The sequence below is a fragment of the Dysidea avara genome, chromosome 9 (assembly GCF_963678975.1).
Source record: "Dysidea avara chromosome 9, odDysAvar1.4, whole genome shotgun sequence".
NCBI classification, from domain to species: domain Eukaryota; kingdom Metazoa; phylum Porifera; class Demospongiae; order Dictyoceratida; family Dysideidae; genus Dysidea; species Dysidea avara.
Window position 1 is genome coordinate 17,004,153 of NC_089280.1, and position 104,691 is coordinate 17,108,843.

General features: G+C 37.9%; 4 protein-coding genes and 2 long non-coding RNA genes across 9 annotated transcripts; 4 read left to right on the forward strand and 2 right to left on the reverse strand.

Annotated features, from left to right (window-relative positions):
* Nucleotides 1-2,992: 2,992 nt before the first annotated feature.
* Nucleotides 2,993-11,030, reverse strand: LOC136266964 (uncharacterized). The gene is made up of 3 exons (XR_010706408.1): nt 10,873-11,030; nt 5,058-5,252; nt 2,993-4,977 (listed from the first exon to the last, which is right to left on the reverse strand). It is a non-coding gene; the product is annotated as an uncharacterized lncRNA (long non-coding RNA).
* A 146-nt stretch (nt 11,031-11,176) lies between these two features.
* On the forward strand, nt 11,177-19,246 carry LOC136266961 (uncharacterized). Its single transcript, XM_066062013.1, has 3 exons — nt 11,177-11,401; nt 18,684-18,942; nt 18,995-19,246. The coding sequence occupies exons 1-3, from the start codon at nt 11,320-11,322 to the stop codon at nt 19,146-19,148; spliced, it is 495 nt and encodes a 164-aa protein (XP_065918085.1). The 5' UTR covers nt 11,177-11,319; the 3' UTR covers nt 19,149-19,246.
* An 80-nt stretch (nt 19,247-19,326) lies between these two features.
* LOC136266963 (uncharacterized) lies at nt 19,327-22,881 on the reverse strand. Its single transcript, XR_010706407.1, has 2 exons — nt 22,729-22,881; nt 19,327-19,527 (listed from the first exon to the last, which is right to left on the reverse strand). It is a non-coding gene; the product is annotated as an uncharacterized lncRNA (long non-coding RNA).
* Nucleotides 22,882-22,893: 12 nt separating this feature from the next.
* Nucleotides 22,894-35,234, forward strand: LOC136266956 (uncharacterized). Its single transcript, XM_066062007.1, has 7 exons — nt 22,894-23,006; nt 23,064-23,180; nt 30,622-30,895; nt 30,950-31,061; nt 34,192-34,289; nt 34,460-34,647; nt 34,731-35,234. The coding sequence occupies exons 2-7, from the start codon at nt 23,081-23,083 to the stop codon at nt 35,096-35,098; spliced, it is 1,140 nt and encodes a 379-aa protein (XP_065918079.1). The 5' UTR covers nt 22,894-23,006; nt 23,064-23,080; the 3' UTR covers nt 35,099-35,234.
* A 2,643-nt stretch (nt 35,235-37,877) lies between these two features.
* Nucleotides 37,878-58,689, forward strand: LOC136266955 (uncharacterized). Of its 4 annotated transcripts, none has more exons than XM_066062003.1 (7): nt 37,878-37,992; nt 38,041-38,176; nt 42,798-43,056; nt 43,108-43,219; nt 52,012-52,109; nt 55,211-55,398; nt 58,124-58,689. In XM_066062003.1, exons 2-7 carry the CDS (start codon nt 38,077-38,079, stop codon nt 58,543-58,545), a joined length of 1,179 nt encoding a protein of 392 aa, XP_065918075.1. In that variant the 5' UTR covers nt 37,878-37,992; nt 38,041-38,076; the 3' UTR covers nt 58,546-58,689. The 4 variants fall into 4 exon arrangements, with proteins under 4 accessions (XP_065918075.1, XP_065918076.1, XP_065918078.1 ...); XM_066062004.1 differs by having other exon boundaries at nt 37,896-37,992; nt 38,052-38,176; XM_066062006.1 differs by lacking the exon at nt 37,878-37,992 and adding an exon at nt 38,621-38,761 and having other exon boundaries at nt 38,043-38,176.
* A 9,512-nt stretch (nt 58,690-68,201) lies between these two features.
* On the forward strand, nt 68,202-93,691 carry LOC136266959 (uncharacterized). Its single transcript, XM_066062011.1, has 7 exons — nt 68,202-68,464; nt 68,519-68,630; nt 79,195-79,292; nt 86,041-86,270; nt 93,071-93,237; nt 93,296-93,390; nt 93,471-93,691. Exons 1-5 carry the CDS (start codon nt 68,436-68,438, stop codon nt 93,118-93,120), a joined length of 519 nt encoding a protein of 172 aa, XP_065918083.1. The 5' UTR covers nt 68,202-68,435; the 3' UTR covers nt 93,121-93,237; nt 93,296-93,390; nt 93,471-93,691.
* Nucleotides 93,692-104,691: the final 11,000 nt, after the last annotated feature.

Here is a 104,691-nt window from a genome sequence, read left to right on the forward strand (position 1 = left end):
TCAACTACTCTAATAGAACAGTCACTTCTCTACATTTCTTTCAAAAACTGTAAGTGGCTGTTTAATAAGTAATAACATAGTGAAATCATCTAAAATTAGTTTCTAAATGTGCATCCCAACCATCAATTACTTAGGTGGCCATGGCCATTACACTTCGTTCCATATGTTCAGCCTATTACACAGTGTTATTAATGAAGAACAGTATAAGAAGCGCCTCTACAATTAATCCAGTCACTACAGAAAATATGGATGATTCCCATTATAAACATGATAGTTAGCCACAGGGAAGCCATTTTGCACTACCATGGATCAGCACCTTGTGCTGCCAGTGAAAAGAAATAGGACACAAAGGAGGACAAAAGCAAGTCCATGATGCATGTATTGTACACACTGCAGTATGCCAAAAGGCACCTGTCAGGCTGAAGCAACATTTAACAGTGAAAAAAACCCCTGTAGCCTTTTGAGTTACACTTGTCTGAAGGCATCGGTCAGTCGGTCAGTCAGCAGAAATTCCACTGAATAAGTGAAGACACTTTTGGGCCTGATTTCTAACCAATACTGCCAAGGCCCCATGAAGTATTGTTTCTGGTCAATATATTTTGTGAGAAAGCGTAAACCTCCATGATCCCTAATATACAGTACTATTGTACTGTATGATTAAACAAACAACATGTGATATACACATGTGTTGTTGACTTCCTTACATGGTAGAGCACATTGTAATTAAATTTCACACATATTACCAGATTTTCTGGATCACTAGTCACTTTTGTCTGGGTCAAGAAAGTTTATCCATATCAGAAAAATCTCTCTTTTTCTGACCCATGTCAACTCTGGGCCACATCCATTGAGTCAATAGGTCATCCAGATTAACAACCATACCCAGTTTGAATCCTGTTACAAAGATATTTTATTTTATAACAGCTTTTTTTGCACTAGTACAAAGAGTTCAGAGAGATAACACTAATACAGTATGAACTGCGTGTCAAAGTGAGCTAACTTTAATACAACTAAGGCAACGTACAGGTATAGTATATTCAAGCTTGTGTTGCCATTAGGAGCAAGCCCAGAAACATCAGTCTGTAGGAAGCAATGCCATGTGAACATCTGCAGTTACCATTGCTTGGTGTCGTGCTAGTTACTGTCTCACAAGTTGAACTTGCTGTTATGTTGTACTGAGCTTAAACTTCCTTCTGCTACTCTTCTTGAAGTGAAGGAATTCTAGTAGAATAATTGCATAAAGCCTAGGGATTGTTTCCACTTTTAATGCATTGATCATAATAACTTAGCTTAATGTGAATATGTAAGACAGCTATTTCCATTTCCAGGTCATGTGACACTATAACTAGGTCAAAGTGAACCATGCTTTTAATGTTTGCTCAACAACAATAAATGTTCTTGATCTCAAGTTTGTCATCAGAATTACACTTGGACAATCTTGTTTCTTTCAGTTGATAAAATGATGTGACGTTAAAAAATATTTCAGTAGCAGTTCTTCCCAACAACCAGTTGTGAAATTAATTTTTGACATTCTGTTATGCCAATCATGTACTGCACTGTGTATAGAACTGATGAATGAGTACTAGCATGTATGGTAGGAACAAGTGTCCATGTATGAAGAGCAGCTAAGATGAGTACAAACTCTGTGTGTATTTTATATTGTTAATGAAAATAACCTATTACCATGCTTTAAAGAAGGTTGCTAGCTGTCTTTAACCACAGTGTGGTACAAATAGATAATACCACTATACTTGAACTATAATAATGAGTAAGCTGTAATATTATAACTAAAGTTTGTGCACCTATATCATCATATGTGTCTGTGTTTATTTGTAGATGGTGTTTATCTGCAAAGTAACGATCAATTCTTGTGAATATCCATAATGTTGCCTGTATTGAAAGGCAATAAACACCTAGTAGTCCACAACAGAGTTGAAACCAGATCAGTACTGATGACCCAGCTGACACACTGACTCAAATTGGGACTCAGATCTGACCCAGATGCTCATTAAAACAGATGCATGCATCAAGAGCTACACTGTAAATTTTGTCATCATACAGTACAGTAGTACTGTATATTAGGTTAAGTCAGTTAGAGACCACCCACTCAGATCTTCGTGGCTTTAAAAAACCTCAGCTTCACTTCAGGTTTTTTAAATCACAAAGATCCTCATACGTATCTAACCATTACTTTAAATTTTTTCCTTATAGTTTAGATAAGCAAATAGTTTTAGTGCGACATTGCAAACCCAACCTCTGCTAGTGAGAGACACCTGCACTTATAGCATTGATTATAGAGGTTACTTCACTGTAATAAGGATCATCTACAAGAGAAAATAGTGAATGAATAGCTACCAAGCATCAATAAGTGGGTGTGGCTAAACAGAATATAGGCCTACAGACAGCAACCCAATGAATAGGTGTGGCTCCACAGCGACACACATTCCTCCTGATAATTGGCATGTATACAGACAGCAGCACACAATTCCAATATGTGGGTGTGTGGTTCTATGCATAAATGTAGACTGCAACACACCATCCTGATAAGTGGGCATGGCTCCCAAGTTTCTCAAGTATATACAATTGCATTTCCATTAGTACAATTAAGCTTGTTAATTGTGACCCGCTGAGCAAAAACCTGACTAGTTCGCATTTTTCTCAAGCTTCTTTTAATGACTTCTTTGTTATCTGGAGGGAAAAACCAATGGGCCGTTCAAGTTTCAGCCTTATCTGGTGATTACTCTTGGAATTATAATAATAGACAACAAGAGCAAAAAAATTGATTTGCACAGTGACTATACTGACAATAAATTACAGGTGCTCACCACAAGTGCAACAGGCTATGGAGTTGGGTCTTGTCTCATTGTGGTCACCATGAACTGGGGAATTCATCAAGGTACAGTGTTTGGTCTATATCCACCCATTCTTTCAAGCAAGAAGGCTATCCAAGCTTACAAATGGTGACAATAAAGTTGCATTTTGCTGCAAACAAACACACATAACTCACGTTACAGAAATGAAACAAGATCAAAGGCAGATTTGATGATGTATAAGTTCAATCAATTCAAGTCTTTTTTTCAATGTTTACTGAAGTGATTAAAATGTGCATAGTACATAGCATGCATTTTTTACCCTTCAATGCAATTTAATATTTTAAAAATTCACACTATAGTCAGTACACATTCACCTGAGCCCCCGCCAAATATAGTAATATCAAAGAGGTGAACATGTATTCACTCCCAATGGTTTGTACTAGAACAAGCATGTTTTCATGTTACAAGTATGTTTGCATGCCTGAATTGTCCATACTAAATGTATGGGATATTTTTAAAGCCTCATAAGTCATAACTCACTTGTTCTTGCCCGTACCAAAGCACTTTTTTACTACTAGTTCTGCTGTTAAGGGCTTCACAGCACTACTAAATGTTTGGGCAGCTGGCCCATGTAACAAGAGTTAGTAACAAGAAACCAGGGCTCAGGTGAACGCAAACAGACTATAGTTGGGTTATTGCTCAGCAGGTCACAAATTATTATCACATGTAATATGATCCAGGTCAGACCCAGATATTCTATAAAGCAGATGAGACTCACTTGATCGACCAGGGCAAAATGTGACCCAAATAATCTGGACAATCCTATTTGGTTTTAACCATGGTCCACAAAGTACAACCACTCTTTAAAACCCCTCAGCTATAGGTCTTATATCAAGCCCCATTGGGTCTCTACCCTATGCTGAAATATGCAACTCAGTGTCAAAACTAGGTCACATGTAGTTACTCGAGTAAAACCTGATGCAAGTGACCCACACTGATGACATCATGTGAAGTATATGTAGTGTAAAAGCTAATAAAATCTCCATCACTTTTTATTGTACATATTGCCTCGAATATGGCTCAGTCATTTACACCCCGGCCACTGAGCAAAACTGGCAACTACATGAGGCCAGCGTTTATATAAAAGACCTTATATTCCCTCATGCCTCAGTGTTGTACTCTCCTTGATGTTTTTAATTAGGATCACAATTGTTATAGCTGTCAATGACATTTATTTTAAACCACAAAAAGGTTTGAACTACCCTGTAGCCGTGAGCAAAGTTTGATCCTTTTTTAACACAAATAGCTAAACGTTCATAATTCCATGGATATTTAACAGATTCCTAGCAAATTTAGAACATTAATTCACCTTTATACACTCTTCATTTGCACTGAAGTTCACAGAAATTGAGATACTCATTTTTTATAACAATTTTTGCAAAGTGTGTGGAAAGAAATTGAAGCTCCTGTAGACCCCCTACAGCTTAAAAAGAAAAATTCAAAAATTTAAATGTCTATATCTCACAAATGGCTGGGCAAATTTAATCAAACTTCTGTGCTGCCTACCCTACCTGGCGGACAGCTATAATGCAAAAATGGTGTGATTTGGAGAACGGGCGATGGAGCTATGCATGCGTGAAAATACGATATTCTTTCTTCCTGTAAATATACCCACAGTGTGGCATGCTGGCTTTCTTGGCAGCACAACACACTACCGTGTGTCTTGATAAATCTGTGCACTGCACTTTTAAAACTACAAAAACTTTACACATGAAAAATTGCCTTTTAATTAGGTAATGGGTTCTCTTGTCAACATTTCCTGTAGTTTTCACAACACTACATTCAACAGCTGAACAGTAACTTTCTGACCCAACCTCTTTCCTTACATGTCCAATGACTCCATTCAATACCTGTAAGTGTTGTTTTTCATATAAACTATTAGTTCCATTCACTTGATTTCCAGTAACAGTGGAATATAAACTGTTTAGTTTGTGCCACACAAATGGTGGCAGCCATATAGGGTTTGTAAATGTTTGTAGCTGAGCCAGTTGAATGTACTGAGCCTGTAAAGCAGCCAATTGTGATACAGTAGTGTAGTAGAGTGGAGAAGTGAATAATGGATTTGCAAAAAGTGACGACTGACTACCATCAGAGGTAACATATTCTAAACAAGGAGACATATTATCATAACAGAATGGAAAAAACCTCACATTACAAAACCTGTCGTACTATGTAAACATTTACCTGTGTTACTTGTGCTGGTCATATTATTCTTATCCTCATATTCTTCTGACTGATCTTGTTCAGCATATTGCTCACTGGAGTCATCTTCTGTAACATCTATCACAGAGTCACACTCCACTGATTGTTGTAGAGAAGTTTCATCATTTTCGTAACTAACATCACTGCTGTCTTTCTTTATCTCCTGGAAACTGCTCTCTGTAGTACAATATACAGAAAAGTTGTGTTACAAAGTGATGGACATGTAAGGCAAGTAATTATTTATATTCCACCCATCCACCACATTAAATTCTATGTTAAGATGTTATAAAAGGAGTCCTAACCTATCTCCTCAGCATATTTCAAGCTTAAAATGAAGTCTGTAGGACATTTTTCACTTCATCATTTATGATACCACATGGAATTGTTAGAAATTATGACTGCACTAGGCATTCATTTGAGACCAGGTGTTTTTGTTCGAAAACTGGAATTTTTCTATACCCCAAACTAGACCAGGCAGAACCAACCATAATTTGAGGTATTTCCTTGTGTGTGCTATGTTGCATATAATTCCTTAGAAACTGAAAAGTATTGCTGAAGAAAACAAAATCTGTTTAGCTGCATTAAGAGAAAAGAAACACTTGCTTACAAAAAGACTAGAGCTGTTAGAATCATTGTAAGTACATTAACTGAATTCGATAATGATTAATTTATAGCTTCCCTTTGAAACTTTTATATTCATTCTCTCATGTAATTTTCTGATACTCGATATGCTAGAGTTACAGGAGAAAAACCAAACAACTGTAAATTGCGGGGTCGAAATACTCTAATAGAATTGTCACCGTGGGGTAAAAAAGGTGCAAGAAAATGTCGAAAAAACTTAGCAGTGTTTGAACCAGGGACTTCCATACTGAACACCTAAATCCTTAACCACTGAGCCACTGCTATCACTTCACTTAATTTCTACTTTATAACTGAAAATTCTAGCTAAAATCTACTCAAAATAGTAAAAGTTCATAATTTCATAGATCTACCAATGGAAAATCTATATTGTTCGATCTAAAACATTTTGTGTGTTCTATTAGAAATCCTCAAAAAAAATGTGCACTCTATTTGAGCATTAGAAAAGTAATCAAACAAAAGTACTATTACGACTTCTCTAGTATTCCATCGAACCAAAGCTGATACTATAGCCATTTTGGTACAGATTGGCAGGTAGTACACTTACTACACTACTATTAAGATCTACTTGTGCCATCATCATAATAAGTGCTATACTAATAAAACTTGTGACAACAGGCTGTAAACTGTATTCTAGCATAAAAGATACAGGATTTGCTTTGTAAAAATTGAGCAACTGCAACTTAGCACGTTTTGCATGAAAAATCGAGATAGTCTAATAGAACAGTCACTGCAAAATCTTAATGGACAAATAGTATGCCTAACTTGGAAGGAATTTACTTTGCTATAAAACACTATTGCAAACACTGTAAATACAGGGACTACATACTGTAAATACAGGGACTACATACTGTAAATACAGGGACTACATATACGTATATTACAACTTTTTGCAGTTCCACAGTCCTGAACACCAGTACCTTTCATAAAACCAAATTGAGAAGCTGGAATATATGAGGAAATATGATAATACATCTGCAAAAAGAAGTGAAATCCATGCAAAAACAGCAAAGCTATATAAAAAGAGTGCGGCGTTCAAAAAGCCTGGGTCAAAAAAGTGAAATCAAAGGTGGCAGCCATGAAATGGCTGCAATAATGTTGATCATAATAAATGTTATCATGTCATTGCACAAAGCCATTTTAAAATTTATTATCCACATCATTGCAGCCATTTCATGGCCACCACCTTTGATTTCACAACTTTTTCACCCTGAAGGCCACACTCTTTTTTAATATATAGCTTGGCTGTTTTTGCGTGGATTGTATTATCATTACAGATTGGGCTTACTAGATGGTAGCTTGATGGCAGATGATATTGCACATAAACAGTCAACATAAATTTACTATGTGCTAGCTAGAAAGATAGAGGCTACAGTGCAAGTGCAGTTGTACCTAAAGCATACACAGGCAATAAAATTATGGAGAGCAAGAAGAGAACAGCTAATCTCTTCTAGAAATCAACAATAGGGGATCAAAGGGGTAAAACTGCTTAAAAGCTGCTGAACATTGAAATACTCTAATAGAACTCTAATAGAACATTCATCATTAAACTATTAAGAACAAATTAAAGACCAACTCGTAGACCCCTTGAACTTCAACAAACCACACTGCAGCATTTATGCTGTGTCTATGTGAAAGTTAGTTACCACTGTTAGAAAATAATTATTTCACTTTATAGCTAAAGTGGCTCACAACACTTATAAGGTTCAGTCAATATTATCACCAAATTTGATCTCAGAAAGCTAAATTTGCAAACTTTTCCAGTGAGGGCATGCTCTCAGATGTCCTACATAAAGCATACTCCTAAGTGCGCTTACTACTACAGTGTAGTTGTATCAACCAGTTGCCACATTTTTTTAGCTGGCACTATAGATGCCTCTGGCTTAGTCCCCCCTTGGAAAATCCTCCCAAAAGGCTATACCCACCACTCATGATAAGAAATGTGACATTGAAGAATGACTTGAGGGACCCCACAACAACAAAGATAAATCAAAATTATTAAAGTAAGAATTGTCACTGAGTTCTGTAATGAAGTAATTTGAAGTGCTTATCATTAATAATTTAGCTTAGGTAATAGCTAGGTAAGAAAACTTTGACAAAGTATAGCTATTTACTTTAAAAGGATGAAAGATGTAGCCTGTCACTATAGATATCTCCCTCAATGGTTTGAGAGGTTGTTCTGAAAATCTAGATCATGGGTTGTGCAAATAGTGCACTGGGTTGAGAGTACCTCACTGTATCAGACTTATAGAATTGTGAATCAATTGGATAATCAGTTATTGTTGAGGATGATTAATTATCAGGCTATGTGGACAATAACCAATTAATCGGTTGGATCACAAGATTATTGGTTCATTAGGCATCATCGAGGGTATTTTACACTGTAAAATTACTTCTTTTTATTGCAAACACTTACAGTATTTCTGGGGATTATCAATATACAAACTTGTATGGCAAAAAGCAAAGTCATGTAAAGTCAATAAATCGGTTAATCAATCAGTTATAGAGTCAAGTCAAGAATCAGTTATGGACTCTTTGTCCAAGTCACAGCTCTATATCAGAGTATGATAAGTGATAAAAATTCATTCTAAGCTGAAGATTCTTGGAACTAGTTTGTTATTGTCCATTATATAGCTTCTTGGTATTGAGTTGCTTTGCTCATTTTTACTGGTCTGGTCTTTTCCTCAATAAAGCAATTTGTGGTAGATGAATAACATAATGACATTTTAACTATAATAACAAAATGCCAATAGCAGGTAAGACAACTGCCTAGCTACTTCACAATATTTATCATTGCTTGGTAGCGAGGCCTAGTTGTAGCACTGTCAGATTATCATATAGGTTAATTTTAATTCTACTATCTAGCATATACTCTAAAATATTTTATAATTGTAGATCTTCCTTGGCAGACACTTTGCTGTGGGAGTAGAATGTTGATGTCTATATATTATTACAAGAAGCAGGTCATTTCCCCAACAGAGTCACTACAACATTTCACCAGAGTTGTGTGAGCAATTGTGGTCAGTTATAGACTAGATGTCCACATCACCAAATATGTACATGTTATGTGACCATTTCCTCAAAGGTTATCAAAAACAATGATTGGTGGATTTAATGAAACCAAAGCACTTTGCAATTACATCATAACAAAGAGAAAAATCCCATGTACCCATGTAGTCGGCAGCAGTAGACTTGACTCACACAAGGGGCATGTTCTGGTCAGTAGTGTTAGTAGTCACACATATACATTTTTCAGCTAGTGTAATTGTTTTGATCCTATAATGTAATCATTACATAGTAGGCAACTGATCAATTGCGCTAAAGCTATTACTACACATTTCATAGTTAACAAAATAAATATCAGAACAACTTGTCACCCACTACTCCATCATTACTGGGACATTACCAACCCAAGTAGTTAATTCCAGAGTGGTATACACATATCTGTGGTGGTTCACATTATATTACTGAGATTCCGAGAAAGACAGGCTTTTAAGATATATTACCAGGTATTAAGCATTATAGACATTTAGACAGCAATACCCACCCTTGACAAATATGAAAAGAACCATAACAATTAGTGGAGCAAGTAGGAGGTTTACAAAATAATTTGGGTCAGACGATTAAATTTCATTTTTGACCACAACAAGACCAAGACACAGGAGTATTTTAGTAAACACATTTAGTTGAAGTTATGATGGTATATATGGAACTGTAATTCATTGTATCTATTTAAATAAGTATTTCCTTGTGTGTATGCGTCACTACCCCTCACATTATATACCTACATAAATGAAAATTCAAGTATATAGCTTTACTGTGCTATATATACAAGAATTTCACATGGATAGCTCTAAAATTATTTTGTAATGGTTACTCAGTGACTTTCAACCTTGCTAGCTACAAAATACAGTTGACTCCAGCACTCACCACATATACATGCATCAAGTGCAGGCAACAATTGAACTTCTGTAGGTTATAACCATGTTCATACATGGCAGTTTCCATACACTACGTGCACCCAGTGTTAATTGACTTGCTATCTGGGCATAACAGTTGCTTGCCCAGTTGTGAATCAAGTGTGCACCACCCATAACCTCCCATTGACGCACCTAACAGTCACACGGCAAGAATGAAGGTCATTTAAGGTCTTTATTGTGATAAACTTTTATTACCAAATCACTCATACAGAATTTTTTTTTATTTTACAGTGGATCAAATAAATAACAAACTGGATATGCAAGGGAGTGTCACATAGGTACGTGTCATAGGTATAGACCTGCGACTGCAGTCAAAGTCTTGACTCGCTGAAATTTCGCTTTGCCGTTGACCTGTGACTAAGAGCCTTTTTCAATCTTTGTTAGCAACTATATTTCAGTACTTTTCGATGGTGGGTAGAATTTTTACCCTTGACTGTTGACTTGGCACGAATTTGGTAGCCTTGACCTTTGACTGTGGTTGCAGATCTACCTACAGTGAGTGCCTGTGTGTCACGGCACCCCCTTGATATGTTTTGGGCGAAATTGCATATGGACATAACGAGAGGCTAGTTAGCTAATTAATTACTGTAACTGATTTTTCTTGTCCATTAAAATAAACCCCTCTATTCTGGACACCTTGGGACAATGTCCTTTACGTGAAGTGTCATTTTTCAGGGGTCAAAATGTATGTACACCCCGGAACTGCACTGATGACAATGTCCTGGTTTTTGGGGTATCCGGGTTCCGCCACCAGCTAGCTAGAGGCGGCTACAGTCGATTGCAGAATTGTTGAAATTTCTCTTCCCGTGCCGTAAACATTCCGTGGGCTGGAAAACTATCTGTAGTGACGCCGGATCAGCCGGACTGAGGAAAAAGATTCAGTAGTGTGGTTCAATTGCTGTTGAATCCGTGGCAAGGACAATAAAATTTACTCACAAGGAGCATTACGGAAACACTCACGGTACGGCATACTTTTTTCAAGAATCCTGCAACCGACTGTAAGATGTCATAGCGGATCAAATCTACCCCTCTGAATTACTGATGGCTAGTCTCGCGTAGCCACTCAGCAGGCCTCCTTTTTTCTTTTGTGTGGGGGCCGCGGGAAGCTACGCGAGACTATATACTTGACTACATGTATGACCATAGATTATCGAGAGATAATCTATGGTATGACTTACTATAACAACGGACGCTGCCGTGCCGAAACGGAATTGAGTTGATGCAGTGTTGATGGTTGGGTTGATTGAAGACAAAGGCTATAGCTCGCTTCGTGGCTAAGACGAGTTTGTGAAATGAACTCAGTTGGATAACTTATATTCGGTTCGGTCTCGGGTATATACGGTGGCTTGGAATCCCTTTTCAGAGAAAAACCGCAGTTTTGTTGCATGGTGTTGCCCACGTATTTGAGCAAATTACGTCATCGCGTCGACGGCCACATGCCAATGCTAATAATAGCCATGCGTTCATACAAATTTACGATACGACTAGCTATGCGTACTGAGTTAGTCTTGTGGCGAGTCTGCATTGTCAATAATCTATGGCATTGTGAACGTCGACATTAGATTATATATATCAAGAGCTTTTACCCGTTACCTGCAGCATCAGTATCCGCAGTTAGTATAGCTATGAGCAACAGTCGAGGAGAAGGAAATTTGTTGCTCATTGTCAAAGCTGCAGAAGGAAAGAGAACAAGACCCAATGAACCTGGTAAGAACGAATTAGATAATGCTGACACATGTGAGGTAGAAATACATGAACTAGCTAGTTGATAGCAATTAAAACTGTCATAGACTCAGTAAACATACAGTATAAGTAGTTTAGTTTAGTGGATTTGTTATTCAGAACTACAGACTTTCTTGTAAATAGTGAGTATAGTCTTGCCATGGGAGTGCTGAGCAAGTTTTAGCTGACTAGTTGGTGTTGTTTACTTGAGGCACAGCCACTGAAGTTCTGAGTTCCAAGAAATTAGTGTCATGGATTGTTTGCATGCCAGAATGTGGCTATACAGACCCCGTTAACTGGTGTGGTGAAATTCTTAGGAGGTTCTGCTTTGCTGCTCTATTACAGGACTTGTTATAAGGTAGTAATAATTGTTGCATGGTATGACGGATCAACTTTGTATGTGCTGATATAATGGTGCATAATCACCATTCATAAACTTAGTGTGGTTGTAGGAGGCAATGTTTAGGTTAAACTGGTTATATACAGTGCATTGATATAAACAGCACTCTGACTAGACTACAATGGCTGTGTATGGGTGCACGTATTAGTAATAGTAATAATAGTAATTATTTGGATAAGCACATCTGTTAGATATGCATAACGTGTGTACAACTGTCCAAAATTGGAAAGTGTTATATCTGAGTGTGTATATTATAATCATAGCTATATACTATAAAGTTGTGTAGTATTTGAAGCATACACATGCATGAATAACCGGAATGGTTGCATTCAGTAAGTATATACGCAGCAATGGATGATTGAAATGTATAAATAATTATAATAATACGATACACTAGTATTTAATGTAAGGACATGGCCGACATTGTCTACAAAGTGGTAACATAAGCAACTGATTGTCTCCTTAAACTCCTAATCGGTGAAGGAAGATCCCAGTTTTCAGCCATCTGCCTTGGCTGTCTTTCAGCTATAAAGGGATCATGGTCCCATTGTTATGGACCCATTCGTTTTAGCACTCGGCAGTATACTACTGAGAAGACTCTGCAAAGTACCACCGGACCACACGTATATTTTCCATATATAAATTATTGACCAGTTGCTAATATCACTGCATCTGAAAACTCTACCCTGTCCTGCCATAGATGATGCAATTCAGTGTGTAATAATGTACACGCCCACTAAGTTTCAGATCAATTGTGTGAATGGAACGTGAGGTATAACCATAACCAGTTTAATAATACATAAATATTAATACAACAACAAGTAAAACTACAAATCTTTTAACTGGTCTTTGTTTTTTAACATTCTTGAAGACTAACTGGCTGCTTTAGCCACTTCATTACAAGGGTGAACAAGGGCATATTCAGAGAATTGCGTAGTACATGGTCTAGTTCATCAGTCAGATGTGTTTCAGGCTTCATGACAGTTATAAGGATCTATAAACCTTGAGGCTGTATGTTTTAGTTGTTTACAGCACTGTAGTACCTGGTATACTGTTGGTCTTGGCCTTTTTGGGTGATTTGTGATCTCCTCCATTGAAATGTTGCAACTTGCCTTCGTGTTATAACACAAACTTGCAAGAGGAAGCAGTTAGTCTAAAATCCTTCTCTGATGGTTAAAACCTATAAAAGGACAGAAACCATTAGAATAGTCCAACAAAACAAGTATATATAGCTAATTAGCAATGTATCAGCATGGCTAAAGTGTATATATATATAGGTATCATTAATATAGGTATCAATTTTTTTTTTTAAGTTGTCTGTTCTGTGATCAATACAAATATACTATATTACAAGCAAACAAAGACAAAAATGACTATAAAATGTCCACACTAAGGATGGAGATGCCCCTCGTGCATAGGCAGATTAGGTATCCAGGGGAGGAGCAGCAACCACACAGCAGCCGAGCCATTAAGGAAAATCCTATATGGCATTGAAGCCAGCAAAGCATGTGACTGTGGCGGGTGGCAATGTATGAAGCCAACTTCTTAACATCAGCAGTTGGTCCACAGCCACCAGCACCTGAAAAGACAAGTGGTGAGAAACATCCCATCTCCACATCACAAACCCACTGGTCATAAGCCCTCCTCTTCTGTTGCTCATTGTGGTGATAACAAGTCGACACTGGTACTGATAAGATGGGGTATAGGGATTGAACACACGTACATCAAAGAAAGCACATTGATGTGAAACATCCCAAAAACCAGTACCCAAGTGAGCACCATCATCTACAATGGCACTACGGTAAGACAGGCTTCCCCAGTCAATGGCTGAAGACCATGCAGGCTCAACAGAAACATCATGACAAATCTCCTTTAGCAAATGAGCGATAGAATCACGAATTTCATTATGGTGGACAAATAAGAATCCTCCCCGAGGACAACTTAAGGCATGCTCAACAGTAAAGAGACACCACACACACGCGCGCACGCGTGCACGAAGCTGGCAGTAGGCATCCAACCATATCACAGGCAGAGGGCATCATGAAAATCACTTTTACGTAGTTGAAACTCACCTGTGTGTAGATGATAGGTATTTAATTTTCCCTCCAGGTGATTCTCTCTTGTTTAAGTACTTTCTTAGACACAAAACAAATTTTTTAAAATTTTAAGCAGCTTATTGGAAGCATATTTGGGTCACACTGAAAGCACTTTTGGGCCTAACCAATACTGCCAAGGCAACATGAAGGTATTGTGAGGCTGGTTTCTGGTCAATATTAATAATTACCATGTCAGAAGCCATATCATGCTTTATGTATTCACTCTTACAAGCCCCTATACTACCTTAACTGTGGTTATTATATTTTGTAGCAGACAAAATGGGTGGGGTAGTATGAGGTTTTGTAGTTGTAGTTGAAACTACAGGCAATCTTAATATGTCATGTACATATTATACTGTTATTAGTACGTGTGTCATTGATGGGAATCTTGTAAAGGCACACTAAATTTTAATTTTAGTGTTATGAGGTTGCAGCTCTTATGACATCATGACTTAATTTGGGCGAGCCCCACACTAGCAGGACTTAGATTCATGCACAAAAAAACTACGATAAAAATCAGTGATGATCCATATAAGGGTATGTATGTACATTGTTGATAACACAAACAATAATCAGTGTCATTTACTGATGATCCTTATAAGGGCTTGTTGGCAATCTCCACTCTGATTGTGACAATCATGAATAAAGAGCAGCTTATAGATGACCGTGATAGATCTAGAAGATCAACAGAAACAGCAGAACAAAGGGAAGTAAGAGAAAAGGACATAACTAAACGGGCTGCAGAGATGCCATGCTTCAAGCAGGCTGAGAGGGTGGTCCAATAAAGAGTTTGTCAGAGAATTCCCAATTAAGTTAGAGTCACCTTATAGGGTCTACCACCCCAGTAAAATTACACTCTGGTCAATCAACACAGTCGATCACCCTGCCACCCAATAACATTGAGCAATACCATCATTCTGCCACTCTGACTGGTGATGTCAATCAACACCATCACCCTACCAACCCAAGAGCATTGATGAACTGACATCACGGATACGATTTTGGCTCTTGTTAGCGATCTTTCTATTCTGATCATCAGATTATTACTGTAGCTATGTTGTTAGATTGGATGGATTGACATCATCATCCTGCCAGCCCAAGAGCATTGATGAATTGACATCATCCTTGGATACGATTTTCATCATTTCATTGGCAATGTCTGTAGCTATAATTATACTCTTATAGCTATTCACATCATTATTTATTTTGTGTTCCTGAATTATAACAACATAATTAATCAGCTATTGACATTTAAATCATTAAATGTAATTGTGTGATTAATTACATAGTATAGGCATGCAATCAACAAGACAAACTTGTGCATGTATTAGCACATCAATCACTGGCAGAAACTTGCAATACAGTTCAAATTGTATCATCTTCAATCGTGTAAATTAATGTCGACAATGAAAACAGCTGTTCTACGATTGAACCAACAGCTGATGTTTCAGTTTGTACAACCTCATCACCTCTTCTCTTGCCTTTCCACTCAGAAATATACACATTTTTGCCCTTAACTAGCAAGTTATCCTTTTCAGTTGCACAACTTTGCTCAGATCTGCTCATTTTTCTCCACCTACAAAATACCAAAACACAACATCACATAGTTAGCTACAGTTAATCATGAATCACACACAAAATTATAAGCAACTCAACCCACTTAGGCTCACCCCACGATGTTAGTCTAGTTATATTGTGGCTACACCTCTGAGAGGTCACTAAACCAGATGGCCCTAGTGTTAATAGAAATTATCACATTCTTTGAAATAACTGGTGTCAGATGTGGTGGAAGAGAGTGGTTGTGTGATAGTTTCCAATATTTAATAAATTATTTATAAGCCTAATAAATAATTTCAGGTCAGGGACTATTATCCAATGAGATATAGGTGAATAGAGACCAGAAGGATTACAGTGAATTTCAGCTAGGAACTAAGCCACCCAAGCACCACACTATTATGACAACCCACAGAGGACCTGTTAGCAATGACAGCAAATGCAACCTCTGAAGAATCCATCCACAAGTATTAAATTGTTGCGAAGTTTCAGTTATACTGCTCAGCCAATTGCTTTTCATGGTGAAGGAGGTTTTGTCATTTAAATGAAAAGTAATAGTATATGGTATATTATCGTTAACGTGCTGTGCAATGACCTCCTTGCAATTGCTTACAAAACATTTAACAAAATGTTATAGCACGTGTATCTACACATACCACCCTTCCATCAAACTTTCCTCTATAACATTATGACATGCACTGATAACAAAACATCCACAGACTATAGACATTTACAGACCATATATAATGAACTAACACAAAACAAACAATTTGGGGAGAAATTAGGCAGCTGGTTGAGGCATTGGTACTGCATAACTGAGACATTCTGCTTTATTACATGTTGTAGTGCTCATGTCTCTGTATTGCTCTGTAAAGCACATTGTAGTGCTCAGGTTATAACTTGGAACACATTTGCGTCAAACAGTACATTACACATATCATGTATAACACGAATTGCATCAAACACATTGCATCATAATAGCACATTATGTTGCAACACATAATACATCAAACATGTTAAATCGTAACAGCACATTACACAGGTCACATTGTAGCACGTATCACGTCATGACAACATATTACACACATCATAACAAATATTATGTCAAGCGTATCACATGGTGACAGCGCTATGCCACATCAGAGGAAGACATATGAGGCTATAATTGTACAACAAAATGTTCCTTCATTCTAATTACTAATAAACAATGTAGCTGTTTTCAACTATACATGTTCAGCTTGTTACACATCCCTGCACATGGAGAAGGATACATAGCTAGCCTACAACTAACCTGCTTACTTCAACTGTTGGAGGTGTGGTATAAAAATTATGAACGATTTCTATTAACAAGCAAAGCCGTGATGTGCAAATTACACCTTGCACTGTTAGTGAAAAGAATGGGACACAAAGACAAAAGTAAGTACATGATATATGCTTTACATGTACTGTGACATGCCTAAGGCATCTACCAGGCTAAAATAACATCTGAAAGTGAAAAATCAAGTCCATAGCCTTAGCGATAATTGAACTGTGCTTGTCTGAAGGCATTAGTTAGTCAGTCAGCAGAAAATCCACTAACTTAAAAAAAAAAATTGTGGCAGCTTTTTAAAAGCATTTTGGGTCACCCTGTAAGCTTGATTGTACCTGCCAAGGCCCTGTGAAGGTTTGTGAGGCTGGTTTCTGGTCAATATGTTTCATGGGAATATGCAATCTCAGGCACTGATCCAGAGGGGGGGATGGGGTGGCTAGCCACCCACCATGCATGGCATTTAGACCTGCAATATTTACTAAAATGATTCTATAATCATAATGCTAATCATGAATAAATCTCTTTCGTTACTATGTTAACAAACTATTTGCATATTTTGTCACCATGAGTCAATATGAATAAATCCCTGCATTGCATGCCAATCAGATTCCAATGCTACCCACTCTATCACCTTATACAGAGGTTTTGAGGTTGCTTGATAAATTTTGGCACAATCGTATTACGCATGTGCAACAAATATAGCCAATGAAATTTATTCTTTGTAAAATTTAAATATGCTGCTTAAATTTCATTGGCTAGTTACCTCACATGCGCGACATAGTTGTATCAAGCAACCTCAAAACCTCTGTAGTAGCTGGTAGCATTATGCATGAATGAACTTAATTAAAATAATCAGCAGTATTAGCTACCACCAGGCAGAGGAGTTCTATATGGGTCTGCTTTAGAGCTGCGTCAAATTTACTATCATTCTTTTATAATTGTCAGTAAATCATCCTTGGCATAATGTGACTGTATCAAAATTAGTAAAATTTTAAAGTTGGCTATTTAATATAATAACAAGTAGTGAAAAACATACAGGGATAGCTATACCTTTAAGGTATAATGTTTCTTCTTTTGAAGCACGTGATTAGTAGGAGATAATAGTTCACATTTACTATACTATTCAATGGAGTATACCTAAGCCATCATCTCCTACATATCACATACAGCAGAGAGATATGAATATGCAGTATGTGCACAGGTTTTGTTTGTTTTAACCACTGGTGTTAACTGATGATTAGCCTAGCTGTACTGGGACTACAAAATACACGATATGTGCACAAGAGCTATCATGCTACCGTGTGCTTCACTGTACTATCAAATTTCACAATCAAAATCAGTGAGGCTTGAGTGGTCTGCTTTTCCCAAGCCCAATGGCAAACTGTATGAGCAGTCTGGAGGCTTAATGGAGCTCTGGCCAACCTGGGGGATGGCTATACAGCTCTGTGGTGTTGAATAAAGTCCTGCGCTGCAAATTTCCTTTTATTTTAGCCAGTTTTGATACTTGAATGCCCTTCATAATTTAGTCTAATTCATCCCTATGTGTTCCTCTTCATTTTGTAAACAACTTCTTGCCCTACCTCCTCCCACAACCCCTATTGGAGCTCATCTGATACAGCCAACCTTGAGTTAAACACTATCTAAATTGGAAGGAAACTTAGCTGTTGGCTACTTTGCTCTAGAATGTAAGGCAGAATTGGTATAAAACAAGTAAAAATTTGGTGCACATAGCTTCAACCATTGCTATAACACATTAAATATTTAAAACCGGTGGCATTTCTCTATAGGCAATAAGATTAGTTTTCCCAGACTATAGGTCACATATTAGCTTCAATGTGATCATAAGAAAACATACTACATAGGGAAGTACTGATACCTATAGTATTACATGTGGTTTGTTCTTTATAGGTTATGACTCGTTGAATGGTTGTAGTGGCTTGGATCTGTTAAAAGGCAATAAGAAAAGAAAATTACACAAAGCCCAAGCTCCCACTACTGTAGGGTCATTGGAAGTGGATGCTTATGCTGTGGATATTAAGAGAGTAGAAAACCCATTTGTTAAAGATGATGAATATTCATATGATGCTTCTGGTTACCTTCCTAGACTAAAGTTTCACAGATCTGTTTCCCATGCTAAGATGTTACGCAATGCCAAAGAAAAGAAAAGGTAAGTAATTTATGATTGCATGCTAACTATGGTTAGGCTGTTATATTATTAGACGAAGGAATTTAAAACAAGCACAGCTGGCACTTCACCAGGAGCTGCAACCCTACACACATCAAAAGCCAATTCTAAGAACTATCCTGTGTACTGGAAATGTTGACAAGAGAAACCAATCCTCCATACCACTTAACTCAAAGGCATGTGGATAATATTGTAGAGACCTTATAGTTATAAATGTGCTTAGATTTAAATGTTAGATGTAGCTATATATTTAGTTTTATTTTCATTATGAATTGGGTTTACTAGATGTTTATTTAATTATATTACGCATAAACAGCTGCCATAAAAGGTAGAGGCTATACCTACCACATGCTATGATATGTGACATTGAGGAATGATGTGAGGGGACCCCACAACAATAAAAGTAAATCAAAAACATAATCAATTACAATGAGAATTGCCACTAAGTTATGTAATGAGATAATTTGAAGTATGTGTGTATTACATTGTATTATGTCTTCTATCATCACCCCTAATAATTCCTTCAATGTTCCGATTTGGCTGCTCTGATCATGACATGAGGTGGTTCTGTATAGAGCAGGGGAATACACCATTATGTCAGAGTAAGGTATACACAAGTAATAAGAAAAACAATAAAGTGATTTGGTGTTATTTCATAGTTTGTTAGTATCCATTTCATAACTTCTTGGTATTCAGTACATACTGTAATGGAATTCTATTATTACAGTTAAAGTGTCACTAGGTTATTCATTTACCACAAATTGCTTTACTAAGAAACAGACCAGACCAGTCAAAATGTAGAGGATTGTCTTCACAATACTTGGGCAACATTATTATGCCTAGTTACACTGTCAGGTTGTCAAGCAGTGAAACCTCATTAATAGGGCCACCTATGGGATCAAAAATACTCAATAAATGAGGTGGCCTCATTATTAAGGCATGAAGTACACCTTAGCTGTGTTTGGGGACCTAGTGGAGGTGGCCGCTATAATGAGGTTTCACTACTTTTAATTTCATACAATCTAGATTATCTTCCCATGTACCTACTATGCTGTGTAATAATATTATTAAAAGTATTGTAATAGAGCTTCTATTGGCCTAGGTCAATACTTTGCTGTGGGTTAGTGTTATTACAAGAAGTGGTGATCATGGTCAGTTATAGACTAGATGTACTCACCACCAAATACGTACATGATGTGTGACCATTTCCTCAAAAACAATATTGTGGATTTAATGTAACCATAGCATTTTGTAATTAAGTTTAGAACAAAGAGACGTCCCATATAGCCACACGTTCACTATAAACTTGACTACACAAGAAGATGCAAGTGTTAGTTGTCACACCTGTCTATTATCAAGCCCGACTATTATACATATTTCTGATTCTATTGCTGTTCTAATACTTTTCTTATATAACACTAGCAATATAGTGATAGCTGTAAAGTATGCACGTATGTAGTTATAGCATTTACACACAACTCTCTACTAGGGTTGGGCAATATTTCAATATTATCGCCTGAATGCAATATTATGATGTGCAATACTGAGTACCGCAGCTTTTTTGAAAATACCACAATACAGTTTGTGCAATATTATCGCATTTTCTGCATAATTGCTAAGAGAGAAATTGTGTTATTAGTGCTTTGCAGTGACCACAGGATTGACACAAACATTAGAAAGCTGTACCCAGAAGCACTGAAGGTCTGACAGCAACTTGTGCTGCCATTGCATATCAGAGTTGAATACTATAGACCCACAATAATGTCTTATTTATGACACATAGTATCTTATAGTGGACATGGCAATATTTGCAATTATCGCATGATCACCTCAGTGCAATAATCGCAAGTAGAAAATACCAGTACCGCCCAACCCTACTCTCTACTGACTAATGTTATTTGAGGACAACCACACAATTGATCAGTCGCCCACTATGTGATTGTATTACTGATTACTGTCACCCACTAGTCCATTATTAATGGGATGCGACCAACGAATTCTATAATGGAATATACACACCTGTGGTGGCTCAGTATAGACATTTAGACAGCAACCTACTGTTGACAGAATATGAAACTAACTATATTATCAAAACAGTTAATATACGTAGCTAGTAAGTAGGAGGACCAGACAATAGATTTATTTTTGACCACGATAAGCTTGAGACATAGAAGATTCAAAAAGTTTATGAAACACAGTTCATTTGTTAGCAGTAATAATCCAGCTGTTTTGAAGATTGTGTGTAGTACACAGAGCCACAAGTGGCACAGGTACACTTAATAATTAAAGTGATGTGTGGCAGAATTAAAATTGGATGTGTGCATGCTAGGATTAAATTTGGATGCAAGTCATTTGGGTATTGTTTCAGATCATTTCAAAAGTAGGTATGTCTTTCTTCAGATTGGTATTATAAACAAACTTAAAACACATTACAACATATGTCCTGGTTATTATACATTTTGTCCCTGGGTTAGACCACTAGCTAGCACTGCAGGGCTGGAAAGCTTGAATGTACCAGCTCACTTGAAGACACCAGAATCAAGGTCATAAGTAGGTATACTCACAAGGCAGAAACTTCAACAAATTAAATTGATGCAATACTAGACAAGTCCTGTACCATCTAATGCCTTCCCTATAGAGTGATGCCATCATCCAGTACTTAACTGGAAAAGTCGAAAACATGAGTATAGTTATTGTGCTATGTAAAAGGAGGACGTAACTACATGGACGTATATGAAGAAGTTTGCTACATGGAACGGACATCATTGTGCTTAATAACGGAATACTGTTATTTTCACAAACTAACCTGCAGAACTAATTCACAATGCTTTTGTTTCATTGCAACACTAATGTAGTGAAAGTTAATGGGTGTTAAGACATCAAAATAGCTTCAGAGTGTATATCCGCCATTCAATGTGCCATAGAAAAAGTGATTTTCAACCTTAAAAAATGACGTACTTAAATTTCCTGATTTACCTTTGCTATAGCTCATTTTAATTGCTATTCACTGCTCTTTCCAAATCTGGTCCGGAATCTGAGGTATCTATCACGTGTTGTGGGTTATTACACCTTTTATTACATACCCGTGAAACGCTCAATACAAAATGTATGGGGAAATTTGCTACACCAGGTCAATTTAGGCCATTTTGATGTGCCATAAATTGGACTCCTTCTGCATAGAGAGTTGCTCTACACGTATACACGTATCACACCCAGAAAGTTACTAAACAGACTTGAGATAGGCTGTACACAAAAATTAATTTAATTTAAATGGTTTTTCAATCGAAATGTATTGGATATGCCTGTTCCAGCTGGCATTTTTGCTATGAACAAAAGTCCGCAAACTTCTTGACTCAAACATTTTGTAACATGAACATGATCTATGACTACTCATGCAGTGAGCTACTTTCATAAAATCTTAAGATTGTCATCCCGGCAGAGTTCTTATACCTAACTATGCAAGCTCTCTTTCTGTACACCATGTACATACAACCAGTGTTGAAATAGTAATCTGCTCACCCACTCTGTATTACATGCAGACCACCCATAATCTAGAAACACATAACAGTCATGTGGCAAGAGGGGTCACATTAACCACACCAAATGACAGCTACTTAGCCTCAACATCATAGTGAAATTCGTTTGCACTTAGTTTGCTAAAGCGCAGGATATCATATCAAATGTAGCTTCTCTTATGAATTGAATGATAGACACTTTATAGTGTATACATACTAAAGTGTAAGTTTCAACAAGTACTGTATGACTTACTAATGGCTGGTGCTGAAAGTGCGACGTAGATACTAGGCTCAGTAGAATACCGGCGAATTTGATAAATGAATTAAACTCTATTCGGTGGTACGTAGCTAATTACGTAGCTAATGGATCCCACTTCAGAGAAAACCACAGTTTTGTTTGCCCACGTATTTGGGGTCGTCAAGTGCACGTGCCATGGCAGTGCTATTTTATAGCATGCATTTTCAAGCCATACAAAATACTGACGTGTGTAGAGCCTGCATTGTGAACGCCGAGAGTTTCTGTCATCACAGGTTGTAAATGTAGCTTATAGTAAGACGTTTATCACACTTTATCGTTACTTGCATTAGCTGCAACTGGTCACGATATGAGCAATAGCCGAAGCAGTAGAGATGAAGGAAATTTGTTGCTCATTGTTGAAGCTGCAAACATTTTGGAAGGGAAGAGAACAAGACCCAATGAACCTGGTAAGAATAAGACTGTTACTGAAACATGTAATGAACCAACTGTCACAATAAACAATACAAATGAAGTAGACAAAGTGACCGGCTCATGAGCAGTTTTTATCACCCAGAACTGACAATAGAGTGTATTCTTGCCACTGGAGTGCTGATCAAGTTTAGTAGACCAAGAAGTTACTTGATGGCATGACTAAGTCAGTTCCAAAAAATCAGAGCCATGGGATTGTGGATTGTTTGTTGCCAGAATACCGGCTATGTAAACTCCCCATAATTAACTGCAATATTCTCATGAAGTTGATGCCATTTGGCCCTGCCACTCCGTATTGCAAGACTTTTTAAACCTGGTTTACTGAAATTGTTTTCGTAAAAGTGTGTGTGTCTATCTATCTATCTACCTATCTATGTTTGTCCGTACGCACCCACGTGAGCAAAATCATTAAATGGTAAAGTAGCTTTTACGTGTAAGAAGTAAAAGCGAAATGAAGTCTTTATTAACTTATGCACTGGTGAACTTTGCTCTGAGGTTGTTTCTTTTCGGCGGTCTGAAATACGGGTGTGGCAACTCTCCTCAGACTTTGTGAATTACCTTCCCTTCAGGTTTTACAGACATTTAACAATTGAGAAACAACAGTGCAGGCCTTGTAGATTACCAGGAATAGCCTATCCCTTTGGTTGGTTGGAAAGGGGGCATATCCCCAATGTACGCGAACGAAAATGAAGAGCAGCTTTGAAGCTTTGTTGAGAGAACTTTTAGGAAAAAACACTGTAGTCAAACTATAAAACAGTTTAGAAGATACTTCTGTACGTAATATGTTGTTAAAAGCGGTTTGTTTAACATGCGCTTCCTTAGCAGTGCATAGCAACATAATTGAAGAATTACAAAAATTTCATTAATTACAAAATCCAAGAATTACAATAAATTAATTCACAACATGATAAATACATAGTAATACGTAGTTGGCTAATTCTGAGTTAGCTAGCTGCATGGCACCTGGTTTTAGAAGTAGCACAACATCAACTTGTTCTACAGTGGTGCATAGGGTCCGATTGCTTCATAAGACCAAACCACTATATTACAAATGTGATGGTACATGTATCTTAGACATTGTGCCTATAGGCTGGAAGCCATATTTAATGGTTATGCTGGTTGTATACAATATACTGATACATAGAAAGTACTCTGACTAGACTACAATGACAGCATGGGGGGTTCTATTCTTTAAATAGTCCTGCATGCATGTGCACACAGCAAGACATGTAAATGTGTATGACTGTCCATAATTGGTTTAGCATAATATTATATGTCTCTGTACATGTTTTGACTCAAATTTGTACAGCATAAGTCGCCAATTATTGACAGGTTATCGTCACGTACCAATATCACACTTGTAAGTATACAGACTACGGATTGAGTATAAGCTATCCAGTAACACTATGGGCTATTATACCCTCTAAACTTTCTTATAATCATTTTCATTCAGTAATTATTCACTATGCGGTTGGCTAACCATGAAGTTGCATAAAGATAATTTTGTATTGGAAGTCAGTATAGTTTTTTTTGTGTCCAACCTGAATATCTCTCGAACGGCAGGTGTCATCTTCATAAATGGTTAAGTAGAGGTTGAATGCAGAGAAGATCTCAGATCCCAGGTATTGTGGCTCCTCTGGTGCGTGCCTAGACTGCATGTTGCTGGGGATCAAGTCACCACTGGGTCTGCATGGGTTTTTTTTCTGCATTCTTCAACGTTTTAGTTACATGTTTCTGACTCCCTGTATTCACAGGCTTTAGCCTTCTCACAGGTCCCTAGTGGGATAGCATTTATAAAACTTCTATGAAACAGGGTTATTCAAGGACTGCATATCCCACACAAACTACTAACAAGGCACCGGTGAGGTATTACTCACAACTTCGCACAGTCTGTCAATAATTGGTTATTTGCTGAATTACAGGGTGCCAATAATAGGTATCTCATGCCAATAATTAGTGCAAGCATAGGCTTTGTGACTTCACTTATAGCACAATGTTCACTCATGTGAGGTAATTAAACTTTGGTGTGCTAAGAGACTAAGGACTGCTCTATTGAATAGGAAGTTCATATGTCATATGAATCATTTGACAAAATGATGTTGATAATTGGTGACTTGCGCTACAATCAGAACTACAGATCTGTATGTATTAGTCATGCACATGTATACAGTACCACTTTAATGTAACGTCGTCTCACAAGAGTGCAAGCGATTAAAAAACTAACTAATTAAAGGGCGTGACACCCATTTTGCTTGCGAGTATTCATCCTGTTTTATTTGGGATGAATATTCACGAGCAAAATGAGTGCCATGTCCTTTAATTAGCAAATTTTTTAATTGCTTGCACTCTTGCAAGATGATGTTACATTTGAGTGGTACCGTATGGATAGCAGTGTTATGCTATATTCTACGTGTACGTAATTTTGTGTAATAGCTATTTGAACAATAGGTAAGTAGGGATGAAACAAATATTACAAATATTTGCCACTTGTTAAGGAGTTTGGTACTGTGGATAATACTACTTGAGTACATGTTAAGGTCACGTGATCCGGTGTTTATTAGCTTACATGATGCATTTGTTGTTGATCATCAAAATGTGACACTATTAGGGCTTGATTTGTGGAATTAATGCACTTTGATAGTCAGGAATCTTTACATGGGTACTTTAGTACAGAGTATGTATCATGTTGTTACTTGAAAAATTCATTAACTGTTCAATATAATAGAGTATAAAACAAGTTACATAGGTATGGCTAATATTCAAGAGTGCTCATCCGTTAGTGCTAGAGAGTACTTGAATGCTTAAAAATCCATGATCTTTTTAGCCTTATTAGTAAGGACATTTAAAAATGACATCTCTCAAAAGCACCCTCATTTGTATATGATACTACTATCTGAATTTAAAGGGGAGTAGTGTGCTTTTTTTCCCATAGTGTGCCAAGGTGTGCTTTATTTTCCACTATTTCCTTTGTATGGCAATAAGCACACTCTGTGACACAATAGAGCACACTTTGTGTATGAACATGATTGTGTGTGAACACAACACAACCATAAAAACAACCCACAGAGACACTGGAATACCACAATTACCCCTACTAACAAAACTGTCAACAATGTTACCATAGAAATAAATTAACAAATAATAAATGGTCACCCATACAAATGCTTGTAATTCCAGTACAATAATAATACTGACTCAGTCTTAAATATTTAGCTAAACTGTCTATCATTGCAGGCCCAGCGAATTCTGGCCAACCTTCAGGCTATACCCACGAACAACAATTAGATAGCTGTGCAAACTGTGCATTATCAAATAAGCTAGTCATTTTCCTGTAACAGTGAATTCCAGAACGCAAATTGTGTGATAATCAGCAGTGACCACTACAAATTAATTTTCTACCCTTCTGCTGGTTGTAAGTCGCCACCTATTAGTTTTCTTACTATCACTGTGGCATTCCAGGATGTGATAAACTATTTTCGCTGACTTCTTGATTATAACCTCAGATTCTTAAATTAAACTATTAAAAACATCACATATGCTCTTGCACTACAAAAAAATATAGCACTTGGGTGCAGTCTCAAGCTAAATGCAATGCCACGTGCTATACATTTGTCTCTCAACCACACTCTCATGCTATATTTTTCATATTGCATTCACACTGCAGCGCTTTAACTAGTATTGTTTGTATACACAGCTAAAAGGTGTAGATAGCAGACAAGATGGGTGGGGCAGTACGAGGTTTTATAGATAGTTGTGGTTGAAACTGAAACTACTACACGCAATCTAGCGTGTCATATCAGTAAACATTAACTAATACCACTGAAGTTAGTGATTATGAGCAATATCTGAAATGACGAATTCTGTCGTAACGTGATATCACAATTGGAAAATGGTTGTATTAGTGTGGACAATTATTGCTCACAGTTGGAACCAAGACATAATAAAGGTAACAGGTAGTAAACAAATTTAAGCATATTTTGGCAATACAAATGGGCTCATTGCATGGGCAAAAGCAAACCAATTTTTTTAATGCTTGCATAAATATGCACATCTGTATTTATATGTCTCACCTTTACGCTTGTTTGATTATAAGTGTTATCATAGCAGAACACTATCTTGTCTAATATCTTCCCATACAAAGTTCCCACACTATAGCAGCCATTGTGTTTTGTGACATCAAGAAACGTAACTGATATGTCAATAAACGTCATTGCAGACATCACTCATGATGGGCATCTTGTACAGGGACATGTGAGAAAATTTTAATTATTGAGTTGCAGCTTTTATGACATCACAACTTAATTTAATTATATTATACATATACCTCTGAGAAAAGATAGAGGTCACATCAGGGCAGTTAGAAAGAGCTGATATGGTTGGATATGGACATGGATGTTTTCACAAAATGTTTTTACATTTGTATAACAGTTAATTTCTATACCCATGTTGTCTTGACTTCCAGACCAAGATATCATCATTGCATAGCACTGGTATATTTATACATAAGTGCATGTGCAGAGAGTAGGCAATATAGAAGACTACAAATCCTTAGGGCTTTTAGTATAAGCACCCCTTGCCCAGGGTTGGGTTTCAACCTGGCTTGTGTAAGAATCTGGCTAAACACTAAACACCATCAACTGAACCCCTAGAATTCATATAATCCTGCATTAGATTTCTAGAGTACGTGTACAACAGTATAGTCTTATGTAGCATATACATGCCACCTTCCACACTTGTTTACAAATAGACAAGAACTATGATGATGTCTGGGTCTGTAAGTTGAGACTACAGTAGTACAAAAAAATGTAGGTATGTTGTACGATATGCAAATTTAAAAAAAAAATTACCTGTGTCTGCGTCCATGTCTAAGACCATGTCTGCCTTTTCTAACTACCCGTCTCATCATGAAGGATACTGTTTAGACCCTATGGTTCTAGTGTCAAAGAAATTGCCATGACCACATTCTGTAAAATAACTGACTTTACAAAATCAGTATGTCAGAAGTGATGCAAGAGTGTGACCAATAGATACTCTGTGGTGTGAGATATTTGTCTATTAATATGTCCCAACCCACAGAAGGCCTGTCAGTAATGATACTGACGTAGTACAGCCATATGATTTCTCTATAGCTACTGAAGATTCCATCCACCAACAGTTCAATTATGCTGCAGCATAGCTGTATATTGTCAACAAATTTAAAGCCTTTACGTGGAATTTAACATTTCTTTAGTGCAATTTCATACAAATGGTGTATTGTATTTGTATGTACCTTTGTGTTTTATGGTGGTGGTTTACTCAGTCCTCGAATGGTGGTGGCTGTCTTAGAATCAAAGAATCTCATTTACCATAAAAACAATATATACAGCCACGTAAATGATTTCTTTAAATAACTTCCCCATCTATCAAGACCTATCAAGATGAAGATGTAATCTTTAATATATTTTACATACCATGATACCATTACAGTGATTGTTTTCTATGTACTGAGATGCCAAAAGTGCTTGAATGTTTTTGGATGGTTAAAAAATGGTAGATCATAAATTTGTGATGGTGACAGAAATTTCAGTATTGATAGCTGCAACACCATTTTGGTGACAATAATATGGCAGCTTCATGATGAATCAAAAGTAAGTTGACAGAGGACAAGAAAGGGAGGGTAAGCAAAGCCATTTGTGACTTGCTGAATCTCTCATTGTTTACTTCCTACCTGTGGTATGTATCAGTTTCCAATGGTGTTTATTACATTGTCTGTTGTGTAATAGTTAGACACTTGTAATAGGTGTCTTTTAAGAATTTAAAAGCCTGAGGTGACATCAATAATTACAAAGGCACAGCCGAGGTAATTATTGACGTCACCGATGATTTTATAATCCTCAAAGACAAATATTACAAGTGTCGAAAGTATTTTAGACAAGGGCATACAAGCTGTTAGTTAGTAGTAGAGAGTTTGTGTCGTAAACACCTCAGCACGCCACTGTGCCAAAGATTTGAGAAGTCACAGCAAGCTGTGGAGCATGATAACAGTTTGTAAACTCTGTATTTGAGGCTTGACAATATATGTATGAGAATGGCAGCGAATGTAAAGAGCCAATGCCAGCATGGCTGTTTAGGTCTATAGAGTGATGTACATTATGGCAGATGCTATAAAGGAATTTACCGTCTTCTTTAAGTATTAGCCAGTTATGGTGATGGTTTAATCACATTTGAATAGCTACAGAAAACAGACACAAAAGATTACTTGCTTGCAATTGTTTTTTGTGACAAACACATCACTTTGCTTGGTGTTTATTGATGTGTTATTGTCTACAAGGGGCTAATTGCATTATTGCAGGTCTCAATATGGTTGTAAACAAATGTTTTACTGGACCAGATGTCTCACCAATAAGACACCTGCTATCAGGTTTCTTCATAAATAAGAGGCCTCCATACCTCTACTTAAGATATAGTTAAACACCAAATACCAGCATCTAAATGCTGAGTAGGAGGTGATAGAATGACACAACATAGAGCCAAGGTTTCTATTGCATCATTCTAGCACGTCCTACAAAGCATATTATACCTTGAAGTTGCTGGTATTGGTGTCCAATTGTCTTAGAAAATAGTCAACCAGCACAGTGAAAAGGACATTGTAGCTATGCTTTGTGCCACTGAAGAGTTTATGAAAGGCTGCATGGTAAACTTCGCTTGAAATAACCTGCCTTTTGAAGAGCCAGTGTGGTAGACTGGTGATACACGCTGCTTACTGTGGTATCAACAAGTGTTGCATCAGTTTGAGCCAGAGAAATACATCAAAAGTACACCTAAAGTAAATTTTGTTGGTGTAGCTACCAGTCGAGTATCCTCACAACTACCCAGTTGAAATTTTTTAACTACCACAAGCAAGACTCAATGGATTGCTTCACTGGCCCTGCTCGTGTAGAAATGAAAGTGGAGTCGCATAGTTATAGCTAGTAACATTATATTGCCACTTATCACGTCACTGCAATGCAACCCATTTTCTAGGATAGTAAGACACCAATACCTGCCTTGGCACTGCAGTTAATTCACCGGTATAGGGTGATCAGTGAAGACCACTAGTTAGCTACTAGGTTGGTTGTGCTATTGTTGACAATATTTCAGCAATTAATAATAAATTCTTGTGGGCACAGTGATGACTAATTAACTGGTGTGGTTAACCACGAGTCTCTTAGTACTCTGTTGAAGTCTCTTCGTAAATAATTTATTAAACTTCAAAGCATTGCTCACATACCATTTTCTTAAACGTTTCTCATTTTATTCACTGGAAAACTTTAGAACTAAACTAATTGGCCTGCCAAATAGTAATTAGTTCTGATATACTGACTTGAAGTATGATTATTGTTATTAGAACACATGCTAATGAGGAAGTACTGAGCATTACATGTGGTTTGTTCTTTGTAGGTAATAACTTATTGAATGGTTGTAGTGGCTTGAATCTGTTAAAAGGCAATAAGAAAAGAAAATTACATAAAGCCCAAGCTCCCACTACTGTTAACTCATTGGAAGTGGATGCTTATGCTGTGGATATTAAGAGAGTAGAAAACCCATTTGTTAAAGATGATGGAGATTCAGATGATGATAATGATGTGTCTGGTCACCTTCCTGAACTTAAGTTTCACAGTACTGAATCTGTTTCCTATTCTAAAATGGTACATAATGCCAAAGAAAACAAAAGGTAGATGTAATTTGTGGTTATACGCTAAATGTGATTAAGTTGTTATACTATTAGACGAAGGAATTTAAAACAAGCACAGCTGGCACTTCACCAGGAGCTCCAACCCTACACACACAAAAAGCCAATTCTAAGAACTATCCTGTGTACTGCAATAGAGGAGATAAAGGTTAGACCACAACACAGAATAGGCATTTGCGAATTACAGTGATCTGGTGTTTTTATAGCCACACAGTAGTTAACTGTTGTGATCTTACAAGTACAAGGAATGGAATCATAGAAATAGAAAAATAGTGAAGCAAGGGAGGTCACCTACACCTGAAGATATACATAGTCTATATATAGCCATGGCTAAATTAGTTGTTGAAATATCTCCACTAGTATATTTGCAGGTGTAGGTGACCTCCCTTGTATCACTACCCTTTATTTCTATAGTCCCTAATCAGACTTAAAATTCCTAATTTTTCCTTGTACTTGTTTGTTTACTTTTTTGTAATATAATTATCACTGGTGAACCCAATGAAAATAGAAAGAATGATGCCAGACATAATCATAAAATTAGTTTCTGAACGCACTCCCCAACCATGAAAAGTTAGGTAGCCATTATGCTTTGTTCCATATATTATAAACAAAGAACAGTAAAAGCACCTCTGCAACCCAATCACAATCGAAAGTAGGATAATTACCATTATAAACATGATAGTCATCCACAGGGAAGCCATTTTATGCTACTGCAAATCGATACCTGGCACTGCCAGTGAAAAGAAATATGACACAAAGGAGGACAAGGCAAGTCCATAATACATGCATTGTACGTACTGTGTTATGCCAAAAGGCACCTGTCGGGTTGAGGCGATGTCTTAACAGTGAAAATTCAAGCCGGTAGCTGTAGTCATCATTTAGTTATGTTTGTCCAAAGGCATATCAGTTAGCCAATCAGTCAGTCAGTCAGTCAGTCAGTCAGTCAGTCAGTCAGTCAGTCAGTCAGCAGAAAATTCCACTAAATAAACACGTTGATGCTGTGCTACCTCTAAAAACCTGGCACTCAGTTAAAATAACACACAGCATGATTTTGTAATAATACAATGCAAATTACTTGGTATATTAGAACTGCACGTATTTTCATAACCCACGTATTATTTCATAATTCATCAATTGTGTTGCTATGCATTGCTAAGGAACCATAACTTGAACAAACCACTTTAACCACTGAAGTATCTTCTCAACCGTTTTATAGTTTTTCTGTCATGCTTTCATATGCATATTCTATAGACAAAGGTTCATGGCTGCTTTCAATTTTTGTTGTGTATAATGGGGGCATGCCCCTTTCAACTCGAAAGAAAGGATACGCCATCCCTGGTACCTGCTACATTGTTTTTCTGTCATTGCACTCCTGTTAGAGCAACATAGGCAAGCCCCACTATGCATTTTCACATGGTTTCAGTAACCAGCCACACACTCTCCAAGTAAATATGATAAAAGCAGAAATTAACCTTCAATACAGCTTTCATTTGTGAAATGAAGGTTTATTTTCTGTAACTCAAAATTTGTTTGCTTACATGGGTGTGAACAGACACACAAACATGCAGACACACGGTTTTCCCAAGTCAATTTCAGGAAACCAGGCGTGTTCACACACCTGACCTTTGGTCGGCTGTGGGTGCACACCTAATTTAAGAAAATGTTGGATTGCACTGAAGACGCTTTTGGGCTTTATTCAAGGTGTTATGAAGGTATTGTGAGACTGGCTTCTAGTCAGTATTTTTTTGTGAAAAAGTACAAACCTCTGTGAACCCTAATGTAACAAGATATGACATACACATTTGTTATTGTAATTGACTTCCTTACATGGTAGAGTACACTGTAATTAAATCTCACATATGATCAAGATTTTCTGGATCACTATCACTTTTGTCTAGGTAATAATAATGACAGGGTACACAAATGGCTAAGTGCCTGTACAAGGTGGTCCCCAGCAATACAAAACTAAAAACACACACAAGGTGCAGGTCAAGTAAGTTTATCCATATCAGAAAAATCTGTCACTTTCTGACTTCCATGTCATCAACTCTGGATCACATCCATTGAGTCAGTAGGTCATCCAGATTAGCAATCATACCTGGTTTGAATGCACTAGTGCAAAACACAGTTCAGAGAGGTAACTTTGAGAAGCAATAAGCCCAGAAACAACATTCTGTAGGAAGCAATGCCAGGTGAACACCTGTTACCATTGTTTGTTGTCATACTAGTTGCTGTCTCACAATTTGAACTTGCTGTCATGTATCTATGGTGAAAATTGTTAGCCATAGGCAGCAATTAATTTTGTCATTTGATGTTCCATTATGCCATTCATGTACTGCAATGTTTATAGAACTGATGAATGAGTACTAGCATGTATGATATCCATTATACTTCATTGTCAGCTATGTTCAACCCATTACACAGCATTACGAATCAACAACTGTTCGAAAAGCACCTCTGCAATCAAAATAGCCACTATGAAAAATACGGACAATTTCTGTTTCGTAGGGAAGCCATCACGTGCTACCACCAAATCAACACTTTGCTGTCAGCAAAGATGAATGGGACACAAAGGAGGACACTGGTAAGTCCATGAAGAATGCATTGTACATACTGTGGTATGCCAAAAGGCACCTCTCGGGCTGAAGCGACATCGAACAGTGAAAAAATCAAGCCCATAGCCTTAGCCATTATCAAGTTACGCTTGTCTGAAGGCATCAGTCAGTCAGGCAATCAGTCAGTAGAAAATTCCGTTAAATAATATTTTTTTAAATTCCGTAGCAACTTGTTGAAGACGTTTCGGGTCAATCTGAAAGCTTGTTTGGGCTTAGTTTTACCTAACCAATACTGCCTCATCGTCGTCTGGGAAAATTGAGGCTGGTTTTTGGGTGATGTTATTTCGTGGGCAACACCTACTCCTTTGTGGTCCCTACTATACAGAACTATTGTACTGTATGATTCTGCCCATCCTCCACACTAAATTCTATGCTAAGATGTTCTGTTTTATAAACCTATCTCCTCAGCATATTTCATAGATTCAAGCTTAAAATGAAGTCTGTAAAACATTTTCACTTCATCGTTCATGGAATTGTGACCTCACTAGGTATTTATTTGAGACCTGGTGTTTATTCGAAACCTGAAATTTATTTTCTGTTGTAATGCTATAATATATATATACAGGGCTGTATACCCTGGAAACTAGGTGTTGTACAGAACCAACCATAATTTGAGGCAATGTGGTATTTCTTTGTGTGTGCTATGTTGCATATAATCCTTAGAAGCTGAAAAGTGTTGCTAAAGAAAATAAAAGCTGTTTAGCTGCATTAAGAGAAGAGAAACACTTGCTTACACGAAGACTAGAGTTCTTAAAATCATTGTGAGTACGTTAACTGAATTTGATAAAGATTATAGTAATACTTATTCTCTCACGTAATTTTCCAAGCACACTGACATTTGATATATTCTAATAATATATTTTTAACTTGAACGTAAGAGAGTCTTACTCATTTTCACTTTGTAACATAATTTTGTCATCTTGTACTACAGAGAGCAGTTTCCAGGAGACAAAGAAAGAGAGAGCAGTGATATTAGTTATGAAAGTGATGAAACTTCTCTACAACAATCAATGGAGTGTGACTCTGTGGTAGATGTTACAGAAGATGATTCTAGTGAGCAATATGTTGAAGAAGAAGAATATGAGGATAAGAATAATATGACCAGCACAAGTAACACAGGTAAATATTTATGTACTAGTGTTCTCAACGTTACTCATAGCGTTCTGTACCTTAATGTTATGTTAATGTATCTTCTTGTTTAGAATATGTTACCACTGATGGTAGTCAGTCGTCACTTTTTGCAAATCCATTATTCACTTCTCCACTCTACCGTACAACTACAGCACAATTGGCTGCATTACAGGCTCAGTCCATTCAACTGGCTCAGCTACAAACATTTACAAACCCCATATGGCTGCCACCATTTGTCTGGCCCAATCTAAACAGTTTATATTCCACTGTTACTGGAAATCAAGTGAATGGAACTAATAGTTTATATGAAAAACAACACTTACAGGTATTGAATGGAGTCAATGGACATGTAAGGAAAGAAGTTGGGTCAGAAAGTTACTGTTCAGCTGTTAAATGTAGTGTTGTGAAAACTACAGGAAATGTTGACACTGGAAACTAATCCTCAATATCACTTAACTCAAAGGCAACTTTTTGTGTGGGTATCTTGTAGAGACTTTATAGTATTAAATGTGCATATATATATATACTAGAGGTAGTTATTTGTATAGAGCACTTCATTATTTTCTTATTGCGAACTGGGCTTATCAGATAGTAGCTTGATGGTAGATGATTTTACACATGAACAGTCAACATAACAGGTAAAAGCTATACCTACTACTCGTGATAAGAAATGTGACATTGAAAAATGACTTGAGAGATCCCACATTTACAGCAAAGATAAAATTGTGAATTGTCACTGAGTTCTGTAATGAGGTAATGTAAAAACTTAGCTGGTAGCTAGGTAAGCAAAAATTGGTAAAGTATAGTCAACTACTTTAGGAAGGATGAAAGACGTAGCACTGCATGGTTATGTATTAGTTATTCCTGCCACCAGATGTTTCCTTCAGTGCTTTGGTTTGATATTATAGGGTTGTTCTGAATATCTTGACCAAGGATTGTGCAAATAGTGCATCAGATTGAGTGTATCAGACTTGTACAGCTGTGAATTGATTATGATTAATCTCTGGATGATCAACCATTTATTGCTGAGGATGATAAATAATTGGCTGTGCGGGCAATAGCCAATTAATCGGTTGGATCACAAGACCACAAGATTGCTTACATTTTTTATCATAATGGATACAGTAAAGTGTAAGAGGAAGTTGATTATTGTTGGTTTTAGTGCTAGGCATTATATACATTATAAAGTCTTTTTTTTTATTGCAAACAGTATGTCCGGTCATGAAAACACTGTCAGTATACAAACTTCTAGGGCAATCAGCTTGAAGTCAAAATCAATTTATCGGTTAATCAATCGGTTATAGAGTCAAGTCAAGAATCAGTTATGGACTCTTTGTCCAAGTCACAGCTCTATATCAGAGTATGGTAAGTGATAAAAATTCATTCTAAGCTGAAGATTCTTGGAACTAGTTTGTTATTGTCCATTATATAGCTTCTTGGTATTGAGTTGCTTTGCTCATTTTTACTGGCCTGGTCTTTTCCTCAATAAAGCAATTTGTGGTAGATGAATAACATAATGACAGTTTAACTATAATAACAGAATTGCCATTAGCAGGTGTAGAGGATTGCTTACTTCACAATATTTCTGTATGGTGGTCAGGCCTATAGCTAGTTGTTGCACTGCCAGATTATCAAACATTGATTTTAATTCTCCTATCTTACTATGTACCTACTACTCTACATTGTTCTAAATATTTTATGATTGTAATACAGCTTCTTTGGCAGACACTTTGCTGTGGGAGTAGAATGCTGTTGTGTATATATTATTACAAGAAGCAGGTCATTTCCCCAACAGAGTCACTACAAGGAGTTGTGCGACTGACACAAGCAACTGTGGTCAATTATTGACTTGATATCCTCACCACCAAATATGTACATGTTATATAATCATTTCCTCAAAAAACAATGATTCATGCAATGAAACCATGGCATTTCATATAACACAGAGAGACATCCCGTACACCCATATGGTCAGCAGCACTATAGACTTGACTCGCACAAGGTGCATGTTCTGATAGTGTTATCACACATATACATTTTCTGTGTAATTGTTTTGACTTTGTAGCAATTACAAAGTAGGTGACTGGTCAGTTGTGTAGTTGACATTTCAACCATTCCTTATTATCAACTATACAGAGTTGTGCAACTCATTGTGCTAAAACTATTACTACACATTTCATGCACAATTAACATCAAAATGTAGAAAAAACCTGTCACCCACTAGTCCATTATTATGGGACATTATATAACTCAAGTAGTAAATTCCATATTGGCATACACACATCTGTGGTGATTCACATTTCATTACTGACATTGTGTTATCTGTTTAGGTCATGTCAACTTGATAGTTGTTTCAGGGTGGCACCTTTTTTCAATTAAAATACTCTTGAGATTTTCACCACTGAAGCCTTATATGATCTCCACACATTCTCCAGACAACCCACCCTTGACAAATATGAACCATAACAATTAGTGGAGTTTTTTTTGACCACAACAAGACCAAGGATTTTAGTGGAGTAAACACATTTATTATTAGCACTTTACAGTGACCAGCACTGAAGGTCTGACAGCAACTTGTGCTGCAGCCTTAGGATTATACCAAGAGTTCATCTTTATATTATGAACTCTTGATTATACCTATTAAACCTAATACTGAAGTTTGGACAAATGACAGATTAGCTAGTTATAATAAGGTGAAAATGGGCCAAAGAAAGCAGAAGTATTAACTCTTTCTTCATGCAGACAACACTTATCCTGCATGGTTAATTTCCCTGCAGGGCTGTCAAGTGCTGGACAGCTAGAATGTGTCAGCAACCGAACTGCAACAGTTAGCTACTTGTATCAAGAGTCAGTATGGGTTATAGCTACTCCTCTGAATTAGTGATGGCTACTACTACACCAAGCTTGACATATGGCTAGCCTACAAGTATGACTTACTATAACGCCGGACGCTGTCGTCCTGAAGCGGAAGTTAATGGTTGGGTTGATCAAAGACATGGCTATATAGACTATAGCTATAGGTGTACCATGTAGCTACGTGACTAGAACAATAGAAAACGAGTTTGAGAAATGAATTCAGTTGCATTTGGTGGCATGATATTAACTAGATAATGGATTTTCAACGAATTGGCTCAACCCCACTTCAGGTTCTGCTTCGCCCACGTACGGGTCGCCCACGTATTTGGGCAAATTACGCCGTCACGTCCACATGCCAATGCTAATTAATTAATAGCCATGCGTCATATATTTAGCGGTACGAACTAGCTACCTGTGTAGTCTATAGTGAGTCTGCACTGTGAATGTCTATTCTACATCAAACCTTCTATCACAATTGTAAGTGCAACTTAGTAGCTATATAAGACGTTTGTATTTCACTCATAGCCTACCCACAGCAGCTGAGCCGAAATTGGTCACGATATGAGCAATAGTCGAGGCAATAGAGAAGAAGGAAATTTGTTGCTCATTGTTGAAGCTGCAAACATCTTGGAAGGAAAGAGAACAAGACCCAATGACGCTGGTAAGACCGGCTATGATATTGTTAGACACATGCATGTGAGACAGAAACACCGTGATGAACTGCCAGCAACTACAACTGAGGCTGTCGTAAACTCAGTAGCTAAGTCATTCAGTGAAGTTGACTTTGTTATCCAGAACTACGGACATACTTGTCAATAGAGGGTATGTAGTCTTGCCATGGGAGTGCAAGTGTTGTTTACTTGAGGCACAGCTGGCAAGTTCTGAGTTCCAAGAAATTAGTGTCATGGATTGTTTGCATGCCAGAATGTGGCTATACAGACCCCATTAACTGGTGTGGTGAAATTCTTAGGAGGTTCTGCTTTGCCACTTTATTACAGGACTTGTTATGAGGTAGTAATTGCATGACATGACTGATTATGCAACCATGTACGAGCGTGCTGATGTAATGGTACATAATCGTCATTCATAAACTTACCCATTGTAGGACTTAGTGGTTGTAGGAGACAATACATGGAGATTAAACTGATTGTATACTGTGCATTGATACATAGACGGCACTCTGGCTAGGCTACAATGGTTGTGTATGGATATATTCTTTGGATGCTCACATCATGCAACCAGACATGTAATACATGCGTGTATATATGACTGTCCGTGTTGTTATATCCGTGTAGATTTAGAGTTCTACACAATAATAATACATGAGTTTGTTTATAACACAAGTATACGCTATAAAGTTGTGTATTGTTTGACATACATGAATAACTGAAATGGCTGCATTCAGAAAGTATGTAGGAATGGGTAATGTTTCATGTGTGACATTTGAAAAATGTTATACAATACACTAGTGTTTAATGTAAGGACATGAAACTGTTTGCAAAACACATGAAAAGCGGTAGCATAAGCAACCGATTAATTTGTCCTTTAACTTAGTGAACAAAGATCCTACAACCTCCCAGTTTTCACCATCTGCTTTAATTGGCTGTCTTTCAGCTATAAAGTTGTTGTGGTCCCATTTTTTGTAGACCCATTCATTTTAATACTCTGTGCGGTAGACTGAGATCATGTAATGTAAGAATTATTGACCACTGGTTCTTGTTATAACCATGCAAACATATATTTTCCACATATAAATTATGGTACTGCTGAAATGCAACGTCGTCTCACAGTGATTAAAAGATGAGCTAATTAAAGGGCGTGGCACCCATTTCACTCACAAGTATTCATCCCGGGATGAATACTTGTGAGCAAAACGGGTGCCACGCCCTTTAATTGGCTTGTTTTGAAGTGCACGTTTAATCACTATATCCAGCTTGGCTCCAGGTAATTCTCTCTAGCTTGTTTAAGTACTTTCTATTGTGATGATCTCTGCTAGCTTGTAAAATTCCTACACTTGTTTGTTAACTTTTTGTAACATACCATAGAGTCTGGTTACATGTCGGGCTGAAGCAACGTCTGCCCATGGCTTTAGCCATTACACTAGAGCTGAGCAATAGTACAACTATCATAATCACGATTTGATAGTAACTTTTATATCACGATAACGATAGTATCACGATAGTTACTAGCAGTTATTAAAGACACTCAATCTCACTTATATAAACACTTGAATACTCCAATTATGTACACACCACACATCTGCTTTTCTAACACTCCACTAAAAATTGTTATGTGTCAGTATTACAGTTGTTATCTTTGTTGTCCATGCTCAAGCTACTGGTTTTCTGAACTTCAACATTATCATCTTTGCTTTTGTTATCCATATTTTTGACCAAGCACAGATATGGATAAGTAATCACGATAGCACGATAGTATACTATCAAGATCACAATTGTTAATAGCTATCACGATAACCGATTAATCGCTACTATCGCTCAGCTCTACATTACACTGGTCTGAAGGCAATCAGTTAGTTTGTCAGTCAGTCACTAAACAAAATTTTAAATTTTGAAGCAGCTTATTGGTGAGCATTTTGGGTCACATCGAAGGTACTTTTGGGCTTGGTTATACCTAACCAATACTGCCAAGGCACCATGAAGGTATTGTGATGCTGGTTTCTGGTCAATATTTTAACCCTGACGATCCTTACTATTATGTCTGTGTATACCCAGCAGTGTTAGACGTTTATTGCATCTTGTGACACAAAAAACAATTATTATAAAACATAATGTGGCTTCCTTAGCTGAACACTGAATGTTGTTGTTGGTATAGTACATAATACAAGTGTGAACAGTAGACAACTGTGACTTCCAGAAGTGAATATTTTGTCAGTGAATAATTACAGTACGTACCACTCAAATGCAACGTTATCTCACATAAGTGCGAGCAATTTAAAAAACCTCTAATTAAAGGGTGTGGCACCTGTTTTGCTCGCGAGCATTCATCCCAAACAAAATTGGATGAATACTCGTGAGTGAAACATGTGCCACTCCCTTTAATTAGTCGGTTTTTCAATTGCTCACACTCATGCAAGACGACATTGCATTTGAGTGGTATCAGAAGCTTTATGTATTCATTCTCTCTAATGTTACAAGCCCCTGTACTACTTTAGCTTTAGTTAAACTGTTTTAGATGGAAAATGTAGCAGACAAAATGGGTGGGGTAGTATGAGGTTTTGTAGTTGTAGTTGAAACTGAAACAGCCCCAGGCAATCTTAATGTGTCATGTAAATATTATACTGGTATTAGTAGTTGTGTCATTGATGGGAATCTTGTAAAGGCACATGAAATTTTAATTATCAAGTGTTATGAGGTTGCAGCTGTTATGACATCACAACTTAATTATATTATGCCTACACCTCTGAGAGGTCACTAAACCAGATGGCTCTAGTGTTAATAGAAATTATCACATTCTTTGAAATAACTGGTGTGTAAGATGTGGTGGCCAAAAGATATTCTGTGGTGTGTGATAGTTTCCAATAAATCTAACATTTAATAAAATGTTTATAAGCCTAATAAATAATTTCAGGTCAGGGACTATTATCCGATAAGATATAGGTGAATAGAGACCAGAAGGATTACAGTGAATCCCCAACTAAGAATTAAGCCACCCAAGCACCACACTATTATGACAACCCACAGAGGACCTGTTAGCAATGACAGCAAATGCAACCTCTGAAGAATCCACCCACAAGTATTAAATTGTTATGAAGTTTCAACTATACTGCTCAGCCCATTGCTTTTCATAGTGAAGGAGACTCTATCATTTAAATAATAGTAATGGTATATTACTGTTTTCTCCCCCATCTGTTGAGACGACTTTCCTTATTATAATACAACACAACGTCATTACTGTTATGACTACTTTACCATGTACTAAGATGTCATCAGTGCTAGAACATTCTTTTGATTGTTATTTAATGTAATTAATTAATTTAACCCATTGATGGCCGTATAGTGGCATGGCATTATAACTTATGCATGGAATAATTTTTTTTGTCTCTCTTTAAATTGTTTTGTGTTTCATAGCAAGATGCGCTAGTATTCAAATGGACATGCCAACTCATTTCGACTAGTGTGTGTTTATTATGTAATCATGTATTAAGTGTAGCTGGAAAGTTGTATTATTGTTCTTCAAGTTAAAACTTGTCTGATAATCAAGACATTACTGTACAATGATGGAGACAGCTGGAGATCAGCGTGGATGTGAGATGGTGGACACCAGTACATATACAGTGGCGGATCTAGAAATTTTCAAAGGGGGTTTCAGGTTGAGGAAGTTTTCAATGATTGTCAGGGGCAGATCTCCACTCTAGAATTGCAATTTTAGCCTAGCTTTAAGTCAAAGACAAAAAAAAAAAGAAAAGTTGAACAACGTACTGCTGATTTCAAAGGCAAAAGTATGAAGTTTGGCCAGTAGAAAAAGTCCTAATATAATACACTATGTATAACTCTTGGTGATGTTATCACCCACATGATTGCGAATTGTCACCCACATGAATCATCAATAAATTAGGGGTGTGTGCTATTTTCAGAGGGGGTTTCAGCTGAAACCATTGCAACCTCCTTGTATTTGCCGCTGATATACATATAATGTGAAACACTGATATTCCACATCAGGCTGGTGTTGTCTAATAAATTCATTGTGGTTATTAGTATGTAAACAAAAACAACATAGTTTAATTCCTTAGTTTATATATGTGTTTAGATATACACATGCAGAGGAATATACGTATTCACACTTATACACATGCGCAACACTGAGTTAGTTAGGATTAAACATAAACAACACCTTTTGTGTTTAGATATATGGTTACTAAGTAGTTCTGTGTATTGTAAGGTTGATATGGCACGATTCAGCAATTCAGCCAGTGATTGCCAGGAATTCAGCCATCAATAGGATTCACTAACTGAAAGACAATCTGCAAAAATACAAGAAGTGTACCCAGAATGTACACATTATATTGAGTCTGCAAACGGAGCTTCCAATCCCATGTTGTTAGTATAGTTACAGAGCACTTACAGTGTGATGCTATGGAGGTTAACAGTCGATTACATTGTATGGCAGTTACGATTAACTACTACAAGTTTAAAGTCAGAACTAAATAATATGTCCTGTCAAATTCTGGTATATATTAGCTTAAATTTGATTATAAGAAAATACACCAGATGGGGAAGTATATACCAATAACTATAGCATTACATGTGGTTCTTTCTTTGTAGGTAATAACTCATTGAATAGTTGTAGTGGCTTAAAAGGCAATAAGAAAAGAAAATTACACAAAGCCCAAGCTCCCATTACTGTAGAGTCATTGGAAGTGGATGCTTATGCTGTGGATATTAAGAGAGTAGAAAACCCATTTGTTAAAGATGATGAAGATTCAGATGATGATGTTTCTGGTCACCTTCCTGAACTTGAGTTTCTCAGTACCAAATCTATTTCCCATGCTAAGATGGTACATAATGCCAAAGAAAAGAAAAGGTAAGTAATTTATGATTGCATGCAACTGTGGTTAGGCTGTTCTATTATTAGACGAAGGAGTTTAAAACAAGCACAGCTAGCACTTCACCAGGAGCTCCAACCCTACACACACAAAAAGCCAATTCTAAGAACTGTCCTGTGTACTGCAATAGAGGAGATAAAGGTTAGACCACAACACAGAATAGAAGTGGGTGAAGTTATTTTTAATTTATACATATCTGCAGTACATCTACAGATACATAGGATATGATGGATACACAAACTTTAGTTATAAAGTTTAATGGACTCATACGAAATGGTAGTATTGTACAGTACGATAGTACCATATAGTAGGGATCATGGAGGTTTGGGTTGTTTTGTCCAAGAATATCACCCAAATTCAGCCTCACTCTTCCTTCATAACAGCTTGGTATAGGATTGGTTACAAGCACATAAATGAATCCAGAGTGACCCCCAAACCATTCCAACAAGTTTCTATAAAATTTTAAATAAAAAAAAATATTTTTAATAAATTTTGTGCTAACTGATGCCTCTAGCCAAGCATAACTCAACTATGGATAAGGGTACAGGTTTGATTTCTTCACTGTTTGACATTGCTTCAGCCTGAGACATACCTTTTCGTCAACCACAGCAACTACAATACACGCATCATTTGTCCTCCTTTGTGTCCCATTTCTTTCTCCACCACCACCTGGAGTAGGTGTTGATGGGCGGTAACTCATGACATGGCTTCAGTACTTTAATTTCTGTAGTGTGACTGGATTGATTGCAGAGGCATTTCTTGTATCAGTGGAACATAGCTGGAACTGAAGCAAAATGGCCACTTCGCTATAGTTGGGGCATGCGTTCAACCATAATTTCTGTAGTGGCTGGATTGATTGCAGAAGCAATTGTTATACTGTTCTTTGTTTATAACACTATATTGGGTGGAACACAGCTGAAAAATAAGCAGAATGGCAACTTTACATTTCAGTCATTGATAATTGGGGCACGTGTTCAGTCACATAATTGAACAATTCCCTGAGGACAAGGTCCGTAAAGGGAGTTGTAATTGTATGAGGAGGTGGAGGATACAAGGTACAGCACTGATTAACATATGGTATTGCCCCTTATAACACTTGCACTACAGCACTTAAAAGCACAAACTCCATAAATAGCATGACATCACTTCCGGTACCAGCCCTTTAGACTTGTGAACATGCAGGGCAGTACGTGGTGACACTGTCATGTATTATTAACTGCAGGATAGCTATCCTGAATCATATTTGAGACCAGTTACTCATACAGCACAATTAATTTACGTACATAGAACAGTGATCATCGTGTAATACTACTACACAAATGTACATGACAATATGGATGCCATCAGTAATAACAAATCAATATAAATCACTTATACATCATACGTCACTGGCAATGAAGTCTTGTCAAAAAATTGCTGGTCTTCACTGCATAAAGAAAGGAGAAATCATAATAGGGAGGGGAAAGTGCTGTACCTTGTATCCTCCACCTGCTCATACAATTACAACTCCCTTTACGGACCTTGTCCTCAGGGAATTGTTCAATTGTATTTTGGAGGCTCCGGATACAAGGTACAGCACTGATTAACATATGGTACGTTTAAAGCACCTAAATGTATCATTAATACAAGAATGTATAGTACCTTGTTTCTTCAGTTGATTGAAGGATGGCCCTCTGGAATGAATCTGAGCCATTAGGTCGGTAATAAAACCTCTCAAAGGTTGACTGTGATGACCAATTAGCTGCCTTCAATATGTCACAAACAGGGACTCCCCTTGTTGCAGCATGAGAGGTACTGGCACTCCTTGTTGAATGTGCTGAGAAGGTCTTGGTATCAACTCCAGCCCTACCTAGGGTAGCTTTGATCCAATGACTAATAGTTCCTGGCTTTGCCCTGTGTATGGGCTTCCTAGAAGTGACGAACACTGGCCTAGGTGACCTCATTGAAGAAGCTTGCTCTGCTGTTCTATCAAGGTATAATTGCAGAACTGTGACCGGGCAGACTTCTGTATTCTCTAAAAAGTAATGGTAGAGCACTTTTCTAGGAGTGCTCAACTTTCGGATCTGGTTTTAGTGAGCTGCACGACTGTGAATTCAACTCCTGTAGGAGTCTGTTTTAAATGATCACGATCAAGTGCAGCAAGGTCAGAACACCTGTCGGCATTAGTTATTGCTAGCAAAGTAGCTGCTTTCTTGGCAAGCTGTAAAACAGTCAATGATGCTGATTTGTAGTGATTAGTAAAGAAGTCAATCACTGTTCCAATGTTCCATGATCTGTCATACCTAGGAATTGGAGGTCTGCAGTTAAACATTCCCCTCATCAACCGTGAAACCAATGGGTGGCTTCCTACTGCTGTCCCTTCAATGCCCGGATGGGTTGTGGAAATTGATGATCGCATAGTGTTAATAGTGCGGTATTGGAGCCCTAAGTCAAACTGATCTGTTAAAAACTCCATGATGCTAGCTACAGTTGCTGAAATGGGATTGATACCCCGTCTACAACACCAGCTATTCCACTTGCGCCAGGCTGAGTTGTAAGCAGCATTGGTGTTTCCTCTCCAGGACTCGATGACCAGCTCAGCAACTCTCTGCGAAAAGCCCTGTGCTTCGTAGATTTGCCTGAGATAGGCCAAGCAGTCAGGTACAACCTCCCTTCCACTTGCAGAGGGTTGGGTTGGTAGTTCGTACTGAGTAATAGGTCGTGGTCCTCCGGAAGCAAAATTGGTAAGTCTGTCAGCATTGACAGTACCTGTGGGTACCAATGTTGTGCTGGCCATGCCGGTGCTATCAGGCAAGCAAATTCGACCGAGTCCCGGTGTATCTTCAACAGAGCTCTGCCTACCAGGCAGAATGGGGGGGAAGAGATATGGAGTCATTTCGTCCCATGATACTGAGAATGCGTCTATTGTGCATGCACCTGGGTTGGGCCTCCAACTGCAGTATGAAGGTAACTGGTGGTTCATTCTGGAGGCAAATAAATCTATCGAAAATGGGCCCAGCATGTGGCTGAGGGTGTCGAAAACTGACGAACATAACTGCCAGTCGCTGCTGTCCTGGTGGTGTCTCGATTCCCAGTCTGCGGTTGTGTTCTCTATGCCTGGTAGGTATTCTGCTCGTAAAACAATTTGGCGAGCTAGACACCAGTCCCAAACCTGAATAGCAAGACGACAGAGGGGAGTCAGAGAAGAACTGCCCATCCTGTTCAGATACGCAATTGCTGTCCGGTTGTCCAGTCTCACTAAGACATTCACTGCTTCTTGTTCCTTCAAAAAGGACTGAATAGCTAAAAAGGCTGCTTTCAGTTCCAACATATTGATGTGTGATTGGGACTCTTCTGCTGTCCATCAACCTCCAGTTCTCACTCCCTGACAGACTGCTCCCCAACCCTGAATAGATGCATCTGATGTTATCACTGTGGACGCCTCCAGTCTCAGCAGTGGTGAAGAGCAGTGTACCGGGAGTTGTGAAATCACCATCTCAAGTCCTTGCAAGCCTCCTGTGAAAGGACTGTCTGCTCTTGATGAGCAAGAGTGGTGGCGACCTTCAGACTCTGCAGTGCTCGGTAACGTAGTGGAGCTATATAAACTGCTGGTTTGGTTGCCACAAGTTTCCCTACGAACCGTTCTAAAGACTTGGTTGGAACTGGACTGTGTTTCAACAATCCTGATGCTTCCTTCTGCAAGTCTGAAATCTTGGCCGGCGGTAAAGCTATGGTCATTGTCTGTGTATTGATCAGGAAACCCAGATACTCCAGCTGTGTACTCGGCATGAGCACAGACTTGGGGAGGTTTATTATGAACCCCAGGGCCACGAGGAGCCACATTGTGGTTGCTAGATCCTGAAGCAACTGGTATTCTGACTGGGCTGTTAGTAACATGTCGTCCAAGTATATGACTATGCATACTCCCACCTGTCTCAAAAATCTGATTGCTGGTTTTGTGAGTTTCGTGAAGGTAAAGGGAGTGGTGGAGAGCCCGAATGGGAGAGTTTGAAACTGCAGGAGCTTTCCCTGGCCATTTTGAAAGGCCAGCAGAGGGTGGAACTCTTCTGCTACTGGTACTGTTAAGTACGCATCCTTTAGGTCGATCTTGACCATTAAGGAATCCCTCTGTAGGATTGATGGCATCATGTGCAGCCCTTCAATCTTGAAGTGGGGTGGGTTTAAATACTGATTCAGATGCCGCAAATCTATAATTGGACGCCACCCTCCTCCGCTTTTGGGGACGACAAAGAGAGGATTGACTAGGTGTGCCTGACTCTTGTGAGCAGGAGCAACTACGCCTTTTGAGACCAAGCCTGAAATTTCGATTGCTAGTGCTTCTGCATGAACAGAGTCCAGAGCAAACTGCACCGGAGCCTGCGTGGGACTTGGCCATTGCTGCAGGGGTAACCTGTAACCCTTCACAGTGGTAAGGATCCATGGATCCCTTGTCAGCATTTCCCAGTTGCGAGAAAATTGGGCCAGTCTGCCACCAACTGGTGTCTGTCTGTGTAATGCTACTAATGACATATCTAAGTCCAAGGAGGAGAGGGTTTTGGCGGGTTTGGGGAGTTGACTCAATTTCTCCTCGATTGGGGAGCAGGTGATTGGTACTGATGTCTTGGTTGCGATGGTCCCCAGCCTCTGAGTTGGCTGTGATACTGTGAGGGTTGCTGCGATACTGTGAGGGGTGGGCTCCGCCCCACCGGGCCCCTCAATTTCCGGCAGGGCTCTCTCGAAAAAACTGCTGTTTAGTGCGACCGATGGTCGACGAAAATCGTGGTTTATGCGTGTAAGGGTGGAATCGTTGAGAAGAAGGTAGTGAAGATATTATTTTTGAAAGGGTGGTATCAGTTTCCACCTGACCTTTCAATTTGGTCGTAAACCCTGGGCCAAAGAGGAATTCCCCAGCTTGTGGCTGTGGCTCCTGGCCATATTTCGCTAAAGAACTGTTTGCGATTTGTAGTAAGTTTGTTCTCCTCGCCTGGGACAACAACTCGTTCGCGTTGCCTAGCAGAACGAGTGTACGCTGCATTATATCCATCACGTCTAGGACGTTTATTGAAGCATCAGGGTCTTCCAACAGGCCATTCTCGATTAGCTCAGACCAGAGGCATGCGATTGGTCCGCACGTCTTAAGTAGCGCGGACTGTACCTTCGCAAACTCGCCATCTTCCCTCGCAGGGAAACGCGCCCCTAAGTGGTCCTTAATAAACTTATCCACCTGAGGTGGTCTCATCGCTGGAGTCTTAGGGACCGGGTGCTCTTTGTGCATCAGGGTCCGGTTTTCTTTGTTTAGTGTACACCTCATGTGTTTCTCCAAGTATTCATTGATACTTGTATGAGCTTCGAACGTGTCAGTGGGCATGGACTGAGGGTCAAATTCACAAACGATCCCACAATTGAACGTGGAGTGGTCGGTTCATTATTATTAGTCTCACATACATTTAATTGATGCCCACCTTGGTCTACTCTTCCATTTGGATCACAGACACCTACTTGGGTTGTGTCAAGAGAGGCGTTCGCCTCTACCAAAGACGGCATACTGGCTTCGAATACATTTCCACTTCCTGGCTGGCCCGTAGATGTCGTCCACAGATTTGCACTTCCCGTCTGGCACATTTGCGTGACCAGGGGGGTTACACTTCTCGACTGGCATGTTTGCGTGACCAGCGAGGCACTGGCACTTCCCGATTGGCACATTTGCGTGACCAATGGGGTTACCCTTCCCGGTTGACACATTTGCATGACTGCCAGGGGAATTCAGTCCTGATTGGTACATTTGCGTACCAAAAGCAGGGAAACAAGGTAGTGACTGAGATGTAGTCCTTGGCGGGTGGTCGGCACGGCTCACCTGCTGAGAGGAAAAACTGTCGTTTTCATTCGCTCCAGACATCAGACGACCCAGAAGAGCTTCTTGTAAGGAGTTGTCAGCGGATACCGCCTCCAAGATGTTGTCCAACGTAGATCTACGGGCCATGGCTTTATCACACTTTTAGACTGTACACGTGCTGCTGCGAGCAAGTAAAAGGGCTGGTACCGGAAGTGATGTCATGCTATTTATGGAGTTTGTGCTTTTAAGTGCTGTAGTGCAAGTGTTATAAGGGGCAATACCATATGTTAATCAGTGCTGTACCTTGTTTCCGGAGCCTCCGAAATACAATTAATGTGTCTGGCGCCATTCTTTCCTTTGATGCAGGTAATGAATTATGCTCCTGCAAAAAAAGTTAACAAACAAGTGAAAGGAAATTTTGAGTAGGGATCACAAAAAATGTGATGAAACAAGAGAGGTCATCTACACCTGCAGCTATGTACTAGTTGACATTTAATCCCTATAACTATATATTGACAGGATGAATTAGGACAGCAAATATAACTACCGGTGTAGATGATCTCCCTTGTTTCATTGCTTTTTTTCTGTGATCCCTACTTAAATGTAAAATTTCCTCAAATGTGATTCATGGAGCAACCACATTGCTCTACAATTTTCATTAAATTAAGCACAGAACAGAATGACTGTATTTGTATACTGCTGGGTGTTGATACCTTTGTGTTATGTGTTCAGGGAAGCAATACAGGCAAAGTTATAGTTGAGTGATTTTGGGATGACATTTTGGGCAGGAAAGCCTGAATCATGATTTGTATTGGGTGCAAACAGTGTGTAGATTGAATTAGCAGGCACTTTGATTATATACAGATACATTGACTACATGTGTACCAAACACAAGGGACATTAAATACCGTATGTATTTATCTGTATTATTAAAGCCGGGCTGAAATAAACACTGGGTCCTAAATGAAGGCCAGGGGGTGCTACCTTAATACAAGGTTTTGTACTCGGTCTTGTACAGTACAAGATTACAAAAGCTTAATTTGTAGAACAAGGCTTAGCTGCTGCTAGGAGAAACACTATTTTCAGCTGGTTTACAAATTATAAGGAATAAATGTCTGGGTACAAACAACTCATTGTTACTGTTCATTGATCACTTGAAGAGTCAACTCAAAACTCACCAAGCTATACTATCTTTACAATTTAAATGTCCTCTACGGCCTTCGTTAAAACCCGGAACGGACCGGACCAGAATTTTATTGTTGAGGAGCGCGTATCCAACTAAAATAAATTTAGGTGCGCTTGCAAGGGATACAGGACGTGGATTCTGTTCTTCATTTGCACTCAGGGCACGATTCTCCACTGATTGCCAGAGTGGCTGATGGTGATTTCAAAACAAATATAGTCGTATACTGGTATATACACGTTTACGAAACGGAAATGTAGTGTATTACACGGACTCGATACTTTCACCGTAGCTAACAATGGCGGCGAGATACAAGCTAGCTAAGACTGGTCACAGATAATATACCTGGACTGATCTACATACCGTACACAAGGAAATTTAGACGTAAGGGAATTTGACGAATCGGTTTGATTAGTCAAATTTTTCTTACGTCTAAATTTCCTTGCGTACAGTATGTATACAGATCAGTCCAGTTAGCTATATTATCTATGACCAGTCTTAGCTAGCTTGTATCTCGCTGCCATTGTTAGCTATGCTGAGAGTATCGAGTCCTTGTAATACACTACATTTCCATTTCGCAAACTTGTATATATACCAGTATACGACTATATTTGCTTCGAAATCACCATCAGCCACTCTGGCAATCAATGGAGAATCGTGCAAATGAAGAGCAGAATCCACGTCCTGTATCCCTTGCAAGCGCACCTAAATTTATTTTAGTTGGATACGCGCTCCTCAACAATAAAATTCCAGTCTGGTCCGTTCCAGGTTTTAACGAACGCCTGATCAGTAAATATGCAGCGCACACACACACCCCTCCCCCAAGCCATGTTATAAGACAGTTTGAGAACACATGGATCAATACCATAGTCTGGCATCTCCCATCCCTTTGAAAGAGTAAGGGTCCGGTGAAGTACAGATCCCATATCATTTCTATTGGCAAAATTCTACACTAGCCAATTATGACATTCACACACAAAATTTAATTGTCTTGGCAATGCAATACTTTTATTCGAATTGGAGGGCAATCATCTGACGTAACCAGCAGGTATGCATGCCGACTAATTGAATTCCTTTGAAATGATGTAGGACCTTATTTTGCAAGTTTGTGAAAGGGTGGGACTATATCAATATACCCCTCAACTTTATGTCTTTACATAAAGCATTAATTATCCTAAATTTCTGACTTATTTATAATTATCTGATTATGCTGTCCAAAACCAAAACCACCAGGTCACAGTTGCTAGGATAAACAGTAGTGCAAGTGACCCAAACAATTTATGTACACTGATGCCATCATAGTGTTCTGTGTGAGGTATGGTATCCTACCACAAGTAGGATATCATTGTCATCAACCTGAAGCCAAGTTGTTGATAACATCAGGTTGATAATAATGATACCCTACGAGTGCAGATGTGGTTTAATAACTAGCTTCTATCCCACACTTTAAAGCACTTGACAATTCACAATTGCTGAAGTCAACGTGTTGATAACAATGATATCATATAATTATGTTATGATACACCTTTTATCCCACACTTTGAAGCATTTGACTTCATCCAAAGGCTGCAGCACATGTTGCTGTCAGACCTTCAGTGCTGGTCAACAACAACATCACAATGAGGCTAGATAAACAACCAAGTTGTATTTATTTATTTATTTATTTATTATCAATTTTGTCAAGGACAAGTATGTATGGTTCAATTTTTGCTGTGCTTGTAGTTTTAGGATATAGTATGGCTTCAAGTTGCCTTTGATCCTACTGAATGTGTGAATCAGGTTGTCTTTCATATTAAAGATTCTCACCTTCTGGGGTTTAACTCAATGTAGGGCTTCCGTGAAATAAAAGAAAAGTAATGTAAAGGCTGACAGAATATTATTTGTATTTCTTTATGTGCTGTGTATTTGAATGTGATGTAGTTGCATATAATACTTTAGAAACTGAAAAGTGTTGCTGAAGAAAATGAAAGCTGTTTATCAGAATTAAAAGAACAGAGAAACTTACTTACAAAAAGATTAGACATCTTAAAATCATCGTAAGTATATTAACTTAATTCAGTACATGACTAATAATATATATAAAGCTGAAAAGCCGTCTGTCTGCATTCCATTTAAGTTCACACATTCTTCTCACCAGTTGCTGTATGTATCAAAGCGGTTTTGGCACCAAACGATGCACTCATTGTCTAGGAATAAGCTAACGTTTAAATAAAGCTTCTAACTGCCATCGTTCGTCGTTTGTAGTGTGTTTAGTGCAAGGATGTAGAACTTGAATTCTTTCTGTAAACCGTATGCAAGCCGCAAGTAAACACCTATGCCAGTCAACTCATGCATGCCTTTATAATATGGTTTTTAAGATTGATTGGTAATGTTAGACGATTGGCTTAGTAGTTAGGGCACACGCTTTATAAATACAAGTTCCCCAGTTTGAATCCAGCTAGGTTTTTTTTTTTCCGCTCTGGCAACCTTTTTAATGCATCTTCTTTTTTCTGTTGCAAGAAACTTTTCATGTAATTTTTTCTCTGATTCTGAACCTTATTGGTGCAACATTCTTTTTTATTTTAACTCTCACATTATAAAAAATGAAGTGTGCTTTGCACACAAAAGCAATGTCATAGAGCACACTTTGGTGTGACAGGACACACTTTTTGTGTACAAAGCAAACTTCATTTTTAGAGTGCAGTGGAAACACTTTGACATCAACTTATAATACTTTTGTATAGAAATAAGGATAATTGTAATGTGCTATTGCTGGAAATACATGAGACTATATTATGTCTATTGAGTAGACTTTGTTTTAATATTGAATGAGTATCCTTCCCTCAAAGTTTAGCTAATAGTATCATACAGTACTGTATAGTAGGGATAATGAAGGTTTGAGGTTTCCTGCCCAAAAATATCACCCTCAGCCTTACTTTTCCTTCACATCAGCCTGGCAGTATTGGTTAAGCATAATTAAACCCAAAAATGCTTTCAGAGCAATCCCAAACTCTTTTAACAATTTTTTTTTAAATTAACAGAATTTTTGCTGATTAGCTAACTGATGCCTTCAGCCAAGCATAACTCGACTTCAGTTAATGTTATGGACTTGATTTCTTCACTTGTTTCAGCTCAAGACATACTTTTTTTTGTAAACTGCAGTAGCTACAATGCATGCATTATGGATTTACTTTTATCCTCCTTTGTATCTCATTTCTTTCTCCACTACTGCATAGATGTTGATTTGTGGTAACACTTCATGGCTGCTATTAAACTATCACGAGAATTGTCCATAATTTTCCGCAGTGGCTGGAGTGATTGCAGAGGTTTTTATCGTACCATTCTTTGTTTGTAATACCGTATAACAGGTGAAACATATTAATGAAGTAATTGATAATAGGGGCGTGCATTTGGTTGTAGTCACTGGATTGATTGCAAAGGTGCTTCTTGTACTGTTCTTTATTTACACTGCTGTATAATGAGTGGAACAGAAGTGGAATGGCCATTTCACTTTTCAATAATTAAAATCAGGGCATGTGTTCAGTCGCGCAATTAATATGTGTGGTGCCTTTGTTTCCTTTGATGTAGTATGTGCTGAGCAATGAAACGAGGGAAGTCATCTACACCTGTGACTATACTAGTGGACATTTAATCCTACTTATGCTATTTGCCAGGCTATAGTAGAAATGTCCACTAGTATAGTCACAGGTGTAGTGACCTCCCTTGTATTTCTATCATCCCTACTCAAATGTAAAATTTTCATACACTTATAGTATTAGAAGCGTATCACGGCTCAGTGTGCTCAGAAAATTACATGACAGAACAAGTTTAACAGTTTTGAAATATATATATAAACTAGCACTGGTACCTGCCATACATGCAGGACTTTATTTCCCTGATTACACTATATTTCAGTACAGTTATACATGTAACTTACTGCTCAGTGGACTAAAGAACTAAACCGGATCAAATTTGAAGCAGTGTTTGTCGTGCTGGCTATTTGGACACATGCAGCATAATAATTATGATATCCAATGCAAGTACATCCAACCCAAAGTGGTGTAATTTACTGTAAACACACCTACACTCCTGCAGTACCGCAACAGTTAATTAATCCTGCCCTGTATGTGCTGGAAATCATTGCCCTATGTGCAGGACTTCATTACACTATTTCAATTAGCAACAATGGTAAGGATATAAGTATATCTCTGAAACAAAGTCTATAGCCCTGCCCTATAGGTACAGGACTTTATTACCCTGCATGGAAACACTATATTTCAGTACACTTATACATGTATGTGTACAGTGTAACTTAATTAGTGCTGCAAAAAACTAAACGTTAGCTAATACTCATTCATTTTAAAGCAACATTTGTTGTGCTGGTTCTTTAACCCTTAAACATGCATAAGCCTATATATAGGCAGATTACGCATGCCCCTGGAAAACGTATAAGCCTATATATAGGCTTTTACGCATGGCTGTAAACAAAGTGCTGTAACTTTTGAAGCATTCATCATATGGCTTTGTAATTTGTGCCATTCTACTCGTGATGTAATAAGCATTAAAATGATACCTAGGGGTTTACCCTAATACCAAAGTATAGGAACTAAAACTCGCCGTGAAAATAATTCTTAACAAAGAACTACAAAAATGTGCTACATACCTTTAGAAAATGATCCATAACTCCTTGCCAGTTGGTCCGAATCGCTGCAAACAAGTATTAGTCAAATCGCCATTCAATGGCGAATCAGGCCATATACAGCTCACGTGATTAAACCCACAATCAATATGACAGACAAGACAAAGAATGTGCTGTTGCGATAAAGCGAGACGTTATTCTTCTTCGCTTTATAACAAGTAAGCCTTTGTTGTTACAGTGGTTATTTAGCCTTCCCCAAGTAGGCCAATGATAAGCTTTCTATTGATATCTCGTTTTATGCTAATAGAGTTAGGAAAGGCTATCTTGCCTCACTATATAAGTTTGCTTTGTCTAAACACGTATTCCTTAAAAGTTACGTGCACATTCACGGCTTAATTCCTTAAAAGTTTTCATGCGTGTTTAAGGGTTAAGACAACAAATGTTCAGTAGCCTCATCTTATATCCATCACTTTGTTGCATAAGTTAAATTTTGGCAACAGACCTATTGGTATATTACAGAGTGAAGTCACCAGAAGATAAAGAAAGAGACAGCAGTGATAATAGTTATGAAGATGATGAAACTTCTCTACAACAATCAATGGAGTGTGACTCTGTGATAGATGTTACAGAAGATGATTCTAGTGAGCAATATGTTGAACAAGACCAGTCAGTAGAGGATAACAATATAAGCAACACTAGTAACACAGGTACATACATATACATAATGTTTCTAGTATTGTATAGCATGTCATTTTTTTTATTTTTGGATATTTCAAAGAGACTTTTCTCTTCGAAAGTGACTTACCTTCATGTGATCAAACATTTTTGTCATGGAAATATTGTCTTTTAGCTCAGTATTAGTTGTTGTAATGGTTAAACAGTATCATTACTGCATCAATAGCCAGTAAACAGCTGATCCAGAACTGCCATTGTTGGGAATTACTAGCATAGGCGGTGGTTGATTAGAATTTGCTCCGCTCAAGACTCCCCCAGTCTTCTCTCCAGTGCACAAGAATTCAATAAGTAAGTCAGCTGTTGGCAAGGAGCACGTGTATCTTTCAGAATTTGTGACACGAATTTGAAATCCACCTGGACTTCAAAATATGCACTCTTAGAACTTTAAACCTTCAAAATTCAGATTTTGTCCCTTCTGTGAAATATTCTGCTCCAACAATAACCTGCTATATGGTAGACATTCCAGTCTGATTTTTAAATTTTGAAAAATGGACTTTTTATTAGGTCTGTACCAATACCAATATTATATTGGTACCGATATTACGAGTATCTGTATCACAAGTCTACAATACAGATATTACACTGGCCAAAGTGACATTGTCAAATGGTAGAGTTGTTACCTTGCAAAAGTTGACCTGCATGAGTTCAAATCCCAGGTTGGTCAAAAAAATTTTCTTTTTTTTGTACCACTTTTTTTTTTGTTTTTTGGTGGTTGATTTTTTTGTTCTGTGATTTGCACTGACAAAAACAGACAAGTTTGTTAACACTTGTAAGTACAAAGGATTACATCAATTTGTATGAATTGTAGTAATTTAACACATACTCTATTATGCTGTAATGCATATCGGTTCGACTTTGAAGTACCAGCTGTGTATATGATATCAGTTCATTAGAAAACCTGTATTGGAAATAGACAATAAATATCAGATATCAGTATTGGATGTAAAATGTGGTATCGGTACAGCCCTACTTTTTATATGCTCAATAAATACCGTAAAAGCAGAAAATTTGACAGGAACAATATTTTGGTGAATTGAACAACTTGTATATTTGACAAATTTAAATTTGACTGTTTCTCTTGCTTGCAGGGGCCTGTGTTAATCATGCATGGACCGCATTGAAAATTTCATATGGCGTCATGAAAGCCCAAGCAATAGTCATGGCAACTCAAGTGATAGCTTCAAGTAATATAGCTGTATCCAAGGCCGAGACCATGTGTAATGTAGCTTCAGTAGCTATCTGTCATGGGATTCATCAACGGGAGTAGGAGAATGCACCTTGCAGGTAGGTTCCTTTGGCCTGCATACAAAAAATCTGAAAGGTACAGAGAAATATCTGGCTGCAGCTGGGGGACCAGGTTGGACCATGCTTAGTAACTATAAATAATATCTTTCAATGTTGACTAGATCTTCGTCAGAATAAGCTGTGTAGGTTCACAGGTCTTCCCTTGGATTTCTCTGTGTTTTCAATCTCTTTAGCTAGCCATATATTTGGTGGATTTAAATTTGACAGTTTCAATGAAAATTCACCAACTGCCAGATTTAACTCCCTGCCATATTTTCTGCTTATATGGTAGAGTGCTCATTGTCTATCTGAGAAATATATAGTTTGTTAGGTTGGAATTGGCTACTTTGGCATGCACATTGCTTTGAAACTGAAAAAGGTGCTTCTTCTCCAGGACTCCCTATGCATTTTAAAGGAGAAAAAAGGTGCAATTGAATTAGAAAGCCATCTAGTAACCTGGGTTGTCTTAATGTTGCAGTTACATACTTCTAGTTGCAAGTTTGTACATGCACTGAGAGTAACATTAGAATCTCAGTCATCTTTGTACGCTTTTTGACAAGCAAACGTGTTTCACCTAATGCACTTGTCAATACAATGGTGCGTACCCATAGGCAGGTGGCTATATCTCAAGTAAGTAAGTAAGTAAAGGCAAACAACTGAATTGGGGTGTCATGATGATGCAACAGTACCTAAGGTGCAGTTGTGGGTTACTGACTTTGAAGTGGTTAATACTTTTGAGTTGGTGACACAACTATCAAAAAATTGTTGTGTAGGTATGCACTTTAAAGTAAATACTAATTGATTGGGGTTTTTTTTAACTCCATACAATCAGCTAAAGCTGTTCTTCCTTGCGAGAGACATTACAATACACAAACATACAGTGGAACCTCAGTTATCTGAACCCCTTGGGACCAGGGTGGTCCATAAGTCTGAAAAGTCTGTATCTTTGAAACTGTGTTTAAATAACCTTAAAATAGCACAAAGAATATTTTTTTTAAATACCAGTAGTTTTTACTACCCTAATAGAGCAGTCATTTCCGTAGTTTGGGTAACCAAGAATCCAGATAAGTGGGGTCGGGATAATTGAGGTTCCACTGTACAAAAATTGATGGCAGTGACTACAATATATGATAACAATTATGTACCACCAACAGGTTCAACGATTACAAACAAGACAATACATACACATTACAAAAACTATTAAAAATGGCATCCAGTAATGGTATTGTGGGACTAGTGAATTCCTTCCATCTGACTGCACGTTTTTCAAAGTTTCTAAGTATTCTGTGTGTCATGGCCAGGGTTCTATTGGGAGAATGTTTTTATTTTACAAATGGGTTCTCAATGTGAATCATTGTGTTTTGTAATGTCAGAATGTGCTTTAATGTTATGATAATATGTCTCCTTGTTTAGAGTATGCTGTCACTGATGGTAGTCAGTCATCACTTTTTGCAAATCCATTATTCACTTCTCCACTCTACTACACTGCTGCAGCACAATTGGCTGCTTTGCAAGCTCGGTCCATTCAACTGGCTCAGCTACAAACATTTACAAACTCCATATGGCTGCCACCATTTGTCTGGCCCAATCTAAACAGTTTATATTCCACTGTTACTGGAAATCAAGTGAATGGAACTAATAGTTTATATGAAAAACAACTCTCACAGTTATTGAATGGAGTCAATGGACATGTAAGGAAAGAAGTTGGGTCAGAAAGTTGCTGTTCAGCTGTTAAATGTAGTGTTGTGAAAACTACAGGAAATGTTGACAAGAGAAACCAATCCTCCATATCAAAGGAAACTTTTCGTGTGGATAATTTTGTCACCACTTTATAGTGCTTAGACATTAGAGGTAGTTAGTTTTAAATGTAGAACATTTTATTTTCATCAGGGGTTTACTAGATATGTATATAGCCTAATTATGTCAACATAATGAAAAGGTAAATATGTAATATATGTGACTACTTTTAAAAAAAGATGAAAGACATAACACTGCTTTAGTATTATTTCTTTTCACCATCACCAATATTTCCTTCAGTGCTTTGATTTTGAGATCACGAGGTGGTTCTGAAATAAGGGGTATATGATTAGTGCATCAGATTAAGAGTACATCACTATCCCTACTGTGTATTTCCATTATGGTATCTTGAGCACAGTAGGGGTATAACACTTATTGTTTTACTGTGAATTAATATCGTGCGCTACTCCAACTTGTTTCAGTGCTTTTTATCGATGTGCTATGGTCCCTACTCTAGTTGAAAATTCCGAATTTTTCTGTGTACTTGCTTGTTAGCTTTTTTTGTAAATAATAATTATGACTGGTGAACCCACGCATACCGCATCTGGAATGGCGCCGCGCGCCCCAATTATCATCTGAAAAGTGAAGTATCCATTACGCTTCATTGTCGGCTATGTACACAGCAACATGAATCAAGAACTGTTTGAAAAGCACCTCTGATATCAAAATAGCCACTATGACAACTACGGACAATTTCCGTTACGAAATGAAGCCATCACGTGCTATCGCCAAATCGACACTTTTCACTGTCAGTAAAGATGAATGGGATACAAAGGACAACACTGGTAAGTCCATTGTACATACTGCGGTATGCCAAAAGGCACCTGTCGGGCCGAAGCGACGTCAAACAGTAAAAAAATCAAGCCCATAGCCTTAGCCGTTATCGAGTTACGCTTGTCTGAAGGCATCAGTCAGTTACTTACTCAGTCAGTAGAAAATTCCGTTAAATAAATTATTTTTAAAATTCCATAGCAACTTGTTGAAAGCGTTTCGGGTCGATCTGAAAGCTTGTTTGGGCTTAGTTTCACCTAACCAATACTGCCTGATCGTCGTTAGGGGAAATTGAGGCTATTTTTTGGGTGATATTATTTTGTGGGCCATGCCTACTCCTTTGTGGTCCCTACTATACACTACTATCGTAGTGTATGATAAGAGGATTGTCTTCACTTCTGAATATTTATGTTGGTCAAGAGTATCAGGTTTATGGGTTATCAGATTGTTGTACGTATTTAACTATACGATCATAATCTGAAGTATTTTATAATTGTATGCAGTAGAGCTTCTATTGGCTGTGGTAGACATTGCTGTAGGAATTAGTGAAGCAGGTTATTTCCCCAACAGAGTCACTACAACATTTCATCAGAGTCAGTTGTGTGATTGATATGAGCAATTGTGGTCAGTTATAGACTAGATGTACTCACCACCAAATATGTACATGTTATGTGACCATTTTCTCAAAGGTTATCAAAAACAATGATTGGTGGATTAATAAAACCATAGTATTTTGTAATTATGTTTGAAACAGAGACATCCCATATACAGTAAACACACATTCAACTCCCACAGAAGACGTATATCTGTTAGTAGTCACACTATCAAAAGTATTTCTATGTAATTCTACTTATTGTCTTAGGTTCTATTGCTGTTCTGGCACTTCTCTTTGCGGATTGTGTATCTGTAGTCATAAAGTTTTTTGGATTTGACTAAAATAACCAATGAAATGTGAGCAATCCCGTTCAAATCTTGTTCTCATTTTCACGTGACACCATAGACTTTGATGACCATGGATGTGCAATTCACGGTACTTTTAGTGCTGACTGCAAGGCATGTGCATAGGTGTAGTACTGAATAGCATTTACAAAACTCTGTGAGCCATAAGGTGTACATTTAGCATATTAAGATGAGTATGTTTACAATAACAATAATTTGGGCTAGACAATTAAATTTTATTTTCGACCACAACAACATAGAAGGTTAACCCCATTCAATGGTTAGCAGTATTAACAAGTTATCTCATTGATTTGGAGACCTCTACATGTAGCACACAAACAAGTGACATACATATTGCTGGTGTGTTCCAGGATTGAAATTGGATTTTTAATACCTTACAAGATATTTGGGTATTTCAGATCATTTCAAAAGCCTTTTCTTCAGATTGATATTATGAACCAGCAACTGAACAGTTATTCAGAGATGCCAGTATCAAGATTACCCTTGTTATTGCACCTATTTCTGTGCCCTTTAGTACGTAATTAGAAGTTGAGTATAATGAATGTGGTATGTACAAGAAATACTTGTATAAATAACTATCTAAAATATTTTGCAACATGAACATTATCTGTGTGACTTAGCTATACAGTGACCTTTCTTCAAAACAGCTTAATTGTCATCCAGAGCTCTTATACATACAATTGCAACTATAGCTCTCTTTTACTAAGAAAACTAATATGCCAGCAATTGCACAATAACTGGAACTATATAGCAATTTCTGGTATATGGTCAGCGGTGTAACTAAACCTGCACTGATACCACAGCCCAGTTTTCTTCACTATATCACTTGTCAATTCCATGGTGCGTCCCTGACTATACTCACTTCATCACTATCTTGGCACAATGGTAGCTAAGTCTTTCATATTCACTGACAGCTGCAGCTAGCAGTAGCGGATCTAGATGGGTTTCTGGGGTTTCGACAGAAACCCCCTTTTAAAATTAGCTCAGTGGCAGTCTAAATACATAAACATTGTTGTACTGACAATTTGTCATATCAAACAACTATATACCACTGTGTTTCAGTAGCATGCATGCAGTTGCACTTAACTAACACCATTTATAGCTATTAAACCCTCAGCAACACTTCACTTTTCATCTCCCACTTCATTAAAAACGATCGAGATACTCTAATAGAGCAGTCAAGTAACTACTCTAATAGAGCAATCAAAGCTACAGCATCTTTACCCTGTAGTTAGCTACAGTTTAAAGCATTGCATTTATTGTAATTGCTAGCTAAAAGTAGCCTAAAATCCACTCTCAGAGCTTCTAAAATCTCAAAAGTTTCTGGAGAAATGTAATCAGGTGCCTTGCACCAACTTTCAGAAACCCCCTTTAAAAATCCTAGATCCGCCACTGGCTAGGCCTGCATGGTTTACTTATGCCACTGTATATATGTGACCAGATTTTACAGAACCGATCCAAATCGCACATCAGGCAAAATCAAACTAACACCACCAGTGGATAGCTACACCATCGTACTACAAGTTTTGACCCTCAGCACTACTCAAACTACACGAGGCTGGTTTTTACACACGTCTTTTCTGGGTGGTGTGGAGTGCTCAAATGGCGGTTTCAGGCCTTGTGAAGGACCTGGCTTGGCAAGAGTCAGTGGCTTACTGGTGGACAGCCTTATAATGTTGGCCAGACGTGTTCTCTGTTGATTTTGCTACATATCAGCCACTAAGGAGCCAGCACAGCCCTGTAATCTCGTGTCTGGACTCCAATCGTGGTCTGCCTCCATTTTGAGGTCTAACTTTTGCCCTCCCCACCACCCCCCAGCCTCCACCCCCCAGCCTCCACCCCCCAGCCTCCACCCCCCAGCCTCCACCCCCCAGCCTCCACCCCCCAGCCTCCACCCCCCAGCCTCCACCCCCCAGCCTCCACCCCCCAGCCTCCACCCCCCAGCCTCCACCCCCCAGCCTCCACCCCCCAGCCTCCACCCCCCAGCCTCCACCCCCCAGCCTCCACCCCCCAGCCTCCACCCCCCAGCCTCCACCCCCCAGCCTCCACCCCCCAGCCTCCACCCCCCAGCCTCCACCCCCCAGCCTCCACCCCTTTGTGAGCACTCGTGATACTACTTCGCTCGTCCAACTGCTCAGATTTTCTATCTTATTTGGCGGGAAACTGTACAAGCAGCTACAAGTACTGGAAGTGGCTTGAAAGGTAACAGATTGATGCATCTTTTGTGTAACTTTCATACGCGTGCTTGCTATCCTTGGAGAGTTATGCTGGCTTCAATTCTTTAAAACCGTTTATCTCGGAACTTCCAATGTGCGATTTGGATCGTTTTTCCAAAATCCAGTCACATATATGGTTACAACTACAGCAGTTTCTTTACATGCACCATGTATATAGCTACCAGTGTTGAGTTGTGGACCAACTATAACCTCCTATACACACATTAAACAGTCACATGGCAAGAACAAAGATCACATGCACAGTATATACATAAACTAAATGACTTAGAAGTACTCAGTTCATCATACAACTGAAAATTCATTCTCACTTAGCTACGCAGCTAGAGCACAAGATATCAGATCAAAAGTAGCATAGCTTGGTGTATAGCTAACTACGGGCTTCAACAGCCGTAGCTATGCCGGACGGATGGTGCTGAAAGCGGAAGTTGATAGATGGGTTGATAGAAGACCGGTAGGCGGTAGCAACAGCTACGTAGCCAGAGTACTGAGAAGATGAGTTTGTGAAACTAATTTAGCGAAGCTAGAATTCGGTTCTACTCAATGGCATGAAATTAGCTAATGGGATTTCAACGAATCGGCTCAACCCAACTTCAGAGAAAAAAACCAGTTTTATTTGCCCACGTATTTGGACATATTACGCACGTGCCAATGCTAATTTGCATGCACTTTCAAGCCATACAAATTCATTGTACAATTTATCTATTTGCGCAGTGTATAGTGACTCATTAAACGTAGTAACCTTCTATTACGGTAGCGATTTCCAACCTACCAATTTTTCACACATATTTTTGCTACTTAAATTATACACCTTCAATAAACGTTTCACAAGCTTCCATTCCAGTAAATGGTAGCCAATGCTTCGCACTTTGTAATGCGCTTTACTGGATTAAAATCCATGCGGTATTTATTGAAATACAGCAAATCAAAGTTTGAAAAATAAAAATCCCCATAGGGAGCCCATACAAATAATTGCGTACGTAATTCTAATTGGAAGAATGTGGCACCTGTGATAGCCGAAGTTTCCGAGTGTTTCCGCGTGAATCTGCTGCTGATGAGGACGAAAAAAGTGGTTCTGGGCAAACCGTATATGCTGATTTCGATTTTGCCATGTGTTTTTTGATTGGAGGACGATTAATGTTGGATTACGATGGAAATATGGCCTTTTTAAAGGTAAATCGCCATCTAGCACTGCTCAGAATTCAGCATTACAATCACCCTGGGCTTCAAGGCATCCCCCTGCATCGATGCAAGTATAGTTTGAAGGTGAGCAGTTTGTTGTCTTGCGCGGAATTGCAAAATAAGGTTCAAGGTTGAGCATAATCTTTTCAAAAGTGGAGACTGACATGTGATACCAACCTTACATGGCTTCACACTTACCTGTTGTTATATTCTGGTGTATTTACTGCTGTTTTGATCCATTTTATAGCAGCTTCAGTGATTGTAATTTTGATCAGAAACTATTTATAATTTCTCTTTGTAGTATAGTGATGTCATTGTGTTATATAATAATTATCATCCTTAGTGCTTACAATGTGACAAATAAAGCTGAGCAGTGTCCAAACAAATCTATTTTAAAAATAATGTTGCTCTTACATTGTGTTATCTGATTGTCATGTTTCCGAAGTATGTGTTAATTGTGACTTGTGATGCCAGTACTTGCCATGTTATAAAATATTACTGATTTTTCTAGTTATTTATCCCTGAAAATGCATTAGGTACCTGTGTATACTTAGTATTACACAATACACACAGTTTTATCTGTGAATCACTTGCTTTATTCATGTAGTATTCTGAGTGGTCAGTCTACAAAGAAGTGGTCACTTTTGAGAGGTTTTACTTAGTTCATATGCTGTTCTTCATAAAATAGATATGTGGTGAAAATTTCATATCGTTATTAGTTTCCTATCTAGATTTATGACACTTTGAATATTGTGTTTGGTGCCATGCAATATACATAAAAAGGAGGGAAAATGCTGTACACAAAAATCATCACACTGTCAACTTCTTTTCCTTATATCTTTTGATAGGAACCACTGATTGAGGTGGGGTTTGCACTAAAATGACCCTGGAAAAATGCACGATATTTGTCATACCAATGAATGTATGGAATGTTAATTATTTAATTTAGTTGGAAATCTCTAATTACAGGTTGTAAATGTAACTGAGTAAGCGTTTATATTGTTACTTGCAGTATATAGCCGCAACTGGTATGAACAATAGAGAAGAAGGAAACTTGTTGCTCATTGTTGAAGCTGCAAACATATTGGAAGGAAAGAGAACAAGACCCAATGAACCTGGTAAGAATAAATCAGATAAGTCTATTAGTAAGGTAGACACATGAATCAACTGCGGCCATAGTAAACAACACAAAATTAATGAAGTACCTGAAGTGAGTGGTTTTTATCACCCAGATCCATATAGCTCTAGCATAGGTGGTGGAGACAGGGGGGCCATGGCCCCCTGCACTTTTATGGGACACTGTTTGCAAGAAAAGATCGAGATACTCTAATAGAACAGTCAGGATCTTGATACTCTAATAGAGCAGTCACAGTATTCAGAGAAGCAGTGTAGCAAGTTACTTAGCTACGTATGTGTAGTTATAAATAAGGAGATATAATTGGTGGAGAACAGCTATTGTCAGCAGGCTGTGACCTTTTTTTTTTTTTTTTTTTTGGTCTTCAACTTACAGCTGGCCTGGCCCCCTCACTATTTGGCCTGCTCCACCGCCCCTGATGCTGCTCTAGTACTTGTCAATAGAGTGTATTCTTGCCATCCAGTTGAGTGTGGTCTTAGTAGACTAAGTAAGTGTTACTAACTTAATGGTGTGGTCAAGTCAGTTCCAAGAAATCAGAGCCATGGATTGTTTGCATGTCAGAATTACAGCTATGCAAACCCGCCCATGATCAACTGTAATATTGTCACTGATGAGGTAGTGCTATTTGTCCCAGCCTCAGGACTTTTATACAGTAGCAGTAGTATATAATTACATCCAAACAACCGGATTTCTTTCAAGCATGCTGGTATCATAGACTATTTGTATACAGTTGTATTTAGCTAATATGTTGGTGGTTGCATTGATACATAGGCAGTACTCTGGCTATGCAATGAGGGTGTGGGGATTCTATTCTTTGAAAAGTCACATTAGCTAGACATATAAAAGTGTATGACTGGCTTAGCATACATGCCTATCTACATGTTTTGACTATACAATCAGACCTTATATGGTATACAGATCTGTATTAGTCATACACATTTATATGTAGCTGTGATTAGTCGAGCTGTATTTAGTATTTCTTGTGTAATATTTGAATAAAAAACACCATCTATATTTAGTATACACAGTAGTGTTAGGCCTATGGGATGGGTAGTCAGACGCATAATGCATTCATAGGAAAATATTATTGTGTGTTATGAGGTTGCAGCTGTTATGACATCATGACTTAATTACATTATGCATATGCATAGACTAGATGTCACATAGAAAGAGCTGGCCCGGTCAGATGCAGGAATGGACATTTTCAAAATGTATTTTATGTATGATAGTTAATTTTCATACCCATGTTGTTTTCTACACTAGTCTTGACTTCCATACCAACATGTCATCATCGCATAGCACCTATAGAAGCAATGTGCAGAGGATAGGCTCTAGCACGCTATACTGTTGTACACATACTCTAGAAATTAATACAGAGTCATGCATTGTAGGATTCAGCTGATATTCCCCCAGCTTAGTGCCTCACTAGCCATGCCCCCAAGAGCTTATGGCTTGTAAGCAGGGCGCTTGTGCCAAAATGATGAGTGGGTAAGAGTCTGGTCTACAATGCTAAGTTAAAGCATATCAGCTGAATCCCTACAATTTATGAGACTCTTAGGTTCTACAGCATGTGTACAACAGTATGGTATAGTCTTTTGTAGTGTCCTAAAGCACACATGTGCTTACAAATAGAGCTGAGCGATAGTTCAACTATCACTATTCACGATTGATAGTAACTTTTATATCACGATGTTACTACTAGTGATCAAAGACGCTCAACCTCACCATGAATAATCCAATTGCACACCATGTATCTGCTTTTCTAACACTATATTGGTAAAAATTGTTATGTATTACAGTTGTAATCTTTGTTGTGCATGCACTACTAGACTTTTCACAGTCACCTTAACTTTAACAATATCATGTTTGCTTCTTTTTTGACTAAGCACAGATATGCTTAATTTATCACGATAGTATGATATCATACTGTCATAATCACGATTGTTACTCACTATCACGATAATCGATAGATCAGAACTATCACTCAGCTATACATACAAATAGACAAGCACTGCAGTGATGACGTCTGGGTCTGGAATTTGATACCAGTACAAAGCATTGTGGTATGTTATTATACAAATGTAGTTGTTTTTTTTTGTTGTTTTTTTTTGCCTTGTCCATGTCTTTATCTGTCTGTCTGTATCCAGCCCTGACCAGTTTAAACCTGTGCCAAAGAAATTACCATGATAACATTCTTTAAATCTGCTATATAGTAGCTATGCAAAAGTACTGGATCAGAAGTAATGTAAGTTAATGTCAAAGATACACTGTTCATGGTGTGTTATACTTTTGTCTTGATATGCCCCAACCCACAGAGGGCCTGCAGCAATGGCACTCATTGGACAAGTAGTACAGTAGTATGACTTCTCCACTTAGGATTCCATCCACCAACAGTAATTTACTTATGCTGCTGCATGGCTATATTGTCAACAAAATTTAAAGTGATTACATGGAATATTTCTTTAGTACAATTTCATACAGAATGAGCATGTATGGTACGTAACGTCATCTCGCGAGAGTGCAAGCAATTAAAAAAAGTTAATTAAAGGGCGTGGCACCAGTTTTGCTTGCAAGTATTCATCTTAAATGAAATGGGATGAATACTCGCGAGCAAAACAGATGCCACACTCTTTAATTAGCTCATTTTTTAATCACTCACACTCTTGCGATACGACGTTACATTTCAGCTGTACCCTACCTTTGTGTTTTATGCTGGTGGTTTACTCAAATGATGGTGGCTGTCTTAGAATGTGTCTGAAATGTATGAATGTTATTTACAGGGATAGTAGTGTGGAGTTACCTTTCTTTCTCTCAGAACCATCATACAAACCACACTACACATAATTTGAAATAATAAACCTCTAATTGTATTGTTTTGGTAAATGAGATGCTTTTCTTAAAATCAAATAGCAACATTATGGAGTAATATTGGTTGCTAACACTTGGGTATACTCCCCCATCTGTTGAGATATCTTTATTATTATTTTATTACCATGATATCTACTGAGGTGCCATAAGGGTTTGAATGCTTTTGTTTGTTGAATGGCAAATTGTAGACTTTGTGATGGTGACAGAACAGCTTTACTGATAGCTACATCATCTTGGTGACAAAAAAAAGTTGATGGAGGATGTGGAAATTGTGTAGTATATACCAAAACCATTTGTGACTTGCTGAATTCCATATTGTTTACTTCCTACCTATCAGTTTGCAGGCATTTAATACATTGTCTGTTTTGTAATTAGACTAATACAAGTTTCTCATTTTTATTCACTAGAGAATCTTCCCAAGTACTATATAGAGTCTGTGAAATAGTGATTAGTTCTATTATACCAACTTGAGTATGATTATTATATTAGAGTATATACAAAGGGAAGTACTGATTACATGTGGTTATGCTCTCTGTAGGTAATAACTCATTGAATGGTTGTATCTGAGTTGGTTTAAGAAACAAAAAAAAGAAAATTACATAAAGCCCAAGCTCCCACTGCTGTTGACTCATTGGAAGTGGATGCTTATGCTGTGGATATTAAGAGAGTAGAAAATCCATTAATTAAAGATAATGAAGATTCAGATGATGATAATGATGCTTCTGGTCACCTTCCTGAACTTGAGTTTCACAGTACCAAATCTGTTTCCCATGCTAAGATGGTACATAATGCCAAAGAAAAGAAAAGGTAGATGTAATCTGTGGTTATACACTAAATGTGATTAAGTTGTTATACTATTAGACGAAGAAGTTTAAAACAAGCACAGCTGGCACTTTACCAGGAGCTCCAACCCTACACACACCAAAAGCCAGTTCTAAGAACTATCCTGTGTACTGCAATAGATGAGATAAAGGTTAGACCACAACACAAAATAGCAGTGGGAGAAATGATGTCAAGACTCACGGTAGTGAGTCGCGAGGCCAAGAAGCACAAAGCACGCGCCCACAATAATAATAAACACGCGACCACTACTGTGAATCATTTTACATGAGGGATCGATTATGCAATCTTTTAAAATCCGCATGGCGAAATCTCAGGCTTACTAAAAGATTCCACCTTGAAACCAGGGGCATGTAACCTTTGTATAATGAGTAACTACCACATGAAAAGTCAGGCGAATTGTTGGAGTAGTTTGTTCCATCGCCCACCCATTTACCATGCATTAATTAAATTATTTATTCAAATGTGCATCGTTCTTTTTTTCATTTTCTTCGTCATTGCATCCCATTGAAGTAATTTTCATGAAGTCGTATTGTAAAAAGGCTGCAGCTATCAGGGGCTTTTTACACAATGTATCTGTACATTTAATTTCGCTAAAAGTTGTTTGTTAGTTTATGAGATCGCTTTTGTGCTCTTTGAAGATTCAAACTTGCCGCCATGACGTCGAGGTGTGAGGCGCCCGCCTCAATTCCCAAACCCAAGCAGTGTGGAAGTGGGCAAGGTCATTAGCCATAGCGAGCTGGCTGATTTGATAGACACTGTGCTGTCAACTCTTGGTTTAATTGTGAGCAGTCACTGATTTGTTTTAATTTCGCCACGGTATGCCTCCACTGACTCATCAGCATGACTCCGGCCCATGCAGGGCCGTACATAGCTATAGCCAGATGTTTCAAACCCGCTGTAGTGATACAGTTGAAGTAGTTTACTGCTACATTACCTGTGCACGCCTTTAATCCCGCCCCAGTCCTTCAGTACCTGTGAAACTTCAGTGTTGACTTAAAAAGCCAGCATCAGCACATCACCTTTCAGTCACAGCACTTTGTAGACCCTCATGCAACCACTCACAATAGACGCTTTGCAAAACCACGCCCAGTTTTTAAAAACTATGGTAACCAACCAGCCGCCATTTTCATTGGGGCCTGTATGAATAATTGCGATTGCGCAGCATTGAAGTTCGATGTTGACAGCACCTCAAGCAGAGTAGTATTGTTAAACAACAGACTATGGGAGTGTTCAGAGCTTTAAAATTAGTGTTTCTGCTGATTAGATGCAGCTGATTATCAGGGTTAAACAGGGCGCAGACTGCTAGTCAGTACAAGCCGACAGTGTTGGTATATACTGTGTTCTCAGCTGCTACAGACATCACTGAAGAATAGTTAGACAGTATCCTCAATAGGTGAATGAATACATAAAAGCACTCACTGCTCTGCAAGGAGTGTAATAGCAGAAATGAGAGAACTATTGCCATGCAGCAATGTGGCTCACCAAGATCTCAGTTCCACATACCTGAACTGAGAAGACAGTATCCTCAGTAGGTGAATGAATACATAAAAGCACTGCTCTGCAAGGTGTGTACCATACACATTGTGTATTTTCAATTGCAGAAACAAGAGAATTCATTGCCATGCAAGCAATGTGGCTCACCAAGACCTCTGTTCCACATACCAGTATATGCATACATCTTTTGAACGAAAAATCAAATTAATATCTGAAAAGTTTGTATATAATTATGCATAATGTTGCATACAGTTTGGATTATCAGCTTGTAAGTTGTTTGAAAACAGTATCTGGGGATCTACAAAGATGTGTCAGCAGCACAAGCAGTGATATTGCAAACAACAGCACCGTCCAATATTCCATCCTCATTTCATGTAGCTGCTGTGGAATTATCAATTGTTTCTATAACACATAAAGTAGTTAGTCATTCACTTCTTTTCATATACTTTGTGTAACATAGCTAGTAGTACTCTTGTGAGTGTACAGAGATAGCCATATGCGTAATGATGACACAACTAAAACTGATGACGAGTATAGAAATTGTGTAAAAATCATATCCTCAAGCACTAGTGGTGTGTCTACTGATGTACCACACTACGTCTTGTCTCTGCCATACTTGATACACCATGCTATCTTCAGATAAGTGAGAGCAAGAGGGGTATGTATACTCACCACACTATACACTAACAGCTTACACTTCACTTTGCAGTGCTCAATATGAGGTCTCTTACATGATCTGTCAAAATGACAGATCAACATACAATATGGTCGGCCTTTGGTACATAATAGTAACCAGTTTACATATTAATGCCTTTTAAAAGCTTATTTTGATAGGTAATGTCAGACCACTTTTAATTTGGTCGGTCATTGTGGCTTTTGGGCCAGAAAATGACAGATGACAGACTGTTATTTTGAGCTCTGCTTTGAATATATAACTTAAGATGTAGCCCTTCCTCTTTTCTGGATAGTCTCTTGTCAAACTTAATGTATTGTGCTCCTGGCTTTTCCTATTTCCATCAAGTACAACAGAGTAATCATTTCAATATTCTGGCTAGTACTAGTGGCGAGGGTAAGTCATGGTCCAGTGTGACCAGCTTGGGGGGCTTGAATCTACACAATGAATACCAGAAGACAGTATTTGTGAGCTGTATATTACACTCACAGTAAGTTTTCACTACTTCTGTCTAATAACAAAGTGGAGGAGAGTGAAACTTTTAATCGAAACGACTTTCTTCACAATGGCCAGATTTTCAATTCTCCAAAAGCAGCAGCTGGGTGTCAATTTCCAAGCTCAGTTCACCCAACACTTCATCATTTCCCAAAAACACACTTCTCCTTTTCCAAAAGGAACTAAACAGCGGTGCTGCGAAGCAGTATGAACGAATATGCCATACGCCGTTATGTACACTGGCCCCAATGAAAATGGCAGCGGCTCAGTTACTATGGTTTTTAAAGGAAGGCATGGTTTTGCAAAGCGTCTATTATAGAAACTCTTTAATGATAGCATGATATATTGTAATAGTAAACATTTACATTATGATGATCCCATAAAATTAAAGAAAAATGACTACAATAGCACAAGAAACCAGATACACTAGTGTTTGGCTATGAAGTACCACCAAGAGTTCATAATATAGTAGTGGGGTCTTGGTACCACATATTATTTTTTCTTCACCATTTGTGTGGTTTGTCCATTGACCATAAACTCACCCACCAACAGTCACAACATCAGTATCCACCCTGCATATACAGAAAGGGATACAGTATATGGTAAGGCACAGCTAACTAAAAACATGTAATCGTACAGTCAGACTAACATGTCAAATATGTATAGTGTCTGTGTAGCATATGTGTGTACATATTGTTATTCAAGCTGAGTATGTGTCTGGGCCAGTTCTTAAAATCCAGGACCCTGCCATTGTCCCACAACTAATATGCACTACACACATACACCAACATTCCAATTATACGTACTCACCACATGTTGTAGTTGGACTTCAACCAGTGTACTTTACAAAAGTCTTTATGGTCAGGAGGTCCTACTTAGGTTCCTTGGGTTGATCAGATTGAGGCAGGTCTTGTGTGGGAGGAGACAGCAAATAAAACAGTGTGACTAACACCTATACAACATGAGCATCACATCATTTTATATACATTAAAGTGGGCATCCCACATAGCCATTCCCAAGATGTATTATTCAGCATACTGAAGCTGGTAGCAGTTGATGACCAATTTTGTAATATATTACTTGGCTTGTTTTGTGGTTCTCACCTATGCTACATTGTTGACATAACAATTTTTGTTGCTAGGAGACATATAAACTAGGAGGGACTAACGATTATAGCATAATGGTAAACAAGTTACAACAGCAAAGGAAATTTTATAACCAGCAGTGATCTAGTTGATAGGTAAAGGTAGAAGACAATTTGTAGTTTCTCCAGTCCTTGTTTGAGAATAAGCACATTAGCTGCTATAAGCACAACAAAACCAAGACAGCCTAAATTTTAATGCAAGGTTTATGATGCAAACTCATTATGCACCTACCAATGTGTTGCCCAACCACCCCCCCCCCCTTGGATGTAAGTGGGGCTTTACAAGGGGAATTGACATGAAACTGCTGCCCCACTATGGGGGACAATCATTCAATAAGCACCCAAGTATTTTTTCTACGCTATGTCAAATCCCGAGTAAATCCCCACGTTGCAACTGGAGCCAATGGGTGGGGATTTGACACAATAGGTTTTCCCTACCATGGGGCATTTAACATTCGGTTGTGCCCACTATAGCACCATATATGCCCGAAGGGAGGGGTAGTGGGGCAATACATTGATAGATGCATTACAGGGGTAAATAGATTAAGCCTGTACCTTGCGGGCCTAAGCATGTTCCTCTCCTGTTTTGAAAAATAATCTTTTATTGCCTGGCTCTAACTGGAATTTGCCTGACACCTTCAGCAACACAAAAAGCTATCTAAAATGGTTAATTTAGCTTCGACCATTGGCAAACTACAACACTCAACAATTATATCAGAGTATACATAACTCTATATATCTACCCAGTTACTATATAGTAGGGTCCATGGTTGTCTCAGATCTGCACATATTATCATCACATCGATCGATTGATGCATAGTAATTATGGTATACTGTATGTACGCATTGAGCTGAGCCCTCAAAAATATTAACTTTTTAGTTTTGTAGTATTGACTTACTTGCTAATCATTCAAATGCCTGACACATTATTTATAGCCAAAGATTTCACCATACATTAGAGGAAGCCATAAAAGTACATAGCCTTATAGCCTTTCCTGAACTGTTGATGGAAGCATTTGTCTGCTCCACCCAACCATCTGGTTGGTTGAAATGTTGAGAAAAAATCTTCTTTCATTTTTAGCTGTTTTCTCACTAGGGTTCAGCTCAACTTGTTTGCGATCTGACCCACACAGCTGCTAGAACAAGCCAGCTGCAAGGATCTGGCCTACAAAAGCATAGATATATAATCCCAGGAAGCTACTATGGCATGGGAGATTCCTGTCTAAAGTTATGACGGCAGTTATATATCCGTTTACAATAACTTATACACGAACTTACTCGGCAATTCGCTGGGAGAATAGTGTGATGCATTCAGCGCCTTCATGTCCATTCCGAGGCATACATTCAGCAACAACTCGCAGCCGATTCGCCTCCACTTGTTACGCACAGAGACTAGTTATATCACCAACCCACCGCTTCAGGAAGAACCATTAAGATGGTAGCCTTGACTTTGTCACTTTCCGGTTCTTATTTTCACGTGAAACATCACACAAAATATCATGTGAGTCCTTGAGAGAAATTTGAATGGTTTGAACGAGTTTTCTCTTAGCAAGTCACTTTTAGTAGCGCTTCTAAACACTGAACTTGAAGCTTTTGCTACTGATTTAGCTAGCTAATCTGATACTGAAGCTGTTATTATGCATGCATGCAGTGTCTCCTATGTAATATAATAGCCAATCTTCAGTAACTGTATGTTCTCCATTCAACAAAAAGTAGTGATATCCTGTGCCAAAAACAGCCCAGCTGTAAAAAAAGGCGAGGCCAAGAATGCACAAGTACATGTTCATGGAGTAACTACAACCAAAAGACATGATATCAAAATCTGGCCAAGAAAGCATTTACAGTATAAGCACTTTTATGCATTCGTTTTCTATATGCTTCACATTATCTCGACATCCAGCTAGCTGTACATGTGTGCTTGCAATATAAACAATACTACTGTGACGACAAAAGATGATTACACTACATTGTTACCAAAATTAATTTAACTAAAAATTTACAATTGGTTTCTACTTGGCCATCTTTTTATTTTAATATACAGTGCAAAAAGATGGCCAAGTAGAAACCAATTGTAAATTTTTAGTTAAATTAATTTTGGTAACAATGCAGTGTAATCATCTTTTATCGTCTCAGTAGTATTGTTTATATTGTAAGCACACATGTACAGCTAGCTGGATGTGATAATGTGAAGCATATAGAAAACAAATGCATAAAAGTGCTTATACTGTAAATGCTTTCTTGGCCAGATTTTGATATCATGTCTTTTGGTTGTAGTTACTCCATGAACATGTACTTGTGCATTCTTGGCCTCGCCTTTTTTTACAGCTGGGCTGTTTTGGGCACAGGATTAGTGGTTACATGTTATATTGACCACAGTAATTTAAGGTTGTTGCAGCCTACGTACAGTCATTGTTGCAATAAAATTTTAGTTTGTGTGTGTTAGTGACGTCCTTGTGTAGGATAGCCACCAGAGGACCTTGTTATTGTTACCTGCCAAATGCATCTCAGACATCATCATTCAACTTAGAATAATCTCCTTTGATATGTTCGGAGGCTTAATGAGGTTACTATCTAGAATAGAAGCCTGTGGCAGATCACTTATGTGTCTGCATGGGTATTCATTTTCAAAATTAGTTGTGGCTGATTGGTGATGACTAACTTTGGCCCCACACACTCCTTATGCCCCAATTTGCAGGGTCACATTGATTAGTCTCATGCCCAGCTGGGCTCGTGCTAATACACAAACACCGTCTGGTGACAATGCTCCAATTTCTTGGGCCCAGAAATGACATCCAGCCAAAATATTGGCTGGCCAGGAGTTGCATAATCATTTAAAAACAGTGAAAAACCATTCGAAAATAAAGTAAAATTCAGAATAGAGCGTTTACTAGATACGATCTCTTTCATTTATTGTATTAGTAGAGGATAGCATTTCATTTCTGGTGAACCGTCGAGCCACGATTCTTCAGTCTTATGAGGTGAGATCGGAAAACATAACTTGAAAACAAATGTCTTGAACAACCTAGGTGAATAACTTCTAATAAACATCTTTAAATCGTCTGCTTTTTCATCTACTTCCAATACATTCATGCAATTGTGCGACCCATCGATTCTGATTGGCTAGCCAATATGGCTGGATTGTATTTCTGGGCCCAAGACACTGAAGTGTTGTCACCATCAGACAGAGTTTGTGCATTAGCGCGAGCCCAGCTGAGCACAAGACTACACATTGATAGGGTTCTTATAGCTCAGTTCAAACATGCATTTATATAAAGGTGTTGTGAAGTGTATTATCACTAGCTAATCATACGGTACAGTAGTACTGTATATTAGGGATCATGGTTTGTACTTTCTTGCAAAAAATGTTGATCAGAAACCAGCCTCACAATACTTTCATGGTGCCTTGGCAGTATTGGTTAGGTATAACCAAGCCCAAAAATGCTTTCAGTACAACCTAAATGCTTCCAATAGGTTGCTACAAAATTAATTATTTTATTCAGTGGAATTTTCTGCTGACTGATTGACTGACTGATGCCTTCAGACACGATAATGGCTAAGGCTTGATTTTTTCACTGTTAGACACCACTTCAGCCCAACAGGTGCCTTTTGGCGTACCGCAGTATGTACAATGCACACATCATGGACTTATTACCTTTGTGTCCCATTTCTCTTTGCTGACAGTACAAGGTGTCAATTCATGGTTAGCATGTGATGTCTTCCCAGCTGAAAACAAAGCATAATGGCCACTTCACATAACTGATAGTTGGGGTGTATGTTCAGACGAAAACATTAACTCTGACACTATTCTTTCTTTTAAAGCAGTATGCACAGATTCATAAAAATGTTACAAAAAGTAAACAAGGAAAAATTAAGAATTTTAAGTTTGATTAGGGATCACAGAAATAAAAAATAATGAAACAAAGGAGGTCGCTTATACCTGAAGACATACTAGTGGACATTTAATCCCTAAATGTTACATAACTATGTGATATAACAATACATGCAGCAAGCACATGCAGTAGGTGTACAGGTGTGTAGGCAGTACTGTAGCTATAGGGCTACAAGTTCAAGAAAAAAGAAAGTAGTGAAACAAGAGAGATCACCTACACCTGAAGATCAATATACTACTGGACATTTAGGGATTAAATGTCCACTAGTATAAAGGTCTTCTGTTTATCTTGTTACAAAACACTGTCACGCTCTGTGGCTTTTGCAATTTGGGAGGCCACCAGTGGAAGTTGCTTTGTCACAACAACATGTACTTTCTCAGCTCTATCACAGTTTTCATGATGGCTGGATAAGCACAATAGGTAGTCTGCTAAGTAATTATTTTTGCCTGAGGTGTACTGGATTTGGTACTGGTAAGCACTTAACACCAATGCTCAATGTTGCATTCATGCAGCTGCAAGTGGTGGGATTCCTAATCTCAGCCTCACACAACAAGTCCTGCTTGCATTTAGAATCTCAGGTCACACATAAATCAGTCAAAAATGGTGTTCTCTAAGTGGGTGCCAAAAGTATATGTCTTCGCTAAAATTTGCAGTTTAGCTACGAACTCGGCCACTGACTCCTTGAGTTGGTTCCTCTTGAACCTCTCAGAAATTTCGATCATTTTTGGTTGATAATGGCTGGCGAGATGTTTCAATATGGCATCCAGTGAAGGAGACAACAGTAAGGAAGCCATGTTTTTAATGCTCTTGGCTAAGAAACAAACTAAAGGTGTTGGTGCACCCTACTCCCTTGAGTGAACTTTTGGAGGTTATTGGCCTCTCAACAAAACTCAAACCACTCATGAAAATCCTCTACTGGCTCCTATTTAACTTGTGAATCATACCATGGGCCATCCTTGTCACCATTGTATATATACTCAGTACAATGTGGCAGACTATAATTGGTCAACACCTTATACACACTGTGCATGTGTACAGAATCACTGCCTATATATACAACACTGGACACTACAAGGATTATCACATTAAAAGTTGTTATCCATAAACTGACATCATACTTTGAAGGAGCACTGATATGTCCGCACTTTCAGATATTCCCCCCTCCCCCCCAAAAAAGTATACATCTACACTGCATTAATCTCTTTCAACTTTCATTTTCAGAATCCCTGTATGTCTAGTGTCTGGATGGATTAACTTGACCAAAGTGCTAATACCATCTATCAATTGGTATAATCATCGGTAGTCAGCAGCTCCCATATACTCATACACTACAATGAGACCACTATCTATATCTGTTGCCGCCTTTGCTTTCCCATCATGTAATGTCATTCTTGTACTGTTTCAACTTCTCACAGCATGGACTCCAGTTTGAATATTTGAACAATAGATATCACGTGCCAGAACTGAGCAGAAATAAAATTATGCTTTTAGGGATTAACTACAAAATGGATGACTTCAATGTTGCAGTGCAGTCACTAGAAAGATTGTTGTGTGATTATTGTATGGCTTCTAGGACAGAGCTAGCTTCCTGTTCCACCAGCATTCTTTGTGCTATCTTATGACACTGGTCCCATTTTTGTGGATCATTTTTAATGCACTGTACAATAGACATGCAAAATACCAAATTATTGATCACTGGACTCTGTTACCTACTATCGACCACATGTACTTTCCTGTATACTTATTGACGTAATGTAACCAAGCAATATTGCTCTTCCTGACAACTTGTATAATGCAGTTTAGTATCAAACAGTATAGTGTTTAATAGGGTTCCTCCTAAAATGAATGGCATCCACCACAATTAAAAACCATCAATCATACATGACCAAAAGCATCTTTAAGGAAAAATCTAGTGCATCTAGCATCAAATCCAGCATTAAAATCAAGAAAACACTTACAGAAGGTTGAATATAGAATTTTTTAAATGTCAATTCACTCACTCACTCACCACATCCACAAGGCTAGAAGCATTGTAAAGTCACCATTTTATGCCACACTACTTACCTGACATCCGGCATGTGCCTTTTAGGATTCCAATGAACATTTGCGTAACTGCACTTATAAAACAATCTCATTTGGACCACGACAACAAAAATGTTAAAATGAAGTAGGATTCCAGCAATAAAAAGTAGTGAAGCAAGATATATGAATGATGGTAGCTATTACAACATAGCTATGTGGGAATCCCTAACACTTTGTTGAAAATCTGAAGAAATCAAATCTTGCACCTTGTCACTGCTCACAGTGGGAGATCAGTGATAGTGATAAAAATGTTGACTTGAGTGGATTATAATGGCAATGCGTTGTCACAAGTTATTGCTGACTTATGGCGCCACAGCAGTATGAAGACCAGGCACGATTTTCAATGTGGACCACACCCACATTACAGATAACACTCATTCTACAAGAAAGCATACCCATTTGGGTATTTGGTAAAGTCCACCTATAGTTTAATAGAAGTCAAAATAGGCTTAAAAACTCTTTAGAAAACACAGATGAGCATTAAACAGAATTTTCCATGATATATCTGGACTTGTCCGTTCATCATAATGAGCTTAGCTACAACATTATACTCTACTTCTCATAATCTAGGCATGCTTATAAAATGAATGGAGTGGTTGAACTCGTATTGGCTTGGGTGACTGGTTGCCCACACTATGGGCTATTAGCGTACAATATGCTTGGAAAAGAGCATAGCAAATCAATGATGAAAAGTGAAATTTGTAATGCTTGAGGTCTTTCTGCTAGCAGATCTCTAACCATTTTAAGGACCAGATAGCAGGTCTCTTTGTGGATTTTAAAGACCTCATTATCTTCCAAATATCAAAGTATATTATGCACATATTATCCAAGCATTACAAGACATAAATAATAGTTACAAGTTCCTATTACAATTTAGTGTTGTTATATATGTATCAATAAACTTTACTATTTATAGAAACTAAAACGTATTGCTGAAGAAAATGAAAATTGTTTATCAGCATTGAAAGATGAAAGAAATCTCCTTGCAGAGAAATTGAAATTCCTTAAATCATTGTAAGTCATTGGTAATGTGTAATTATCAAGTGTTAGAATGTAATACATGAAAATTATAATTCATGCAAAAACAGACAAGCTGTGATAAAAGGATTAAAAGTGTGGCCTTGGGGTGGTCAAGAAATGCTGGATGGGCTGCATTGATGAAAGTTGTAGCCACCACTTTTAATCTCCCAATTTAAACCTAAACAATTTCCTTTCAGAGAAATTGAAATTCATTGTAAGTCATTGGTTAACATTATATATGTAACTAGCATTGGTACCTGCCCTACGTACAGGACCATTTCACATTTTCACATTAACCACAATAACATGTATCGATGCATTAGGACATTAAAGATCATGTTCTAAAGTAGCATGCATGGTGATATCCTTTGCATGAACTTTATTCCATCATCATGCAAGCCTATTAGTTAAAGTGATGTGAACATGGGGTTAACTAAACAGCAGAATTGCATGTAAGCTAAACCAATAATTATCAAGACATGTGCAAATTATGTGGTGCTGTCCTATCGTGCAGGCACCAGTGTTGGGACAGTTACTTTTTAACAGTAACTGTAGCTAGTTAAATATTACATATTACTTGCAACAGAACTATTTAGTTACAGTTACATATTACCCAAAAAATAAAGTAACTATAATAATATATTATTTAGTGTCCACAGCCTTAAGCTGTCACGTGTGAAACTATCACCTTATCACGTGACATGATTGCGTCGTTGGACAATGTGCAAATCTTGGTTATAAGTAAGAAGCTGGTGAATAAGCTTCATTCAGTAGGCTTCATTACTTTGTTGTGGCTACGCGTTACTCAGTGGATTACTAACAAGATTAGTAACTTCGTTATTTGTAGTAATAATATTACATAATATTAGACTCGTTAGAGTAACTATATTACTTAGGTAACGCGTTACATTTGTAAGTAAAGTAACTTGAGTTATATTACCTGTTTTTATAGCGTATTTCGTTATATTACTTAGTTACCACAAAAGTAATAATTATATGTAACGCGTTACCCCCAAAACTGGCAGGTACTGTAATAACATGGTCAACAAAGAGTATTTAAAGCAGTTGTAGCTATACTGCAAACAAAGGTTTGACACTCACAAAGAGTTGGAGTTGCAAAGAGAAGGCACTTACTCTAATAGAACACACGGGACAAACACACGGACATACAAACATGCACCCAACCAGCCTGCCCTATATCAAATGTGCTACTGTATACATTTCCAGCAGTCCATATGGTGTGATGCAATAACTGGATGCTATGAACTTACTATGAGAAAAAAGTTGAGTTAGAAAAGTATGAACCAAAAAGGTATATAAAATGGTAAAATTTTTTTTTGTCACTGGCGGGATTCAAACCCACACCCTACACAGTAGTAACTTCAGGGAGGTGCTTTACCAGCTGAGCTGTTTATCATGTGGTTAACAATGGAATGCAGCTGTACATCATGGTGTTCAACATGCTATAGCAGACAAAGGAATGCATGTAAAAGCTTGCAATAAACTTTTCAGATGTAGCCAGATGGTGAGCATTTTATTTCGCATGTGAATCATGTTGATACGTGCTAAGATTGCCGAGTAAGCATCATCAATAGCTGACATATGAAAAAGTGTGTCACGAAAAGGTGACACTGAGAAGAAAAAAAAAGTTGTCATGGGCAGAAGTCGAACCCTGGACCTTTGGGTTAACAGTTCTATGCACTAACGCTTTGGTTGTTTGTTCGTGGTTTTGACAGGAATGTAGCTCAAGTTTTCCTCTACACCAATGTCTTCAATGCTCTGTAGAGAGCAAACGAAAGCACATAGCAATTTACAACAACAAACTTGGAGTTGCCAGATGATGAGCACTTAATTTCACTAAAGTCCCATGTCAATATGTACTTTGGTTGTCGAGTTAGCGGCATCATGAAGCAGACAGCCAGATAGACAGACAGACAGACAGCTTTTCAGCTTTATATAATATAGATGGGTAATTAAAATGTTAGAGTCACACAGTATGGTAATACTACATATTTGGACTTTTGCACATTCTCACAAAATAATTGACCAAAAACCAGCCTCACAGGGTGCCTTGGCAGTATTGGTCAAGCCCCAAAGTGCCTTCAGTGTGACAAAAACATCTCCAATAAGTTGCTATGAAATTTTGAATTTTTTATTTAGTGGAATTTTCTACTGCCTGACTGCCTGACTGACTACTTAACTAACTTACTAATCCCTTCAGACAAGCATAACTCGATAACAGCTAACAGTGCTCAATATAATGTCTCGTATATGATCCGTCAAAATGACAGACCAACATGCAACATGGTTGGTCATCATTTTATAATAGTAAGCAGTTTAAATACACATTGCTTTTTATTTTGATAGGTCATAATGTAAGACCATTTTTAAATTGGTCTGTCATTGTAGCTTTTGGGTTGGAAAATGACAGATGACAGGCTGTTATTTTGAGCCCTGGGCTAAGGTTATGGGCTTGATATTTTCACTGCTAGACGTCACTTTAACCCAACAGGTGCTGTTTAGCATATTGCAGTACATACAAAGCACGCATCATGGACTTTAGCTTTGTCCTCCTTTGTTTATCATTTCTTTTCACTGACAACTCAAGGTGTCGATTCACAGTAACATCATGGCTTCCTGTGTCTGACTAGCTATCATGTTTATCGTCAGTGTTAATTTTTCTGTATTGACTGGACTGATTACAGATACACTTTTCGTACTGCTCTTCATTTGTAATGCTGTGTAACAGGCTGAATACAAAGCATATTGGCCACTTTGCTTCTCAGTAATTGATGGTTGGGACACACATTGATGGACATTTAATCCCTAAGTCGATCATGGCTATAGACCAAAATACGGCAGTACTGTATTAGAGATCATGGAGGTTTGGGTTTTCTGGCCAAAAATATCACCCAAAAACCAGCTTCATAATACGGAATTTTCTAACTTCCTGCCTGCCTGCCTGCCTGCCTGCCTGCCTGCCTGCCTGCCTGCCTGCCTGCCTGCCTGCCTGCCTGCCTGCCTGCCTGCCTGCCTGCCTGCCTGCCTGCCTGCCTGCCTGCCTGCCTGCCTGCCTGCCTGCCTGCCTGCCTGCCTGCCTGCCTGCCTGCCTGCCTGCCTGCCTGCCTGCCTGCCTGCCTGCCTGCCTGCCTGCCTGCCTGCCTGCCTGCCTGCCTGCCTGCCTGCCTGCCTGCCTGCCTGCCTGCCTGCCTGCCTGCCTGCCTGCCTGCCTGCCTGCCTGCCTGCCTGCCTGCCTGCCTGCCTGCCTGCCTGCCTGCCTGCCTGCCTGCCTGCCTGCCTGCCTGCCTGCCTGCCTGCCTGCCTGCCTGCCTGCCTGATGCCTTCAGGCAAGCATAACTCAATAACGGCTAAAGCTACGGGCTTGATTTTTTTACTGTTCGATGCCACTTCATCCCAAGACGTGCTTTTTAGCATACCACAGTACGTACAATGCACACATCATGGACTTACCTTTGTCCTCCTTTGTGTCCCATTTCTTTTTGCTGACAGCCCAAGGTGTTGATTCGCGATAGCACGATGTCTTCCCTATGTTTGTAAACAGAAATCGTCCATATTTTCCATGGGGACCGGATTGATTGCAGAGGCGTATCTCCTACTGTTCTTCATTTGTAATGCTGTGAAACAAGCTGGATATAGCTGAAAGTGAAGCGTAAAGGCCACTTCACTTTCGAGTCAGTAATTAATAGTTATGGCGTTTGAATCGTCCATACTTTTTGTGGTGACTTGATTGATTTTGCAGAAGTGCTTCTCCTACTGTTTTTCATTTGTAGCACTATGTAAATGGGGTGAACATAGCTGAAAGTGAAGCATAATGACCACTTCACTTTCGAGTCAATAATTGATAGCTGGGGTGCGCGTTCAGACAAAACCATTAACTCTGGAACCATCTTTTCTTTTGATGCGGTGTGCGCGGGTTCACCAGTCATAATAATTTACAAAAAGAAGTAAACAAACAAGTATAAGGAAAAATTAGGAATTTTAAGTTCGAACATTATATGTGTGTTGTACTAGAACAGTGGCATAGCCAGGAATAATTTTTTACTGAGGCAAAGTTTATACATTGACCTAATTGAAAGGGTGTGCTTCTGACTCAACTGATTCACAAATCCTTTCAAGTATGGGTGGTACAACATTTGCAGGTTAACTCTCTGGTTGGATGGAAACAACTGTTTCAGAAGACTATGAGCATTTTTCTACATGTTATAAGTAATACTCCAGCTTAGTTAATGCTACAGTATACCATGCTTCAATTATTAAATGCATTCAACTGGCACAAAAAACTGAATTACTCCAGAGATAGTTTGAGTGGTCAAGCCATCCATGGACTGCAAGGAAGGTCATAATTGTGCACACTATACTTTTTATTGATCTGATGTGATGTGTAAGTCAGAGATTATCTCTTTCATGTGATGCTCAACTGCATGTGCTAAGCATGTCAAGCTAGGGAGTCTGGGGGCAATTGCCGCATGCTCAAAAGTTTGAAAATATATGCTTTGAAATGACATGTGAGGCTATTTTTTATTGTAACTGATTTGCATGATCAATTAGATGTAATGCCATGCAGTTGACTTATTGGAACTTTTGAAAAGTAATTTAATACAATTGACATAAATGTCAGACCAAGCAGTGTAATGAGAACGGTGGCTAATCTGTACTGAATGCTCTATTAGAGTATATTACAATGACTGCTCTATTAGAGTATCTCGATCTTTTACAAATTCAAGTAGCTGAAAAGTGGTCCAGCACCATGTCACTGTAGGCTCTGGCCCTGCCTAGTACTACAGCCATAGATTCTATTATGTGTGATACAGTAATGCTGTCTAGTATAAACGTTTGAGTAGAAAATCAGGGGTGCCAAAACTCAGGCCTGCTCAGCCTGATGTTGAGAATTTTTACTGAGGCAGCTACCTCGGTTGCCTCATTGGTAGCTACACCACTGCTAGAAGTCTAAAAAGTGTTCTGTTATAAAATTCATTATCAAAAAATGATAAACTATAGCTTCAAGCCTTCAACTGTAACATTCCTTCTTTAATAATCATTGTTGATCCTGTAGAGAAATATAAAGCCCATAAGTCAAGTATACGCATAAAAAGAGCTAAACTTGGGAAATCAATAGCAGCTAAGAAATGACTGCAATGACGTTATCGTCAACATGATTACTTAATGGCCACTCCTTTTTTTTAATCCTACTTTTGTACTTGGCTGTTTTAGCATGGATTATATTATGTTGTATTACACAAGCACACAGATCATAGAAATAAAAAGTAGTGAAACAAAGGAGGTCACCCATACCTGTGGATATACTAGTGGACATTAAATCCCTACAAAAATTAGGAATTTTAAGTTTGATTAGAGATTATAGAAAAAAAAGTAGGGAAACAAGGGAGGTCGCCTACACCTGCAGATATACTAGTGGACATTTAATCCTTGATTCAGTCTATGGTATAAGTATTAAAACATATCTTTCCATTAACTGATAAGCTTATTAACCGTTTTAGCATGCAAACCAAGCTAGGGGGCATGCCCCCCAGGAAAAGTTTGAAAATTTGACTCCAAGATTGAATATAAAAGCAATTTTACAAGAACAAGTTTAGCTAACTAACTACTAGACTACAAGCTACTAACTGTAAGCTTATTGGCTACTAACTGTAAGCTTATTGACAGTTTTAGCATGCTTTCATGCCAACCTAGTGGGGTCTGGGGGCATGCCTCCCCCCCCCAAGGAAAATTAGACTCTCTGAGATTGAATATGAGAGTGATTTTACATGAACAAGCTGACTACAACTAAAATCAAACAGCTAGCTACTAACTGATAAGCTTAAAGCATGCCAAGCCAGGGGATCTGGGGAAATGTCTCCAGGAAATTTTTGAAAATTAGACTCTGAGATTAAATATGAGAGTGATTATCACAGTATAGTTTATTGGATTGTTGTATTAGGGTGATTGCTGTATTCAAGTTTGATTTTACAGCAAGCTTTCTGCTGAATACATACCACCTAGGAAATTTTTGTACCCTATGCCAGACTGATTTTTAACAGTTACTATGACTGAATATTTGCCTGACTGCTGTAATAGGGTGACTGTTCTATTAGAATAACTCAATCTTATGTAGAAGTCACACTGTTTATATAAGCGCTTTGTAAGATATATTAAGAGTAATGTTGCTGCCACTGCTGCACTGCATTGCTATTGATCTCATTGAGCTTGGATGGTATCTCTTATACTGAGACTTCTTATGTATCTTCAAGTAAGATTTACACTGTTGTACGTTCGTTTTATTGTAGCTATGTGTGGATACGTAGCTATGGGGCAGCTACTACTCTACTGTATGAGGCCCCTGGAAGCCCCCTTGGGGCCCCTTACAAAGTGGGGTCCAGGGAAAAATGCCCCAGTTACCCCCCCCTGTTGGTGGCCCTGTTCACAAAGTGTAGAGAGTCGCCACATCCATATTTTATGCCACCAAGAAGAAACCACCTCAAAAGCAAAGTTTACCTATGCAGAAGTTTAATACAGACTTCATTTAGCTTTCAATTCTTACATGCTGGCCCCTTTTGCCAATAAATGGGTTTGCTCACATGGGTGGGTACATATATAGGTAGATGGGTGGGTACATATTCAGTAAACCAGGAGTGCTCCCACAGCCGGCCTTCAGCCAGTTGTGGATACATGCCTGGTTAAATATAATCACTATTTTTCCTTTATATAACACACTTCACCACAGAGACAACTTCCCAAAACACAAAGAAGAGTACAGTAATGATGATAACAATGATAGTCACAAATGTGATGATAGTAGCTGTATTGGACAACAATCAGTGAAGTGTGACTGTTTATTATTAGATGATGAAGAAAGTGATTATACCCAGAACAGTTCTAGTGAGAAACATGTTGAACAGCACAAAACAAAAAGCTATGAAGAAATGATGATAGAAGATAATCAAGGAAGTGAAAGTAAATATTTTATAATGTCAATACACGTAGTAGTGTGCCATTCAGCCAAGAAAGCTTGTATACCAAAGAAAGAACACAATTTTCATGCATACATATCTCTTTCTGTGTTCCATTTCCAAATGGAACTTCACACTGCAAATGCCCTCCACCTTCGAAGTTCAGCTTAATGTCTTTGATTTTTTCTCTTCACTTCAGGGACCTAAATTTTCTTAGCTCGCTTAACAATATTTATAAAACACAAGTGAATAATTCAATTGCCTTGAACAATATATATTATGTGTATAGGTGTAATGGATACTTCACTTTTCAGATGATAATTGGTAGCTGGGGCACGCGGCACCATTTCTTTCTTTTGGTGCGGTATGTGTGGTTTTTCACCAGTCATAATAATTTTATTTTACAAAAAAAGTTAACAAACAACTACGCACAAAAAATTAGGAATTTTCAAATAGAGTAGGGACCATTGATAAAAAGTACTGAAACAAGCAGTAGTGCACGATATTAAATCACAGGTGTTATATCCCTACTGTAATGGAAATGCACAGTAGGGATATAACACTTCTTATTGTTTTACTGTGATTTAATATCGTGCACTAATCCAGCTTGTTTCAGTACTTTCTATCGATGGTCCCTACTCTAGTTGAAAATTCCTAATTTTTTGTGTGCTTGTATTTATTCAATTGTTTTGCACGATAGTGCTGGCTTCGTTTCCAAGCACTTTTAAAACTTCTTGGTGGCTTTTCTATTAGAGTTTTGACACCGTGATTTTACATCACGTTGGTTTCTTTTTGTAACAGTCACTGCAATTTCTTTTAACAGCAAAAGGTTTGATTAACCTATATACAGACTGATTTTAAAGTTATTCCCATAAGCTGTTTACTCTGTAGGCACAACAAAAAATCAATTTAGAATGCAAATAAATAGGTGAATGTTTGTCAAATGTATACCAGACCTAGTACATGATGTTACCTTTATGAATCAAGAACTGTTCGAAAAGCACCTCTGCAATCCAAGTAGCCAAATATGGACAATTTCCATTATGAAGGGAAGCCATCACACGCTACTGCCAAATCAACACCTTTCGCTGTCAGCAAAGATGAATGGGACACAAAGGAAGACACTGGTAAGTCCATGAAGAATGCATTGTGTATGCCAAAAGGCACGTGTACGGCTAAAGCAACGTTGGATAGTGGAAAAATCAAGCCCATAGCCTTACACTTGTCTGAAAGCATCAGTCAGTTAGTTACTCAGTCAGTTACTCAGTCAGTCAGTCACTAGAAAATTTCGTTTAATAAATTTTTTTTTAATTCTGTAGCAACTTGTTGAAAGCATTTCGGGTCGATCTGAAGACTTGTTTGGGCTTAGTTTTACCTAACCAATACTGCCTCATCGTTTTCAGGGAAAAGAGAGGCTGGTTTTTGGGTGATGTTTTTTCATGGGCCACGCCCAAACCTTTGTGGTCCCTACTATACAGTACTATCATACTGTATGATATGAGTGTACTATCTCCAGATACGTAGTACCATGAAGGTGACAACACGTGGCTTCACTGGTTTGTCCCGTTTCCTATAGGGCCACGATTATCACCTCGATTAGCACTGGAGCTGAAATAGAATTACTAGCAAGCATAAAACAGCCCTTAAAAGATCAGGACACTCTAATAGAACAGTCACATAATACATGGGTGACTGTTTTATTAGGGTAAATGACTGTTCCATTAGAGTATCTCAATCTTTGTACTGACTTTATGCTAGCAATGTTTAAGCATGCTCTTTCATGAAATTTTCTGTGGTACTGCAAGAAAAGTACACGAATTCTAATTAATCTTTCCTGATAATCACCCTATTATTCCTAATTTTTTTTACTACTGATTATTCCTGAAATTATTCCAGCACAATGTATGCATGCCTACAAACCACTCGAAAATTGGGTTTAAGAGCTGTCTTCTAGGCAGTGTGGCGAGCTTGAATGGCAATTCCTGGCCTTGGTAAGGACCTGGTTTGATAAGATTCAGTTGGCCAAATATTTTCTATGATGATTTTGCTACATATCAGTGACAAAGGAGCCCTGTAACTTTGTGTCTGGACTTTAATCATTGCCTCTGTGTACTTTGTTTCCCACCCTTCACCTTCAATGTAAAGACCATGGAAATATAACATGAAACCAAATGTATGTAATAATCACATGATCAAGTTTTGTTAATAAAAACAATTAATTGTTATGCCTACCAAGCAAACCACTTAAGGGATTGAGCTGAAAATTGGTATGTAGATAAATTAATCATCATAAAAGGTTTTTCAGAAGATTAAAAACCATTGAGTTATAGTAATGCGAAAACCAACCATGTGTGACCCAGATACTCCAGTTAGTGCATTCATCCTGTTAGAGCATTCATCAAACATTATAAGTCACCCTATTAAAGTGTTCAGTAACAAGTTACTCTGTAGAACATTCAACTACATAATAATCACCCTGTAGAACATTCAGTTACATAGCAAGTCATCCTATAGAATGTTTAGGCTTGTGCCAATTATTCCAGCATAATTTTGAACATGAGAAGTTAGCAAAAGTATTATGCCAGCATAATAAGAAATTTTTCAAAATTTTAATTAAAATGCATGTGCTAAAACAACAGCAAAAATATGAGCACACTACACATTATTGCTACATTTCATTTCAAGAAGAACATGTAATGTTATTAATTTTACTGTTTCTTGGCTGATTATTCTCACTTTGCAGTAATAAGATCAAGATACTCTAATAGTGCAGTCGTGTCTTTGACAAAATTGATGATCGTGCACTTACTATAATACAGCAGTCGGGAAATGCTCTAGTAAAACAGTCAGCTCTCGAGCATAATCTTGACTTTAAATTTGAACATAATAGGCTTGATTTTTGAGCACTGCTCAAACATGATAGACTATAATTGGCTCAAGCCTAAGAATGCTCAGCTACGTATGTGACAAGACACCCTGCACATAATAGCTCAACCTAACAAGTCACCCTATCAGGCTGAGTATTTATGTACATGATAATATTACAATTGCAAATATGTTTTATTTACAAAAATTAGGAATTTTAAGTTTGATTTTAGGGATCATAGAAATAAAAAGTAGGGAAACAAGGGAGGTTGCCTACACCTGAAGACATACTAGTGGACATTAAATCCCTACTTCAGTCTATACCCATGACTGAATTAGGAATCAAATGTCTATCTTCAGGTGTAGGTGACCTCCCTTGTTTTGCTACTTTTATTTCAATGATCGAACATAAAATTCCTCGTTTTTCCTTATACTTGTTTGTTTACTTTTTTTTGCAACATTATTGTGACTGGTGAACCTGTGCATATTGCATTGGAATGCATTAGAAGAAAGAATGGCGCCAGGCTATTATTGTTTTCATCTGAATGCATGCCCCAACTATCAGTTACTGAAATAGCGAAGTGGCCATTACACTTCGTTTTCAGCTATGTTCAGCCTGTTACCCACCGTTACAAATGAAGAACACTATGAGAAGGACCTCTGCAATCAATCCAGACACAATGGAAAACTGGACAATTCCCATTACAGACATAGCTAGGGAAACCACATACATGGCACTAGCTATTGTGAATTGACACCTTGTACTGTCAGCAAAGATAAATGGGACACAAAGGAGGACACAGGTAAGTCCATGAAGCATGCATTGTACATACTGCGGTATGCCAAAAGGCACCTGTTGGGCTGAAGCAATGTTGAACAGTGAAAAAATCAAGCTTGTAGCCTTAGCTGTTATCAAGTTACACTTGTGTCTGAAAGCATCGATTGGTCAGTAGAAAATTCCACTAAATATTTTTTTATTTGTAGCAACCTATTAGAAGTGTTTCAGGTCATACTGAAGGCGCTTTTGGGCTTGGTTATATCTAACCAATACTGCCAAAGCGTTATAAAGGTATTGTGAGGCTGGTTTTAGAGTGATATTTTTGGCCAGAAAAGCCCAAACCTTTATGTTATCTTCAGGCTTCAAAGTTTGTGATCAAACGCAATGTTGTGTATTCAAGTGCATCCTTCTTGTACATAGCAGACTTATATAGACCACATACCTGACAAAAAATTTTCACAAAGAGACCTGCAGATCTCACCAATCAAGGCCACTTTAGAACAACAGAGAGAGTCAGGGAGGCCATGTATGAAGGCAGTCACTGTTAGCAGTTCCTGAACCACCAAATGGGGCTGGATATGGACAGAAGCTGACCTATATGAACCATAGTCTGCACATTTACTGGTCCTGTCATACAGTAGGGTACAAACCTCTGGATATTGTGTGTAACATGTTCCAGTAGTTCATTTGGTGTACGATACAATAGTAGTAGTACAGTTGTGAGCTCTGGCAGTGCATTTTCAGGTATTCCATGCTTTCTTCTTACTATGTCCAACAAAGCGGGAAACAATCCGAAACATCACAGCCTGAATTTAGTATGTATAGCTGGGCAATGGATGATGCTACAGCGTTTGTGTCTTCACATTAGTCCTTAAGATTGTATCATGTTTACTAAGGCACAGGTCCATAACCAGGATTCTTAGCAGAACCCTTTTCTGTTCAGTGTATAGTGCATGTTTCTGAAACACATTTTGCATGGAAAGCATGCAAACGTTAATGAATGGGGAATGCTCTATAGAAAAAATTTTTGCACATAAATGACTAAATATTTTAATTCAGCAATTTTTGTTGAATCGTTAATTAAAGTTGAGAATAACTGACTGTAGTATCAAATATTTGATTGCTCTGTTATGTTTTGAGTGTAATGTACAAGTAAATTTTAACAGAGGGCCTTTGTTTATTGTGTAATTAAACATTAATATTTTGTTGGTGCAGTTGAGTGGGTGGAACCTATCAAAGGGGGCATAGTCTGCACTGGCCCAATATCCAGATTTGTTTGTAAGGTGATCCTCTACCTCTGTGTCAAATTTGGTGCTTTTATCACTAAAACGTACAATTTTATAGCTAATCCACCTCACTATGATGGCTTCTCTTTGTAATGGAAATCGTCTGTATTTATCATAGTGGCTACTTTGATTGCAGAGATGCTTTTCGAACAGTTCTTGATTCGTAATATTAATTGTGTAATGGGTTGAACATAGCCGACAATCAAGCGTAATGGATACTTCACTTTTCAGATGATGATTGATATAGCTGGGGCGCGCGGCATCATTTCTCGGCATGCGTGGCCATAACAGAAATGCACAGTAGGAATATAACACTTAACTTCTAATTGTTTTACTGTGTTTTAATATCATGCACTACTCCAGCTTGTTTCAGCACTTTTTATCAATGTGCTATGGTCCCTACTCTAGCTGAAAATTCCAATTTTTTGTGTACTTGTACAAAGACATGTACAGTGAAAGGTAAAATGCACTACTATCTATGATTTGTATTAATGGCTTAGTGAGAGATTGTAAGGTGTGTTAGTGATTTCCATGAGTAATCTCCTTCTGTGACTCTTTGTGATTGCTTTATTAGAGTAGCTAATTGCCTCCAGCTATACGTGTCTGACTTTATAGTCTCACGCAGCCAGACCTATTTCTTCTGTTATTTCTATCGTTAATCCTGAAATCTTTTCTTTCCGACCCAGTGTCCAAACAAGAGAGATCTGCCGGCTGCAGACAATTAGCTACATATAGCTAAATACTCTAATAAAGCAATCACAAAGGTGAAGGAAATTACTCCTGGAAATCACCCACACTGCTGCATGCCTTACAGTCTCTCACTAAGCAAACTTTAGCGTTTATGTACCAATGATTTTGGCAGCAAAAATTCTGAACGTTCAATTAGAGTGTTTCAAGATCTGCCTATAGCACGTTTTGATATACAAATGTGGGAGAGTGTATACATAGTTTACGGTGAAATAGACTGATTTCAGTCCAGAATCCTGTCCAGTCCAGGTAATGGCACTTCCCCTAACCCATGGCATTGTTCAGTCCCTTGTAAATTCAATTCATTCAATAACCAACTATTATGGGACTTGTTGATATAATATGCACTAGATATAATCCATAAATAACCAAGGTGGTACAGAACCAGTGAATACCATAGATTTCAATTCTGTTTGAAAATGAGCAGTTTGCATGATGCAATCATGTTTATTTAAACTTGTAGATGCCATCATGCAAACAGCTCAGTTTTCAAATGAAACTGCAATTCATGGTATTTAGATATGTATGACCTTACAATGTCAATGTTGAAAAGCATGTCTCATGATGGCTCTCATAACCAGTCTTAGCAGTTTGTTGAATATTGTGTAAGCTACCAAGTGTCAGTTGGTTTTGCCTTGAAATTGTTGTGCAAAATGTTGCTACATTATTGTTTACTGTGGCATTCAGCTAGTAGAATATTTTGGATAACTGGTACTAAGAAACTGAGGAATTGAGTATTTAAAATTTAACTATGTTGTTGTCATGAACCATGCTAGTGGTTTAAAATATTGATTTTTTGCACAACACATGGTCTTGCATAATAAAAGTGCTAGACTCACTTGACTACTGAGACTTGTAAGGATCTGGTGAAGGTAGTTGTGTTTGTAGAAATCTTTCAACAATACCCTTATTGCATCATTTTTAAAGAAACCTTTTAGTATAACCAAGAGTTATAACCCTTAGCCTTTGAAGAAGTAATTATGAATATGTTTGCACTGATCTTATGAATTCTTTATTCTGATTGGCCATTTGATTTTTCAACTAGTTGCACAATTCCTGCATGGTATGTTCACCAGACCCTTGCTTTACATGAAGGGTTGGTGTCATTGCGTTTATTGCTCATGCCAGGTTACAGACAAGAAGAAAGTGCTGCAGAGTATCTGCACAGAGGATGGTGAAGATCCTGGGATTATTATACTTTTTTCGACCCCAACTCCATCCACATGTGCATGGGCCATCCACTGTCACTGGGACCTGAGGGAGCAGCCGAATAAGTCTGATGGCCCCCCAAGCAGGTAAAAGGAAAGATTTTTAGATCACTTAATTGTCATGTACGTTCACATTCGTTGCCAGGAGGTAATCTAACTCAATCAAGGACAAATCTAATGATTTGGTTTGACGCAGTTGTAACCAGATTAACTGTAGAAGACCCACTAGTCTACAACACTGTAGGTAGTCGGGAGTGGGGGTTGTACCACCACATGTTGGGGGATGAATTTATTGAATTGACATCGGTCCTCTCCTCTAGCCTTAGTGTGTGGGGAAATGATTATCAAGCAGCAGGATTCTCCTGTGGCAAAGTGTACTACCTTTCTGGTAATGGACAGGGAAAGGTTACAATTGCTCACCAATATTTGGAACCTTTTGTCGGTTAACCATATTATTGTCGTATCGTTTGTGTTCTTAATGTTTTTTTGTTTTGAATTACTTTATAGTCTTTGTGTTGAATTTTTATTGTACTGTGTCAAGTTGTCAACACTATGATATTACTTGTATTATATTTCATTCAATACAAGGGTGGCCAATACAGGAGTTCAATTAGCAAGCACAATTCATAAATCGAATGCCCTATGCCCTTATACTAAGGGCCATATAAAAAATAATTACAATATGGCAGTTGTAGGGATTCTAGAGTTGCTTGTGTCAATTTGGGACCTGCACTAAAATGATTCTCCATCAACAATCACCCTTTGGTATCATTCAGTTAGCCAGGAGAAGATGCACTGAAAAAGAGGTATAGACTTGTGGGAATTATGCTCCAATTTTCCCATTATAGTCCGGTAGATTTAGCTCAAAAAAGGGGTGAACCCAGAAAAAATTCTAAGAAAGCTAATTTTGGTATCGTTGGAAAGGAAATTTTTTGTAGAATAACATATCCAAAATCCCCAAAAATCCCCCTTGGGGAAAACTTTTTATACCCAATTTACTTTAGGACATCTATAGTAGCTACATAGCTATTATTAACTCTTGCTATTAAGACCTCAAAATGCAAAAAACTTTTCACATAATAAATTAAATAAAACACAAAAATATTTGTAGCATCAATATAATGGACTCAATGCGACTGCCACTTATCCACAGATCATAGAAATCATATAAGTGGCTCTCACATAGAATCTGAAAAAATGGAATTGTCAATGTCATTGTAAACGGGTTCTTCAGCATTTCTGCAACTTTCTCCCCTGCAATCATCACATGCTGTTACACACTTTAGTCCATGCTTACGGCAAGAACATATATTACTACCACATGGATTTGTAGTAGAAAGCTTGCATTTACATCAAACAAATTTAAGTAAGCTCTCTGGTGCTAGCTCTAAATCTGTCATAATTGGCTGCAGCTTTGAACCATCTAGCTTCCAGCCCCTTAGTAGGGGATTAAGAGAGTCAGTGGCAATCTTCCTTCCAGTTGAAGGGTGCTGTAGTGGATCGTAATCTCTTTGCACTTGGAATTTCATCAGCAGCAACAGGATTTTGAGGACCGGGCCTTCTCTTGTCAGTAAATTTTTTACGGCATTCAGGATGTACTAGAACAGTTTCAACTGGGTCAGTACTGTTACATTCATCCAGATAGATATAAAGGTCATCTCTTCCATATTTCTCACAACACTCCATGATGGTTAATATTCCCTTCTTTGTTACACGAACTGATTCTTTATTTACAAACCCCAGCTTGCATATTACACAGTGATCCTTCCTGAAGGCACTAGTAGGGTGCCCTTCAGCCATTTGAATCTATATCAAAATGAGTAGAAACTATAGATAACCTAGCTGTAGCTTCAACATGATGTGTAACAAACCTCAGTTTCCAGCAGCTCAACACATGGCTTCCAAACCTCACGAAGGTACACGTTTCATCAAAAAACTGCTTAAGTAACTGAACACATGGCCCACAAACTTCACGCAAGTTTTAACTTGCTCCCAAAAACTGCTGAGTCATTTCAAAATTGGTTAGCACATTTTTTACACAAGTATAAACAAAAATTCTGCTCATTTTTAGGGACTTCATATGCTTCAAACTAAATTGGGTATAAAATATTTTCCTCATAGGGGATTTCAGGGGTTTTGGATATGTTGTTCTGTAAAAAATTTGCTATCTAATGATACCAAAATCAGCTTTCTTCGAATTTTTTCCGGGTTCAATCCTATTTCTACTGAACTATTATTCTATTCAGAATTTCTCTCAAAATCTCTTCATTATGCCCATCCACTTATCATTATTTTGCAATTTACAATATAAATTACCTAACAGATGCATGTGTAAATTACTTTTGGTCCAGTTCAAACAGGCATAAGTGTCTATTAATTGTGCTTGTGTACATTCTGTCATAACAAGGGTACTCTGACTGCATGTCACATTGTAAACAAGTAGCTAGCTTGAGAGTTCATTAGCACTGAAAGTGGACCCAATAACCAATGAACATAAAGTATCAGCTGCTTAGTTTAATTGCAACATAGGTACATGCTTATTCGTACATAGTTTGAATCCAGATTTGGGGTTGTGTAGGGTTGTGTAAAGGCTAAAGAACAGCCTAGTATTAATAGCTATGCTGTGAAGAATTCCTGTGTTCATGGTGGACCGTTGTTTAAGTTGGAACCAACAGCTGGTACTAGCATAACAAAATTTAATGGTATGTGTTTTGTGTATTGAGACAGGTACATTAGTGGATCATATTACCAGTATTACAATGAGTGAAAATTGTACTGTATGGGAATATGCATGGTAGTTGTATTGGTGTGTACGTAGTGTGTTTTTACATTGGCATTGAATTTTTGACTTGGGGTATACTGAGATACCTGTCTTCGTGTCATGAGTTTGTTATAAGAGTATTTAACATACATGCACTCGTGAGGATAGGAGATTTTGTTACACTAGTCCGACATTACACGTGAACATAAGAACAAAGCATGCACGACTTGCAGGGAAAATGACTGGCCAATCAGAATGCTTCTTTCATAATGTTGAAAGGATTTTACAACCACAAGTCATGTATGCTATGTTCTCCAGACTGTTACAGTCATATAGGATTGACTGCTGCCATACCAGAGTACCACTAATAGCATCTAGTGGTATAACTGTGCGCATTGGGTGAGGTGATCTGTTAAAGAAGTGATCTTGCATTGTAATTGTTTTGTGATTTATACTGTGGTGGGCGCATTTATGGTGTCCTGATATCAATATAGGGTGGGGATCAGTACTTGCATTTTAGTTACTCAAAGCAGCCAATTGCATTTGAAAATATATTACAAAAAGGCTATAAAGTTATTACTGCTTGGCATGCATTATTTTCAACCACTTGGCAAAGTTCTCACAGTCAGTATCGATAACCAAACAGTTCAGGCATCACTCCATCCCTACTGTACAGTTACAGCAGAGGTTATATAGTACAGGAACATCTTAACAATGAAATTGACACAATGGCTTCTTGAAATATGCAGGCTAACCAGAATACATGCCATTCTGGGGGTGTGAGGGCCTCGCAGCTTTTAAAAGCTCTAATGGATTCTTTGCATATATGTGCTGATGTGAGTAATGCATTTTGCACATGAATCACTTGATGATGCCATTTAAGGTGCAGCATGAAATTATTTTTGTACAGAATCACACTTTAGTAACTACAGGTAATTATTGTATTGATATACTAATAATATTTGCTATACTGTATGCAAGTAAAGCTGTAACTTACAATCATCAAATGTTCAAGTAAACTGAAGGAGGATATACTAATTTATCTGTGAAAACACATGCATATCTGCTTATCATGAAATTAACAAGCAACCAATGTTTGAGGAGACAAAAAGAAACATCTAGAGTGCATGTATGCATATAACTTCAACACAGCAAATGTCACAATCTGTGCAGATTCCAAGGGTTCTTAAATTCTATGGTCATTTGCATGGATAATGCTCTACATACGTTGGCATTGATACTTCCACAGGAGCAATACAAACACAGATAATTGACTGTGTTTTTATCACCATCATTTAAAGGCTTGCACTGTACTAACATAATTAAAGCCAGTACATTGTACCCCCAACCTTTGATCCGCAAATGCACACATTATCACACAACAGCTTGCCTTAGGGCTTGCATCCCTTGGTTACAATACTTCTAAATATTTAAATTTCATGGGTATGTTGTAACTTTTACCTGTATTTGTTGCTGGATATATTCTCACCAGACAATTCTGCAGATGTACAAGCACAAACACTTGTTGAATTAGCTGCAAGTAAAGCATCACTTTTGATTTGAACACCTTGGCTGATCAGCCATCATAAATTTTTGCAAATACTGGCCACAAAAGATTACACAAGAACGTCCATCTTGAGAGATGAACATTTATACAAAACGACAACTTGTGTAACTACAAATTTATAGAAAGATATAAACAACATAAGAATAGGATCAAGTCTGTACATCACACATCAGATACTGCTTCAACATGATGGGACTTCATAATCTGTATAATACAACAAAACAACATGTCAGTCTAACTACATGTAGCTACACATCTTATGAGTGTTAACTATCACCTATTAGCTACAGGTTTGAGCTAAATATGGCAGCCTATATCCTGAATAGCTGTATTGTCAACAAATTTAAAGCCTTTACATGGAATTTAACATTTCTTTAGTCCAATTTCATACAAAACGTGTTTGTATGCACATGTGTATTTTATGCTGGCAGTTTATTCAGTGCTTGTGTGGTGGTGGCTGTCTTAGAATCAAAAACAATTTCATTTACCATAAAAACAATATAAGTAGAGATTTATACTTCTTGCAATTTCATACAAAGTGCATTAATGTATTGTGTAGTTTTGTATGAGAGAAAAGGTAAGCCCACACTGTATACCATCCCTGCAAAATCATTCGCTTGTATATATATATATATATATATATATATATAGCCACGTAAATGATTTCAAATAGTGACATATGGAGTTAACACCAGTGCAGTATATACTCCCCCATGAGACATCATCTTTACTATTGTTTTATGTACCATGATACCATTTCCATTGAATTCTAAATGGTAGATTGTACTTTGAAATTTACTGATAACTGCCACACCATTTTGCTGACAATAATATGGCAGCTTCATGATGAATCTTGATGGAGAGTAAGAAATTGGAGGGCATTGTGTAGAATAAACCATTTGTGACTTGCTGAATTCCCTATTGTTTACTTCCTACCTATCAGTTTCCAGGTGTTTATTACATTGTCTGTTGTGTAATTAAACCACTACAAGTTTCTCATTTTCATTCACAAGAAAACTTTCCCCCAAGTAATTAATTCTGGTATATTAGCTTCAATTTGATTATGAGGAAATACACCACATGGGGAAGTACTGATACCTATAGCATTACATGTGGTTTGTTCTTTGTAGGTAATAACTTATTGAATGGTTATAATGGCTTGAATCTGTTAAAAGGCAATAAGAAAAGAAAATTACATACATATGTAAAGCCCGAGCTCCCACTACTGTTGACTCATTGGAAGTGGATGTTTATTAAGAGAGTAGAAAACTTATTGTTAAAGATGATGTTTCTGGTCACCTTCCGTTTCACAGTACCAAATCTGTTTCCCATGCTAAGATGGTGCATAATGCCAAAGAAAAGAAAAGGTAGATGTAATTTGTGGTTATACACTAAATGTGATTAAGTTGTTATACTATTAGACGAAGAAGTTTAAACAAGCACAGCTGACACTTCACCAAGAGCTCTAACCCTACACACACCAAAAGCAATTCTAAGAACTATCCTGTGTACTGCAGTAGAGGAGATAAAGGTTAGACAACAACACAGAATAGTAGTGAGTGAATTGCTGATATCATAAAGTACAGTAGTACTGTATATTAGGGATAATTGAGGTTTGCACTTTCTTACAAAAAATACTGACCAGAAACCAGTCTCACAATACCTTCATGGTACCTTGTTGGGTACAACTAATGGAAATGCTTCTAATATGTTACTATAAATTATTAATTAGTGGAATTTTCTACTGCCTGACTGAATGACTGGCTGATGCCTTCAGCCAAGTGGAACTCAACAACTAAGGCTACAGGCTTGTTTTCTTCACTGTTTGGCATCGTTTCAGCCTGAAAGGTGCCTTTTGGCATACCACAGTATATAAAATGTACACATCATGGACTTACCTTTGTGTCTAGCTGAAAATGAAGCATAATCGCCACTTCACTTTTTCAGTAATTGATAGTTGGGGAGTGCATTCAGATGAAAACAAAAGGTCCGGTGCCATTCTTTCTTTTGATGTGGTATGCACAGCTTCGTCAGTCCATAGGTAGTGGAACAAGGGGTCAATGCTAGCAAGAAAAGATTGAGATACTCTAATAGAGCAGTCAACTACTCTAATAGAACAGTCACTTCTCTACATTTCTTTCAAAAACTGTAAGTGGCTGTTTAATAAGTAATAACATAGTGAAATCATCTAAAATTAGTTTCTAAATGTGCATCCCAACCATCAATTACTTAGGTGGCCATGGCCATTACACTTCGTTCCATATGTTCAGCCTATTACACAGTGTTATTAATGAAGAACAGTATAAGAAGTGCCTCTACAATTAATCCAGTCACTACAGAAAATATGGATGATTCCCATTATAAACATGATAGTTAGCCACAGGGAAGCCATTTTGCACTACCATGGATCAGCACCTTGTGCTGCCAGTGAAAAGAAATAGGACACAAAGGAGGACAAAAGCAAGTCCATGATGCATGTATTGTACACACTGCAGTATGCCAAAAGGCACCTGTCAGGCTGAAGCAACATTTAACAGTGAAAAAAAACCCTGTAGCCTTTTGAGTTACACTTGTCTGAAGGCATCGGTCAGTCGGTCAGTCAGCAGAAATTCCACTGAATAAGTGAAGACACTTTTGGGCCTGATTTCTAACCAATACTGCCAAGGCCCCATGAAGTATTGTTTCTGGTCAATATATTTTGTGAGAAAGTGTAAACCTCCATGATCCCTAATATACAGTACTATTGTACTGTATGATTAAACAAACAACATGTGACATACACATGTGTTGTTGACTTCCTTACATGGTAGAGCACATTGTAATTAAATTTCACACATATTACCAGATTTTCTGGATCACTAGTCACTTTTGTCTGGGTCAAGAAAGTTTATCCATATCAGAAAAATCTCTCTTTTTCTGACCCATGTCAACTCTGGGCCACATCCATTGAGTCAATAGGTCATCCAGATTAACAACCATACCCAGTTTGAATCCTGTTACAAAGATATTTTATTTTATAACAGCTTTTTTTGCACTAGTACAAAGAGTTCAGAGAGATAACACTAATACAGTATGAACTGCGTGTCAAAGTGAGCTAACTTTAATACAACTAAGGCAACGTACAGGTATAGTATATTCAAGCTTGTGTTGCCATTAGGAGCAAGCCCAGAAACATCAGTCTGTAGGAAGCAATGCCATGTGAACATCTGCAGTTACCATTGCTTGGTGTCGTGCTAGTTACTGTCTCACAAGTTGAACTTGCTGTTATGTTGTACTGAGCTTAAACTTCCTTCTGCTACTCTTCTTGAAGTGAAGGAATTCTAGTAGAATAATTGCATAAAGCCTAGGGATTGTTTCCACTTTTAATGCATTGATCATAATAACTTAGCTTAATGTGAATATGTAAGACAGCTATTTCCATTTCCAGGTCATGTGACACTATAACTAGGTCAAAGTGAACCATGCTTTTAATGTTTGCTCAACAACAATAAATGTTCTTGATCTCAAGTTTGTCATCAGAATTACACTTGGACAATCTTGTTTTCTTTTAGTTGATAAAATGATGTGACGTTAAAAAATATTTCAGTAGCAGTTCTTCACAACAACCAGTTGTGAAATTAATTTTTGACATTCTGTTATGCCAACCATGTACTGCACTGTGTATAGAACTGATGAATGAGTACTAGCATGTATGGTAGGAACAAGTGTCCATGTATGAAGAGCAGCTAAGATGAGTACAAACTCTGTGTGTATTTTATATTGTTAATGAAAATAACCTATTACCATGCTTTAAAGAAGGTTGCTAGCTGTCTTTAACCACAGTGTGGTACAAATAGATAATACCACTATACTTGAACTATAATAATGAGTAAGCTGTATTATTATAACTAAAGTTTGTGCACCTATATCATCATATGTGTCTGTGTTTATTTGTAGATGGTGTTTATCTGCAAAGTAACGATCAATTCTTGTGAATATCCATAATGTTGCCTGTATTGAAAGGCAATAAACACCTAGTAGTCCACAACAGAGTTGAAACCAGATCAGTACTGCTGACCCAGCTGACACACTGACTCAAATAGGGACTCAGATCTGACCCAGATGTTCATTAAAACAGATGCATGCATCAAGAGCTACACTGTAAATTTTGTCATCATACAGTACAGTAGTACTGTATATTAGGTTAAGTCAGTTAGAGACCACCCACTCAGATCTTCGTGGCTTTAAAAAACCTCAGCTTCACTTCAGGTTTTTAAAATCACAAAGATCCTCATACGTATCTAACCATTACTTTAAATTTTTTCCTTATAGTTTAGATAAGCAAATAGTTTTAGTGCGACATTGCAAACCCAACCTCTGCTAGTGAGAGACACCTGCACTTATAGCATTGATTATAGAGGTTACTTCACTGTAATAAGGATCATCTACAAGAGAAAATAGTGAATGAATAGCTACCAAGCATCAATAAGTGGGTGTGGCTAAACAGAATATAGGCCTACAGACAGCAACCCAATGAATAGGTGTGGCTCCACAGCGACACACATTCCTCCTGATAATTGGCATGTATACAGACAGCAGCACACAATTCCAATATGTGGGTGTGTGGTATTATGCATAACTGTAGACTGCAACACACCATCCTGATAAGTGGGCATGGCTCCCAAGTTTCTCAAGTATATACAATTGCATTTCCATTAGTACAATTAAGCTTGTTAATTGTGACCCGCTGAGCAAAAACCTGACTAGTTCGCATTTTTCTCAAGCTTCTTTTAATGACTTCTTTGTTATCTGGAGGGAAAAACCAATGGGCCGTTCAAGTTTCAGCCTTATCTGGTGATTACTCTTGGAATTATAATAATAGACAGCAAGAAGAGCAAAAAAATTGATTTGCACAGTGACTATACTGACAATAAATTACATAATTATGTCACAAGTGCAACAGGCTATGGAGTTGGGTCTTGTCTCATTGTGGTCACCATGAACTGGGGAATTCATCAAGGTACAATGTTTGGCCTATATCCACCCATCCTTTCAAGCAAGAAGGCTATCCAAGCTTACAAATGGCGACAATAAAGTTGCATTTTGCTGCAAACATACACACATAACTCGCGTTACAGAAATGAAACAAGATCACAGGCAGATCTGATGATGTATAAGTTCAATCAATTCAAGTCTTTTTTCAATGTTTACTGAAGTGATTAAAACGTGCATAGTACATAGCATACATTTTTTACCCTTCAATGCAATTTAATATTTAAAAAATTCAAAGTATAGTCAGTATGCATTCACCTGAGCCCCCGCCAAATATAGTAATATCAAAGAGGTGAACATGTATTCACTCCCAATGGTTTGTACTGGAACGGTTGTTGGTAAAATGCGGATTTCCGGAATTCCGTTACGGAATTCCGCGTCCATTAATGTTATCACGTGATTTCAAAACGAGTCATTTTCAGGCAAGATTTGTTCGTGGTATTTAATATTCTCGCTCGTTACTATGTAATGGACGCTACATTAGAAGTAGGTGACAGCAGCAGCAGCCAAGAAGAAGAGAAGGAACCATCGTCGAAGAAACGCTATTCTTGCTTGTTCGAAATGGAAGCTGAGTTTGAACCACAAAAAGGTTTGAACTACCCTGTAGCCATGAGCAAAGTTTGATCCTTTTTTAACACAAATAGCTAAACGTTCATAATTCCATGGATATTTAACAGATTCCTAGCAAATTTAGAACATTAATTCACCTTTATACACTCTTCATTTGCACTGAAGTTCACAGAAATTGAGATACTCATTTTTTTATAACAATTTTTGCAAAGTGTGTGGAAAGAAATTGAAGCTCCTGTAGACCCCTTACAGCTTAAAAAGAAAAATTCAAAAATTTAAATGTCTATATCTCATAAATGGCTGGGCAAATTTAATCAAACTTTCTGTGCTGCCTACCCTACCTGGCGGACAGCTATAATGCAAAAATGGTGTGATTTGGAGAACGGGCCATGGAGCTATGCATGCGTGAAAATACGATATTCTTTCTTCCTGTAAATATACCCACAGTGTGGCATGCTGGCTTTCTTGGCAGCACAACACACTACCATGTGTTGTGCTGCCACCTGATAAATCTGTGCACTGCACTTTTAAAACTACAAAAACTTTACACATGAAAAGTTGCCTTTTAATTAGGTAATGGGTTTCTCTTGTAAACAATTCCTGTAGTTTTCACAACACTACATTTAACAGCTGAACAGTAACTTTCTGACCCAACGTCTTTCCTTACATGTCCATTGACTCCATTCAATACCTGTAAGTGTTGTTTTTCATATAAACTATTAGTTCCATTCACTTGATTTCCAGTAACAGTGGAATATAAACTGTTTAGATTGGGCCACACAAATGGTGGCAGCCATATAGGGTTTGTAAATGTTTGTAGCTGAGCCAGTTGAATGGACTGAGCCTGTAAAGCAGCCAATTGTGCTACAGTAGTGTAGTATAGTGGAGAAGTGAATAATGGATATGCAAAAAGTGACACTGACTACCATCAGTGGTAACATATTCTAAACAAGGAGATATATTATCATAACAGAATGGAAAAAACCTCACATTACAAAACCTGTCGTACTATGTAAACATTTACCAGTGTTACTTGTGCTGGTCATATTATTCTTATCCTCGTGTTCTTCTGACTGGTCTTGTTCATCATATTGCTCACTGGAATCACATCTATCATAGAGTCACACTCCATTGATTGTTGTAGAGAAGTTTCATCATTTTCGTAACTAACATCACTGCTGTCTCTTTCTTTATCTCCTTGAAACTGCTCTCTGTAGTGCAATATACAGAAAAGTTGTGTTACAAAGTGATAGACATGTAAGGCAAGTAATTATTTATATTCCACCCATCCACCACATTAAATTCTACGTTAAAATGTTATAAAAGGAGTCCTAACCTATCTTCTCAGCATATTTCAAGCTTAAAATGAAGTCTGTAGGACATTTTTCACTTCATAGTTTATGATACCACATGGAATTGTTAGAAATTATGACTGCACTAGGCATTCATTTGAGACCTGGTGTTTTTGTTCGAAAACTGGAATTTTTTCTATACCCCAAACTAGACCAGGCAGAACCAACCATAATTTGAGGTATTTCCTTGTGTGTGCTATGTTGCATATAATTCCTTAGAAACTGAAAAGTGTTGCTGAAGAAAACAAAATCTGTTTAGC

Excerpts from the sequence above, each read along its gene's own strand:
- LOC136266959 (XM_066062011.1), top strand. The coding sequence starts at position 68,436 with ATGGTACATAATGCCAAAGAAAAGAAAAG. Across the intron at positions 68,631-79,194 it reads CTGCAATAGATGAGATAAAG|AAACTAAAACGTATTGCTGA; the intron begins GTTAGACCACAA and ends TACTATTTATAG. Across the intron at positions 86,271-93,070 it reads AGATAATCAAGGAAGTGAAA|GTTACAGACAAGAAGAAAGT; the intron begins GTAAATATTTTA and ends TGCTCATGCCAG.
- LOC136266961 (XM_066062013.1), top strand. The coding sequence starts at position 11,320 with ATGAGCAACAGTCGAGGAGAAGGAAATTTGTTGCTCATTGTCAAAGCT. Across the intron at positions 11,402-18,683 it reads AACAAGACCCAATGAACCTG|GTTATGACTCGTTGAATGGT; the intron begins GTAAGAACGAAT and ends TGTTCTTTATAG. Across the intron at positions 18,943-18,994 it reads AATGCCAAAGAAAAGAAAAG|ACGAAGGAATTTAAAACAAG; the intron begins GTAAGTAATTTA and ends TTATATTATTAG.
- LOC136266956 (XM_066062007.1), top strand. The coding sequence starts at position 23,081 with ATGAGCAATAGCCGAAGCAGTAGAGATGAAGGAAATTTGTTGCTCATT. Across the intron at positions 23,181-30,621 it reads AACAAGACCCAATGAACCTG|GTAATAACTTATTGAATGGT; the intron begins GTAAGAATAAGA and ends TGTTCTTTGTAG. Across the intron at positions 31,062-34,191 it reads CTGCAATAGAGGAGATAAAG|AAGCTGAAAAGTGTTGCTAA; the intron begins GTTAGACCACAA and ends TATAATCCTTAG.
- LOC136266955 (XM_066062003.1), top strand. The coding sequence starts at position 38,077 with ATGAGCAATAGTCGAGGCAATAGAGAAGAAGGAAATTTGTTGCTCATT. Across the intron at positions 38,177-42,797 it reads AACAAGACCCAATGACGCTG|GTAATAACTCATTGAATAGT; the intron begins GTAAGACCGGCT and ends CTTTCTTTGTAG. Across the intron at positions 52,110-55,210 it reads TTAGACATCTTAAAATCATC|AGTGAAGTCACCAGAAGATA; the intron begins GTAAGTATATTA and ends GGTATATTACAG.